Consider the following 128,492-nt stretch of genomic DNA (forward strand, 5'->3'; position numbering starts at 1 on the left):
TGCCCATCGCATTTTCACAGATTTTTCATAAAAATCAACAGCCACACGTCTTTGAATTTAATGAGATCTTGGGAATATCATCCTAGTTTCATCCAAGAAACAACTGAACTAAAGCTTCAATCTGACATATAGACAACAGTGACAGTTCAAGATAAGAACTATCGTTACTTCCATAGTGTTCACTCCGTTGTATGTGAGAATGGCAGTGGTAATAGTATGTGATTATTATCAGTGGAGACGATAAACAATAAACACACACACACTTGACAATTTCCGTGAAAACATTTAATAATATATATATATATCCAAAATGTACGCATGATAATACTGACTATCTGACTATTTATGTTTCAATAATCGTGTTGGCTCATAAAATGGTCGTGTTCATTGTACAATTTTGTTTTAAAACTTCGAGGTTTTAAACATTGCAGACAATATTTTAAACTGCAAAATGACAATCAGGTTAATAAATGACATTATAAAAAGTTGTTTCGATTCTCTTACAGTATCACAAGATTTAGTAGTCGAGTATTATGAATAACGAAACAAATACACATGTACTAATATGCAAATCTCAGCTAATCATGCAAAATGTTGGGAAGTTCGATTTTTCTCCACGTGCATAGTTAAATCGGTGACGGGACATTGGGTCCCATGTTGTCCATCCAGTTTCCACGTGGATCGTATTCACATACCATCCAGTATGAAGTAAACATACCGCTGCCGCTCTGGTCGAGACCGCATCCAAGCTTTTTGGATTCTTTCCACACAACCTGAGTGAAATGACCTGTAAATGGATCAATAACAGAGTGTTTAATAGATAAATATGAGTACGACATTTGAGCTTAGAATCAAATAAGCACGCCTATTCAGCAATGACGTTGAAGTAGTGATATTCAGAGAATCACATTTATCTACTGGTGGCACCAAAGTTGATTGTTTAACCATTATTCTCAACATTTTTTATTTCTCTTTTGACATGTTGACGTGTATCTTACACCCTTCAGCGTTCCGTAGCTACGCAATTATTACTTACACTATAGTCAGCTAACTGCACTGACTGATTTATTTTAAGTATATTCACCTGTGGATCCATCAAATCTTGGATTTCCGAAGTCATACATCCCAATCTCATCGTACCACATCTTAACAAATCCATAACCTATTGCGAAGGAACGAAACAAAGAAAAGCAGCATTCATTTAATTGAAAGTGAATGATTTTATGTTCGGTAATCGGCACTTCGACAGTAGTCGGAAACCTTCGGCAGTACGTCAGCGAAACTTCAGAGTCCCGCCACACGTATGAATTACTTCGCGATATTTACACCTTTAGTTAAAGAAGCAATAAGAAAAATATTAAATACGTTTTATTTTGTCGTATCGCCATGCATAAAAACAAAAGAGTATAATTTACGGTAAAATAAAAACGTTGGTTCTGCAGAAAAATAAATGAAACAATGAAACCCGTATAAACGCACCATATACACATGTACGTACTAGTAATGCAAAACGTTCATGCGGTTCATACGGTGCGTACACATGTAATGTGCAGAATCATTTACATACCAATGACAAAATTTCAACAGCCGATACACGTTTATTTCTTTGACATTTTATCCCATGGTTTATACAACTTTCTGTCAATGTCATTTATGTACAAATTTTCTTAGCAATCAACAAAATGATTACGCATTACATCATTCTATTAAATCGTGTACTCTAGTGACGAAGTGATCACGTAATGTAAATAAAATAACACTGCGGATGGCGACCCTGTTGTTATAATCAGTGATCATTGGTCAATAAACATGTTTTGGATAAGTAAGATAAATTCCGCGATGAGCGAAGTCATTGAATATTTCGTGGAGATTATATATTAAACACATAATCCACATAATGAACTAATTTTGGTAACAACGACAAATATCAATTTAGAGATTTTTTATGACGACTATCAGAATAAAGCGCTACATATTTGAATTAGAACATACCAGTTAGTTGGCTTTCTTTTTCCACCTGGTTCATTGCAATGTTTTCTCCGTAGTCGTTGTTGTCAGCGTGGTGGATCATGTTACGTGCTGCGTTGTCACTGGCTACGTAGCTAAGCAACAAAAAACATGGAATATATGCTATAGAATAATATGTCATGGTCTGAGAACATGTATTATTTGTATACATCAATGCACCCCATCAAAAAGTAGTGCGAACATGATTGCATATACGCAAATAATCCACAGCGTGTATGATCCCAGGATAACAAACTTTTATTTTAGTATGGTGGTATATTTACCATGGTGCAAAGTACAGCCAAAAATTTAGAGTAAAACATGCGCGCTTTGAAAGGGGGATTCACTGAAGTGGAATGTTTCACCATACATAATCTATAAATGGCTTGTCTTGTAAAATATATATATATATATATATATCATTGTCATTCATCAACATCAGCGAATTATATGCTCCAAACAATACTTATGAAACGCCCATTAATTGTGTTGTCCATCCGGTCAATGATTTATATAGCTCTCAAAGATCAGTTCTCAAAACAAATGATATTTATCATGAAAATCCATCCTATATTTTTTTAGTCGCAAAACATTATAGTTATATCACAAATTGACTATGAATGAATGGTATGAGAAAGTTATCGTATTGCTACCTGGCGAAATCAGCTAGTTTGTTGTCATAGGTCATTGCCGTAACTCCGTGTAAACACCGGAAGTAGTTATGAGCTTCCAGCATCTGATTCATCAATTCCTTGCGGCCACTGTTACCAACTTGTACGGGTTTGGTACAACCATTGGAGTCAGACTCGCCCCAACCTAAAGTAAAACACCACGATAGAGATGATATTTTTCTGGTTGCTCACACATATGGAAATGCATATGTGAAAGAAGCGTCTTCATTTTTTTTCAAAATATATTGGATGGTAGCAGAAAACATTACAATCAATCGAACCAAGGAAAATAGGAGAGGATTTTCAACGCATTTTAAAAAACTTTTCAACGCCGGGGACCGTTTCGTTGAACATTTGCTCACGCACACCGCTGACATGACATATACAGTATTCCATGACAGTAGCAGAGAAGTAAACGACGCAAAGTAAATCCATTTTCTGATTGGACACACTATCACAATATGGATGATTATTGAATTTAGTGACTTGCCTTTGCCCTTTGCCCTCGATTCATAGTTCTATTACAAATGTTTTTGGGGTTACTGCGCTCTCGTAATATGCTATACATATACAAACTTTATTTCACAGATTTCATTCTCAACACAATATCCTATTGTTGGGTACAACTCTACCGATATAAACGTGACGTTGTGTGTTCACTGAAGTCATAGTTTATTTCCCCGGTTGTCATAAATTACAAACATGAATAGTTTTAACGAACCGCATGCTGCTGAGCGTGTTATGTAATGTCACGGTGTCCAGCAGTGTCTCATGCTTATTGCAAATGCCACATATGAATCATTACAACAAACAAGCTCTCATTTTATTTTCACTTGTGTTTCATTGAAAATTGATATAATTGCTTTCTTAGGAAACACGCAAATAAAGAAACGCACAACGTATTTCTGCAATTGCAATATTCAGTCGATCGATTGCGCTGTATATTTTCACATTTTTGCAGAAAAATCAAGAGAAAGGATAAAAACGAACAATCCCTACCACATCCATTTTCATCACTGTTGTCATCGCATTGTTTAAATCCATCGCAGAGGTTGCTTTCCCGCATACAAATACCACTACCATCAGCACAGCCATATGGAGAGTCTGGGTACCACGAACACATGTCACTGTATGTCGCCTTTGGTCCTGAAATTGACAAATTTTAGTACATACTTTGCCTTTACTTTTTCTATACAGACGAACATGAATTTAATTAATTTAATTAATCGTATCGATAATAATTTTGTGTTGACTATGTAAGTACTTTGCGTTATGAAAACATTCATTACTCAGACATTTCGCTGGAAACTTACCGTCACCACCTCCGCCGCCACCGGAAGGCTTGTTTCCACCACCTCCTGTGAAACAAAAAACGTACAGTGTACCTATGTGATGTTCGTTATCCTGCCACAGTAAATTTAAAGTGTTTGAAGATCCTGATAAATGGTGAACAGAGTGGAATCAGGCAGGAAAATATTGCTGTAGTGTATCATGTATATTCGAACCCCTTTCTCATATAGACGCAACATATACCCTACATTCAATATGATAGTTTCCCTCAATCTGAGATGATAAAATCAAGTTTCCCTCAATCTGAGATGATAAAATCAAGTTCAATGATGATAGAATCAAGTTTCCCTCAATCTGAGATGATAGAATCAAGTTTCCCTCAATCTGAGATGATAAAATCAAGTTTCCCTCAATCTGAGATGATAGAATCAAGTTTCCCTCAATCTGAGAGGATAGAATCAAGTTTCCCTCAATCTGAGATGATAGAATCAAGTTTCCCTCAATCTGAGATGATAGAATCAAGTTTCCCTAAATCTGAGAGGATAGAATCAAGTTTCCCTCAATCTGAGATGATAAAATCAAGTTTCCCTTGATCTGAGAGGATAAAATCAAGTTGGAAATCATTTTTACAATAATCTCATGAATAAATAATGAAGCCATGAAGTAGAAATAACAACAGTTACAACACAGAAAATCGTCCATTATTCCAAATCGCAGTACCCGTTAATGCGCGAAGAGAATTTGCACCAGTCTGCACCCTAGTCATGTTTTATACGTGTTAACTTTATATTAGTATTATTATAAATCATCGTATTGATAATTTGCTAGGATCGAAATGGGTCAATGAATACGTTAAAAATATAAATTAAGATCTTCGAGTTCAACGTACAGTTGGCAGAAAAACTTACCACAGCCTTGTTCGTCACTTCCGTCGTCACAATTCTTTTTTCCGTCACAAACAGATGACCCTTTTATACAGGTACTTAGATCAGCACACGCATGCGTGTATTTCCCAGAATAATTTTCATCGCACCACGAATTGTAACTTGCGGCCCCTGTAGACAGAGTGGAATAGTCCGTCAGTTGATTAATATCATAGTATTTTGAAAAGTAAACAACTAGGAAATAATAACATTCACTCAGAAAAATGCAATTGGTGTTCCATTTGAAATAATGTCAGTGACTGGGGTTCAATATTTGTATAATTATAGAGAACGCCATCAATCAATCCACGTGGCACTAATTGTTATATTAAACGTCAGATGAGCTGACAGTCTTTAGTCATTCACAACATGCCATGTTCGTGTAGTCATCGTCAAAGAACGTCGACACAATGTCGCAATGATTGAAATACCATTAAAAGCTACATCTTTATTGAAGGAAATGAAACACCCAGACAACAAATGAACACTTAAATCAATAATGAGCGACGGGCAAACATCATACGTCGACATGTATGTAGTGTTGTGTTTCAAATGTTGGCTTCTTACCTCGTTTTATTATTCTCGGCTGAAAAAAAACACACACACAAAACGTTATTCTAACGTAATATATCATACGTGACTGTGTTACAGGATATGAACGTCATGTCAAAACGATAGTAGAATCTAAAAATCTATTCAGGATCATTACGTAAAAACATTACACAGACGAGATGACGTAAGAGAATAGAAAACTATTCACATTTGTGAAGTGAAAACATGTCTCGTAGTCTGCTTGCTCAACAAAATCTCTTGGAGCATGTGATCTCATAGAGAACGAGAATGTCGCGAGACTTGTATTGTTCCCCAATAATCATTCTGTCATTCATTCATTCTCCCATTGTCTTTCAGTCTGTCATTGCCTTCACATCTCCCCGGTCTATGTAACCATGGTATTTGTGGCTATAAATTTCTTATCTACTCATGGTCTTGACTGTTATATATCTGACAGTGTGTTCACCTGAGTGCTACTCGGTAAACTTGATATTTTTTGTGGATGTTCAGGATTAACAATTTAATTCAGGAAACAATTACAGAGGGGAATGGTTGGAACAACAGAAGGACAAACAGGAAAACTGTTTATGTTAAAGTGGCTCATGTCTCTAATTAAGATTGTGAGGGCACAGTATTCCCATGAAAGCGGTTAAGAGAGAACAATATGAATACTATACTCAAGTCTTGGAGATACAGAAAATGAAAGTACAATGGAAGTACAACATAGAGTATTTAATAATGCGGCCTTTCACACAGAACGATATATATAGTGCACAATTGGTCACTGGCTTGCTGTGCTATTTGCTCAGAATGCAATAAATACATTAATAGCCGGAGTAAATTCATCAGTACAACTTTTGTAAAATAGGAAAGCATTTAAAAACTAACAATTACATGTGTGACATTCTCTGGGTGGCGAAGACACAAGGAAAACTTATTGGGTGTGTGGGCAGTCTGCAGATGGGGAGCTTGGAAAAAATATTTACATATGCTAAACTACGCGTGTAAGTTTCTACCTTGATAGAACACCAATATTTTATTAGGTTCTAAATATAAACACGTCTGGTGATATGCCTTGGTATATTTTAAATTGTCCACCGTGAGTAATTGCTCAACAAGAATGAAAGTAATTACCATTATGTTACCATATTAAATGTGCAACAAAGGAAATTAACATAATATGAATGGTTATTTGTGACTTTAACTTAGAGAAGAGTGACAAGAAGAAAAACGTTTTCTACAACATGACATGTGTCACGAAATTGATTGGAATATTAAAATTGTGTGAAATGTGTAGGTTCTTTGGCCTATATGACGTTTGAATTTCAGAATGGCAAGATGTTTTAATGGTAGAAGGTAGCGACCACGCAAAATGATTGTTCAGATATCGTGAAGCAAGTTTAGTTATTTTTTGAAAGTCGTATCAACAATACAATTATTAAACTTGAATCGAAATTCAATCAAGTACATATACAGTAGATATATATATATATATATATATATATGATATGAATTTTATTCAGTACAAGGGCCTCAGGTCTATGGTACAATAAATCAAAAATAGAAAAATACATACAGAGGGATTCTATTAAATAATTGTTGAATCTATTAGTCACAACTGGTTAAGTAGATTGACTCTGTGTTGAGAAGCATGGAATACAAATTTCGCAATTTGAAGTACAGATAAGTTGTCAAACTGCATTAAACGAAGAAATTGTTCGTAAGTCTGATATACTATATATATATAGTATATCCGATATTATTGATTGAAATATATTTTAAGTTTGACTTAAAAAATATAAATATCCAGTATAAGTATATATCTAATGATTGAAATGTTTTACTTAAAATAGAAATGCATTTCGCAAATCGTTGCAATAATTTTTGTCCAGGTTTGGTTTGTTTAATATAATCGAATTTCGTTCTTTTATTTGTGTTTCAATAATAAGTACACGTATATTAAACTGCAACAAAATGTACCATACTTTTATAACACGCAAACATAGTGACAGTTACCAACGTAACAGGAAGCGTACATATCTGTTATAAAGAGAAGAAATACTTTGCTAAGCAACAGAAAATCACTTACCGGGCTTGCGTGGACAAAACACAAGTAAACAAGACAAACACAAATGCAGATTTCTTTGCTGCTGGAAGACATATTGAAACTGTTGTGGAGTACAAATCGTGCGGGGAGTATGATATGCTACTCTTATATAAGAACAATCAACCAATCAATTTGCTTCTCCGAATCACGTGACATTACTAATCTTCACGTCACACCGTGACTGCGATGAGAGGGAAGTTACGCATTGCTTGGGACACCAAGTCATCTTGATTTAAGAGGAAATTCCATCTGCCGAAAATAATCTCAAGGGTTCCATTCAATTATAATTACACCGACAAATATGCCTTTCATGAGTTAATTAATTGATAATGACATTATTTTTCTTAAAAGGAAGGTTGATTGAAAAATGCCAGGTGTGTGGTTTATAATTCGAGAGAATAACTGAAGTCAATATACTAAACAATTGTCTCAGTCACATTGGTGTTTAATTAATTTAGACATACTTCACCAAATTACCAATTCCTTATGCATATTTCTACGTAGAGCTTTCATTTCTGGTCGCTGTCGCCGCGGTGTATAATCGACTGTTGGGACGTTAAAGCGCGCGTAATATTTTGTTCGACTTTGCCGACAGCTCGTTGGCTCCTTAAACGATGATGACGTGGTTGATAACGTACTCAGACTAACTAAACCACGTGATCAATCGAAAGCCGGTTTATAGTCATTACTCGTAACCATGTAGTTGTGTTTTTTTTCGTTCTCAATAGCGAAGATATCACCGAAAACAGTGCAGCGTTTCATCATTGTGTTTTGTTTGCACACGAACATGGAACAGTAGAAATATGAAATTTTTGAAGTTTTTAACGAATGTTTAGCTGAAACCGCTTGACCAAATCATAGAATTGTTCCATGTATCAAGGAAGGTGTGAACATAATTTTGATTGAGTTTACGACAGAGACGATTTTTGTACTACTGTCATCAGTGATAAATGTTAAATGTACAGTATGATGTTCGATTTCGTTATATTACCCGGTCGTCATTGTTAATTGACTTCTTGGTTAGTCTGATATATTAAAATACCAATGCAGTATTCAGTTGAGGAGATCAAGTGAATGAAAGAGACAACTAACAAGTGAATGAAATTTGACATTTTGAGTAATCTACATAAACATAACTGACATGACGAAAATAATCAAATACATTCTCACTGCAATCGTTCCGATTTATAGAAACATATATACGATGTACTAATAGGAATACGTATATTTATTGTAGACGTGCAATGTAAACACGTGACCTATCTTCTTTATTTAGTTTATTGCCGATCATAACACTTTATTTTACCCTTTAGAGTCATTACAAGCATAATTCAATAATAATCATCGAGCACGAGCTTCCGATATATTTTTTTATTGAAGTCATTTGCTAAAGGTATATATAATCACAAATGGAATCACTCAAAGGACGCGTCTCAAACCGTACTTAATTAATAAAGTTATTTGATGCTCTCATTCAGTGTGGAATCCGCTACGCCCGCTTCCATCACCTGTTCGCACCTGTTGACCCAAATCGACCTAGTTGAGAACGTACGTAAGAGGACGTTATATTTAAAATACACGCCGCGATAAGTTACATTTATTAGAAATTAAATGTCGTGTAGCCATGTATCGAAAAGCAATGTAATTGAGAAACCAAGAACAGTGTTTCAAATTGTATCATATATCTCTTTCCTTTGGTGATAATTTTGACTTTACGGTTTGTTTGAATTCCACAAAATATACTTCGCTCGTTGCGTACAATATGAAGGCATTCTTAGATTCGCAGCCATTTTATATGTTAACACATTTAATATTTAATATTTTAACTCATCATATTTTAACCTATTTCATATTGTTTACACATTTTACATTTTAACTTCAAGGAAGTATTTTTATTTTCTATACATTGATTAAGAATAATTAATCTTCATGTTTTAGACTACATGTATGCATAAAGTGCATTCATTTTCAAGGAATGCTATGATATTGTCAATCCGTCATCCTGAGGTTGACACGATGATTGACACAATTTATTATCGATGAAATTACGGCAGATGGAAATTGAATTCTTGAAAGGATACTAATAATATATATACAAAAAAGGTGATTGATTTACTTCAGAACACAGGTTAGCCTGTTACATATATTCTATTGCTCAATGTTCATATATTTCGAGGCACTTGTATCGTAAGGGCTCATAGAGTTATAATCAATCCCCATTTGCTACGGTTGATAGTGTGTTTGGGTACTAAAACCTCAAATACCCACCGTATAAATAAATTCAACAGGAAAACAATTCCACAAGATGATAATAAACAAGAAAAACATAATAAAATAAAAACATGACGCGACCATTACCTACCAGTACGTTTAAGGGTGCGAATTACATTAGATTGCAATGATATAACAAGGTTTCAAAAGTATTACCGTGGTAACTATTACTTAATATTCACACTTATTGACAAGACATATTATAAGGAGGTTCGAGTCGAATTGAAGATTATATGTCATGTTTATCGAACGTTATTACAGACTCGTGCCATCAGCATACCAACAATTTAAATGAGGTCATCAAACACGTTTTTAAGATACAAGAGTCGACATTGTCATTTTTCACTGGTTTCCATGGTGGGAATATTTCTTTATATTATGTATCAAAAGTTGTGTATTGTTATTGATACCAGTTCTAATAATGTTAACACATTAAAAAAATGACACATAATTTAGTTTTCAGAGTGATAATTGTTCCATGCGCAATGGGAAGTTCACAGGAATTGTACCAGTAGACATAGGATATGTAATTTGCATAGTCGCCTAGTTGTTTACTTAGTCCGCAGCAGTTATTGCTACGCGTACTACGGCTCGAGCCAGCAAAAATGACCGTGTATACGCGTTCGGCTCGAGCCAAGTTCGGTTCCAATAAATCCTCGGGTTTCAACTCCGATAGGGTTAAGCCCCGACACGGCCCCGACCTTGTATACGCACCGGGGACAAACTATCGGGTCGAATTCACGCCCCCAATCGTCTTGTTTGAGTAACCTCTCATTTCAATTATGGCGGAGACAACCTCATTTGTAATTTCGCGTAATTTCTGGCTTGAGGTACGCGCCCTAATATCTATTTAGCAGAATAAAGTAATACAGCCTTAGATTGATAGCTCAATGGGAAAGAGAAAATGACGTACGAAATTATGGTCCAACAGGTCCAATGGAAATTTAAGAAACTTTTTTTTAAAAACACCGAAGATAACAATTGTAGATTCGGTGACGGTGACGTGTTCCTACTAGGTTTAGGTTGACAACTTTTACACATATTACAACAGTTGAACAATTACAAGATGGTAATTTTGCATGACAATAATCGAATAGGCTGCAACACATTTAGCGTATATTAGCTGTTGCGTTTCTTGTTTATTTTTAACACCAGTACATTGACTCAGAACTGTTTGTTTTACCTCCCAGCTCAACAGCATCGTGCCATGTGAAGAAGCAACAACACAAGCACAACACCAAAATCGTTTTCAGCCATGTTGTTTTCACACTATAATTATTTGACGGCGCTGTTCTGTTCGGCTCTGACCGAACTGAATCGAACTCTGGCAGATCTCGAATCTCGTTCAGCTCCGACCGTGTAAACGCATTGGAGATAATCTCCTGTTAATCGGTGGGAGGAACAGTAATGACATCCCTTATTTTGTATTATATTCCTGGTTGAAAAAGAACCCAATACTATATCATTAAAGTTAATAAATTATAAACTAGTTCCGGTATCCAAAGTATTTTTTTTTCGGAATTCAAAACTATAGATAGCAATTTAGCAAAGTTATAGGGTGCACGGACGTACTACATATATAGTACATCCATGGTTATGTTGAACAATATGTTTTTTCCCCAATAAGATTTATACAATGTGATTGCAATGTATTATGGGTAATCTTGCAACACATCGTAATCTCACAACACATACAAACGAGAGACCACGTGACACGGGAAGCAAATAAATAACAATATAAATGATTTATGGTTGATTTATTTCATAAAACTTCATATCATATAATGCAATAAATGTTTGTGTGACGGAAATGTGTTATTGGGAGCCGCCGTCTTTCGTTCTCCGTCACAGAAATATTTGCTTCACATGGATCGCTAGAGAAAACGCCACCAACGTCTGAATAGGTTTCATTGATAATGACAAGACACAGAATTCACACTACTACAGGGAGCCACCACTGAACAATAAAGTAGTAGTAAATTATGCGCATGCCGTGATACAGTTCTTCAAAGTTCTCGAACGTTGGTGGCGTTTGATTGTACTCTGCAGTCGTATTTCTAAATCTCCTCGGAGTATATGCTTATCGTGGCCACTAGATGGCGTCATTTTCTAGATATCTTATATACTGGTATATCATCTCAGTAGACCAAGTTTCCTACGTTTTCTTCCAGGTTACTTAGCATGCCAGGTGATCTGTATTGACACACGACATAGAACTTGTCGTAGTACTGCTTTGGTTCGATGGCCACGCCGCAGCCAAGTTCCACGCTTTCTTTCCAGACAACCTGGGCAAAATGACCTGAAACAAAACAAGAAAGCGATAAGCAAATACGTTATATACGAGACATGAAAACTGTCGACAATTTAAGTCACCATTGTACAGACTCATTAGCTCTTATTGGTCAATTAACTTGAACCATTTTCGTGTTTCAGTCTTCCGTGGTATTTTTGTCAGAGTACGTCGTCATGTCCGCCATGTTTGTTTATTTATTTTGTGAATATGCATGGACTGGTAACTGAGCATTTTGTGAGCTGAGTGAGCCCACAAGAATATCATGTGACCAAATACGTTTGCAATACTCCTGTAACTCACCATTACTCGGATTTGTCTGTGGAAAGTTGAAATCATAAGAGGCAATTTCAGAGTACCAAGATTCGACTGGATATCTTCCTGTAAAATAATAAAAAGAAACGTTTTAAATAATATGAATAGTATCGCTTGATTTTCTATTTACGGTAACACTGGTTTATCCTTCTTATTCTTAATATAATCTGGTGTGTGTTAATACTACATCCTCGCTTATGTACATGCCGATAGCTACTAGAATGTCGGGGGTATTCGTGTCTCGGAGTGAAAGACATTATGAAAAAAAATAAGACATTTTGGTTCTAAAAGCATTGGTGTCTTTTTACAAACCGTGACTCCAAAAAGAGATCGCGATTTTTACAATCGCGTGCAGCACTTTATTAAGTGAACTATAGTCGTTATCATTTGCGATACATGCGTCATATTTACCATAGAAATCTTCGGTTTTGGGGAACTTCCAGGCATCGCCAACGGTCAGGATATTTTCACCACGATCGGGCGGGTTCTCCCCTCTGTCGCTGTGGAAAGACGACCCCGCAGATTTCAGATTCTCAGCCCATTCTTGTGCAAATTGGTTAAGATCTGACTTCATCGTCATTGAGGGACTGCCATGTAAGCACCGGAAGTAGTCATGGGAATTCAATATCTGCTGTCGAAGCTCATCAAGACCACTGTTTGATTTGACATTGCCTGTTTTATCGCAGCAGTAACCAGGAGCTGAATCACAAAGCTCGTCGTCTGAGCCATCGTTACCATTACTATTACCATTATTCTGTCCCTGTCCAATTCTGCTGTCTCCATTAGTACCATCCGTACTTCCACTTGTCGTTCCACCAGTGTTTCCGCTTCCGGTTCCACCAGTGTTTCCGCTTCCGGTTCCACCAGTATTTCCGCTCTGTACTGGTTGCGCACCTAGAATTAGAGGGAAGAATACACTAATAGAAATGATCCACCATATTGAGCTTTCCACTAATATATATACATGTATTTTTTTTTTATCAAATCATTTTTTAACTCGAAAGAGTTGGCAGATAAGTTGGCTATTTTTAATACATTTTACGGATCAGCTTATATGTATGTTGAGGAAGGGCACAATTTCCTTAAAAAATCACCTAGAGCATCTGCAAATATAGTCATCTTATGTTGTTTTTTCTTTATGCTCGTCACGTACCTTGACATCCACTTTGTGCCAATATCTGAGCAGAGCAGCCAATCTCGTCAGCGCAGTTACCACAGTCATTCCGTCCATCACATTGCGCTGTTAATGGTCCCACACAATGGAGCTCAGAACAGAATATATAGCCAGATGGGCAGGTACCGTCACGGAGGGTGGGAATTGCTGATAATAAAATCAGATAACAATATTACAGTTCTACTAGAAGTTTCGACTATATCAGCTGATACTTCTATATATTGTGTAACTATGTATTCTCTTTTGCCAATCAATCAACCCCCAATCTGTCTATCAGTGTGTTCGTCAATCCATCAATCAATAATCACTCCATTAAATCAGCCACTCGAATGGTTGATCACTTTCGAGTTACACTCAGCGACTAGAATACAACTAAACACCATTTGAGTAAATCAATCAACAAAATAGATATACCCAAATTGGCAAATAAACTACTCGCACATTGTTGTACATATTACGGTATGTGAGCTACCTTATAACAAATGTGTGTGTGAACTACCTTGTACCAAAAGTGTGTGTGAACTACCTTGTACCAACAGTGTGTGTGAGCTACCTTGTGTCAAAAGTGTGTGTGAGCTACCTTGTACCAAAAGTGTGTGTGAACTACCTTGTACCAAAGTGTGTGTGAGCTACCTTGTACCAAATGTGTGTGTGAACTACCTTGTACCAAAAGTGTGTGTGAGCTACCTTGTACCAAATGTGTGTGTGAACTACCTTGTACCAAATGTGTGTATGAGCTACCTTGTACCAAATGTGTGCGTGAACTAACTTGTATCAAATGTGTATGTGAACTACCTTGTACCAAAAGTGTGTGTGAGCTACCTTGTACCAAATGTCTGTGTGAACTACCTTGTACCAAAAGTGTGTGTGAACTACCTTGTACCAAAAGTGTGTGTGAGCTACCTTGTACCAAAAGTGTGTGTGAGCTACCTTGTACCAAATGTGTGTGTGAACTACCTTGTACCAAAAGTGTGTATGAGCTACCTTGTACCAAATGTGTGTGTGAACTACCTTGTACCAAATGTGTGTGTGAACTACCTTGTACCAAAAGTGTGTGTGAGCTACCTTGTACCAAATGTGTATGTGAACTACCTTGTACCAAAAGTGTGTGTGAACTACCTTGTACCAAAAGTGTGTGTGAGCTACCTTGTACCAAATGTGTGTGTGAGCTACCTTGTACCAAATGTGTGTGTGAACTACCTTGTACCAAAAGTGTGTGTGAACTACCTTATACCAAAAGTGTGTGTGAACTACCTTGTACCAAAAGTGTGTGTGAACTACCTTGTACCAAAAGTGTGTGTGAACTACCTTGTACCAAAAGTGTGTTTGAACTACCTTGTACCAAAATGGTGTGCGAACTACCTTGTACCAAAAGTGTGTGTGAACTACCTTGTACTAAAAGTGTGTGTGAACTACCTTGAACCAAAAGTGTGTGAACTACCTTGTACCAAAAGTGTGTGTGAGCTACCTTGTACCAAATGTGTATGTGAACTACCTTGTACCAAAAGTGTGTGAACTACCTTGTACCAAAAGTGTGTGTGAACTACCTTGTACCAAAAGTGTGTGTGAACTACCTTGTACCAAAAGTGTGTGTGAGCTACCTTGTACAAATGTGTGTGTGAACTACATCGTACCAAGTGTGTGTGTGAACTACCTTGTACCAAAAGTATGTGTGAACTACCTTGTACCATTAGTGTGTGTGAACTACCTTGTACCATTAGTGTGTGTGAACTACCTTGTACCAAAAGTGTGTGTGAGCTACCTTGTACCAAACTTGTGTGTGAACTACCTTGTACAAAAAGTGTGTGTGAGCTACCTTGTACCAAATGTGTGTGTGAGCTACTTTTTACCAAAAGTGTGTGTGAACTACCTTGTACCAAAAGTGTGTGTGAACTACCTTGTACCAAAAGTGTGTGTGAACTACCTTGTACCAAATGTGTGTTTGAACTACCTTGTACCAAATGTGTGTGTGAACTACCTTGTACCAAATGTGTGTGAACTACCTTGTACCAAAAGTGTGTGTGAACTACCTTGTACCAAACTTGTGTGTGAACTACCTTGTACCAAAAGTGTGTGTGAGCTACCTTGTACCAAATGTGTGTGTAAACTACCTTGTACCAAATGTGTGTGTAAACTACCTTGTACCAAAAGTGTGTGTGAACTACCTTGTACCAAAAGTGTGAGCTACCTTGTACCAAATGTGTGTGTGAACTACCTTGTACCAAAAGTGTATGTGAACTTGAAATATTAAAATATAGTTGTGTAAAAAGGTATGTTTACACTAATCATAAGTTGACCGACATTGACTTTGGAATACAACAATCCTAGCGCCCTATTTATATGCATAATTATCTACACTTATTAAATATGACGTATACATACTTCTTTTCTTGTTATCAATATTATTTCCATATCGCTTCAATAGAAAGGTGAGAAAGTCTGTTTCCTCTTTTTCTGTCAATTCCTTCAGGTCCTCCTACAACAATCGTAAGCAAACAATAAAATAATCCACTTATTCCCTAAAATTGAATTCACACATTGCAATTCTGTGAGGTACAATCCCTTGACAAAATGTCGCGATTGTGGGGAAAAATAAAGATAATAAAACAATGTGTTGGGAACTATATTTAAAAAATAAATTAAAATGTTTAACGATATATTAGTTACAGTAATTTGTGGCGTGATAATACATAAAATGCGAAAATATTTGTTCTCGCTTGAAAAAACTACTGTGCGTCCACTTTGAACCCACACACATTCGTAAAACTACTGTGCGTCCACCTTGAATCCAAACACATTCGTAAAACTACTGTGCGTCCACTTTGAACCAACACACACATTCGTAAAACTGTATTGATCAACCTCAAAAAGTGACATTAAAAGGCAATTCATCTTCACACAATCAAACGTTTTACTGTTGTTAGTTCGACAATGTGCGATAGCCTTTGAGCTATTCTTTTTATATCTAATTTCATTTCACATATTTTTTTCTCGAATTTTCAAATGACGTAGTTCATTTTCCCATACAAAGCACATTTTGATATTGGCCAAAATTCATGAGTTCTCAAATAAAAAGGTGAAATCTCAATAACAGTACTACAAAATTCCGTATGATAAAACGCGTAGTTTTAGTCTCAAATATAACACTTCTTCACAGACTATGACGAATAAAATTTACAATTCGATCATATAATCTCGCGTTAGTAGCTAATTAACTATCTAGCTGCCCCAGTAGACCGTAGTGGGCCGAGTTCTGACCCTTAAACTAAACAGTGAGACATCCCATTGTTCCCCCGGAGGTGTATTGTAAATGACCATGCTTTTTTGGGTCTAATTGTAAAGATGGACAACGTCAATGAAAAGCCAACACGCTTTACTAATGAATGTCCTCGTACCATAACGATGTGCTATTCAGACGTGCTATTCAGACGTACTATTCAGACACGCCGATCTCTGACCTCGATGCAGCGATGGTGATGAGTACTGCTGTTATGGACTCGGACAAGAATCACGTTCGGGTGTGTGAACACTAGAAACAAAACTAGGCCGGATTGTCAACAACTTCGCCACACCCATGAATTTTGTTTTCATCATCATAATATGCAGTATGATAAAACTAATGTGCGTGTAATGGTTGAGATGTTTCACTATTTATTTAGATATTTAGTTGAGTTTGCGACAGATATACGCCATTCTTTCCTATGGGCTACTTTAAAGGAGCCGGTCACCTGAATGTGTTACTTTGATATGAACGGAAACGCTGCTATTCAATAGTAACCGTGGTTCAATTTCACTTAAGTGAATTTACTAGTATAACAAGAGGAATGTGTGTAGGGCAAAATATGGATGTGTGACGTCACGAAAAAAAAAAGTGTGAGAACGTTTACAAAACTTAGGGCGGCGTTGTTAATGATTGAAACATTATTTGAACTTCTCATTATAATGACATGCCACTTACCTCGTAATTGTTACTTGGTGCACCAACGACCACGTTGACAGCCAAGAAAACAGTGAAAGCGCGGATACACAATGACATTTTCGTCATCTTGTCGAGCTGCGTAACGACGGCGACTCCCGAAACGAAGCTACTGACCTTGATAGGCTTAGTCAGGGCACTTTATAGTAATCGGTGACACCAGTGGGGTGCTATTGTGTTCGGCCATTGTGTATTCATCATGTCTTTACTTGACGTTGTACGATTGAATGCAACGGAGAGAAGAAAATAAACTTCTTTTTATCGGGGAATCATGCTGATTTTATTACATAAATCGTAAAACGTCGGATGCATGATCAGACTTGGTTCTGCCTGTGATTTCCGTACTTATCATACTTTCATAATGTGAATAATTGTGATCACCGGGTTAAATTTTCTGTTCTTATTCTTTTCGTGTGGGTCCTATTAGTGTATACTGCCCTCCACGACGCACTAGGTATTCGTAGGATTGTTCACCGCTAGCGGCGCACTGAATTCGGGAGTCAGGAGTTTAGTGACACGTGCTCTAATTTTAAGCGTTTATATATGATACAAGATTGTCTAGATTGTTTTTTGTACAACTTGATTGCAGAATATAACACTGGAGTTTGGGCCGGCCCATGGGTGCTAGCATGCGATATTGTATTAAGTTAAAACGGAATCTGGTGCAAACTGTTTTTCATGGACACAAGCACAATATACAATATATATAATATACAACAATTTGAGTTTATTTTGTTATTTTATGACTGAGATATGTTGCTTAACTTACAAATCTATAAATGAATATTAGGTTAAATTTCATTTTACTTCAAAATATGAATAACCAATATATAATGGTTCGTCACTAGTAACTACGCATGGAGTGATTGGAACAGCAATGTAGGTCTATTTTTTGAAAATGTAATAATTGTTTTTTGACTCAAATAATTTGTCATTATTGACTATTCAATTAAGATAATATTACTTATTATTGCTCACAACCATTCTAATTATGTTGGCACATGAACATGGCCTAGACCACGGTTACTAAAAAAGATTGAGGACGAAAAATATATATCGACTCATGAAAAAAAAAATGTAACATCCACTGTGACGTCATGGTAATTCAAAAAGCGTTTCACAATAAACACAGGTCCACGTGTGTTTAATGTTCAATTAATTCACACATTCGCTACTCTCTAAAATCCGTATGTATGATGACGTCACGATTACATTTTAGGGTTAAGTACGATAATTACTGAATGAATACGCTGGACTGTACGGCCAGCCCCAGGGTGACACACTGTACGTACATGATGGCAAACCCCATGTAATATGATTGGTTTTTGCCGGAATGAATTTGCAAGTTGACATGATTCCACCAAGAAAATTTCGGAGAACAGTTCGGATACTTGTTGTATCAATATGCACGCTTTCTATTCTCTGTTTGAAGGATATGCTCTACAGTGGTAGCACACGGTAAGTAAAATTGGTGTCCGAGTGTGTCATCTTCTTCACCATTTTGTTCATCCTTGTTCGTAGCTAGTGCTGTTATAATCACTGAATTATTCCTCTAAATATCTGTTTAACACATGACGGTTTGGCACATGAATGATTTGTAGTCGACTGGTGTACTGTTGAATAAGCACTAGTCGGTGACCATCCGCCTTGCACTAGTACAATCTGCCTTCTTCTTCTCGCGGAGTTTCTAATGGCCAAACCTAAATCGAATAAAATACCAAATATATTCATAGCCGTGATGGTGAATGTCACACTATGGCCGTCCAATCACCAAATAGATACAGATACATTGAGTGCAATGATTCGGGCGTGTATTGGAAGATACCAGCGAACTGTAACCCAAAGCATGACAACGCGCAAAAAATCCGGAATTTTCAAGACACAACCTTTTTGTTATTTTTTCTGCTTCTTAAACTAGTAGTACGAATGGTGGCGCTGTTCTGAAAATGGTTGAATATGACTCGTATTCGGTGAGTATAAAATATCACGTAACCTGAAGATTATAGTCCATATTTGCAGTCCATGTGCATGGGTTTGAACACAAAGCGAATAATTATATTTGGCATCGAAGTTAGAATGTGACAAGACGAGATTGATGTTTCCTTCATGCAGAAGATTTACCACATAGAGCATTACTTATATTATTGACGTTTAATTACAAACGTATTTTTAAAGTATGTTTAAATAGTTTTCTTGATAAAAACATGAGGGTATAATTTATCGTAACAAAACAATAATGCTGTGCTTGCAAATATTGCAATATTTGTTTGTTGGAACACTGAAAATGTGTGTTTTAATTGTCTGTACGTACATGCAATACGGGGAGCAGGTATTACAACCAAAGTGCCGGATTTGTTTTATGAAGAATTGTGCCCTAATATGTTTTTTAGATGCAATATTGAAAATAATTTTTAAACATTATCTCTTCGCACTATTAGGATATGGATTATGGTATGACCTATTATCAAGACAGAACCGCCATTTCTACATTTCAGTCCGAATACGCTACACGAAGTCCAAGTAATGTTGCCCTGGGACAAAATGATCGTAAACTAACGGGTTTCACGCTCAAACCCGTGGTAACATCGACTTCTCAACCTGCCTATCACACCCGCAAGACGATTTCAATAAAACCGATGATGGAAGGATGTTCTGCCAAAACGGACATTGTATTTTTAAAAACGCACAAATGTGGCAGCAGTACTGTTCAGAATATTCTGTTTCGTTACGGAGACAAGTACAATTTGACCTTTGCTACACCGAAAACTCAATTTGTTAACAACATGGGCTGGCCAAACTACTTTGATAAGAGATTTCTTCTCGAGGTTCCATGGAATCGATACAATATATTCGCATTCCACACAAAGTTTAAATACAAATGTAAGTTATTTCAAAATTATTTACAAAACCACAAATTATGCATAAACGAATCATATGAATACATTTTTTTGACGTTTATCATTTCTGTTCAATTTCGCGCGAAAAAAACAATTTGCTGAGTTTTAGAGAGTTTCAAAAACCTACATCTTGTGCTTACCACAACAAATCCCTGGTACAATGCGTCTACATTGCAATATTCAGTGGCTTCGAAATGCACCAATCCTGGCAGTGTGCCTTTTTTTGCATTACAATCAATCAATCAATTACCAATCAATCGTCTTGTAGTAGAAACAGACGATCCGTGTACTCCTTCTAAACCTAGCGCTGATTGGTCATTTGCCTCCATAGAGGTTAAATATATAAGCCATGTCTGTATTAAAATTATGTTTAAAGTGAAGCGGGAAAACTACTCTGGCGGAAATCAGAGAGTTCATGTAATCTAAACACAGTTGTCTATTCGAGCGACATTGCTTTTAACCTTGTACGTCATTTTTACGTCACATAATCGTTTCGTCACTAGAGGGCGCGAAGAATATAAGTTGTGTCCTGAATGAATTACCCGGAGTGTGAATTTAATAAGTAGTGTGAACTTAAAGTCAACGCACATGCAAATACAATTAGTTTTTAATTGCGACAAACACATATGAACTACACATTTATTTTATTTTAATCTCGATGCATCTCGAACAGAAAATCTGAATTACTTATATCGATTTGAATAACAAAATCAAATCTTTGAAATACTAACATCAGCAATATTTATAAACCAAGACGACAATTACATTCATTTCCTCAAGAAGATATTCAGACGATATTCACAACCCAGTCCAATTGACCCCCAAATCCTGGTCTTTATTTTTTAAAGTCTAGATTCGACATTTCAGGTGTCTTTGCGTCTTGCAGTGTAAGACACGACACTAATAGTTTACTTTACAGCAGTGGTCGTTGCACCGCGTCCTGTTCGATATGGAACTCTTAGCGACGTATAGAAGGCGTGTAAACTACATTGTTTATTTACATGAAATTCGAACAAGCGCTGCGCGACGACCACCGCGCTTTAACCACAGTCTCATACTAATATAATTTTCTTTTACAGCTATCAGTTCCATAATGTCACGTGACAGTGTCTACATCACCATACTGCGAGATCCCGTCAACCAGTTCGAGTCCGTGTTCAGTTATTATCGAATAGATAAAATGTACAAAATTCAAGCAGACGACATCTCACAGGCGCTCAGAGTTTTTATCTCTAATCCATTGCGTTTCTATGAAAAGACACCCATAGTTTTGGCGAAGAACCCGATGTTATTCGATTTAGGAATGGAGATTTCCGCGTTTGATAAAAAAGAAAGAGTTTTGGAGAAAATTCGTGAATTGAACTCAACATTTGATTTCGTCATGATTGCGGAACAAATGGACCAGTCGTTAATCTTACTACGTCATCTTTTATGCTGGGATCTCGATGATGTAATTTACTTTAGTTTGAACGCGAGGTTGTCATCAGAACGGCGGGGGACTGTAACACAGTTAATGGCTAACAGGACGCGAAACTGGAACGCTGGTGACGTCATTCTGTACGACCATTTCTACGAACTCTTTCAAAGACGAGTTCTGGAATTCGGAAAGGCGAAAATGGCGGACGAAGTAAAGAAACTGAAGCAAAAGAAATTTGATCTCTATAAATACTGCGTCAACGCCACTGCAATCAATTTGTTGACGAATCAGACATTCCTGTCACCCGGGATTGATATAAATAGTTTTCTTGTCAATAAATATGCGCAGAACAATTCCACGTGCGTCAGGTTGACGCAATTAGAGTTGTCATATACTGAAATAATCAGAGACAAACTACTACAAAATATAAACACATACAATTCAAATAATCGTCATCACGTGACTCATGATAATACCACACACTTTGATTTCCAAAACAACACAGTACAATGAAATACCCTTTTTTTAAGTATTTGGGGGATGAATAAAATGATTTTTAATTTTTTGAGATGCGGTTAATAACATACTAGTATTGGGTTTAAAACTATCTGGTGATATTGTTTATTTTGTCTCTGAAATATAATATTTGCGGGTTCCGTCGTGTGCGCGAGTTATTCAGTTTGATTACGTAAGCACCACATATTGACATTTCCTCCACGTGACTAAAATTTGTTTGTGAATATCACTATATTTTACACATACCTAGCAAGTCATGGATTGGTATATGTAATTGTAGAAAATTACAGCAAGACTAGCTACTAACTAGGATTGACAAAATGGCGGATTTGATCACGTACTGTGACCATATATTTTCTTGTACGAAACACTTTATTCCAGAAAGTTCATCGTTACCCTAAGAAATTAGGATGGTGATCCATGGAATGTACTCTAGGTGATTCTGAAGCGTGCACGCGACGTACATCTTCCACAGTAATGTGTCAGGGGGGAATTCTCTTTCTCTCGGGTCTCCACACTTGTCAGGGGGGGAACTCGTCTCGTCTCTATATCTCGTCCCCTTGAGGTACGGGATCGGGAAAGTCACTTTAACTTTACAGTCAAATAAGACACACACAACGAAATACGTTTCAGCTCTCGTCTTAGTCGGTCAATCGAGCACTCTATAAGACACAGCGCCCTGGGGAAAAAATCCCCAAGACCAAGACTGGACTGCCTCAAGGCTCACCCCTGGACTCTCTCGGACTGACTGCGTCTGTCGTGGAGTATTCGCCAAGACCAACTCAAACTCTCTTTATTCATTTTCAAAACTCTAACCAATTACAAAGCAGTAAAAAGACTCTAAGGCGTAAACTTCAATCATTAAGCCAATCACACTAAGTACTGAATACGTCATATCTTTTGATTAATCGTTCACTACATTAATAACTACGGATGTCAGAATAGCGACGGTATCTTGTAATTAGTTCCAAATCACTGAGCCAAGTTCCGTCCAAAACTTCAAATAGACCTAAACGATGACAGACATAACACAGCAATTCGCTAATAATCAACTAATTAAGTCGGTTAACGGATACGCAAAAGCAAATTCATGACACATCCCTTCACTCAAACTGAGATATGCCTCTTGGCATAACACGTTCATAAATCAAAGATACCGTCAGCCACTCATCGTCATACGGGTTAAATACAATACTAATAAAAGGAATAAATCAAAAAGAGAAAAACACACTAATTAAGTACAATGATTATAAAGTCTAAATACAATGGTTATAAAGTCTCAAATATCAACGGTTATAAATCAAAAACAAGGGAAAGGCTACAAATAGGCCCGCTTTTCTCAAACAGTTCGCCGAGGTAACCCTTCGCTGCACTGTCTCCATTACTAAGGTTACAAACTCTATATCAAAAGGTCAAAAAACTAAGGCGTGGCGGTGTAACCATGCGATCAGCCAATCGCTGCAGTCGACAGCATGATCACGTGATTACCAGGGATGCGTCTCTCGGTTAAAGCATTGCAAAGCGGTAACTAATAAACAATGAATAAAAAGCTATTAATCAAACTCCTGTCACATACGCTTATAAACTTCAACTGAACTCACAAGTCGTTAATCTAAACAAAAGTCATACGGCGTGGAAACAGAATGCAAAGACAAAGCTATCATAACACATTACTCCTCTGGCAAAAAGACGGGGAAAAAGGCAAAATGATAGAAACTACTGAATTACATATAATCCTGTCAATCATGAACAAAAGCTTGCGTTATCAAACAATACGTATATAAGCGCACCAAACTCTCATCCCAAAAAGACATTAAAAAACGTTACAAAGGTGCTATCAACTCAAAAAAGCGTCAGAAGTATTCCGGAAACAACACATAAACAAAAACAACTCTTAAAACGTCGATATCTCTGTACTCGACAAATCTCAAAACTCTTAAAAAAAACACGTGGGGGCATCACTCTCCCCATCATAATCCGTACTCATAAACTCATTAAAACACCATAAAAACTCACAAAACTCAAAACACTGTGTTGCAAATACTTGTCCACTGAGGCGCGCTTAAATCGTTATAAAGGACCTCGCACGTCACCAAATATCAGTTCGAAACAAAGATCTGGGCACTTACATACATACAATTCGACATCACAAAAAAAGGGTAAGAAAACAGATAGAAAAGCAAGCAATACATTACATTACTGAGCAATAGTGTTGGGATTGTGGAAAAGAGTTCAACGTCCTTGAGTTACACAGTGTCAGTTACAGTGTCCAGCGAGCGGTTCTCTAAGCAATACACAGATAGCTAAAGTCAAAGTCTATAAGCGTCTCTTCCCTTGTCGCGTTAGTCCGGGTCGTTCTTTCATCTTCTTCTTGTCTTTAATGTCGCTCAATTCTTAATTATACAGTCCTATCCGGTACTGGTCCTTCCGAAGGGGTTCTGAAATCTTCATCTCTTCAGCGTTGTACATCGGTGCCATACTGGTAAAGTCGTGAGTCGTCAAGCGCAGTTTCCGAGTCGTCGAGCTGTTAGTTCGGTTCACAAGAAAGACACACCTTCGCCATTTCACTTTTCTTCACAGGATGTCAATGTGTGTTAAACACCTGCCCGGGTTCTCCACCACGTGTCAGGGGGGAATTCTCTTTCTCTCGGGTCTCCACACTTGTCAGGGGGGGGGGGAACTCGTCTCGTCTCTATATCTCGTCCCCTTGAGGTACGGGATCGGGAAAGTCACTTTAACTTTACAGTCAAATAAGACACACACAACGAAATACGTTTCAGCTCTCGTCTTAGTCGGTCAATCGAGCACTCTATAAGACACAGCGCCCTGGGGAAAAAATCCCCAAGACCAAGACTGGACTGCCTCAAGGCTCACCCCTGGACTCTCTCGGACTGACTGCGTCTGTCGTGGAGTATTCGCCAAGACCAACTCAAACTCTCTTTATTCATTTTCAAAACTCTAACCAATTACAAAGCAGTAAAAAGACTCTAAGGCGTAAACTTCAATCATTAAGCCAATCACACTAAGTACTGAATACGTCATATCTTTTGATTAATCGTTCACTACATTAATAACTACGGATGTCAGAATAGCGACGGTATCTTGTAATTAGTTCCAAATCACTGAGCCAAGTTCCGTCCAAAACTTCAAATAGACCTAAACGATGACAGACATAACACAGCAATTCGCTAATAATCAACTAATTAAGTCGGTTAACGGATACGCAAAAACAAATTCATGACAAATGTATTTAAATCCAACATTTTGTCCAATGTTACTGTTTTATACGTAATATTGTAAGGTTTGCCAAATCCTTATAAACTGCATCTTAATCTGGTTATAAAATAAAATAGAAAATGTATGATTTGATTTCTTGTGAATGTAAATAATTAATAGCGTGTGAGTAAAGATAGTGTTATCTTATTCATAAAAAGTGGAATTCAGACAAAAGGAAACAGTGACGTTAAATGTTATATTTAAAGCGGGCGAGTCGTCACCTGCGCATGCGTCATATGGTCATAGCGTGTCATTGTTTACAAACAAGCGTCTACGCATGAGCCTTTGCGTTTTTTATTAAGACAATATCTGACGTTAAATTTGAAACCTCAAACTTTATAAAAATACATTTTGAGAGATAATCAAATGCAATGTATATATGTTTTTGAGGGGCAATACTACTATATGTTCGTTTCCGAATATAATATGTTTATACGAGTTATGGACGATGTGGAATGTTATTATTGTTTTCAAACCAAATACATATTGAGATTGCTGTAGGTGGGCAGTCACGTGATCAGTATAATAACCCTAGGACTTTATATCACATATATTCTCCCGTAGTTGATTCTCGTTGTGTCAATACGAACCAGAGTAAAAAAATAGACATTTTGGTATATAAAAAGCCAGCTAATAACGTCATCTGTTTGGTCGAGAAGCTCTTGGCAAATTTTAAATTGCACACTCGCACAACAGATCCACAAAGTAACACTTTATATTGGAATGTGCACATTTTGTTTACGTCAGCCGAACAAATAATTCATAGTCCCATTCTCTAAAGGTGCTCGTAGCATTAAATTAATATATACAACTAATGGAACGTTATATTAACACAATAACTGTTGCCATAGCGACAGCCATTAGTTCAGTATCATTAGTACCGATAGAAATATTGTATATCAATTTACACAATGAATACAGTCGTAAAATGCAGGTGGTAACCTTGCAGTGTTTTCATAATATCAATCGATAAACTGTGTAGGAACGCTCGACAAATGCGAAATACCATGTCAAGATAATATATTATGAACAAGTATTGTACAGAAAATCGTCTCTATACATTACAAATCGCACCAAAATCGTCTGAATAGAGAATGGGTAGACCCTGTTTGTGTTACAATCTATGCCTATTATCAAGCTCTGAAGATTTTGGATTAAAATAGCATAGTTTACCAAACAAGCAAAATCAATTGCCATGTACTCTTAACATGTGTTAAAATCAACTGTAACATGATGTTCTTTCTGTAACAAATAATACAAGAAAATTAATGTATAAGCTCGTAATTAAAACTTCTTCGACCAACAACGTTGGTACACTTCTACATCATTAACAAGACAAATGATTGTGCCAGTCTTTAATTGTGACATTTACAATGAAATGGATATCTTAAAGCGTAGATTGTTGCAACATGCTACAATTGCACGGAACGCACTCAACTAAATTATTACAAACAACTAACAAAATACTGAAGAGAAAGTTTGCTTATAGTTCTGATACTGTTGTGTGATGTATATTTTTTCTAATTTTGGTTGGAAATTGGATGACCCATAAATGCTGGCAAACCAAGGCAAATGTGAGCTTTTTTCTAGAGTTCGTTTTAAATTCAAGACAAATGTATATAACTCTTCTATGGGTGTAATAGGTCAATATTACATACATATGTGATTTATTATTATTTTTCATGTTCTCAATTTAACTCATTATTCATTAGTTTGTAGCGTGTTATAGTTCTGTAAACTCAACATAACATAAAATATAAGTAATAAATAAATAAAAAATAATAAAAATGAAATAACATGAATTTTAATCTAAAATCGAAAGTGTACTTCACATTACATTGTTTGTTTTCAAAATATCATTTATGAGACTTTGCGGATGGAATCAAATTGATGATCAATTGAGATACTATCATGCATTTATACGTACAAATGATTTATAAATAATGTTACAATGACAGAAAAGTTATCTGAGAGGCGGAGATCACCAAAGTTCCTGCTTCATTACAAAATCAAAATATATAGAATATGCAGATTATTATACAGATGAATTGATTTTAGGTTTTTCTGTTCTTTTTAAAAAAATGAAAATCCAAAAAATAAAAAAAAACAGACAGATTTGTCGAGTAACCTGACGTCAGAATACACCCAAAAGCGTGAACGAGGGGAAATATTTATGTTTTGTGAAATATTGCGATGAAAACATTAGCTGCAACAAATTATGAATCCATATTTTGTTTGAAGTCATGACTTTGAACAAAAGGCTGGCTGGCGTTTCGATGCTAATAAGAAAGACGAAATTGTCACCATGGTGATGTTGAGCGTTGATACAACACAACGCTGATGTATTTATGACGATGTTACAATATCGGTAATTTAGGCAAGTCACTAACAGGTACCGCAGAATCAAGTTCGTGGCCTACATTTATGATTATTGTACTAGTTCTGTGAACGCATCTAATCTGCATGTGCCAAATTTGAATACCAAATAAAGTCACGCATACTTCAATATAGATATCCGCGGCTTTGGAACTCATTACCCGACTAGAACTCAATGACCGCCTAGAACTCAATTATCGCCTAGAACTCATTGCCCGTCTAGAACTTATTGCGCGCCTAGAACTCATTACCCATCTAAAACTCACTGTCCGCCCAGAACTCATTACCAGCCTAAAACTTAATACCCGTCTAAAACTCATGACCCGCCTAGAACTCAATGCTCGCCTAAAACTCATCTCCCGTCTAGAACTCACTGCCCATCTAGAACTAATTGCCCGCCTAGAACTCATTGCCTGCCTAAGACTCATTGCCCGCCTAGAACTCATTGCCTGCCTAAGACTCATTGCCCGCCTAGAACTCATTACCCGCCTAGAACTTATTACCCGTCTAGAACTCATTACCCGCCTAGAACTTATTGCCCGCCTAGAACTCATTACCCGCCTAGAACTTATTACCCGCCTAGAACTTATTGCCCGCCTAGAACTCATTACCCATCTAAAACTCACTACCCACACAGAACTCATTACCAGCCTAAAACTTAATACCCGTCTAAAACTCACTACCCACACAGAACTCATTGCTATTTGAAACTCATTACCCGCCTAAAACTCATGACCCGCCTAGAACTCAATGATTGCCTAGAACTAAATGATCGCCTAAAACTCACTACCTGCATAGAACTCATTGTCCGTCTAGAACTTATTGCCCGCCTAAAACTCATTGCCCGCCTTGATCTCATTGCCCGCCTAGAACTCATTACCCGTCAAGAACTCATTGCCCATATAGAACGCAATGGCCACCTAGAACTCATTACCCGCCTAGAACTCAATGACCGCCGAGAACTCATTGCTCGCCTAGAACTCAATGACCGCCGAGAACTCACTGCTCGTCTAGAACTCAATGACCGCCGAGAACTCACTGCTCGCCTAGAACTCAATGACCGCCTAGAACTCATTACCCGTCTATATAAAAAGTTGCACAAATGAATTTTCCTTTAAAACGAAATTGAAAAAAACAACAACAACACATTTATGCCATTGATTGATTGACGGCGCTAATATAAATTATTTCTTCTGTAACTTGGATTACCCTCTCAAATAAGTGCTATTATGGATAGTATTTTTAACAAATTACGTGGTGATTGCACTAATGAGCTACCGTAGCGCTCACAACCATCATAATGCTGCGGCGCGCACCGTCAATTAATAGTGTTGCCGAAATAAAATAATACTGAAGAATATAAATAAATAACCAATTAACCTTACTATTAATCAATACACAGGTATCTCCTATTTTATAATCGCGCGCTTCGCAATGCAAACACGCGAATATAAACAAAAATAGGTGCAACTATGCTGAACAAAATGGCGTAGATGATTTCGTCCAACCCGTCGGTTACCGCATCCACATATATGTAACACTTTAATCTATGAGGCCTTCAGACTAGGTAAAGATATGGACTCAAAGGGAATAAAAAAAATGGGTGTCCCACGCTAAAAACACATTCAATATTACAAACATGGACCATATGTTGGATACTGTGACAGCGGATAAAAACAGACAATCATTACATCCCTTGAGAGCAATCTAAAATCAATGTTCAAAAATCATTTTAAAGAGACACTATATAATGATAACAAAGGTGAAAATCGTAAAAATAAATTAAGAACTTATAGAATGATAAAACATAATTTCGATTTTGAAAAATATCTGGAAGATGTTAAAAACCCATCGCACAGATCTGCTCTAACTAAGCTAAGGATCAGTGTGCACACATTGCAGATTGAGACAGGAAGATACATCAACCCAACAGTAGAAGAGAGAAAATGCTACTATTGTCAGGAAAAACAAATAGATTGAAGATGAAAGCCATTTTGTATTAAAAATTTCTCTCTATGCTGATTTAAAAAAACAAGTTCCTCCATACCACAAAGGTCATTACAACAATTGACAAATCTGATATTGAAAACACTGTAGACATTCTAAAAACAAAGGATAAACAATCACTAATTCATTTGGCAAAATATATCTTTGAGTGCTTTAATTTAAGAAATGACACTCATAAACAAAAAATACCAGCTGCTTTATAATTGATATAACTTATTAAGATACCTTTTCTGTTTTGTTTTTTCTAACCATTCCCTGTTCTCCGTTTTTATTTTATTTTATTATGTTTTCACTATGTCTTCATTTGTATTTTTCGTCTTGCCATTCTGTATGTATTTGAAATTTTATTGTATTTTAAAAATCCAGATCCTGAACAGGATATGATTTCAATAAAGGTATTATTATTATTATTATATGGAAATATTCCAAGCAAACAATGATGCTCCAGTTCAAACTGATTACCATACTGCCGTTATTTGCATGCTGGGTTCGTGTCACCTACACATATGCGGGTATACGTATTACGAGATAAGCATTTACATAACGGTATCTACCTGCACACATTTTGCATGCAATTTCATTGTGGAGATACATATCTATTAAGGATAGATGTAACCAAAAAAATACCAGATAAGATCGGAATTTCTAAGGCAATAGACTAGTAGATACAGAGCTTAATTAATATGTATATCTCGCGAAGTAGACACGTGACTTTGAGTTATTATTGGCCATGTGAGTATAATCTGAAACGTAAGCTGGCTGTTTAAACCACGTGACCCGAGCAAGACTTTTCGATGCCTTGACAATAATATGCGACGCGAATGCAACGTCTGCGCATGCACATGCTGTACGTACGTCGGTACACGTTTAGAAACAAGTATGCTGAGTCAGTTTGTCACGTGAACTCCGTTAGATTGTTGCGAACCCGTGACCTTCTCTGTGTGCAGTGACTCGGAAATAATTGCTTGTTGCATACGCTAAGGCAGCTAAACAAAACGGCGTTGAACCGTGGGCCTTACTGTGCACCATGCTAAATTATTACCGACGTTCGATATTCGAGGTAAAACGGAGTTAAATTCTTCACCCATGACAAACATCTTGGGCCAGTAACGCTAGGATCAACGCATTATGGCACCATAACCTAGATCGAGTCAAGCAGCACTAAACACGACACCAGACAGCAATGGCTTACGTTCAAGTTCGATGTATACTCGGCAGTCTTATAGTCGCTGGGATGGTGTTAGTGGCAATACTCATTCACATCTCGAATAATATGAAAGACGCAGTACATCCGAGGTGAGGATACGTTTCTTTCTTTCCTAAGACTTATAGAAGGTTTCAAGCTTGATGTGTGCGGGTCACGAGTTTATTTTTTTTCTGCGCGCTAGGCGGATGACGGTTGTCGTGCTATAGAACGTTGGACGTATCTTATCATGTGACGACATCGTCCTCGACAAAACTACATCATCCTCGACAAGACGACATCGTCTTGACTAGTGTCACAGTAAGATACAATATAGACCTGTATGTTTAAGGTCTATGGATTAAATAAACTGTTGTAAATGATAATCGTATGTAGCTCATTGGCGACCTAGTTTTGTTATTTTTTTCGCTCAATGCTGACAATATACATACACACCAACACAGGTCATTGGTCTGTATTGTTCTATTATAACCGCGTACAAACACACGTAATGTATATTATTTCTATTTAATTCAGGGCCATTCTTGTATGACGTGCCTGGAATAATACAGGTATCGTTTAACGAATAATAGTCTGACAAATGTTCTTTTGCGGGATGTTTTTTGACTGTAGTCCGCAATCTTTCTAGCTCAGCGTCTATTTCTGGATCTCCAACTTCAGTATAAATATATTTAAAATGACCACTTCTAAATGATGCACGATACCATCATGATGGACCTAGGTAGGTTCATGACGACACATAACAAACCCAACTTATCAACGTAGCGTGACGACACCAAAACATTCGGGCGCTAGAGGGCGCAAATAAAAACTGCCATGAACAAGTATACTATAAATACACTTCTTAACCGTGACTATTTTTGTTTTCTCTAAAATTATTTTTTTCAATGTGACTACTGAAGCTAGCTTTCGCAGTCACGTTAAAAGTAGGCAAACAAATGACTAAAATTATTTATATTGTAACATCACCTGGTAACACGTCCCCTATTAGCTCCGTTATTAATTTTGTCATTACGGAATTCCCATGTAGATCAGAACCATGCTCTATGCGCAAAGTCTGATTGACCAGTTATGCACTAATCGGTATTAGTGATGTCAGTTTGTAAATAAATAATTACGAGTTTATGTGAACATGTAAGGAAATGACCATTTATTATTCCTGAGGGCGGGCAAAACAGGGGAGTCAGCATATTTCCCAAAGCCACAAGGGGGGCGACTTTTTATCAAGGCTGAAGGCGGCCGAATATTTTTCTCTTAAAGATTTTTTTTTACTTTACACCTGTTTCTTCATATATACATGTGAAAGATCAATACAAATACATGAACAAATATATATAGAGAGTGGGGGGTTACAATTTTTTCATTTTCTAAAGGGGCACCCACTTTTACAAAACTTGAATGATTTTTTTTTGAAATAGCACCGAGGATTGCCCGACCCCCTTAGAATTAATAATGGTTATTCCCTAAGTGATTAACAGCACATATTAGCATAGCCACACCTCTAATAAACACTTGCAAGTTGTAAATGAAAAATAACGTATAAATTGAATGGCAACGTCTGTTGAGACCACGTGAGACCCTGCTATCCCATTTGTATCTCCGTCTGTAAAATCAAAAACATTTGTCTTGTCGTTGAAATTATGAATGAAAGAAAGGGTATATTGACGTATATAGTACTTCGGGCAAAGTGCCTTAATGCGTATACATGCACTTCGAGTTTGAGTACGTACCAATAACCCGAAGAGCATGCGCAAACTAGTACGAATGTGTATCGATTCGGCAGAGCAAACGTTTTAGAGTTTTTTTCGTTTCTACGATGGTAACTTTAGTCAAAGATTTGTGAAGTCGCATCTCCTACCAACGTATTCATGCACAGTTGGTTGAGGGTGCATGAACGATGTGATGTGGTAGAACTATCCAATATTGCATAACAATAGTCTCTTTTATATACTCCCCAGGATAAAGACGTCCGAAGTATCCAATGTGATTGACCCTTCACCGACAACCAGCCGTGACATTCAATACAAGTCTACAGACTTTCCAACCGAGAACGCAAGTTGTAACCCTGTGGAGAACATAGTATTTCTGAAAACCCATAAAACCGGAAGTAGCACTGTACAGAATATACTCTTCCGTTATGGAGAAAAACACAACTTAACTTTTGCGTTACCAAAACCTCCAAGGATAAATTTGATGGGTTGGCCTGAATATTTCAACGAGAAATTCATGATTCAAATACCGGGTGGAAATTACAATATATTTACCTTTCATACAAGGTTCGATTACGAAGGTATGTGACAAGATATTACTTCCTTGTAATGACGTCAGTATTAGTCTCCATCCATTTTCTTTCAAATAATCGTCTTGTTTATATCATGTATGGTTGTCTGTCACACGTTCACTCGTGGGAGATATTACACTTATTTATTGGGCAAAGATGACTACACTCGTACTAGAGATTATAGCTACGAACACGACTGAATACAATGGCGACTTGTATGATCTACCTGGGTACCAGTTTACTAACATCTCAGAGATCCGTGTTACGACAAATAAAACCTTTGTATGCAACTGATGTGTGAATTGGACGACTATCTTCGAACCAATCTGTTTTTTTTTTCTTGTCTTTTTAATATCATGTATTTGATCATTTATTTGTTCATATATTTTATATTATTAATTTGCAGACAGTTTTTCAGGTTTTGCTAAGATGTACGTGATGATAATACAAAATATAGAACCAATAAAATTGAATATATGACTGTATTCGGGTACATATGGAGAGATGGTTCCATTTTTGTTTAGTTTTTAAAAGACTAATTCAGTACACTCACGTTTATGCCTTAATATTTCGAAACGTGTGGACAGCGCTCGCTCGACATTCATTGGAATCGAAGCTCTCGTATAAGCGGATGTGATACGAATAATTTTTTGGTTTATTTGATTGCATATTAAGTGCCTTTTCGTTTGTATCTTTCAGCTATTAAGTCAATCATGCCGGTAAACACGGTCTACATAACCATATTACGAGACCCGGTAACGCAGTACGAATCTTTGTTCACTTACCACCAAATGCAAAGAAAGCTAAACATTCCGAAAATAAGTGAAAAATCTTCACTTGAAGTATTTCTAGAAAACCCATTGAAATATTATAAATCTGACGGATACAACGGACTGTCACGAAATCCATCTTTGTATGACCTTGGCTTTCGCGTTGACTTCATGGATGATACGCATGCAATACGGAAACAAATCAAAGAGGTGGAAGACGTATTCGATTTTGTCATGCTTACAGAGTACATGGAGGAGTCACTAATATTGTTACGTCATCTCCTGTGTTGGGAGATCGAAGATATTGTACATTTCAAATTGAATTCCAGACTGGGGAAAAGTAAAAGATATGTAGACCAGTTGGCTGAAGGCATTCGAGGCTGGAACCACGCTGACGTCGCTTTGTATAATTATTTTAATGCTACGTTTTGGGGAATGATAAAAGAATTTGGTGAAGAGAGAATGGAGCTGGAAGTCAAAACTCTTAAAAATAAAATTGAAGAGCTGTTCAAGTTTTGTGTTAAAGGTTTAACGGACGACGTGGTTGGGTTTGTGCCGCAAGGTGTACAAATATTCAGTTACGAGTTGAATCCACATGCTAGAAATAACACGCTTTGTAAAAATCTAATACGAACAGAGTATCAGTTTACTTACCGACTTAAAAACAAGTATATTCATTCCGATGACTGACCTAAGCTTTCTTTTATGGACTATTCATTCATCGCTGTCACGTGATAGTTTTGTCCATGGACGTAGTCATATACAGTATATATATTTGGGGGAATTGTTTAGTGATTACATGACTAGCTACTCACCGTGACTGCAATACCAAGATGACGGATTTGAAAACATATCACGTAACAAGCTTATTGTAAATTACTTAGTACTATCGTGTATTTTTTCATTTTACCTGATTTGCGCATATTCAAGTGAGTTGTTTACCCGAGAAACTCGAAAACAACTGCATCACAGTAACAACAGACAATATATAAACTTTTAATGCACACACATAAGTTTTCAGATTTTTACTTATTTATTGTTAGTTTTCTATTGAAAATATGTGATCAAGCCATGACATTTTTTTCTTGTTTGTTTTTGGTGCTGCTACTTGTCATCGAGTGTACAAAGCGCAACGCAGTCGAATTTAATTTATGCAGAGTGGGGTAGTGGGAATTACGAGATCAGTTGATCAAACAGCTAGAACTTATCTATAGATCTAACTTCCTAAAAACAACAGAATAAATGTAGATGTCTTGAAATTGCCTCTTTTGTAATACACTCATTTCACCGTTGGCTGGAATGACTCACGGAGATAGGGTGTATCTTCGGGCGCCTTGATAGCCGCTTTTGACTAAAAACTTGGGTAAATTTGGTCATAGTGTTTTTCACTCATTCAGAAACCGTCTTATCATGCTACATGCCAAATATTACCGCTGAGGGCAGCATTTCACAATCGAACACGGTAATTTCAGTTGGAACATAGGCATCGAGTCAATACTACGCTCAACGTCAACAGTGGCTGTAGAAAGAACTAGGATACATACTAATTTAGATTCTATCTTCAACTTCATACAGTTTTTAGGATTACCACTTATCATCATGTGCTAAAAATGGGGCATAAAAGGAAATTGACCGCAAACTGACTTCGGGGTGGAGGCTTTGGACGCATTTATTCCAGTTTAGCACTGTATTACACCCCCGATTACTTCATCTCAGTTTATAATCTCTATTCATAAGCTTGTATGTTTGAGGCCATAGCAATCACATTCGTTGATATAAATATTAAATTCCGTATATGCTTAGCTACATGAGAAAATTCAACACAGTTGACAAAATTGAAAGGTATTGGTTGTGTCATTTTATGCACTTTGGCTATCCATTCATTTCTGCATTTCAACTGTGGCGGCGCAGCTAACATGCACCATATTTTTAATATGTAAAGGCAGTATGCTGGAAAATTCTCTGATAGTGAGCGCTGTCGCTTTCAAACTTTAAGTCTCAAACACCGCATGCACTCCGTACCATGCACGCACATCTACTAGTGTTAGTCTTGCATCTCAACTTGAAATTATTTACTGAAAGATTGAAAATCCATGTTAAATATACATACAGTGTATATTGCGTATTTTGCATGCTTGAACATTGATAGAAATAGTTGATTTATATCCAAGAGAGATTCGAGTAGCAGTAAATAACCAGAGGATTGTTATTGTCGTCCACACCTACTGCTGATTTATCAAATATAGAAGCTGGGAGGGCGCCCTCGTCATGGTATATGTATTTTCTTACGTTGAGGGAGCTCATTTTCCTGCTCAGCATGTCACGAATGTTTTATTATTAGTCGCGATGTCATATAAAAGTCAATATATATTTACACGATAAAATTGAAAAAATCTGAGAAATGTATTTGTGTTTGAAGTATATTTGAGACCGCCTTTTGTCATTTTCCATTATGCTTTATTAACATGGGTATTTTTGTCACCACAAATGATGACGTCATATCAAGGCAACGGATCGCCTTTGCTAACATATTCACGGTTACTAGTTCTTCTAGTAATCGTGGCACATTGCATGAAAAACATACACGCATATGATGAATATTTATTGTAACAACAATTTATTATTGATCACTGCTTTTGATATTTAAATTCAATTGATATGTTTAATATATAAATTAATGTAAATAAATTTATATCGTGATTGGTCAAATATATAACAAAATTCCGGAAAAGACGAAAACACAGATAAGGCCTATTTTTTTTCATGTGAATGTTGTTGTCTTTTGTCAGTGTTTGTCAAATGTGGGGGGATTTTTTTTTTTTTTTTTTGCTGTAATTTTTCTATTGAAATTTGTCTCGAAATACTTTCTCTGTTTAGATTTGTTTAAATCCTCCCACGGTGTTTCTAATCTTTAAATAAAAACATACTCTACGTGAAGCTCGGAAAATACGATAATTTGTATTTTGAGAAAACACATAATTGTTTTTCAACAACCTCCCCCCCCCAGAGTTTCTGCTATAACCCCTTAACAAAATTAAACAGCCCAGCACGTTAAGGCTATAATATTACACAATTTGCGAATTGACATTCAAAACTATTGTTAACTCTCTGTCGTGTATTCACCCTAGAAATCATTGCTAGCTGGCGCATTAACAGCTGTCGCACACGGAGGTCGGAGTTCAGTCATGCGCAGATTACCACATTAAGCCGAAAAAGATGGAGGAATTGTTTTTTTGCTAGCTGTTTTATTTTTGTATAGTTTACATGTCTTTTTGGCACCATGGAGAAGTCTGCGCTCAACTATATATCCAAGGTAAGTTAGTTTCATCGCTACAGTGGTTTGATTGTTTAGTAATTGTTGTGTTGTGTCCCGATTTGTATTTGTTGGGGGATCCTCGACCGCGACCTGATCAGATGACCTGTTATAAGTGGCGTGAGTCACGCGATAATAGCACAACCTATTTTTATTTGATAAAAACAAACTAACTGAGTTTATAGTGTTAACTAAAATTATGAACAACTTTGTAGCGTTTTTTGTTGGTAATAAAGATGAATGGACGTGGTCTAATTAACGAGCCCAATTATAAAAATGGTGATCTCGGGCCCGGACAGTAGCCGGTCTTGATTCGAAGGTTGTATACAATGTTGACATATATCATTAATATTATAATAATAAACTAAATTATTTACAAAAGTCGCTCGTCTTTAATATGACGACAGTGTATCAACAACAATCGCGTTTTTAGCTTCTGATTGCGTTTGTTGACATTTCCACAAGGCAATACAGATTTATTCTCCTGCACAACTTTCTGTATTTTATTTATTTGTGCTTTGTAATCTGGATAAATGAAACCCTCTAGTACGTGCCTATTCGAAGCATGTGTGCACCGATCGATCACATGGTGGGAGGGGGTCAGATGTCATTACTCTAATAGGCCAAATGGTTTCCTTTTGTTCTTGCTGTTTACAAGAACTTTGATTAGCTGTCTACTTTTCTTTGCACTTTGTGAAAAAAACGTACGGTTTGAGGCTGATTTCTATCGTGGTTGGGAAAGAATTCCTTTTGCACTCCCACCCAAAACCCTAACTCTAACCATACCCTTACTCTCTAGCATACTCCAATTTAATTGTAATAATAATAATCATCTTTATTGATATCGTATCCCCTCTGGAATCTAGATTAGAATATGATAAGGATATAAGGAACAATAAATTACACAAGGAATAATAATAATAAAAAAAGAAATAATAAAATAAATAGTAATACTGTGAAAATATTGTTATATAAATATTTGTTGGTGTTATTTTGAGGCAGCTGGTAAATTGCTTTTCATGAAATTCTCTCTTTTAGTAAAACAGTCGTTGATAAACTTGGCAATGTCTTGGACAGTTTCAGAATTTTTGTTAGTGAGAAGTGCTTTCAGATTACCGGATAAGTTTAAGTTTTCAAACAAAGCATCTCTTTCAGATTTGTACAGGTTACAATTGAAGAGGAAGTGTTCTTCGTCTTCAGTTTCATTGGAGTCACAGACAGGGCATGTTCTATTTGAGATATCTATATGTATATATGCCGCTGCACATATAGTTATCTAGAGTGAGATATGTAATTGAATTGGGCTGGGGGGGAGGGGGGGGAGGGGGTGAGAGGGTTAGAGTTAGGGATGGGGTGTAAAAGGAACTCTTTCTTCATTGGAACTGTGCCAGTCTGAATTCTGCTATTTTTTTGATTCTTAGGTTCTTTAGTTGGTCTACCCCCCCCCAGTTGAACCCTAACACTTCAGCCCCTCCGATGTATTTGTATATTCCCCTCAAGATAACTATATATATGAAGATATGGGGAGGGGCACTTGAGGGCAGGGCTAGAATTAGAGTTATGGCTGAGGGAGCCCTATGTAATGAATTAACTTTTACCTTGTAAGGAAAAAATTACTGCATGTAAGATTCCTATATTTGTTAACACAGTGTCATTGTTTTGAAAGCCATGTATTAAATAAACAATCAAGACATAACAAACTTCTAATTTACTAAATAGTCACCACCAAAAGCAAATATAAACAATCCTTCGCATTCAGTACAAGCTTTGCTTCAATCACACACATATTGCATTGACGATCATACACAAGTTTATTTTTTTTACACTAACGCTTTTCAGTTGAATATGAAACAAATATAAAATAAAACAAAACCAAAAATATTTTGGGGAAGAAGTATATCTTGTTGATGTCACATCCAGTGTGAAATGAGCTTTCCATCTATATATAGCCAAAAATAAAAATTGAAGATAGAAAATGTGCAAAATGTAATATTTCTGAAGATGAGCTATACTTTTTCACATCATGTATTATTACAAGTAGGAAAAAGACGAGAATACTGCAAAGTATGCACTCAGGCAGTACAGTAACACATTATTTGTTGCCATTCCTGTCTGTTATTTCTCATTTAATCATTATTATTACAAGCAGGAAAAAGATGAGAATACTGCAAAGTATGCACTCAGGCAGTACAGTAACACATTATTTGTTGCCATTCCTGTCTGTTATTTCTCATTTAATCATGTATTATTACAAGCAGGAAAAAGATGAGAATACTGCAAAGTATGCACTCAGGCAGTACAGTAACACATTATTTGTTGCCATTCCTGTCTGTTATTTCTCATTGAATCATTATTATTACAAGCAGGAAAAAGATGAGAATACCGCAAAGTATGCACTTAGGCAGTACAGTAACACATTATTTGTTGCCATTCCTGTCTGTTATTTCTCATTGAATCATTATTATTACAAGATGTACATGTTATAATAATATGGTTATCTTGAGAATACCGCAAAGTTATGCACTTTAATAGGGAAGATAGGAACACATCGTCCTCCACTACATATCAGTCAATATGATCTCTGAACTGCCTTTGTACTTACTTTAAGATATCCTTGTAATAACCTCATACATGTAGTATACTAAACAAACCATTGATATTTCTACTTTTTGTTTATTAATTCAACTCTACAAAGATTGAGCTTATTTATACTCAGTCACATTTAAAATCTAATGTTTATGATGGTACCTGTACAATAAATAATCTCTTCATCTATCAGAAATCATGGTTATTATTTGAGACAAAACTACAGCTCCCTCTTGTGGTGATATAGCACCTTCTTGTGGGGTGTGTGTTTATAATGCCTCTATACTACCATTTTTTGTATTATTTTTTGTCAATTTATTTTTTGGAAGGTGGTGTTGGTGTGTTTGGATTTGGATAGTTGGTGGCAAGGGATGTCATTAAAAAAATAACTATTTTTTATTTTTTCAATATTGCAGATCAAAACTATTTCACCCCTTACTCTCATTTATATGACATAGGTCAAATTAAATAAATTCTGTCACAAATATATATCCTGAAAATTAAATTAGTTTTTTTTTTAATCTATAAGAATCATCAGTATGTTCTACATGTATCAATAACCCAAGAGTTCATGCTCATTGGGAACATTAAAACTGTTATTTATGTCTTAAACATGTAGTATGGTAAATGGAGCAATGAATTGGAATTACCAGTTAGTGAGTTATGCATGTCAGAACCTGACTGTTTTATTTTTTATCTGGAACACCTAAAATTCTAACATGCGATGTGGTTTCAAATCCTGCTTTAGAACACACTTATCACAACTTTCCTAGGAAGTATGGCAGGTTACATGTTTCATATTCGCTTGGATGCCGTGGCAACGGATGTTATGAAATCTCTTATTACATGTATAAATTTAGAAAGAAAAGGACTAGATTGCTTAAGAAATACGTGTTCATCAAACAAATTCCAGACTTGAATCAAATTTTTGAAGAATTAAGTCGGCTGCATCGGAGAGACGTCAGTGTCGCATGTGATTCAATGAACTTGTTGATGCACTAAGCTGCGACAAATTTGATCACAGCTGACTGAAATGCTTGACAATGTTCGATTGTTTGCTAAGAATTTGTGACTTGTATATCTTGCGTAATGCCATACCCCCGGTAGTTGTTGCATTTGTTACACAGTACAGACTACTTCATATTGAAGTCACACAGTATATTCAAAGCAATACAGATTTAAATTAGAGTCGTTCTGTAGCTCAGAGAAATAAAATTGATCTGTGATTCGGACATTGTTAAGATGTTACTAAGAATGTTACTATAGCAACATGTTATTATTTCAAAGCTTAGTTATAAGTGAATAACGTAGTGTATATGTTGTACTAATGTTTGTCTGATTATCTTACTGTCAATTTCACTATTGTTACTATTCTGACCATTGAAATGCTGTTTTGTAACACTTTCAGCCACACAAATGACCTTTGACCTGACTGCTTTTTTTTTTTAATCTGCCTATGTTTTCTAGCTACATGTATGCCCAAATAACTGCAGACATGCAACTGACAATCTTTTAAAAATGTTTGAATCACTTATTAATTTTTAACTCATTTTTCACCTGTTGCTTATATATGTTAATATATATGTAATAACATAAATTTTGAGTTGTTAACTGTGTTTCGTGTGCTTATTGTTCAAACTTGTTTGTTCATGCCGTCACAGGTTGAAACGTGCAATGACTCTAAAACCTGAGATGATCACTGTTGTTTTCTTTCACTGTATTACTCTCTTCCATTAGTGTACATGTATCTTTAATTAGTAAAACATGTTTTTTCTGATCTTCTATCAATTCACACGACTTTAAAATGGATTGCATACATGTACATGTATTCCTTAGATTATTTATGTTGTGCAGATTTGTGCTGAAAGTACAATTGTAAATTGTTTGATTATTAATTAACTGAAATGTGAAATCTATTCAGCTAGTAATTTTCAAGACTACATTGTTAGAATGTATATTCTTTCAGTTAGGAGGAAAATCAGCGACAGCCGAGATATAACTTTTTAAAATAAAACAAATATTTTATGTTTCATTGCATGCACATAATATAAACAACATTTTAATCTTTGTTTGGCACTTGGTTATGAATGTTTAAATATAAATCTGTATACAGACATGTAAAAGAAAATTAGACTTGATACTTGCATGTGAGTATCGAAGACTGTTAACTGTCTTAATTGTAATTGAGATGAGTATGTTCTTACTGTAAAATTATTACAAGTAGCTTTATTTTAATGTTGAACTTTGTAGCAGTGAACATTTCACTGGGTCCTTGAGACAGGGAATACTCAGATAGTACTTGTTGTGGTTTACATAAAGTGATCTCATTTATTGTATTACAAATCAGCTGATATTTTACCATAAACAAGCCACTATGTGGATCCAAATTGATGTTTAGGAAAATGAATCCCAGAAAAATAAAATATTTCATATTGAAATATGTATGGTAGATAATCCCAGGGATGATCACACTGTCTTTTAGATGGGTCATGACAGCACTGTTATACAGTATAGGTTATTTACAGTTTACTAGGACACCAAGAATTCCAAAGAATAAAGAAATCGCATCTCAATACTGATAACCACTTTGTTCTCGTTCTATGCATGTATTTATCTCTTGCCATCCTCAATAAAAATAAAGGTGTGTTCATATTTGGAGAAAGTTCAGTTGAAGTACATTCTTTACTGCTTAGGGATGAATCATTTGAGGCTGGGAGGGGGGTGTGCTTAAGGATGTGGTACAGATTATGAATATTATTATTTTCAAACTGATGTTTCATTGGAAAAGATTAGGACCACAATAGGCTTGAATATGACATCATGGTCCCAAGGAAATTTAGAAAGATCATTTACCCCCCCCACTATTTTACTGAATGTCTGACCTTAATTTTGGTGAACAACAACATTTTGTTTTCTCTCATTCCTGAAGGACAGAATACAAAACTCCATATGGATAATAGTCATCTCTTTTCATGGTCATTCTCAAGGTCAGAGCCCCAAAATATATTTGTGTTTTTGTTTAGACACCACTTTATGAGTCTGGAGGTCGTCCATTGTTAGTTATATTTATACATTAGTGTGTTGAATTCCTTTTATACAATCTGTTTTGGGTCACCATACGTGCTACATTTCAATTGATATTTAGTGTATGTCCATAGACCACCTTATTGTGGCTTAAATGCGAGTACAACTGTGTACATGTGGTTGTTCACTTGTACATCTGTAAGACAATAAACCGGTATGTATTTTTACCATGTCAACATTCATATTCTTGTACGAATTCACATTTCTTTACATTTTATTCATATTTTTGTGCATACTAAATTGAATCTACATAAACACGTAAAATAACAATTTAACTTATTGTTTCACTGACGAATATGTGAACTTAAAATCTATGGAATATGCTCAAAATACCATAATTAAATGCCAGTGAAAAAAATGCAGTGAGTCATTACGGTGACATCATTGCTGTGTCCATATGGTTATTTCATGTTTTGAGATACAAAGACACTACCGGTAGTTTGGGTAAACTATTATTGATAATATAATAATAATAATAATAATAATAATAACTTTATTGCATCCTTAGAAATACAATGTTTCTATCAGTTAATAGCAATAAAGATTAGTTGTGATAACTACTACTACAAAAAGAAAGTTAGTTGTTAAAAAAAAAAAAAAAGATAAAGCAAGTGTTACATATCAAATGGCATTTTTATTTCTTGATTGAAATGCATTATGAATATAGTCACAGCTAATATTGTCACAGCTAGTATATTGTTTATAAATATGTTTACCATGGGCATTATATGCAGACAGCAAAATTACATCGATTATTACAAGTTACCGTACATACTTTGGAAAATTTGATCAGTAATGGTTAAATATGTGTACTGGTAATATACATTGATATTTTCATGAAACATGAATGAACAAACTACTTGCAATAGCTATATGTATACTCCCATTTAAGGTGTACGATACATTAAAAGTTAACAAAACTCTTGCAAGCTGAATGAAATATAAATTGTAAATTTACCCTGATAATGTTGTAAGGCCACAAACTTTATATTGTTTATCTTGTATATCTGTATCACAGCTAAAATTGACCAGCCCTGCAAGAAAATTACCAGCTCTGCATTGAAGATTATTTTTAAAAAACTAACATTTTCATTCCAAGTGATTACGACAAAAACACAACATTCCGCCAACACACAAAACTGATAATTTAAATTTCCCAGTTTAAATTGATGAATTCTTTGTTGTTTTTTTGTATTGCCATCTGATAATATTATTTACTGTAAAATACTTTATTTTTTGTTTGGAATTAATTCAGTGAAAATAGAATCCAGCAAATATACCTTTTTTCCTATATTTCCCATTCAACTTATCAAAGATCAGTGAAAATAAATTCCATACAAATCACTCAAAAATTTTTTTTAGCGAAAATTAATTCCAGCTAAAATAAAGTATTTCACAGTAGTAAAATTGCATTTTTTATAATTTGTTCTTGAAGCAGACCAGGAAAAATGTTACCAGACATTCAAATTAATTGTTATCAGTCTGATTAGAAAGTTACATGTACCTGTCTCACCAGACAGGCAAGCAGTAATTTCAAACATGGATTAGTGTACTAGTTCCTTTTTTTGTTCTTGCAAATTTAAATATCAAATCCGGAACTAAAGGATGAATCCACACAACTTATGACTGCCCTCCTTTGAAAATTATTTGTTTCATTTGGTCATTATTCTTGGAAACATATTCATATTTGCTTGTGTTCAACTGTTGTTGCTGCCATGTTAGCACATTATCCTGCCATTCTGATAGGAAAATGGCTACCCAACCCTATCACCATCTTCGCTAGCCAAGGTCTAAGTTTATTCGGCCAAGCCTCTAAACAGACCTTGGCAAAACGACCATCAAATATGCGTATTCTAACAGCGCCCCCAGTAGTCAGTTGCGGCTAATCATTGTCCAATCAGTTTGCGTGTTACAAATCCCTCTTTGGCGTTTCATATTAAACAAAATGGTGGTGCACATGAATCGTGATATTTGTGATGATAAAATTGCGAAAGTTTTCGGTGTTGGTGTTCTCAAGCCTCATCAGGTACAGGCAATCGACGCAGTTTTGTGTGGGAAGGATGACTTCATAGCGACAAAAACAGGAAGTGTAATTTTGTCTTATAATTTGGTACGTCCAAGCTGATTGGGTGCCTTGTTTCGAGGCGCGCCCAATCAGATCTCACTGCTTAAAATACGCAATTAGCCTATGCTAGCCCGCACAGTATCGTGTAGAGGCCTATAGGTCGAAGACACGGGACTGCGATTCGGACGATGCCCTATCACATTTAGTTCAAAACATGGGATTATGTAGCAAAATGTTTCACTTAATACATGTGCAGTATATGTGAATACAATTGGAATTATGTCATCATATACATGTACATTTACAGTCTGGGGGGGGGGGGAGACAACTTGCAATATCTGTGGGTATTCAAAATTAAAGTATAATCACACGTCCCTGATTGACTTGCCAATATAACAATGGGATTATGTGTATCAGCTCTGTAAATAGTAACCCAAGTATACAATGTACAGTCTTATCCTTTGAGCAAATTTGCCACAGAGAAATGTTGTAATTTAAGGTTGTATATCAATGTTGTATATTTAATACAAAATGTATTAAATTAAAAAAGCTTTTTTCCTATACATGTATTGTCTAATTTTACTAAAAAAATAAGGCTTAGATAGAGTAGTGCTGAAGTGATAGTACCATATTTGCTCCATTAGAAGTCCATACATGTATGAAAAAATAATGAATTTTTCTATGCTGAATTATTAATAAATTACTTATTTTCACCATAGACACACCTCTGTCATTTATATAAGTGCATGCGCTTCTAATAGAGCAGATATGGTAGACTTTCACCTTATTTGTACATTGTTTAATGTGATTCTAATATATGGTACTTTTTTCTCATTACAGATGAGCGTATAGAATGTTGTTACAACTGAAATAAACACTATTGTAAATATTGTCACAATGTGCGTCCATAATGCATCTGTTCAGCTTTTTGTTTTGCTACTACTTTTCTACTACTTTATCCAAGTTCCACCAACCAGTGCCTTGTACCTGGATTTCAAACCTGATGAGATGGAATCACAGAATCTGAAACCAATCAAACCTCAGGGAACCCCGTCATGGGCAGTCAAAATCCATTTCAATTCCGTCTTTGACTCTAACAGGACAACGCTTGATGACGCCGCTGACCAAATTGCTAAGGACGTTAGTCTGATTAATGTGGGACAAGTCGGAGAATTGTTTGGACATTATTTATTTTTACATGAAACTTACAGCAATGTGACTATTGAGAGCGAAGGGACTAACTTACATGATTTGCAGGAACGTATTGAAAGGAAACTAACAGAACACAAACATATAGCGTGGTTCAACCAACAAATTATTAGGCCCAGAGTTAAACGGGCATTGAACTTTCAAGATCCGGAATATATGTATCAGTGGCACCTGGTAAGTTAAATAGAAATCTGATCATCATATGACAGTCATGTGACATCTATATCAACCAATGATGCGTCAGATAACAGTCATGTGATATCTATATCATCCAATGATGAGTCAACTGACAGTCATGTAATATCTATATCAACCAATGATGAGTCAACTGACAGTCATGTGATATCTATATCAACCAATGATGAGTCAACTGACAGTCATGTGATATCTATATCAACCAATGATGCGTCAGATGACAGTCATGTGATATCTATATCATCCAATGATGAGTCAACTGACAGTCATGTGATATCTATATCAACCAATGATGCGTCAGATGACAGTCATGTGATATCTATATCAACCAATGATGCGTCAGATGACAGTCATGTAATATCTATATCAACCAATGATGAGTCAGCTGACAGTCATGTGATATCTATATCAACCAATGATGAGTCAGCTGACATCATGTGATATCTATATCAACCAATGATGAGTCAGCTCATATGACTAATTTGCATAATTTCACAACCAATACTAGGACACAAATTATGTAGCAGTAGCAAATGATGAATACAATGTCCTAAAATGGTGGGCATATGTTTAAAAAAATATTTTTGATAGATTTTGATGTAAGAGTATATCAACACCATATGTTCCTTCCGAAAGATGAGAATTTTGACATTTTAAAAAGAGTAATCCGTAGTGAATGGAAAATCAGCAATTCCCAGGTAATCTATAGAGTCTATGTCCACAAATATAAATATAGCTGACAGTCACGTGACTAATTTGCATAATTTTAGTGATGAGTTTTTCAGAAATAAATAATACTACAGTAAACATTTTTTCCTATGAAAAGATTTTGTTTTTTGATATTTTGATAGCGACATCATTGTTTCCTCTTTCTTTTTTTATTTCTTTTTCCGTTTCTGTTTCCCATTTTGGTACATATCATTTTTTGATTGGCTGATAACAAAATTGAAAACATAATTAAACAAATCAAGAATTTACTGTAAATGCATTAATTATTCATTTGGTTTTAATTTTGCTATTTTTGCTGAGTAAAATTTGTTAAATTAAATCTACCTGAACATGAAAAATAACAAGAAAACTCATTGTTTTCTTGAATAATATGTAAAATTAAAACATGGTGAATAAGCTCAAAACATCAAAATGGTGAAAAATAAATGGCTTTACAGTATCTTGTAAAAGATGAAAAAACATTTATTTTGGTGTTAAAAGATTTCAGAATGCACGAAAATATTCACTGCTACAAAAAGTTGCTGTTCCCACAAGTCGTAAAATTTCTGTAATTTATTTTTACAAAATTAAATTATTTTGATTTACAAATGACTGATTAATAATATTTTTCATAAATTTAGATTATCGAGGTGCAATTTTATTTATGATAACAACATCAACCCACAGCACTACAATAGAAATAAAATTGATTTTATGTGAGATGGTTCCGAGCGCTAGGATTTAAAACATCTGTTGAATATAGATTTAAGTCCAATAGCACTATCAGGAGTTTATTAATTTTTATTTTTTTTTATACCGTCAGTATGTGGTCAGTGTTAATACGGGTGTGAATATGCTACTACATGTTTTGATTTGCTTTACATTGCAAAAATTCAAACCAGCCCTGGAACATGTATGCATATAAATTTCTATGCTGAAACATATCAACACATAGAATACTATGTTATACATGTTCAGGGCCAATGGCATATCTTAATTCTGCCAATACATGACATTTTATTTATTATACATCTGACACCGAAAACAATAGAATTCATCTGTCTGTGAAATGTTATACAAATATGTTCATTCATATTACAAACATATTTGTATGTTTTCCATGTTTTGGAAAATGTGCTTCACTTTTACATCACATTCAAACCTTTTTCTTTGCTTACTTTGGACACAGAAGCATTATAGCGTGTAACGAAAATAGAATCCTTTCACTGAGCGCTAAACACTGATATTTTGAGTTTTAATTCTCATTAAATTATTAATACAAAAATAAAAAAAAGTTATCCTATGAATATGATCGTCATACTGCCTTTATGCATGCATACTTTGCGGTATTCTCTTAATAACCTCATACTATACACGATGGTATGTTAGGACAATAACAATTACCATAGAATGTACACAATAAAAGACAAGCTTCAGTCTCTGATAGCAATTGTTGTACTACATGTATTTATTTATATTCTCTGCTGTTCAACAGATGCTGCATCCCAGATCAATAATCATATAATTAAAATCAATAATTATTGACATTTTTATTGTTAGCATAATCCGAGTGGTATGGACATTAATGTGACAAGTGTGTGGGAAAATGGAATCACAGGAAAAGGAGTCACTGTCTCAGTTATTGATGATGGTAAGTGAGCAAATTGAAACATAACAATTATTCATTTTTATTTGCATGGTGTGTGACTATTTGCTTGTGTGTTGTATTGAGAAGATGCTTATTGTTTGAGTTATGAACATCCAGTTATGAGCATGGAGTTATGAGCATCGAGTTATGAGCATCGAGTTATGAGCATCGAGTTATGAACATTGAGTTACAAACATGGAGTTATGAACATTGAGTTACAAACATGGAGTTATGAGCATCGAGTTATGAGCATCGAGTTATGAGCATCGAGTTATGAGCATTGAGTTATGAACATTGAGTTATGAACATCGTGTCATGAACATTGAGTTATGAACATTGAGTTATGAACATTGAGTTATGAACATCGTGTTATGAACATCATGTTATGAACATTGAGTTTTGAACATTTAGTCATGAACATCGAGTTATGAACATTGAGTTATGAACATTGAGTTATGAACATCGAGTTACAAACATCGAGTTAAGAAAACATTGTGTTACAAAAATGAACACCAAATTTTGAGAAACCATGCACAATTTGTAACTTAATGTTCAATTAACAGTTAACAGAACTCATTACTCTGAGTTATGAGCAACATCAATTTTTTTTTGTTTAATGTTTTATGTTTCCTGTAACTCAAAGTTTTGTTGTAACTGTTGTAACTTGTTGTTCTATTAGAAGTGCATTCTCTTATGTAAATTACAGAGGTGTTTCTGTGGTCAAAATAATTATTTTAATACATGTAATTCAGTATACCATAAAATGGGTTTACATGCAATTCTATTAGAAATAGGCTTTTAATACAAATACAGTAGTCTGATTTAACGAATTTGGCACACATGACAAATAGTTTATGTCCCTTTGGTTGGATGTTGTTCTCTCTATTCAAAAACCCAATGTGCTGGGAAAGTGAATCTATTAATTTATCATGATGTGTGAGGGCTTGAAAGCACAGTTAACATTGAGCTGATCAACTCCAACTACAAAATGTATTTGGGGCGGTTTTGAAAAAAAAAAATCAACCATTGTTGTCACCCTTGTATGATTTGAACTTGCCATTCGCACGTTCATTTCCTCTTATATTATCTTGCTTGAAATTTAAAATCATGATTTAGAAAGTTTTTGTTCGACTGCTTACTGCAGGGCGGCTCTGATGTGGGACTGTATAAAAGCATCATCCAGTGCATTAATATCAGCTATAACACTCAACTACTTGAATTGAGTCATCATGTTTACGATCCAATACCGTTCATTGTGTTGAACCATTTTTTTCACCAGCTGTGTTTAAATTCAAATATATTTCCATTGTATTGTGGTTTTATACCTTATTAAAATCAATATTTTGTAATGTGTGTATAAATAACAATGACGTGTATGCTAATTTTTATGATGATTTCTCATTTGCAAAATAATTTTGTTTTGATAAAAAAAATGTTTATACAGCAATGAGTTACATTGCTTATGTCTGCATACTTACATATTTTAATGTTTTGCTCCAAGAGATAAAATGGTGGCTGGGTGGCCATGGTGTGTTTTAGCAATGTGTTACATTGTTTATGTCTGCATACATACATATTTTAATGTTTTGCTGTGTTTTTTTCACGTTGTTGCTGTCAAAATTTTGTGTTTTATGTTTTTAATATTTATGAACAAATATTATTAATGTTTTGAATACTGTAATATTTCCCACCAAAATGCTTTTGTACATTTTTAGGTTTTTTTCTGTAATTTGTTTTTTGGAATTTTTGACCAAGTAGAATAATTTACCACTTGACTGTTCAATATTTTGTGCAAAATGACAGAAGTTTACTTACTGGAATTCAAACATTTTTAAATTATTGTGTTGCTGCTGTATTTTATTAAATCTTTGAGCGTCAAACTTTCTGTCACCAGTCGCAAAATAAATTTGTATCATCTTTTCTGTACTTTCACCAAAATTTTGATTAAGATCTGTATCCAATGAGAGATTATCTCCATTTTGATTAAGATCTGTATCCAATGAGAGATTATCTCCATTTTGATTAAGATCTGTATCCAATGAGAGATTATCTCCATTTTGATTAAGATCTGTATCCAATGAGAGATTATCTCCATTTTGATTAAGATCTGTATCCAATGAGAGATTATCTCCATTTTGATTAAGATCTGTATCCAATGAGAGATTATCTCCATTTTGATTAAGATCTGTATCCAATGAGAGATTATCTCCATTTTGATTAAGATCTGTATCCAATGAAAGATTATCTCCATTTTGATTAAGATCTGTATCCAATGAGAGATTATCTCCATTTTGATTAAGATCTGTATCCAATGAGAGATTATCTCCATTTTGATTAAGATCTGTATCCAATGAAAGATTATCTCCATTTTGATTAAGATCTGTATCCAATGAGAGATTATCTCCATTTTGATTAAGATCTGTATCCAATGAGAGATTATCTCCATTTTGATTAAGATCTGTATCCAATGAGAGATTATCTCCATTTTGATTAAGATCTGTATCCAATGAGAGATTATCTCCATTTTGATTAAGATCTGTATCCAATGAGAGATTATCTCCATTTTGTCCAAAAATGATTAATTAACTCCAAAAAAATTACATATAAAAGTGCGAAATCTTACACTAATACATTTTTGTGGGTAAAATGGTGATCAAGGGGTTAGTTCTGCTTTTCTGCTGGATTTTAAATACTGTGAAATACTTAAATACTATTTTAGCTGGAATTAATTCTCACTGAAAAGGCTTTTGGGGCGTTTTATATGGAATCTATTTTCACTGATTTTTGATGAGTTGAATGTGAAATATAGGAATGAAGTATATTTGATTTTATTTTCACAGAATCATCCCTTCAGCAAAAATAAATTCCAAGCGATAATAAAGTATTCTACAGTAATATAAATCTACACCCACACTTTCAATGGGTTTTGTATATTGCACATACACACTAGAGAAAAATCCAATTTATAACAATGTGCATGTCTACTTCTAAAAGTCTAAGAATTATTGGCACCTATATGTGACAGCTGCAGTCGTGTGGTTTCAATTTTTTGATATTATTTGTCTTAGGCCAGGCAGAAAAATGTTATGTTTCTGGTAACAGGCTACAACTATTTTTTTTAAATTTTATTTTATAATTTATTTTCTCAGATCACTCCTAGTTTTACACATGTACATTAATTAAAGATGACATCCAATTTTTTTTTCTGGTCATCTACTACATTATAGAAAGTATGAAAAACAAATTTTGGTAATTTTGGTACATGTAGATGTACAATTCTGAATAAAATTAAATTTGGCTAACTTTTATAATATAAATCTATTAGTTTGTCAAGCTAAGGGTATCTGGAGTTCCTAGACACTGTATTAATTATAGTGTGTGTCATGCTGTATTTACAGCTGACTGATGGCAGTTATTATCTCAGAATTACTTAACAATAAATCATAAAAGTTTGGTACAGCATGTTTTAATAGAAATTTGATTTGGATTGACCTTGCACAGAGTTTAGTATAGCCACTGGCAATGATCAAGTTATTTATTTAATGATGAACCTGTAACTATGGTAACTGGTGATATTTCTATTCATGATGTCGATGTTTTTATGCCTGTATAAATATCTGACAGCAGAAAACTATTTATGATGCAATGTTTTCTTATCTTCATTTTGATTTGTTCATTTCTTACATGTATCTCTAATCTTAGCTGGTTCACATGTAACATTTACATCATTGTGGCATCGCCATACAAATTTGAAGCCGATTTCTTTTTACCATGTGATCAGTTTTCTCCAGTGTTAAAATGGCTGATTTTACATCGATGTAAACTGTCTGTAAGTCCATGTTTGAAGCTAAATTCTGAACAAAAGTTTGTGTTAACATGCACAATGACATAAACAGTGGCACAAACTCTCTTGATCAGGAATGTGTGTCCACGTCCATAGCATCAACATAGCAATGACTCATATATATACCGCTCTGGTCAGTGGAGTGAGTAGTTTCAGAAATATTTGGAGTGATAATAAAGTCTTGCTGAAGTCACAAGTAACTGACAAGAATAACCATTTAGTGGTAGGGTACAGATTTATACAGGCCTGTTTTAGTGTTGTGTGGTCGCACTCCAAAACTGCCATTGTAGGGTTAGTGGCAACACTCGTGTCTACAATGGTGTATTTCTATAACTTACAACTTCTGTTCTGTTCTGTTCTGTCCTGGCCTGCTATGTTCTGTTCTGTTCTGTTCTGTTCTGTTCTGTTCTATTCTATTCTGTTCTAGTTCTGTATTTGTAATGTATGTGGAATGTAAATGCTATATTTCATTCAGTAACCATGACAATGCTGAAAGCCTGCTTGTTACAAAAGTATTTGCTGAAGTATATGTAAGATAGACTATTTTTATGATGAAAACGTGTATGTTTTATGATGAAAGAAATGTAAATAAATAAAATGACAAATTTAGACAGCCTACTTCACTTCAAAGCTCCATAACATTATATCATTTTATTTACCAATTCTATCATTTTATTTACCAATTCTATCATTTTATTTACCAATTCTATCATTTTATTTACCAATTCTATCATTTTATTTACCAATTCTATCATTTTATTTACCAATTATATCATTTTATTTACCAATTCTATCATTTTATTTACCAATTCTATCATTTTATTTACCAATTATATCATTTTATTTACCAATTCTATCATTTTATTTACCAATTCTATCATTTTATTTACCAATTCTATCATTTTATTTACCAATTCTATCATTTTATTTACCAATTATATCATTTTATTTACCAATTCTATCATTTTATTTACCAATTATATCATTTTATTTACCAATTCTATCATTTTATTTACCAATTATATCATTTTATTTACCAATTATATCATTTTATTTACCAATTATATCATTTTATTTACCAATTATATCATTTTATTTACCAATTATATCATTTTATTTACCAATTATATCATTTTATTTACCAATTCTATCATTTTATTTACCAATTATATCATTTTATTTACCAATTATATCATTTTCCTAATGAGTGTTTGATCATCATTGTCACATAATGGCCGCAACCAATGACCACAACAGACCTTGATGTCCTTACTCTACTCTCCATAGTCAACAAACAATTCACACTACGGTACTAGAGTATATGGTTTCATGTACAGCTGTGCCATGTAATGGTCATACTCAACAAATAACAAGTCACATGCATTGGATTATAGTCTACAGCTCATCCAAATATGATTGGATCTTTTATTTCTTTCTTTATTTTGGCTTTTTTTTTAATTTTACTCAAATTGAATGTATATTTTGTGAAATTGCTACTGTGTTGTAATTTAATGTAATTGTTGTATATGATAAATCTTTGTGTCACATCTGTGCTTTTATTTTAACCCTGAAATATGTATTTACAATAAAATGCATATTCATTGTCTTCAGCCTTCAGAGGACTCCAAAATAAACTGATCATGAATACTGTTAACTCTCTATTAATATTTCTTTTGAATATTCCAATAAAATTTGCAAGATTATTTTGGTATTTATTTTGCATCAATTTGCATACGGAATGCACCACTATTTGATAGGGGTGTGCAAATTTGAAATTAATTTGTATGGTTGTGTTCACATTATAGTTCATTATGTAAATTTTGTAGAAGTATAGAATGCCCTATAATACAAATATTCATTATTTCAATATTATTTCCTTCACACAATATCAGAATGAAAACAGTTTTCGCAGAGAAACAAATTCAACTGGCCTTGGGTTCCATAGTCAATAGGATTCAGACAGGGCTAGTCAACAGCTGTATTTTAAATATGGACAACAAAGTCTTATTTTGAATTTTGAAAAAAAAAATAAAATAAATGAAGTATTTTTTAAGCCATTTAAAGAACTAGAACTCCAAAGTAATTTTTTGGAAATTTTGAAAATAAACCTTCACTATTTCAATAATATGAAATTATTGCAAGAATACTGCAAAGTATGCATGAAGGCAGTATGGTGATCTCCAGCTGAGTTGGATGCAATACTTACAGCCTGAGTACATACTTTCTGGTATTCTCATGATAGCATTATTATCATACACCTTATTCTGCATGTTAGTAATATTTTGGTAAAATATAACAGCTCCAATGCCAGCAAATATTATTCTTGCCTATGCAATTGTTTGCCTTCAGTAACACAACATAAGGTTATTTGTTCATATTTGTAACGCGTCTATACAATGCTTTATAGGTCAATGTATTTTATTGTTTTCAACATCATGTGAATAATAATCAGGGGTTTTTCTAGAAAAAAACTGCAAGAGGGAGCACTGCAATTCAGCGGCGTCACCAAGTGGTGGAGATAAGGTTCTCCCTACCGGGGTGTGGAGTGTTTGATAATTAGGTTAAAATGGAGCATTCTATGGCTTCCTTGGGGCCAAAATTACTATCAAGTCACAGTTGAAGACTCTGGCCACATGTGATCCCTGGTCAATCAGAATTTTATGGTTGCCAGAAGATCTGCTCCCCAGTGTAAGGGGGCACATGGCCATGGCATGAGGGCGCTGCGCTGCCTTGTTTAAAAACATCCCTGATAGTGATCAATATCTATGACCATTATATCGTAACATTAAATCAATTTAGTCTCAAATCAACAAAGAACTTACAGAAAGTTAAATGCAAACATTTCAAATTTTTTTTTTGAGGAAAATGATGCAGTTCAATAAATCATCATTTCTATTTATTTGTTTTCCAGGCTTAGAATGGAGTAATCCAGATATTCTGGATAACTATGTGAGTATACAAAATACTATAGAACATAGACAAAAATGGCTGCTGTGATCTCAGTAAAAAGTGAGAGAATTGTTTCTACCCCTCAAATATTGTACCATTATCTAACTGTCATTGATTCTACTGTTTCACTTTTCTACGTAACCATGGTATTCGGAAGAGTGGACTTGATGACGAGGAGAATGGAACACTGATTGAGGTACAAAAACAAGTTTCATGGCCTTCACTCTGTGAGATCTCAGTGACCATTTACAACTACGGCATATTATTTTATTAAAAGTGATTTTTTTAAATTAAATTATTTTATTAAATCATTAATATTACAGTGGCCCCTCGCTAAGTCGCGGATGTTGGGATCCAAGCAAAAACCGTGGCTTATCGAGGGTCGCGACTTACCGAGAGATCTCTTGAAAGGGATGTTTATACATCGAAAATGGATAAAAAGCACATTTACACACATGGGTTTATTTATAGTACATTTTCTTTTTTGGACAACATCACAGCATCCATGTTCGCATGGATTCAACTCATTGCAGCGAGTTTTATAGAGCTTTATCAAAGGGGAACGACCAAGAAGTCGCAACTTTTTACCTCCATTGACTCCTTGTGTCAGGCTCCCTTCACCTTTTGTATCCCAGTAATTGACGACCAGTAGGTGTTAAGTTGTCTCTTCCAGCCCTTTAACGACCAATTAAATACACCATGTGATGAAACATTAGTTCTTTTACTTCAAAACTGTCGGCAAAACACAAGAGAGTTTTTTGGGAGTCATCCAATTACCTGCAACTTTGCCGAATCCGTAACTTACTGAGGCGTGACTTAACGAGGGGTCACTGTATTGCTTTTTGTACCATGTATATATGTTTTATATCTGCCAATGGGATTGCTAGAATCATAATATCTGCCAATGGGATTGCTAGAATCATAATATCTGCCAATGGGATTGCTACAATCATAATATCTGCCAATGGGATTGCTAGAATCATAATATCTGCCAATGGGATTGCTACAATCATAATATCTGCCAATGGGATTGCTACAATCATAATATCTGCCAATGGGCTTGCTAGAATCATAATATCAACAACCGACAATAATAATAAGAGATTTTTTCACAGATTTCTTGACTTCTATCTGACTAATGATAACTTTGTTTTTTTCATTTCGTAAAGAGTAAGGAAGGTAGCTGGGATCTGAATTCTAACGATGCTGATCCTTTACCAAGTGTGGATTCTAAAGGACAGAATCATCATGGTACGAGGTGTGCTGGTGAAATTGCTGCTGTTCCAAATACAGTGTGTGGGGTTGGAGTAGCGTATGGTGCTAAAGTATCAGGTAAGTACAAACTACTACTGTCGAATAACAGGGTAAAGTTGAGAGGATCATTTAGCAATGAAGCGTATGCTGTGACTTAATCACCCGGATGGATATAACTTACTTGCATAACGATTTAGATCTTGCCACATATACTTCACAAACATGAACTGTTTAACTTCTACTTCTGCACTAAAATTTAAGCATGTCAAACCATACCTCGTGTGACAGCTACATCAAACTATCCATGTGGTTATTACTCGTATCATTATGCCGTTGTTTTTATAACCAACAACATCTACATGTTCACTCAAGCATTACAAAAGCCTGTATGTTTTCCTCAATCCCAACTCTGTAACAGACTTGCCTTTACAGTGTATAACTATAAATAGTGTACTTACAGGTAGATTCTAAATTGGTAGTGTTCTACTACGTCATGAACATTAAATCTAGTGTGTTGGGAGCTATGTACCTGTTGTCGTAAAATATATCCTGTGGAACTCACTTTATAAAGCAAGTCATCTCACTACTCGCCTATCACTTGCCCAAATCAAAACAAGGAAGAGCTCTCATCGCTCTTCAATCCTTAGATTTTTGAGAAGATTTTAACAGCATTGCTCTTCTAATCACTCAAGACAGCTAGTTTTAGCTCCCAGGGCATTTCCAAAGACAAGATCTTATAAATGCAACCCCTCCCTGTCAGTATGTCTACCTGAGACACCCCTCCCTGTCAGTGTGTCTACCAGAGACACCCCTCCCTGTCAGTATGTCTACCTGAGACACCCCTCCCTGTCAGTGTGTCTACCTGAGACACCCCTCCCTGTCAGTGTGTCTACCTGAGACACCCCTCCCTGTCAGTATGTCTACCTGAGACACCCCTCCCTGTCAGTGTGTCTACCTGAGACACCCCTCCCTGTCAGTGTGTCTACCCCGAGACTCCCCTCCCTGTCAGTATGTCTACCTGAGACACCCCTCCCTGTCAGTGTGTCTACCCCGAGACTCCCCTCCCTGTCAGTATGTCTACCTGAGACACCCCTCCCTGTCAGTGTGTCTACCTGAGACACCCCTCCCTGTCAGTATGTCTACCTGAGACACCCCTCCCTGTCAATATGTCTACCTGAGACACCCCTCCCTGTCAGTGTGTCTACCTGAGACACCCCTCCCTGTCAGTATGTCTACCTGAGACACCCCTCCCTGTCAGTGTGTCTACCTGAGACACCCCTCCCTGTCAGTGTGTCTACCTGAGACACCCCTCCCTGTCAGTGTGTCTACCTGAGACACCCCTCCCTGTCAGTGTGTCTACCTGAGACACCCCTCCCTGTCAGTGTGTCTACCTGAGACACCCCTCCCTGTCAGTGTGTCTACCTGAGACACCCCTCCCTGTCAGTGTGTCTACCTGAGACACCCCTCCCTGTCAGTGTGTCTACCTGAGACACCCCTCCCTGTCAGTGTGTCTACCTGAGACACCCCTCCCTGTCAATATGTCTTCCTGAGACACCCCTCCCTGTCAGTGTGTCTACCTGAGACACCCCTCCCTGTCAGTGTGTCTACCAGAGACACCCCTCCCTGTCAGTATGTCTACCTGAGACACCCCTCCCTGTCAATATGTCTTCCTGAGACACCCCTCCCTGTCAGTGTGTCTACCTGAGACACCCCTCCCTGTCAGTGTGTCTACCAGAGACACCCCTCCCTGTCAGTATGTCTACCTGAGACACCCCTCCCTGTCAGTGTGTCTACCTGAGACACCCCTCCCTGTCAGTGTGTCTACCTGAGACACCCCTCCCTGTCAGTGTGTCTACCTGAGACACCCCTCCCTGTCAGTGTGTCTACCTGAGACACCCCTCCCTGTCAGTGTGTCTACCTGAGACACCCCTCCCTGTCAGTGTGTCTACCTGAGACACCCCTCCCTGTCAGTGTGTCTACCTGAGACACCCCTCCCTGTCAGTGTGTCTACCTGAGACACCCCTCCCTGTCAGTATGTCTACCTTAGACACCCCTCCCTGTCAGTATGTCTACCTTAGACACCCCTCCCTGGCGTAAACATGACAAGGATGGTGCAATGACAGCAGCTACTCTGGTAAGCTGTGTAGTGATTTGATGCTAAGAACATAAAGAATTTCTCTCAGATGATGTGAAAGACCAATTTCCAATTCACTACCTGTTTTCATATTACCGGTATGCTTGAAATTTGAGTGTAAAAACTGGACATAACAAAGGTCATAGTGACATAGTTACATCAAAACTTTGTGTGGAATTCAACAAACACAGTATTATTTATTTGTTATGCTTAATAATTCAATGTTTAATTTTGTTTATAAGTAATTGTATGTCGATGCCACATTTGCTTTTTGAAAGTAATCAAATTACCGTAAAATTTCACCTACTCTAAAACTCAACCACCTAGTTATTTGGCAAATTTTTGTAATGTATTGACCTCCAAAATTTTGACCTCACCAGAAATTGCTCACTTATCTTTACTCAAACAATTTTGTTTATAGACATGACTTTCTTTAATTATTCTATTTCTCCAACTGTATATAACCCAACTTTTATATTTGTTGAATTTTTACTCTAAAAAATTTCACTGGCTGTAAATTTATCGTTATTTTGTACTCTAAAAACCTGACCGTTTTTCATTTAAAAGTGGTCGAAATTTTAGAGATTTTACGGTGATATATTTTTGCAGCAGATATTTGGTCTGTGCCTTTTAACAGTAAATGGAAACCAACTATCTTTCCATGACTTATATAGAGCATATAACTTGCAGACGAGCTAGGTGATGTGATTTACTCTGTACTCTCTCTTCCGGAATCTCAATCCATTTAGATAATCACTGTCTGGTGTGTGTTTTTACAGGTATACGTGCTTTAGATGGTCCAATGACTGATAGTTTAGAAGCCACAGCTTTCAATAAATTTATGCAGATTAATGATATATACAGTTGTAGGTAAGGGTCATTAGTGTACCATAAATGTAATTATTTATTATCAATGGTTTTTAATTTTGCTGTTTTCACTTATAGTGAAATTCTCTGAATTCAATTCACATGAAAAATTATAATTCTTATTTCTTTCTCCATGTGAATTTATATCAAAATTAAATACTAGTGAAAATTAATGGTTTTACAGTATCCATATTCTTCTCTATTGCTGGAATATAAGGATATGGGAAATACATTCTTGTCTGTTCTGTCGAGATTTTGGAAAAACGCTTCTTGTTTGATTGTTGGTTATTTGTTTTTCAAACAACATCACTACACTGTCATAAATTGCATATAGATGCTTTGAACAAGTTGAAATTTACAAATTCAAAATATATTTTTTTTTTGCTACCGATTGTATTGATTTAATAACATTATTTGTTTGTTTATTTATTTAGTTGGGGTCCAGATGATGATGGAGAGACTGTAGATGGACCTCATCCATTGGCAAAGGTATGACATCAACATCATATTATACTGTAAAACACTTTTAAAATGGCTACATGATCTTAATTTAGCGAAAAAGTGCTAAAAATCGTATTTTAAATAAGCGACATCTTGCACTAGGGAAATTACAGATTAGCTAAATTAGCTAAACTAACATGGTAGCTAAAAAGACATGTTTTATTTATTATTTTATAGTCTTTGGCGACCATGACCTTACATAGCCTTGAATTTTACATAAATACTGCCTACATACAGTCGTCAGCCAATCACCTACACAACATAATAACAGCAAACAAAAAAAAAGATTTACTGTAATGTTTTATTAATAACTTTTTTTTTTTTTTACTCCTGCCTGTTTTGATGACTTTGATGTTTACATTTGAATAATATAGAGCTTAGAATGTTCATTAGAAATCCAACAATTTTCATATTTTTTTTCAAATATTTCATTGTGGCAAAATAGAATAATTTTGTAGAACACAACATCAGCTGACCTAAGTGGCCCTAATATGACTTGATTGCCTGCTGACACTGTGGGGGCTTTTAGTCGGCGATGTGTTAATCTGAAATTACTTAATAACAACTATAAATAAGCTATTCACAGTCAAGCTGCTGTTATTCAAACATCTATGGTTCTATTCGTAATTTTAGATATTTGAAGGGCATGTAATTGATGAAATATTTTGAGAAGCCAAATCTTATTACTTGTATTATTTCCCAGAAAAGATAAAAATGGATGTCATTATAAATGTTTTAAAGTTGTTTCACCAAATTCTGTTTAATATGGTTCCCTTGCTGCTTACTGTGGAATACTTTATTTTTGCTGAATGATTATTTCACTGAAAATAAAATCCAACGAATATATACCTTTTTTCCTATATTTTACATTCAACTCCTCAAAAACTGGTGAAAATAAATTCCCCAATAGTCTATTCAGCGAAAATTAATTCCAGCTAAAATATCAACATGTGTAAAACACTTGGTTTGTTTACAGACACACTGCAGCGAGAGTGGTGCAGAATGCTTTAGCGATATGATACTTGATGAGTCAGCTAAACCATCATATCTTACGCTTATCTTATCTCGATCCCAGGAGTACAAATATTTGACGATCACCTGATTTTCATTCCATTTTGCAGGCAGCATTACAACATGGGGTTTCTGCTGGACGTAAAGGATATGGAAATATCTTTGTTGTTGCTAGTGGCAATGGTGGTCGCTATGAAGACAACTGTAACTTTGATGGTTATGCTAATTCTATTTACACAATAACAGTTGGTAGGTATTTGTAGATTTTTCTTTGTTCTGACTTGCAGACAATGTCCCAACTATAGATAATGTGCCAAATGCAGATAATGTCCCAACTACAGATAATGTCCCAACTACAGATAATGTCCCTACTGCAGATAATGTCCCAACTACAGATAATGTCCCAAATGCAGATAATGTCCCAACTACAGATAATGTCCCAACTGCAGATAATGTCCCAACTGCAGACAATGTCCCAAATGCAGATAATGTCCCAGCTACAGATAATGTCCCAACTACAGATAATGTCCCAACTGCAGATAATGTCCCAACTGCAGACAATGTCCCAAATGCAGATAATGTCCCTACTGCAGATAATGTCCCAACTACAGATAATGTCCCAACTACAGATAATGTCCCAACTGCAGATAATGTCCCAACTGCAGACAATGTCCCAAATGCAGATAATGTCCCAACTACAGATAATGTCCCAACTACAGATAATGTCCCAACTACAGATAATGTCCCTACTGCAGATAATGTCCCAACTACAGATAATGTCCCAACTACAGATAATGTCCCAACTGCAGACAATGTCCCAAATGCAGATAATGTCCCAACTACAGATAATGTCCCAACTACAGATAATGTCCCAACTGCAGATAATGTCCCAACTGCAGACAATATCCCAAATGCAGATAATGTCCCAACTGCAGACAATGTCCCAAATGCAGATAATGTCCCAACTGCAGATAATGTCCCAACTTCAGATAATGTCCCAAATGCAGATAATGTCCCAAATGCAGATAATGTCCCAACTACAGATAATGTCCCAACTGCAGATAATGGCCCAACTGCAGATAATGGCCCAACTTCAGATAATGTCCCAACTGCAGATAATGGCCCAACTGCAGATAATGTCCCAAATGCAGATAATGTCCCAACTACAGATAATGTCCCAACTACAGATAATGTCCCAACTGCAGATAATGTCCCAACTACAGATAATATCCCAACTACAGATAATGTCCCAACTACAGATAATGTCTCAACTGCAGATAATGGCCCAACTGCAGACAATGGCCCAACTTCAGATAATGTCCCAACTGCAGATAATGGCCCAACTGCAGATAATGTCCCAAATGCAGATAATGTCCCAACTACAGATAATATCCCAACTGCAGATAATGTCCCAACTACACATAATGTCCCAACTGCAGATAATGGCCCAACTGCAGATAATGTTCTAAATGCAGATAGTGTCCCAACTACAGATAATGTCTCAACTGCAGATAATGGCCCAACTGCAGATAATGTCCCAACTACAGATAATGTCCCAAATGCAGATAATGTCTCAACTACATATAATGGCCCAACTGCAGATAATGGCCCAACTTCAGATAATGTCCCAATTGCAGATAATGTCCCAACTACAGATAATGTCCCAACTACAGATAATGTCCCAACTACAGATAATGTCTCAACTGCAGATAATGTCCCAACTGCAGATAATATCCCAACTGCAGATAATGGCCCAACTGCAGATAATGTTCCAAATGCAGATAATGTCCCAACTACAGATAATATCCCAACTGCAGATAATGTCCCAACTACACATAATGTCCCAACTGCAGATAATGGCCCAACTGCAGATAATGTACTAAATGCAGATATTGTCCCAACTAAAGATAATGTCCCAACTGCAGATAATGGCCCAACTGCAGATAATGTTCTAAATGCAGATAGTGTCCCAACTACAGATAATGTCCCATCTGCAGATAATGGCCCAACTGCAGATAATGTCCCAACTACAGATAATGTCCCAAATGCAGATAATGTCCCAACTACATATAATGGCCCAACTGCAGATAATGGCCCAACTTCAGATAATGTCCCAACTGCAGATATTGTCCCAAGTACAGATAATGTCCCAAATGCAGATAATGTCCCAACTACAGATAATGTCCCAACTGCATGTAAGCCCTCTCTCAGTGACCCTGGTAACCAGTGACAACGGGTCTCCCTAACGTCACAGTAGAGGCACTCGAAGCAGACAAATTTATAACACAGGTTCGGGTTATGGCATGGACAGCTTCACCGATATTTACTAGTGCAAGGGAGGTGTATGACCAAACACACATGAAATAGTTTCTCACAAAAAATGATTTAATAAATAACAACAAAAAATTGCACACTGGCTAACTATACACAACATCAATATAAGTTAGCCTAAAGCAGCAAAAGGTATACAACAGACTACTTAGTAAATTCAAAATAGAAAATACTAAATGCCCAATTCAATTTCTCCTATCAGTAACAAGAATCCACTCAAAATTTACAACTTACTACAATGTCAGTAAGTATAGAAATTTAGTACTCTCCCTTTAACAAATAGGCCAAACATAAGAATAGTTAAAGGGGTCTACGTAAGATATACCACAGAACAATCTATGTTTAGTTCTCAATACAAGAATATGTAACAAACGCAATAGAAATACGGTTTATGCTCCCTAACGCTTAAACGCACAAACCCGTATAACAACAATTTTAGCCGGAATGGCCGAAAATGTAAAACAGAAAACTGAGCGCGCGGTACGCTGAATAGTGTGACGGAAAGGCCAAATATAAAGTCAGTCGCACAGACAATGAAAACGTCAAAACACACGATAAACGCTAAGTAACCAGATTCATTGAACAATCAAGAGAAAATGACTATAAATGCAACAAGTTATTCACTGAATCCGGTACTCCCGAAACTCTTCACTGATAGTGTACTCTATAGGGCGGTAAATTCAAAGAACGATAAAATACACTATGTCGTAACAAAAACTAAAATTATACGCTACAATAAAAACAACTCATACGGGAAAATTACTAAGGAACCTTAGATTATAAAACATATGGCATGCACTATCGAAATGGGTCCAACTGAAGTTTTATGGACACAGTATACGGGACTCACGTATCTTCAACGGCGGTTCTGTCGGTCCACAAACTTGATTTCTTCGTGCACAATAAACGATGCTTGAAAAACTTCAAAAGATCCGGAATTTCTGTCACATCCACGCTGAGTTTCTCTGCAGCTTGATTATTAACTTTCCGAGCACATAGTCCGTCAAAAATGTAGAAATATTCAAAATGTTCCGGAGACTTCTTGTCGCACGTCAGCTCACAACATCCGCCATAACAACCGCCTCCTCCGTCTCGCTCTTAGGTAGGCTCGTACCAATTGCAAGAAGGCCGGGGGACCAATCTAAAATCCCTGCAACTCTAAATATTTAAACCCTAACTACGAAATTTATATCATCTAAAATTATAATAATACTATAAAATAATACAACCCATGGAGCGAAAAAAACAACGCGCTGACACAATACAAAGTCATAAGCGGTGCGCAGCAAAACCCTCTAAAAAAAACAACTGGTCATGCCCTACGCGTGTTGAAATCATGACGTCACTCACATAGCAACTTTCCAAGACCAACTTGTCAACAAAATTCACGCCGTTCAGCCCATACTGCGTCAAATTAGAACACACTCATAAATTTTATAACACAAGAAAATTCCCTATCAAAATAGCATGATAATGAACAAAAGAAATACTGCTTACTCCTAGGAATATACAAGACAAATATATAAATAACTCAAAATATAAATATAACTCAAAAACTAGGTCACCAACATAATTTATACAAATTATCCTTGACACCAGAAAGATCTTCAAAACAAAACGCGCTGGTTAATACAACTCAATGCTGACTAAATAATAAAAATGAGGGTCTCGTTCACAATACAAAATGAACTACTCTAGGTGATTTTAACCCAATCATGTGTGGCCTACCTACACTAATATCCTCCTTTGAGGACAACAAATTAACCCCATGGGTCTAATACCCATTGGCGCAACTCGACAGAAGTCGTGGTTACATGCAGATAATGTCCCAACTGCAGATAATGGCCCAACTGCAGATAATGTCCCAACTACAGATAATGTCCCAACTACAGATAATGTCCCAACTGCAGATAATGTCCCAACTACACATAATGTCCCAACTGCAGATAATGTCCCAACTGCAGATAATGTCCTAAATGCAGATAATGTCCCAACTACAGATAATGTCCCAACTGCAGATAATGTCCCAACTGCAGATAATTGCCCAACTGCAGATAATGGCCCAACTTCAGATAATGTCCCAAATGCAGATAATGTCCCAACTGCAGATAATGTCCCAACTGCAGATAATGTCCCAAATGCAGATAATGTCCCAACTGCAGATAATAGCCCAACTGCAGATAATGGCCCAACTGCAGATAATGGCCCAACTGCAGATATTGTCCCAATTTTAGTTAAAAAACCTAACTCTGTGTAAACTCGATATAATGACTAATTTGATGTACCGTAAAAACTCCAAAATTTCGACCAGTCTAAAAATTCTGTCGTTTAGTTATTTGGCGGTTTTCGGTTTTTTATTTACCTCCAAATTTTTGTCTTCACTAAAAATTGCCGAATGATTTTTATTCGAAAATTGCGACCAGTTTTAGTTTTCCCCCAAATGAAAAAAAAAAAAACGATGTGAGCGTTCAAACGAGACCTTTCCCAAAGGCATGAATCCGGGTTTCTGATTGACTGAGAGATTTTTATTTTATTGGTAACGAAAATATATTCTAAATAAACGAAGTTTCAAATAAAAACGAACACAAAAATCTCGGCATGCTGCGTTTCAGAATTGTTGATTATTACTCAGTAGTGATTATAATAATGTACACAAAATAAATTTGTTGAATTGTTATGAAATACAAATAAAAGTCAACTTAGTTTCATCGTAAGCGAATGATTCCGGTCTCGTATAAACGTTTGATGCTGTAGGATATCTGCCATGTTCTCTTAGGTCAAGTAGGTCAAATCGCTAATTAACCAATCAAAAAGCTGGATGATGCCAACGTGTTCAAATTACCATAGCTTATATAAATATGTTAATGTTATTGAACGCAATGCGGAAAAGATTGATGTTGTAGTACGATCTTTTGGCTTGGATTTTGATGCGAAAACAGCATGATTTTTTTTAAATAAAAAAATTAGTTGTTTTTTAAAAAATAAACTGGGCATCTGAAGAATAATTTAACATTGTTCACAGTGATAGCAGCTCATTCTCGAAAGGAAGCTTACCCACTCACGCTAGTCACGATAAAAATCATACACGTGTACTCTTGAAGAGACGTCAATGACTACGGTAAAACTTAGACTCTATTTTAGCCGGCAGGATTGATTGAAATGTCCGAAAAATGACGCCAAAATACACCTTAAAAGTCCCATTTTATTTTCTTAAATCCCATTTTATTTTTTAATCCAAGGGCGAATTTACGGCAGAATCTGGTCCCTCAAATAAGGGACACGTGAGCTTTGATTCTAACCGGATACATTGCACTGGGTCGGGGAGATAGTTTGCTAAACTTCCATGTATCTTTTGTCCAATGGGTTCCTGTACTTCGAACATTCGCAAGTTTTCCTAGGTAGTGCGAGACAGCTTTGTCTTTTGACCTAATTTTGTGCTGACCTCTTCTCCGCGTCTTGATGTTTTGTTTTCCTTGTCATAATACTCACTGATTGATGACTTTGTTTTGATTTTGAGTTGTTTAGCCTACAACTCGGCCACGATCTTTACTTTTACCGTGAAACATGGGGAAGTTTACGTCAATTGACAGACATTACATTTTTTAAAAAACTAACGAAGCACACTGTCTATCATCCCCATTTTTTAGTCCCCGTTCGGACGAAGTCCGAAAACGACGACTTATAATTCGGTCTCCGTCCGTCCGTGTGTCCGTCCGGAGTCATATCTCAGAATCCCTTGGGCCGATTCCGTTCATTCTTTGCGTGTGCCTAGTACTTTATGTGGGACATATGCACATGCAGTGGTTTAGCGATTTGATTCAAAATGGCCGACTGGCAGCCATCTTGTTTTTTGAAAATGTTGTATTTTGGACATGCTTTGTCAGTTTTCATTTAAGCTTGGTACATAGATTATACATGTTAGGATACATGTCTATGATGATTTATTTCACAATTGGATCAAAGATGGCCGACTGGCAGCCATCTTGTTTTTTGAAAATGTAATATTTTGGACATGCTTTGTCAGTTTTCATTCAAATTTAGTACATAGATCATACATGTTAGGATACATGTCCCCGACCATCCGTGAGTTCCTGAGTCTGTCCGTCCGTCCGTGTGTCCGTGCGTCAGTCTGTCCGTCATATTTTAGAATCCTGTGGACCGATTCCGTTCATTCTTTGCATGTGCTTAGTACCTTATGTGGGACATATGCACATGCAGTAGTTTAGCGATTCGATTCAAAATGGCCATCTTGTTTTTTGAAAATGTTGTATTTTGGAAATGCTTTGTCAGTTGTCATTCAAACTTGGTACATAGATTATACATTTATTTCACAATTGGATCAAAGATGGTCGACTGGCAGGCATCTTGTTTTTGTTTTTTATGCGGTATCTTGGACGTGCTCTGTCAATTTTCATTCAAATTTGGCACATACATGTACTTTATACATGTTAGGATGCATGTCCATGACAATTTGTTTCAAAATCTGGTCAAGGATAGCCGATTGACAGCCATCTGACTTTTTGGCCTTACTACTATATTTCCACAATTTATGTACCATTTTCATTCGTATTTGGCACATCATACATATCAGTGTGTTTCATAATCAGATCAAAGATGGCCGAATAACGGCTGTTTTTATTTTGGCCATATTACTATGACACGAAACACGTGTTTTGATGTAAATAAACAATCTGTTGTATACGCCACTTGGAACTCAAGTTTCAAGGACACACTCGCGACAACCCCTCCGCTTTAATATGATGAGCACAAAGAGAACTTAACGGGGACTGTGTCATTTTCAATGACTTGTTCATTTGCTGATTTCTATTCTGAAAAATTTGACCGTCCGAAAATGCACTTTAATTTTGACTCTAAAAACACGTCACATTTCTAACACCAATTATTTAAAACCGGTCGAAATTTTGGAGTTTTTATGGTATTCATCTTTGGCTAAACATGCACATCAGAGTGCAACCACTACATTTCAACACATTTGGATCAAAGATGTGATAACATTGTGGCCTTCAAAACATTCGCATGCAATTATTAAAACAAAGTCGCAAGGTTTCAATAGTTGTGCTATGTTTTATTTTATAGGTGCTGTTGACGAGAGGGGTCACATGCCATTTTATGCTGAAGAATGTGCCTCAATGCTGGCAGTTACGTTTAGCAGCGGCCAAAGTCCACAGAGAAGTATTGTAAGTTTGTCAACAAATTAATTTCACATCATATACTGTACTCGACCGTAAAGCGCCCACCCCCCACTTTTGCGCAATTTTTATATTCGGGGTCACATTCGGCAAAGCGCCCACCCCTTAAAAATGCCACTTATTTGAAACTTGGTCTTTGATCATTGCTTAATGAGTACTGGTAATTGTTAGCGCCCACCCCTAAAAGATCATGGTTTTCTGAGTTGAGGACGCGGTTGAGTACGTTACATTTACCCCCACCTCCCCCTACTTGTAAGTAGGATATTTGACGAAAAAACATTATAATATAAGAACATCGCTAAAACTACTGACTGGCAATATAAATGCTACTACTGGTACGTGCTAATATTAAAAATAATAAATTGTTATTTTAAAACATGGCTGAGTTCATCGCCCGCTCACAAGAATTCACATCTGCATTTGAATAGTCATTGATACATACATCTATAAGTGGAAGGTAACATGATAATACTGGAACTTGGTTGGAGCTGAGTACTATGGCGAGACTTGAAAGGAAATAATCTCTATTAAAATTCTATGTTTATAACACCCTTTGACCCTTTCCCTCAAACAAAATGTTTTTTTTGGCGAACTTTGATGATTTACAAACACTAAACAGGTAACAATTAGCCAAACGTCATACATTCTTGCACTTTCTGAGGGAAAAAAAATCACTTGAAACTCAAACCCAAATTCTAAACTAATGTTAAATTATTGACATAACACCATATAAAAGTTATACAGCAATATGGTACATCACTAAATACAACTATCAACAACACTAAAAATAGTTTGCAAAAGCTATTATATTATTATAAGCTTAGTGTCTGAATTAAGGATAAATAACTGGATAAATATATAAATGTAAAATGAGCATTCTTAATCAAACTCTGGAAAGGTAATTTTGTGAAATGTTGTTTATATGCCTAAATCTTTGCATTTGAGCAATTCATTATGTTTATATTCAACACATATGAAAACAGTTTTATTGTATAAAAAGGACATAACACAAGAAGATACGTGTCCTATACCAGTGCCGTGCCGTGCCGTGCCGTGCCGTGCCGTGCCGTGCCGTGCCGTGCCGTGCCATGTCATGCCGTGCCGTGCCGTGCCGTGCCGTGCCGTGCCGTGCCGTGCCATGTCATGCCGTGCCGTGCCGTGCCGTGCCGTGCCGTGCCGTGCCGTGCCATGTCGTGCCGTGCCGTGCCATGTCATGCCGTGCCGTGCCGTGCCGTGCCATGTCATGCCGTGCCGTGCCGTGCCGTGCCGTGCCGTGCCGTGCCGTGCCGTGCCGTGCCGTGCCGTGCCGTGCCGTGCCATGTCATGCCGTGCCATGTCATGTCGCACCATGTCGCACGATCTGTTTAATACAAGTCCAATGCGATGTATGTAAAATGCATAGTTTATTATGCTTGTTTACACAACATCAATCAACTGTGTGAATCTTAATGACATGTTAATATGCTATTCAATTTATTATGTTATTATGGCAGGTCACAACTGATTGGACATTGGATGGAGGTACGGGCTGTACCATGTCACACACAGGGACCTCAGCTGCTGCCCCTCTCGCTGCTGGACTTGTTGCCCTAATGTTAGAAGCTAGACCATGTCTTACTTGGAGAGATGTACAACACATTATAGTGATGACATCAACCCTGGTGAGTTGACCACCCCTACTCTCTATAATAGTTTGAACCAAATCATTGACACTGACATTGAGTATGACACCTAATTCACCCTTGGTATTCAGCCCTGGCCCGTCCGTTCTCTAGTGGAACATTCCATATAACAATTGAATTGGCACATTTCATTATAATTACAGGTGGATGAAGGGAATTCAGTGTGGTTTGTCAATAAGGCAGGTTTTCATCACAGTCAGCAGCATGGTTTTGGATTATTGAATGGTTGGAGGATGGTAAATGCAGCGAAAGTCTGGCAGAATGTGCCGTGGATGACTTCATTTGCGACACCAACTATAACAGAGGAACAAAGTATTTCAGCTCAAACCAGTTCTCTGTTAGTCAGCCATGAAGGTGAGAATGTTCCCAATTTATGAATAATTTTACTCTTTGAATACTAGAATAATTCCTCCCCCACCCAAAAAAAACATGATCAAGACTTATTACATCAAGGTAATTACATCAATTTAGGGAGAGATTATTAAAGAAATTATTCAAAAATACCCAAATTTGTGCATATTGTGAAAAATATAGCATTGTGCACATTTCATTTCTTGTCAGCACATCCAAATTCTAATGATTGTTGTGGTTTTGCATTTGTTTGTGGGTTCATATTTATTAACACATGAATTCACAGATTTCCTTCTGTTCTAAATTACTGTGGGCTTAAAGCAGGGGAGTTATCCACCTGCGCATGCCTCAGATGGCCATATCGTGTCATTGTTTACAAACAAGCGTCTACCCATGAGCCTTTGCGTTCCTAATGTGTGTTGTTATCATCGCTTAGGACTCATTTCCCGCATATGCGCAGGTGACAACCCTCCCGCTTTAAGTAATTTTAATCATGGTCAATTCATGGTTTTTTTTCCAGAAATGAATGCAAATTCAGACCTTCAAATATTTCAGATTATAATCCCAAAATCTAAAGAAATCTTTATGAATCAACACAGAATGCAAATTTTAATTCCCATTATATATGTCCCCTATAGGTCACACATCCTGGTACTTTCATGGTACACTGAAAATTTTATTGTTTCTGAATATGTACCCTGTCATCATTAAAGTAGAAAAACAGAAAGTACCAGGATGTATGAACTTTAAGGGTCATACTGAGATTTTGACTTTGGTTTGTTTGTTTGCAGTTGCTAATAATGACGTAGAAGAGATTGAGTTGTATACATTGGAACACGTTCAGGTGATTGTGTCGCTATCGCACGCACAGCGCGGTGATTTAGAAATACGTCTTATCTGTCCAAGCGGTACTACTTCTGTTATAGCATCGAAGAGGAAAAAAGACACGTATGTTTATTTATATTGTGACCTGAATTCTCAATACATCAAATATAAACGTTACATTGCATCTTGCTTTATTCCGGTCAAACCATTTATATATAAAGTAATTCATATTTAGCTTGATGATTTTGACTCAACAGAATTAATATCTCAGCTCTTATTATGACAGACTGTTATTTTATAACTTTCCAGTAATGTTATTTAATTAAATTGCAAGTGCAAGTACTGACATACATAGCATTTTGTAACTGCATTCATATTCTATGTTTGAGGCAGTGATCATGTGACTGGGCTGTGTGATCATGTGACTGGGCTGTGTGATCATGTGACTGGGCTTTATGATCATGTGACAGGGCTTTATGATCATGTGACTGGGCTGTGTGATCATGTTATTCAATTAAATGGAATCCAATTTGCAACAATAAAATCTCTGAGTAACAGTCTAGTTTTTGAAGAAATAGCAAGAATTTACATAGCCACATGTGTTGTCATATAAAATGGACGAACTGAGCCAACCTGAAATTGCGCCCTCTATCTGTGTATAGCATGTAGCAGCGCATACCTGCCATGAATATATTTTATTGGCATTGATGGCAGGATTTGTTTAGTTATTTCTCACTGTTATATTAGCATAATTCAATAGTCACAGTTACACACCTTTTTAACCTAATGGTACTGTTCTATCTTAACTGAAGATGTTTCTTTTCTTTCTCATCATACAGCTCTGTAGCAGGATTTGTTGACTGGCCATTTTCTACTGTTCGATGTTGGGGTGAACGACCTGCTGGTATCTGGCAGCTTAAAGTGATTGATCATGGTATTGTAAAATTGTTTCTACTAATAATTAATAATAATACTAGTAGTGAGGTATAACGGTTTACCTCAAATGGTCATTTGCATATTACTCTTTCAAGTTCCACTAATTGTGGTACACTATTCATTGGAAACTGAACTTCTACAGTTCACCTATGACCTCAATTCATTATTTGCATATAACGTTTCCAGGTTCAACTAATAGTGGGATACTTCATCATTGGAAACTCAACTTATATGGTTCGCCTATGACCTCAAATGACCTCAGACTAAGAAGATAGTAAGTGCACATTTCTAATAAACTTTTTCAGTTGCTGTTTAAATCTTTTGGTTCATGCATCCATTTCTCTTTTATTAGCTCCGCTGTTGACTTTGTCGAGCGGAGCTTATCATATGAGTGATTGTCCGTCGTCGTCCGTGTCAATGTTTTACTTTTTCGACTTCTTCTTGAAAACTACAAGCCTGAATGCTTTGATACTTGGTGTATATGTACCTTGGGTAGACCTCTCTTAGGTTTGTTCATTTCATGTTGATATCTTCAATTCTCTAATTTTGGTGAATATTTTTGTCATTTTTGGTAAAAAGTGATATTTTCGACTTCTTGTTAAAAACCGCAAGTGCAAATGCTTTGATATTACATATATAGGTACTACATGTGGACCTCTCTCAGATTTGTTCATTTTGTAATGATATCTTTAATTCTCTAATTTTGGTGAATATTTTTGTCATTTTTGGTCAAAAGTGATATTTTCGACTTCTTGTTAAAAACCGCAAGTCCAATTGCTTTGATACTACATATATAGGTACTACATGTGGACCTCTCTCAGATTTGTTCATTTTGTGATGATATCTTCAATTCTCTATTTTTAGCTCCGCTGTCGACTTTGTCGAGCGGAGCTTATCATATGAGTGATTGTCCGTCGTCGTCCGTCGTCCGTCGTCCGTGTCAATGTTTTACTTTTTCGACTTCTTCTTGAAAACTACAAGCCTGAATGCTTTGATACTTGGTGTATATGTACCTTGGGTAGACCTCTCTCAGATTTGTTCATTTCATGATGATATCTTCAATTCTCTAATTTTGGTGAATATTGTTGTGATTTTTAGTAAAAAGTGATATTTTCGACTTCTTGTTGAAAACCGCAAGTGCAATTGCTTTGATATTACATATATAGGTACTACATGTGGACCTCTCTCAGATTTGTTCATTTTGTAATGATATCTTTAATTCTCTAATTTTGGTGAATATTTTTGTCATTTTTGGTAAAAAGTGATATTTTCGACTTCTTGTTGAAAACCGCAAGTCCAATTGCTTTGATATTACATATATAGGTACTACATATCGACCTCTCTCATATTTGTTCATTTTGTAATGATATCTTCAATTCTCTAATTTTGGTGAACATTTTTGTAATTTTTGGTTAAAAGTGATATTTTCGACTTCTTGTTGAAAACCGCAAGTCCAATTGCTTTGATATTACATATATAGGTACTACATGTGGACCTCTCTCAGATTTGTTCATTTTGTAATGATATCTTTAATTCTCTAATTTCGGTGAATATTTTTGTAATTTTTGGTAAAAAGTGATATTTTCGACTTCTTGTTGAAAACCGCAAGTGCAATTGCTTTGATATTACATATATAGGTACTACATGTGGACCTCTCTCAGATTTGTTCATTTTGTAATGATATCTTTAATTCTCTAATTTTGGTGAATATTTTTGTCATTTTTGGTAAAAAGTGATATTTTCGACTTCTTGTTGAAAACCGCAAGTCCAATTGCTTTGATATTACATATATAGGTACTACATGTCGACCTCTCTCATATTTGTTCATTTTGTAATGATATCTTCAATTCTCTAATTTTGGTGAACATTTTTGTAATTTTTGGTAAAAAGTGATATTTTCGACTTCTTGTTGAAAACCACAAGTCCAATTGCTTTGATATTACATATATAGGTACTACATGTGGACCTCTCTCAGATTTGTTCATTTCATAATGATATCTTTAATTCTCTAATTTTGATGAATATTTTTGTAATTTTTGGTAAATAGTGATATTTTCGACTTCTTGTTGAAAACCGCAAGTCCAATTGCTTTGATATATTATACATATAGGTACTACATGTGGAACTCTCTCAGATTTGTTCATTTTCTAATGATATCTTCTGTTCTTTAATTGCTATGTGCATTGCTAACAGCGGAGCTATCTCAGCCGACAGGCTGCTTGTTGGTGAATATTTTTGTCATTTTTGGTAAAAAGTGATATTTTCGACTTCTTGTTAAAAACCGCAAGTCTGATTGCTTTGATATTACATATATAGGTACTACATGTGGACCTCTCTCAGATTTGTTCATTTCGTGATGATATCTTCAATTCTCTAATTTTGGTGAATATTTTTGGAATTTTTGGTAAAAAGTGATATTTTCGACTTCTTGTTAAAAACCGCAAGTCCAATTGCTTTGATACTACATATATAGGTACTACATGTGGACCTCTCTCAGATTTGTTCATTTCGTGATGATATCTTCAATTCTCTATTTTTGGTGAATATTTTTGTCATTTTTGGTAAAAAGTGATATTTTCGACTTCTTGTTAAAAACCGCAAGTCTGATTGCTTTGATATTACATATATAGGTACTACATGTGGACCTCTCTCAGATTTGTTCATTTCGTGATGATATCTTCAATTCTCTAATTTTGGTGAATATTTTTGGAATTTTTGGTAAAAAGTGATATTTTCGACTTCTTGTTAAAAACCAATAGTTCAATTGCTTTGATACTACATATATAGGTACTACATGTGGACCTCTCTCAGATTTGTTCATTTCGTGATGATATCTTCAATTCTCTATTTTTGGTGAATATTTTTGTCATTTTTGGTAAAAAGTGATATTTTCGACTTCTTGTTAAAAACCGCAAGTCTGATTGCTTTGATATTACATATATAGGTACTACATGTGGACCTCTCTCAGATTTGTTCATTTCGTGATGATATCTTCAATTCTCTAATTTTGGTGAATATTTTTGTCATTTTTGTTAAAAAGTGATATTTTCGACTGTAAGTCCGATTGCTTTGATACTATTCATATTGTTCATTTTCTAATGATGTCTTCAGTTCTTTAATTGAAATGTGCATTGCTAACAGCGGAGCTATCTCAGCCGATAGGCTGCTTGTTATTATACATCTAGTAATAGCTGCAATAGGATTTTCGCATTCCATAAAAACGCTGATGTTCAGAAGTGAAACCAAAAGTTCACACCAAATTTACATTTACACATTTGACCGCTTTCAGGGAATGCGCTGGTAATCATGTGGGTGAAAGAAAGAGAATCTTGGCAGACAAAGATCAAACAAACTTTTTGGTGTTGTTTCACTTTAAGCAGAAAAAACATGCATAATAATGAGTTTATCACATAATCCCATAAAGTATGCACTCAGGTGCTACTGGATCACACCACGTTTCGAACAATATTGTTGCATACAATATGATAACCGCATTACTGACTCGGATGACTGTACTTATAATTCCCAGCAGATAATAATGATAATTGTTGTTTTGTTTGCAGCGAGGTTGAAGATGCTATGTCAGGTGACTACATCCATTTAAATGAAACCCGTCCCTGTCCTCCTCCATCCCCTGTGGCTTATGACGAGTCAACACTTACGTCGCCAAGAACACTTAAGGTAAAACCATTTTGCAGCACCATATTCTATATCACATGTGATGCATTACCTGAAGTAATTGCGTAAAGAGTCTAATTTTACTAACACCCTTAAAAAACTTCCATATTGCTTCTTTTCCAGAGCAACCACTTTTATCATTTTAATCTTGATATGTCATTGTGGAATTTGTGACATTTATTAAGTTTTGTTACATCAATTACTTTGAAGGAAAATACATGTTATTTTTTTAAAAGACAAAGTTGTTTTAATTTGTGGATCTTTGAGAAAGTCACAAATTTTTATTAAATTATCAAATGCTTTGAATTTCTCGGCTGTGATCAGTTGTATGCTTGACTCTTTGAATTTTGCTCTCCTTTAAAGTGGGAGGGTCATCTGCGCACACACGGGAAATGAGTCCCAAGCGACGATAACACACGTTAAAACGCAAAGGCTCATGGGTAGACACGTGTTTGTAAACAATGACACGCTATGGCCATTTGACGTATGTGCAGGTGACGATTCCCTCAATCTAAGAACAAATCCAACAGCAGACATATTTTCTTGGTACCATGTTTTATTCAGTGCTGTAGGTTTGACGCATGCGCAGGGGATGACTCACGTGCTTTAACTTTGCTGTAATTACAATAACCTGTGTATTCTTTTCAGGTATTGTGCTTGATTGGGGGATTTGCTCTCTTTATGTCTGTTTATTACACCGTGGAACAAGCATTTTTTAACAAAGAAGACAAAGAAGAGATGTCCAGATCATCAGAACAAACTGAACAAACTCCTTTATATCAACCAGTGAGAAGTGAGGAAGACACTTTGGATAATGTGCCACCATTTATTGATGGGATACCTTTAGAAACTTTGCATCTATCACCAGAAGAAATTGAGTTGAATTATTCACTTGGAACAAACAGTGAGAATATTACAATAGAAAATGAAACAAATTTGACAGTTTCACTGCCAATGAGTGCATCTGCGTCTAGTCAAAGTACAGATGAAGACACAATATTTGAAAGAGATACGTTGTTTCCTATAAGAGAAACACCACAGGCGCATAATCTTGTGGAACATGATGAACAAAGTACAGCTAATGGAAACAACATCACCAATTAATAAAGCTTAGCCATTTACTGAAATGTAAGCACTAACAATTAAACTTTTTTCCCATCCATATGCAACTTCGATACGAATGTGTTGCTGAATATACTACAATAGTTTGACGAACTTTGGTGCTGTAAATGTAACATAGTCTTCCAATTATTTCCTCCAATACAATGGAAATATTTGAAATTACTTTTTAGTCTGTAAACTAAACTAAATTATTTTAATTGTAAGGATAGAATCATGTGTATAATTAACGGCAGAGCTGTTTTTTTGTGTTTTTTATTTAAATTTAATTTATTTCCGTTTTATTCTTTGGGCTGGTAGATTGTTTATTATGTTGCTGTGACTGCTTATTTCGCATGATTCAAAAAATAAACCTTACACAACATCATTGGCTTGACGATTTTTGTTAATTCAAATAAAATATGAAAATTCTGTCGCTAATTTTCTATTTACAAATGTTTCATCGGTTTTGGTTGGTATAATGAAGTGATATGAGGATTTATTATTACCATTATTGGCAATTGCAGCATTTCATGTGTTATATAGGTTTCATTCGATCTATTGTGTAAACAACATTGTTTATACAAACTCCAAACCCTTCTTCTAATTAAAAAATACATGAGACAGATTGTCACTATTGCCATTAGCCAAACTATGTAAATTCAACAGCAAGAATTGGACATTGAAATACTTAATTAGGTCCAGACTCGTACTATTGAATTAACAATATCGGCATGGTATATCAGTTATAGTTGATGAAGTTTTTGATGCAAATACTTAATTTCAATGTATCCTTATAATCCCAGCAGTGTCGTTGAATCAGGGGAATGAAAAAAAAAATCATACAAGTCAACTTTATTTGTATATGACTGTGATTATCACTCTCAGACATGTGATGTCATCATTCTTTGTGGTTCAGTGCGAGTGATGTCATCATTCCCTGTACAAGTGATGTAATCATTCTTTGTGGTTCAGTGCAAGTGATGTCATCATTCCTTGTATAAGTGATGTTATCATTCCTTGTGGTTCAGTGCAAGTGATGTCACCATTCCTTGTGGTTCAGTGCAAGTGATGTCATCATTCCTTGCACAAGTGATGTTATCCTTTTTTGTGTTTAACAATCATCATGAAATCATGTAAATGGGTGAGATGCATTGTGGGATTACCATATGCCATGAGTTTCTGAGCGAGTACTTTTACTGAATGTTGTTAAGAAATTGTAGAAATAAATGGTAAAATGGCATCGCCAAAAATTATATTCTATAAATGAAAACAAATAATCATTTCAATAAACAATTTAATCTTCAGTTTTCACTCATGTGCAATAACTTTTAAAAATAAAAAAAGTTTCTATTTTTAATTTTCAGCCAAGTAATTTATAAAGAATATATAAGGCAGAACCTGAATAATGTATAAACTATAAATAGGATGGCCCTAGAGTATGAATATTTTTTCAGTTGTATGCTAATCTATATTTGAAAGAATCTTAATCACAGACGAATTATGAATTCTGTTTTATCTAATTTGCATCTACTTAGTGAATTCCCGATTTTGTTTTCCTTTGTGTTGTAGTGCCCTCTATAGTTGTATTGATATATTTGATATCATGTCTGTAGAGGGCGGTATTTTCAATAACGGTAATATCCTAAATGATGGCTTAAGTGATATGCATATAATTTTGTTAGTGTTATGTTTTTATTTCAACTGTTTCCTCTGAATGGTTGCATATTTACAGAATTTGTCATGGCTGGACTATAGCACAACATGTTTACACGGCGGTTATTTTATGGGTTTTACGGGTGGGAAATAAAAAATGTCATTTATTGACAAATGTACAATCAATTTTTAAAAACACATTTTTTCTAAATAACTGAATTCTTTTGAAATGAGAGATGTATTTTTTCTTTCTGCTCATAAATATTTTACAATAAACTTGAGGTAGGAACACTATAAATGTCTTCCAGTATCTGTACCACAACTGCTGACATTTTATTTCAAGATCTTTTGTCAGCTTGCCTTCCCCCTCCCATTGCACTGTAATATAAAGGAAAAGAAGTTTCTGATTTGGCAGCTTATTTTTGAAATTGTCTCGTATTCCCTCTAATATATACTGCTGCATGACCTTTTCACCGCTATTTTTGTCCCAATCCTATGAAGGAAAGTGCAGACTATAAACAGGACTATTTTGTGAATTTGGTGGTAAAAAGGATGAAATAACAACTGGATTGGTGTGTGCTGGTGGAAACAAATCAGATATGTAAAAAATAGTTACAACTGATGTTCCCCAAACATGTATCACTCAATTATGTCTATCTTGTGCATATCTTTCCCAATTCTAACCATCTCCCATCTCTACAGATAGGGCAAAACTGAGGAGTGATCTTTCTAATAATGTCAGAAGTCCATGGAGTTGAAGTTGGATTTTTGGTAAACTAAGTCTGAAATTAAAAACATTTTTTAGGCTTTTATCTCCACGCTATCACGGATGTTGTTTTTTTTGGAAAGATTTTGCTTTATTCTAGATGTCAAATGACTACACAACCACTTTCTGTAAAACCATATATTTTCACTTGCATTTAATTTCTCTGTTTTGAAGTTCACCAACTTGTCATAAAAACAATGAGTTATATTGTTAAATTACATGTTCATGCGGATTTAATTCAGCGGATTTAATTATCAGCGAATTTATCGAAATGAAAAACCAGTGAAGAATTAATGCGTTTACAGTACATTCTTTTACCCGAGAACTTCCATGACATGTGACCACTGCCAGTAAAACAGCAGGTGTTCTGTGATAGCAAGATTCCCTTGAGGTACATACATACCTATTTCACTGAGTTTACTGTGATCTCCTGCTACTTCGTATTTCTAATGACGACTTGTATATGGTCAGTGCGATTCTGTACAGCAATCATTTCGGAACTTTACCGGTCTAACTGCATGTCTCAAGATTCATACACCACTGTGTTGAATATTGTCATAAGACCTTTTGGCGGCGTGTTCTTGTATATAATTGGTTATGAACATTGGAATTACGTTGCTAATGTTGAATTAAATTTTACTGAACCACTGTTGACGTAATCCTGATGTTACTTCATCTGGTTGATAGCTGTATTTTCTAATACTGTAATGATTTGTTGTTTGATACTGAATATTGACAATCATATAAGATTTTGATTTGAACAAAATAATGTTTCCTCAATAAAAAAAACACAGAAGTGTATGCATGTACATCGATTGTGATTGCACATACCGAAACAATCAGCTAATACAATATACTAGTAGCTTTCTCATAAATCGCACCCTCTAGTGATAAAGCGACTCTATGACTCAAATTGGTGACACAAAGTCCATTCTAATTGAGAGTATCGTTTCAATCTGTAGTCTTCCAGCAATAGTGTTATGTTTTTTAAAGATGTTATTATATTCAAGTTCATGTAAGACTACACAACCATACACAATGACCGATTTGAACGACATTGTCTTCAGCCAATACGTCATTTTGACGTCACGGAAACGATCCATCATGAGAGGGCGCGATTTATAGGAACGGTGTATCAGATTGTTTACCAAACTTAATTCGAGTGGCACAAAAACAAACTTTTCACTGGTGGCGTACTACATAGTTGGTTTCGCCATGTAGCTAAACAAGATAGTGACTTCATTGCTTAACTTGTATGCGGGGCGAACCATTTTGGAATCACTCTTCTTCTATACTGACACAACAAGCAAAATGTTAACGTCGAAATGCTGAGAAACAAAGTTCTCGACATCACCCAAGCAGTTCTCACAATTTATAATAAAGTATTTTGTTTTCACTCTAATGAGATGTGATAGTGGTGACCTATATTACCAGGTTTTCAAGTTGTTATTTACTTGCGTGGTTCTCAATCTCAGACCAACAGTTCCAATGATTGATCACTGTGTCAGAGGTCAATAGGTTGTATTAGTCACTAAACCTGGTGATGAAAGTCTTAGTAATGTCAGTATCACCGCACTAGGTAACCCATACACGTGTATCGATATGTTTGTATAAACGAGATGCAAACGAATTCATTAGCACGTACGCGCGTTCAACAACTTGACGATATAGTAAACTGTGCAAATTACTTTTCACTTTTACTAAGTCTTCAACCAGATTGTTTTTGATGATGGTATGTTGTTGTAAAAGCACGTGTACGCTTTTCTGTCAAATGTGTTTGGGGTATTTTTTATCTGTAATTTCTGTTTTTATAACCAGATTATATCGTTTACAAATCTACCACCCGCCCCTAATATTATTTTGGTACATTCCTTAGACCGTTGCTCTAATAACATATTTATTTCAGGAATGCATGATATTTTGTTTGATTACAAATTGAATGCTCGTTCCAAGCATATGGTCGCTCCTGTGGTTCAAAATTCTCGCATACCAAAATTGCGCCATCATACGACCACAACAAAACATATATTTGCGGAATATGGCGAATTTAACATTTACCAGCCAGATCGTGACGTCTTAGTTTTGTATCCAAAGAACAACTTTAGTGACAAGACTTTCAACGAATTGCAAATAACAATTGGCGAATTCGACCACATACTCGGACACGATGTCTCGACGTGACAGTGAATGCTGCAAACGTCTAGTGTACATGCAATTAATTATCTTCTGGACGAGTTTTCATTTTTCTATCACATTGACATCATAAGGTGGCATGATCTCAGTGGATTATGTCAACACAATCAAGACGGAATAGTCACAGATGCTAGATTCAGCTTAGGTGTCTAGATTATACTTTTATTACTTTTAAATTAAACCGTTGAGCTTTTTTAAAGATGCGTTTTTTAATAACAAAGTCGTGATGTGATGTGACATGACATGTTCGTATTGCCGAAAACTTGTATGCTACGAATGGTGGAAACTTTTCACCAAGCCTTGTTTTGCCGAAATGAGTCTCGCAAAGAAAAAACAACAACGATCCGTTTCCGTGCTATTTTCCGCGCACTGACTGAGTGTGTCGCTGGTGGCATGCCCGCGAAGCCCCGAACTGATTCGCAAAACTCAGTGGATACTTGGCGAATGACATGCTTCATTATAAACTGTTGTGTTTTTACTTTGATAGGTTCGATTTAGAGTGCGATTCCATACATTACGGTGTCACACATTAGTAAGTGAAAAAGTCAAGCTTACTACTAGTTTCGTCCCCAATATAGGACAGTCAGTGCACCTTTTTAACTTTTATTCGGGTGAACATTTTTGAACCACTCTTCGTCTATACTGGTGTCACGGAAACGATCCATCATGAGAGGGCGCGATTTATAGGAACGGTGTATCAGATTGTTTACCAAACTTAATTCGAGTGGCACAAAAACAAACTTTTCACTGGTGGCGTACTACATAGTTGGTTTCGCCATGTAGCTAAACAAGATAGTGACTTCATTGCTTAATTTGTATGCGGGGCGAACCATTTTGGAATCACTCTTCTTCTATACTGGCACAACGCGCAGAATGTTAACGTCGATATAGATGAGAAACAAAGTTCTCGACATCACCCAAGCAGATCCCACAATTTATAATAATAATATCTTAAGTATTTTGTATCACTCTAATGAGATGTGATAGTGGTGACCTATATTACCAGGTTTTGTTATTTACTTGCGAGGTTCTCAATCTCAGGCCAATAGATCCAAATAATTGATCAATGTGTCAGAGGTCAATAGGTTGTGTTAATCACTCAATGTTACCTGTATCCTGGTGATGAAAGTGTTAGTATTGTCACTATCTAGGTCACCCATACACGTGTATCGATATGTTTGAATAAACAAAATGTAAACGAACTCGTGTGCACGTATCCCAGGGGCGGATCTATATTACCGAAATCCTGAGAGTTGTACGCTACGAATGGTGAAAACGTTCACCAAGCCTCGTTTCGCTTGTTATGCAAAAAAGATACTCGCACAGAAAAATAATAATCAAAAAATGTGCGTGCTAATCTCCAAACAGTGACTGAGTTTGTCGCTGGTGGCGTGCTCGCGAAACTTCGAAGTGATTCGCCATACTCAGTAGCAGCTAAGAGAACAGCATGTTGTCGTTTTGTTACTTTGATAGGTTCTATTTAGAGTGTGATGTCGTACATTATGGTGTCACATATCACTAATTGAAAAAATCAAGTTTACTAATTCTACCTCTCCCAATAAACGATGGTAGTATACTAATTTAGGTTCAGACACGATTTGAGATCGTTCCTAATAAAAGACCAATGCACCTACTACTACGACAACTATTTTATGTAACCATGACAACATGAATGTTATTTCCCACAATGCGTATTAATCATTCCTGTCGTGTTCACATTTACTGACAACATTCAAGTATAATTCCAGGGTGTGGTCTGATGGTCATTGTGTCTGGTGATACATGTATAGACTTAAAGAGGTCTTCTATTCAGAAACATTGTAAAGCATAGATTCACTTCTCATCAACAGCACGTTGAAGTATTTGTCCGTGATTGAAAATAGGTCGACGAACTTCATTTTTCTAGTCTATACCTTTGCTGACAACATTCTTTCAAATCCTGACAAGCATATGCTTTGTTCAATGGGCGACAACTGTGACAATAATCCTTTCAAAAGCCTCTCTGTGTTCGCCTTGTGAAGCGACAACACATTAAACACCACAGCAGTGAGTCTATACAGAATCTGTGATTACACGCCAGCGGTGGACCTTCACCTTAACGACTGGGTGTGTATTATCAGTGTGAATATGGCTTGTCAGTCTACGACAAAACTGTTTTCAAATCACCACGATCGTTAACGGGTTCACACTACAATTGTAACGAGTAGCCATACGTGATGAGGTTGCCATATATATTGTATAATTATAGTATACCGATGACGTATTGATTGATGTAATGACCAATGATCGACAGGCAGAGTTAAAAACCAAATTAAAGTGACTGTTCGCGTATGCCACAAACTAAGTGGACGGGAGCCTGAGGGCAAACACACTGGCTGCTATCAAACTTCCATGGTCATCATGCATAATGTGTTACCGATGTACATATTGTTTTATTTTAATGGTTGAGAAATATGGCTGACTGGTAGTCATTTTGTTTGTTATTGCCCCCGTATACATCTTCATTTCTTGCAACCACTGATTTGATTATAAGCTGCGAAACGTACTAACTGGTAAATACATAGCTCGAGCGCAACTTGACTACCAAGTTTTCAGTATCATGGTTTTGCCGTAACAAATTACACAATTTTTAATGATGGTTTTAAAAGTGAGCTAATGCGGTTTTGATAGTAAGCTAAATCAGCCTTTAAGAAAGCTTAAACGACCAATAAATCCGCTAACATGAAGCTAGCCTCTTTCTTACACGTCCAATACACTGAGATCACGTATCACAGATAATAGTTATATTTAAAATATATCTACCATTTTAAACTGAATAAAAAAATAGATTAACACCATTATACGTTTGGAACGTGCAACTGTGAACGACAACTATCATGATCAATACAGTGTAATATTTGAAAATAGGCTTTCTAAATCAGGGTGTTGGTATTTTGAGAACACTTAAATAATTGTCTTTGATACTATATTTCAACATGATTATCGCAGAATAAAAAAAAACAGTTTGAGCAGCAAACATGGAAGTCTTACGTCAATAAAATAATGAAAACGTCACTACATCAATCTACGTCAATGTTAATACATAGTCAGCCAGTATACGTTATCAGTATTCCATGAAATGAACATTACTATGCTTGTTATCAATAATAATAAATCAGATTATATAGGTTTTTTTTAAAATACAATATCAAAAACGAATATTCAAAACAAATTCAAAAATACCCAAACATACATCCTACATCAATCAGCCTACGTGCCAAATGCGGAATGATATTGTACCATAAAACGAACACTACAAGAATAATTTGTTGATTTTAGGATAAAACATAATATAATGTATTCATCAACAAATATTCAATCGTTAACAATGGAACATGAGAATCAAAAATAACAAAATCGCTACAACTTGCTTGCTTAGCTAATTAACTAAAACAAATTCCACTGTCCACGCGCCCTCGGTGAATATCCCATTATATTCACTACACGCGATCTCGCTTGCTTCAAAACTTGGGCAATATTATGTAGGACAAGAATCCAAAGAACGTGACACTTCCGGCAATATGTACAGAATTTGCCCCTGCCCGTAAAGCCACTGTGAGGTTGTAGTTGCAGAGGGTCTCGTTACAGCAGAACGTACATCCGTTCGCTACAACCGGGTTATCATCATCCGTACAGTCGTCGGGATTCTTGCCCTGCTGGTTCAGACACGCCTATAAGGTAAACAAGGGACAAACGATTAGTTATGAGGGTGAAGCGAGGCAGACTCTAGCCGTTACAAGAATGAATCTACACCAACAATATCCCGTTCTCGGTCTCTAATTACTTGTTCGAAGGTACGGCGCTGTCGGATCGAACCTTGGTTATATACCACATTGGCCGTATGAAATTTACTCCCGAATATTGCACAAAGAATTTTCTTTTAAAGCTGCAATATAGATGAGAATTCGTCATTTTTACTGTTGTTGATACTGCGTATTGAATTATGATTTGTCATGAGCTAAACATGTTGGGTGTGCAATAAAATAGATTAGTATTTGCTTGATGACGCGTTAGCATTCTCCATTTTTCAACATAGGAATGATCAACCAATTTCTTCAGTGTTCAAAATCGAGCATGTTCCCGCGAAATAAACACGGTTAGTATTGTTACTAGGTGATGTGCAAGATATATATATTTGAGAACCGTTTTGTGATTATTACACAATTGGTAACGAACGAGGCTGAATAAAATGGCCGATTAGAAAACTTACTCGGACAAAAATACCACGTGACACTGATACCCGCGAAAGGCATATTGGAAGTTATTGTAACCCATGTATTTACGTGGAATGTTCAAGAAAGTATTTTAAAGATGCAATATGAACGAAAACATGCATCTGTGTTCCATATTCCTCACTTTAGACAAAATCAAAATATGATTTATCATAACATAAAAATGTTTCGTTTGCAGAACACGCACAAGTATTTGTTAGATGAAAAATCAACACCACTAATACGCATGTGCAGTGATTGTTATTGTACGTATAAAAAAACAGTGCACATGCGCATTAGAGAATGTCAATGTTTCGTCAAACGAGTACTCTGATGTATGATACAAGAATAGTGTTTTCATGTCATGGTAAATCATGCCCAATGACGTCATCGATATAGAGTATTAAACAAAAATATTTAAAGTTACATGTTATCATCCATTTTGCATTTTTAAAAATTATCTAACATGTACACATATTTTGTCGAATGTAACATAATACATTGTAACGTAATTGTTTATTGTATACAGTATATTGTTTTGTATGGTATTGTTTTGTATGGTATTGTTTTGTATGGTATTGTTTTGTATGGTATGGTATCTCACCTCTTCCTGGGTGCATCGTTTTTTCATGTACAAGTCACCACCGTGATTCTTGACCTCGATTTCACACCATGGCTAGAAAATTATAACAATTACGTGTTAGCTGCGCAAGCGTGTGTGACGTATTTGCACGTGCCACTTAGGACATGCTTGAACTTCTAGGGTCATATAATTTGTTATAAGATATTAACACATTTAAAGGGTCGATATACCTATATTGAGCACGTTTTCAGCACAAAACGTTTTTTTAGAGAGACATACTAGCTAAATTAAATGATTTTTTCTAAAATGTGCAGGGGAAAATTTCTGATTCGGACTAGTTTTAGAATTAATATTATTAACAATTCCCTCGAACAGCTGAGTAGTTATAATACAAAAAATCGGAGCATCGTTGATCATAAAATTCTCTTTAAACAATGATATATCAGAATATGTGACCTTGATATATCAGAATATGTGACCTTGAAGAGGTAACAATAAATATCAGAATATGTGACCTTGAAGAGGTAACAATAAATATCAGAATATGTGACCTTGAATAGGTAACAATAAATATCAGAATATGTGACTTTGAAGAGGTAACAATAAATATCAGAATATGTGACCTTTAGTGGTCAAAATAAGTACCTTTATATGTGACCTCTAGGGTCAAAATAAGTACCAGAATATGTGACCTTTAGTGGTCAAAATAAGTACCAGAATATGTGACATTTAGGGGTCAAAATAACTACCAGAATATGTGACCTTTAGGGTCAAAATAAGTACCAGAATATGTGTCCGTTAGTGGTTAAAATGAGTACCTTAATATGTGACCTTTAGGGTCAAAATGAGCACCAGAATATGTGACCTTTAGGGTCAAAATGAGTACCAGAATATGTGACCTTTAGGGTCAAAATAAGTACCAGAATATGTGACCTTTAGGGGTCAAGATAACTACCAGAATATGTGACTTTCAGGGGTCAAAATAAGTACTTTAATATGTGACCTTTAGGGTCAAAATAAGTACCAGAATATGTGTCCGTTAGTGGTTAAAATGAGTACCTTAATATGTGACCTTTAGGGTCAAAATGAGCACCAGAATACGTGACCTTTAGGGTCAAAATGAGTACCAGAATATGTGACCTTTAGGAGTCAAAATAAGTAACGGAATATGTGACCTTTACGAGTCAAAATAAGTAACGGAATATGTGACCTTAAGTGGTCAAAATGAGTGCCAGAATATGTGACCTTTAGTGGTCAAAATGAGCACCAGAATATGTGACCCTTAGGGGTCAAAATTAGTACCAGAATATGTGACCTTTAGGGGTCAAAATGAGTACCAGAGTATGTGACCTTTAGGGGTCAAAATAAGTAACGGAATATGTGAACTTTAGTGGTCAAAATAAGTACCAGAATATGTGACCTTTAGCGTCAAAATAAGTACCAGAATATGTGACCTTTAGGGTCAAAATAAGTACCAGAATATGTAACCTTTAGTGGTCAAAATAAGTACTGGATTATGTGACCTTTAGGGGTCAAAATAAGTATCAGAATATGTGACCTTTAGGGTCAAAATAAGTACCAGAAATGTAACCTTTAGGGGTCAAAATAAGTACCAGAAATGTGACCTTTAGGGGTCAAAATAAGTACCGGAATATGTGACCTTTAGGGTCAAAATAAGTACCAGAATATGTAACCTTTAGTGGTCAAAATAAGTACTGGATTATGTGACCTTTAGGGGTCAAAATAAGTATCAGAATATGTGACCTTTAGGGTCAAAATAAGTACCAGAAATGTAACCTTTAGGGGTCAAAATAAGTACCGGAATATGTGACCCTCAGGGGTCAAAATTAGTTCCGGAATATGTGACCCTTAGGAGTCAAAATAAATACCAGAGTATGTGACCTTTAGAGGTCAAAATAAGTACCGGAATATGTGAACTTTAGGGTCAAAATAAGTATCGGAATATGTGACCTTCAGGGTCAAAATAAGTACCGGAATATGTGACCCTTAGGGGTCAAAATAAATACCAGAGTATGTGACCTTTAGGCGTCAAAATAAGTAGCGGAATATGTGACCTTTAGGGTCAAAATAAGTACCGGAATGTGTAACCTTTAGGGGTCAAAATAAGTACCGGAATATGTGACCTTTAGGGGTCAAAATAAGTACCGGAATATGTGACCTTTAGGGGTCAAAATAAGTACCGGAATATGTGAGCTTCAGGGTCAAAATAAGTACCGGAATATGTGACCCTTAGGGGTCAAAATAAATACCAGAGTATGTGACCTTTAGGTGTCAAAATAAGTAGCGGAATATGTGACCTTTAGGGTCAAAATAAGTACCGGAATATGTAACCTTTAGGGGTCAAAATAAGTACCGGAATATGTGATCTTTAGGGGTCAAAATAAGTACCGGAATATGTGACCTTTAGGAGTCAAAAATAGTACCGGAATATGTGACCTTAATGGTCATGAATAAGAGTTATGACCACATACTGTTAGATGATTAATTACAATGCTAAATTATGAGCTCTAGAAAAAAACAAAAACATTGTAATTCAAAATATTCAGTCACTACACAAGCGTATTAGTATTTTTTGTTTTTCGTGGAACGAATAGTGTGCTGCAAAAGCAGCGTTTTAAATTAACGATAAATCATAATCCACATTGATACTTTACATGTTGTGTCAAATATCAATATTAGAAAATTACATGTTTTCGTAAATATTTAAAGGGCGGTAGTCGTCGCACCACGCATGCGCGAGATATATGGGTCTCATGTAAACAAAGATGGCGACTTTGAATGTTGCGTAAATCAACGAGTACAATATTTAATTGATGTTTGTAGGTAATTGAAAGGAATCGAAGGAGTTACCGGCGGTAATTAGTATAAGTCGCGCCCAGGTCAAACCTCATACTTTTGATTTTCATTAGAAGAGCGCATTGGATTGTAGGAAAATCAATGCTTATCAACACAAGTGTCGCACATGCGCAGCGCGACGACTGCCGCCCTTCAACATTGAATGACCGTCTACAAATTAACGAATAGTACGAACGTCGCGACTTATAGCGACACACTAATTATTACGAACTAAATATTAATTAGACGTTCACGTACTTACCGATGAAGAGGGACAGTCGTCGATATCATTCGCGTCGTTACATTCATCAACACAGGTGCCGTTGTTACATTCAATACCTTTGCCGGTCTTACACACGTAACATTGAAAGGCATTCTCTTGAGAAGCATAGACTGATTTCAAAACAAAAGAAAACAAAAAAAATGACATCATAGAATGGCAAAATAAATTATTAATTTGAAGAGCCGGTATGTACCAGTATGTGCTGTGACAGCGCGTTATCGTTGATCGATACCACGTCACGGTGTTGTCCAGTTAATAAGCGGTTACTCGGCAGTGCCTGGGCCAATGCAAGAACGCGCGTCCAGCATGAAACTTTGGGGGATTCATTATTGATGTTACAAATCACCACCATCATAATTAAACATATTCAGTTAAATTTGAGGGCTTTTTGTTACAAAGAATTTAGTTGTGAATATGAAGGGCCCAGGTTGTTGTAACTGTTAAACATTACCACACATCGATAAAACCTGGCCATAAACAGTTGTATTCTCAAACTCCCATATCTTGCGATTGCTTTCAATTCTTCGTGTGTTTTTTTCCGAAACGATTGATGACACGTATTGTGAATCAGTAAGTTGCAATACAGTTGTTGACAATACGTGTTTACGTGTGAAATCGCACGGAGCTTTTCATAAGAAGTTCACAACAATAGGCTGGTTTGTTTACTTTAATGATCTTGAAATAGATAGTATTTACCATCGATTCTGTAGGAATATATTGCAAACAGTGGAAGCTGGATATCAAAATCAAAAAAATAATTTTCAACAAATCTGGTTAATGTTATCAAAAAACAAATTTAAAATAAATGGTCAAGAATTGGATAACGTAACATCATATACCTATTTAGGACCAACAATAAACTCTTCAGGTCAACTCAGCAAAGCACAAAAATATCTTGGACACAGAGCAACAAAAGCACTATTCAAAATGAAACAACTATTATACCCAGAAAATAACACCCCAATTAAAACACACTTGAAACTATTCGACAGCATAATCAAACCAGTCCTACTCTATTGCAGTGAAGTATGGGCTAGTGATTGCATACTACAATCCAAAGATCTTCATTATAACATGCTTCCTATGGAGAAGCTACACACCAAATTCTGTAAATATGTGTTTTTTTGTTTTGTTTTTTTTTTTAAATATTTTTGTGCCAGGCGACAGTTCTGGACATTGAATGTCACCGTTGTCTCTCCTGACTTTTTTTTTTGTATGAGCAAATTGCAAGTGCTAGTGCTGACACATAGTGCATTTTGTCACAGAAATCATATTCTTGTTTGGGACTACATGACAGGGCTGTGTGGCCATCTCTCTGTCAAATGGCAATTTTAATGCGCTATCCTGGCGTCAACCAGGCTCGGTCGAACACAAGCACCTGCGGACCTTAACAAAGGTTCCCCAAAGTCGCATTCGTTAGTGAATGAAACTCGGCCAGTGGAATTGGCCTTCCCATTGAGTCTGTGGCACACTCACCCAGGGTAGGGGTTGACCCTTTTGATGTTCAGCCTCAGATAGGATTTGAACTTGGGTCTACCGATCATGAGCCTGGAGCGACAACCACTATGCTACCAGTGACCGGACCTATGTGTTACAAGTTAACTGTAAAACTATTAATTTATCATGTCTGTTAGAACTTGGTAGGTATCCCCTACTTCTAACTAGCATAATGATAAAACACTTAATAAATTATCGGCTAAAAATGAAAAATAAAAATGAAAATACTCTGGTCCATGAAGCATATCGACTTGGAATGGAGCTTGACAAAACAATACACCTAACTGAAAAGCATATTAAAATATGTAAATGAAAACAATGTGTGGGAGAACCAACATCTGCATAATGCTGCCACAATAAGAAAAAAGGTTATGGACAATCTCCAAAAAATATTCAAAATTAACAGTCAAAAAAAAAAATGCGCACATACAGAATGTTAAAAAATGACTGCTCATATGCGGAGTATCTTTCAGTAATGAATTACTCTAAACATAGATTCACACTAACAAAACTAGGAATTAGTGCCCATGTTCTACAAATATAAATGGGTCGGTCGCTACAATAAAATAGATGCTTGCAAAAGGAAATGCCCTGTGTGTGATGTAAACGAAATTGAAGATGAAAAACATTTTCTGCTTAACTACAAATTATATGAAAATGAAAGAAACCAACTAAACGCTGAGTCAAAGATTTCACAATATTGAACAACAATGAAAATAAAACAATTATAAAACTAGCTAAAACATATTTGAATGTTTCAAAATTAGAGAAAATAAAATGAAAAAGCCTTCATTCTCATCCAAATAAACCACAATATTAATATGAAAACATATCTGCAAGTTTTTTGTTTTCTGTAAGAAAACCATATCGCGCCTTGACGAATAATATGAGGTCTTTACGAGGATATCTCAAAATATGTATAATACAGCGGAAGTATCGAGGTCAATACGACGGCGTACTTCTGAGTGCATACTTTGAGGTATCCTCGTAATAACCTTATTATTAGACACAAGTTCCTTCCAAGGATACATTATGGAAATGCCGAAATCCAAAAAGTTTAGAACAGAATCAGCGAACTTCTTTGTGCGGAGTCCGTTGAAACCCTGGTGGCATTCATGTTTGTTTTTAATATTAGAGGACGCTTACGCGCGTAATCATTCCATATTTGGAATTCGCATTTCCTAATATGGTAGGATAACAATACCCCGTAAAATGCCACGAAATTACGGCACGCTGTAAGTTATGGCGTTACGGTGTCAGGTGTATAATAACTCGTATGCTTTTTTCATACACACATGTTTGAATCATTTTAGGAATTAGAAGTAAATATAACATTAGATATACGCACATAATCATAATAGTCTCTTTGATGACGTCATGAGACATAATTTATATAACACAAAAGTGGAGTGAAACACATAAAGTCGTTTGAATCGCAATATGTTAAGCATACCAGACGCATGTTGTATTCGTTTTTTACCTCGCTCTTATTACACGCGAGTCGAACGAGTGACTTTGGTATTTTTAGTCGTTCCTATCTACACTGTGCGAGTTTGAAATTCAAAAACGCAGAAATAACACTTTGTATCATGAATTAGACTGATACAAACATGTTTTACAGGTTATATACAGTACGTGTAATGATTGGCGAAACATGTCGAATTTACTGCTTGGCTCGTGGAGTTTGTTTGTTTGTTATTGACAGTTATTCTTTTCATTATTGCCAAAGTATATGCCCCTCAACAAAGAAAAACAAAATAAAATAACAAAAAACACAAGTATCTGACGCCGAACGTTCGGATCTACGTCTTATATTGTTTGAAACAACAAGTGAATGACGTGGGGGCTTACTCCGTTGTTGGATTGCTGCCAGGATCACAGGGGCCATCCCGTAAAAACAAGGTCTTATTTTGACGCGCCTGCTTTTGTGTGATAAAAATGATGAATACTAGCATGTCGCACAAACAAATCCGTGGTAAACAACATAATACGTAATGACCATCCGTCAACGGAGTCGACCTTAGATGAATGTTTGTTGTTGTAATATTATGATAGAAACATGCATTCCAAGATTTGAAACTTTTGAGAATGTTTGCATATATATCATTAGCGTATATATCAGAATATGTGAATATTATTTGTTTAATGCTTCACCACAATGTTTTTCATAATCACGAACACAACTCTTTATAAAATGTACTTCTTTTGGTGGCTATCTATCGTCCAACGGTTGTCAAGCCGCAGAGGATGCTGGGAAAAGTATGTTAACTATCAAAGCTTTATTGAATGACAATTAGCTATAGTTTGTGAGGGAGCTGGTTGTTTGAATTTTATATTGTTCTTCATTTGTTTAAATCAGTTATCAATTAATAGACAGATTTCTCTGATTACCTTATTATTTTTGTTTGTTAGTAAGGTAATCAGTTTAATATCATGTTCTGCCTGACCATTTTGTATACTTAGCTAATTAAATGTCTACGTATATTTAAATATAGCACTTACATATATATCAAAATTATTTGATTATAATTTTATTTAGGGCAAAAACTAAATATTATATACTACTGTCCGAATATGGGCGTTTGTGCCCGAGTGCAGGTGATCTTCTGCCAAAGATCTCTATGCGCGAGTGCCCTAACGCCCATATTCGGGCTGTAATATTTTTATTACATGCCTTTAATAACATAAAGAATACAGGGTTTATATCTGAATGTTTAAAAGTAATTCTTATTGGTAAAAATGTACATTCTTCATAAGCAGAAACAAAGTTTTGCGTGCAATCGCGTCAATTGATAAGTTTGGCACTGCGGATGGATATGTTTACGCATCCTGTTAACCGGCTCCCTTGACAACCTGCATTCGATTAAATGGCTGCAGCAGACGAAATGGATATTATGCAGTAGTTGCGTAGTTATGTAGTAGATCGCTCCTAACGCCGGGCAAATAATCACCTGCGCTCAGACACAAACGCCCATATTCGGGAAGTAATATATACTATATATAAATAACACTCGTTTTTATCGCATGTTGTAAATTAATTGGGTCACAGTTAGTTGAATTTAAAACAAATTGAATCATTAGACACACTTATAGACTCCAGAGTAGGGACTATGAAAGAACAGTGCTCGACAGTACGGGGAATATAGATTTGTTTGTCTCTGTATAACAAGCAGAATCGGCCCTGCATATTAATGCTTTTGAAAAATTCACATCGACTCTTCCAAGTTCCTCACACCAACTGAATTTGTGCATATGTTGTAATGAATTAATAAAATCAATAAAGAACAAACTACTTACCTCCCATCCACTGTATAAAGAAAAGTGCCAATAAAACGTAGATAAGTTGAGTCGCCATATTTGGATATTCACTTGCTACTGTACCCTACGCTGCCTTGTATATTTTAGTTAACAGTCGTTGGTGAACGGTAAGAATGTGATGTGTCTGATTGTCGTGGGAGATTCCATTATATTTGGGGGGGGGTTATAGTGTGCCAGCGTTGTCTTGTGTCGCATAAAGATAACTTAGGAGTGCGCCATTACCAATTCTGGGGGTGATCAATAAAAAAAAAATATCTGCACAGGTCAGAAAAAAACCCAGTCTCTAGGGATGATGAACATCTGATTCAAATAAATAAATATATCAAAAAGTCAAGTGAAAAAAAGTACGTCAAAATTGCCCTTTGTAAAATATTGTAGATATCAATAATTAGTTTTTCCATCATATATTCCAAAATTTTAGCGCCTCAGACCTAGTTCTGTTTTTACACGTGTTATGACAGCGACAATCCGTTGTCGGTAGCATTTCTATAGTAATTTTGCAGTATCGCGAACACGAAGGCAGGTCTTGTAAAATTGGGGCGCGATACGTATAGCACGCATGCTCTTGGCAAGCCACTGTTCATTAAAATGAATAGAAAATGTTGAAAAAACGGTGTTTTCAATAGTCGGATTAGTAGTTTGTCATCAGGTAATTCATTAGACGAATATTGCTATGGAATATACGCTACCGTATTTGCCTATATTTAAGCTTTCAGATGATGTATAAGTTGTTATAGTAGCATTCTTATTAGCTTTTAAAGTATGTCTGAGTCTACTAGTAAACAAAATAAATATTGATCAGTGTCACAAACTCAATGTAAAACTTACATTCCCATCAAATAAACACGGCTTTCACTATGTATTATCTATCACAAGTTATTTCATCTTGTGTTACCTAACACGAGTTGTTATTTTATACAGTGATAACAATGAAAAAAGGTTGCTATGGTAGAATTCGTTTCAAAAACAGTATTCGAAATTCCACCATTGTCTTCGAGTATTGTCGTCGGCTCAAACAATGACCGTTGTCGACGAATTAAACCTTATACTCAAACGATTAAACAATGAATCCACTCGTTTTGTGAAGGTATTTGTGTTATTGATGGTGCGTACTTTCTGTTATTATGGTTAACACACAATGACGACCAACATCTTTCGTTACTTTTAATGTCTTTATTTTAGGGATTGTACCAAAGCACGGCTCTACTTTAAACAGCTAGGAATCCCGATCAACTGTCGATTGGAATACATTAGTTCGTCCTAGATCAATTACGTGAAATATCATCGCATTATGCAATTTCATAAATCAATATGTGCTCGATGTCGTCACAGCGCCACTACACTACCCGGTATGAGCCATTTTACCTCGGCTCGAGGGAGATCTGCCTTTTCCTGACAATAACTAGATATAATCACTCGCACATATGATATTCATGTATAATATTTTTCCATTCGTGGTCATTAGTTTTTGCATTCGAGACAAGTATAATGCAGCTACCAAGACTTCATTTGTTTGGTTGACAACAAACCGTAGTCATGACAATGTATAGGGCAGTTCGTTTGGAAACATGCCAGCCAACAATATACAAAAGAGGCACGTACATTTACGTACCTTCGGCAGAGGTTACGGTATTTTAGGGAGTGATCAAGACTGAAGCCTACTTCAAGTGACATCTGGACTCCAGCGTATAAGTTATCATAGTCATTCGGGGCTAAAGGTTTTAGGGGCACGAACGCCTGTTTGCCCAAGGCGTTTCAACGTGAATTTTATTGTGTAATTATACAGAATAGAGGCCACCATGGCAAACAAAAGTAGGTCGCGGCACAGTCCCAGAGGGATTGTGGTCGTGGCGATGTAACGGGGTGGGTCATTATTTTACCGGCGCCGATAAAGAAAGGGCGACCGCGGCAAAGCAACCCAGTCCTCAACGCAGTCGCCATCGCTTGTCTTGGCACCATCAACACTGAATCCAGAGTCGTATTTTCCCTGTCGTGGTTGATCGGTAACCATTTATAGTTTCCAGAGGTGGACGACTACTTCTGGTAACGACATAAGTGTTTGAATAAGTTATATAATTCTCCGCAACCACGTGATCGCATGTGGTTGACGATGTTTAAATTGTTCTTCGTTTTTCATCACACATTCATAATACACCTTGTAGTCTCATTTACAGTCTGCACTAATTTGGGTGAGAAAGTCTGGTGGTGTTTAGTTCATCGGGATGATATATTAAATGACGTCATAGCCAGGCGATTACGGTATGAAATATAATGAGTATAATAAAATAGGGAGCAAACGATGCCACCAAGACCGTCGGTATGACCAGAAATTCAATGTTATGGAGACAGTTTAGATAAAATAACAGATGGAATAACACTCCAGTGACTGACATATTGTTATAACCTTTGACAACTGTTGTCTGAGTGAAAACTGATTAACATCAGTATCAATTTAAATAAACTACTAAATGCGTCAGTAATATGCAAATTGTTTTAATTACGTGCCATCTATGTACATTATATTTACATTCATAGTAACAGAATAATCCCACTTCTTTCGAAATATATACATATAAGAATATAAGAAATCAATATATATGTCTTAATTAAAATCACAAATTCCGACAAACCACCAACTGGAATCTTACTGGACGTTGCAAACTGATTGGGCGAGTTGATATGTGCGTATGACGTACTGCGCAATGCAAGTTGCGCACACATATAATCCAGTAAACCTGATTGGTGGAAATTATTCAAACAAGTACTGTAAAGGGGGTAATTATTCACTGGGTTTTAATTTAGCTTATTTCGCTGACTGGAAAATGCGCTAAATTAAAACCCAGTGAATATGTAAAATTTAGCATAGAACGCATTATCTAAATGATAAAACCGTGAATTTAAAACCCACTGAATATGCCTGAAATGGTAAATCAATGAAATTTAAACCCAGTGAAAATTAGTCATTTTACAGTATACGATGTTAGTTATAAATCAATTAGTACACTTATACAGCGTGCATATAGCAAATTTATTTAAATTACTGGTGTTTTCAGCATCACAATTAATATAACCACACAGATATGATGTAAAATTTGGACTCTTGCTCCTGTTCCAACTATAATTAACATGTGCTTTATAATGCCCGGAATACTAGTACGTAGCAGTATATACCTTAAGCATTTCGTGCAAAAAATATAGTACAGCGTATATTCAAAGAAACAACTATTTACAAATGTTACAAATGGAACAATTAAAAAGCTTTGATCAAAATATTTTAGATTGGTTCATTTATGTAATTTCGATCGGTAGTTGCTTCCTACATGGACTCAAATGTATATGAAAAACACTAGGCGGGGAGACGCCTTTAAAGTTAGCAAAAACCCGCCCTACATTAAATTGCAAAGAGACGGACAAGCACTGCCATGGCAAAAGTTGCTAGGAAATTGCCAACTTGGGAAGATGCGTCGCTGCAGGGACGGTTGATGTCATACTGTGGAGGGGGTACAATTCCTGAATTGCAGATTTCTGAATTGTCGTCATCTCCATTGTCACAGCAATAGTTACAATCAATGTCTTCATCTATCAGGTCAAGCGCGACAAGAATAGCTTCCGAATCGTCATCCACTAATGCCGGACACTGGTCACCAGATTCGGCATTCCTGCATTCATCGTGGGTTGCACATCTGTTTATAAACAAGATAAATATAATACAATTTAGTCGAATATTAATACGGGATCGATAATATTTTAAATACACTAAATGTATCTATTGTTATCTATTATAATATATTGTCTATACTTCTGATTTACGCTTCACAGTCCATAGGTGTATATCGTAATGTATTGCTTATACTTCTGATTGACACTTCACAGTACATAGGTGTATATCGTAATGTATTGTTTATACTTCTGATTTACGCTTCACAGTCCATAGGTGTATATCGTAATGTATTGTTTATACTTCTGATTTACACTTCACAGTCCATAGGTGTATATCGTAATGTATTGTTTATACTTCTGATTTACACTTCACAGTACATAGGTGTATATCGTAATGTATTGTTTATATTTCTGATTTACATTTCACAGTCAATGGGTGTACATCGTAATGTATTGTTTATAATTCTGATTTACACTTCACAGTACATAGGTGTATATCGTAATGTATTGTTTATACTTCTGATTTACGCTTCACAGTCAATGGGTGTATATCGTAATGTATTGTTTATACTTCTGATTTACACTTCACAGTCCGAAGGTGTATATCGTAATGTATTGTTTATACTTCTGATTTACACTTCACAGTCCATAGGTGTATATCGTAATGTATTGTTTATACTTCTGATTTACACTTCACAGTCCATAGGTGTATATCGTAATGTATTGTTTATACTTCTGATTTACGCTTCACAGTCCATAGGTGTATATCGTAATGTATTGTTTATACTTCTGATTTACACTTCACAGTCCATAGGTGTATATCGTAATGTATTGTTTATACTTCTGATTTACGCTTCACAGTCCATAGGTGTATATCGTAATGTATTGTTTATACTTCTGATTTACACTTCACAGTCCATAGGTGTATATCGTAATGTATTGTTTATACTTCTGATTTACACTTCACAGTCCATAGGTGTATATCGTAATATATTGTTTATACTTCTGATTTACACTTCACAGTCCATAGGTGTATATCGTAATGTATTGTTTATACTTCTGATTTACACTTCACAGTCCATAGGTGTGTATCGTAATGTATTGTTTATACTTCTGATTGACACTTCACAGTACATAGGTGTATATCGTAATGTATTGTTTATACTTCCGGTGTACACTTCACAGTCCATAGGTGTATATCTTAATGTATTGTTTATACTTCCGGTGTACACTTCACAGTTCGCTTGTTCCTACTGCTGGACATTGTCATTAATTATGTCATCTACCCACGCCGTCTAATGTTGGAAATATGCAATGAATTGCGTGTACTATGACGTAATGATGACGTACATACCCTTTTGTTATAACTGGAACCCCAGTCGTGTAACTAATTTCGGTTTTGCACACCATTTCGTTGTCTACGCATGTTTCAGATTCACAGTTTAGAAAGACATCAGCGAGTTGAAGCAGACTATCAGTAGGGTCAATAGCTAATGAGCTACAAGAGTAACAAGCTGCAATAAATTCGGTTTTGTAAGTGATATTTCAAAACATTGGAAAATAAAACTCGGCGATTACATCATCTTTATAACATGATAAACAAACTAGTACATGATTTGATCAATCCAGAGTCTAACGTAGGTGAAAACCACGCCAATCAAGTCGTCAAGTCCGATCACGAAGAGTTAACTAAGACGTACAAATTAATTCTGGGCAAATAGTTTGTAACTTGGATTCTGATTCGCGGCATTGAAATACAATTTCTGTTTATGAATAATTGGCAGAGTCGCTGTTTTTTATATACAGTACAGTTGTTTGTACGTAGTCGTCTAGCTATTTTCGAGTTCACACGATGTTGCCTGCTAAACTTCAGTGCAATATTCCCTATGTATCAATAAATACATATTAGCCAAGTGCTTATTTTGTGAACGGTGACGAAACGTTGCATTTGGCTTTCCAAATTGTAACCTTAGTTGCACTTACTATTGGAACAACAGTCATCGACTTCCTCTTCTTCTGTTTCACCGGATCCACTTCCACTTTTACTGCCACTTTTACTGCCACTGCTATGTTTATTACTGCCACCGCTACTTTTTTTACTTTTGGAAGAAGTGTCGCAAGTTCGGGTCCTACGACGAGAACAGTCTTCACACGATGACCAGCAACTCCACGGACTGCAATCGTCTGATATGAAGAAATTAACGCCTCTGTGTTATTCTTCGGACTCAATTAAGTTTTCAATTCGGACAAACGCATGATTAAATAGAAACTAAAATAGCGACAGACATATTTATAACTGTTGTGGCATTGAAACAATTGTTCTAACATTTGAATGAATTCACAACAAATCACTGAAAAGTAAGAGCAAAGTATCGCATTTTGTTCTCATTTTATATATTTCACTCTATGTATATTGTTCTCTAATCACGCCAAATTTGTTTTTATGGTCACATGTCCAACGCTTTTAGAGTAAAAGGTAAACGATATTTTTTATTTAGGATTTTGAGTTTTTAGGCCCAAAACTTTGATAAATGAGTTGTGGCGAGGCATTTTACTTTTTTTGCGAAAAGGGCAGCACAACAATAATAGAAAATCAATGCAATTACAAATCTACAAAAAAATACAGATACAACTGCTCACCATAAACTTCGTGATAGTATGGCAATTCATCATTGCATAGTTCTTCATCACAGCAATAACTACACGAATCTTTGACTATGCCGAATTCACAGTACTCATCGTTATCGCTCTGATCTGATGAACATATCTACAATCACATGGAACAGAGAAAATATCACTACAAGGCAGTATTGAAATTAACAGCCTGGCCCATTATTCTATTTAATTACCCTACCCTATTCACCCTACTAATTCTACAAATAATAATAATAACAAATCTTAATCTTGAATAAAATAAGATTTTCAATATTTTAATAGCGTATAGCGATATATAGTGTTAATTCCACTTCGTTTCACAACATGCGTTCGTGCACAGTACTAATCTGAAGTGCAATACAGTCCCAGTTTGTGATCAAAGGCTTATATAATATTATATACAATATATATACAAACACTGTAAACGAAATTGAATGTCACATTGCCCATATCGGTGGTGGGAAAACATTGCTGCTACGTCACGTGACAATGGTTCACGTGACACAGATTACTTACGTCAATGTCTACGCACTTCTTGGTTGTCTCAAGACTACCACCAACATTCTCAATCACCGTCTGACAATGTTGCTGAAAAGAAGATAACACAAAACAAAATACTGTCATAACCAGTCTAAAACTAAACCGAAAACATATATCACTCGATGTATATCACTCGATGTACTTTATATCACTAATATCTCATCGTAAGCACTTCGAAACACCCGTCAACCACCGGGTATACTGTAAAGGGGGTAATTATTCACTGTGTTTTAATTTAGCTTATTTCGCTGACTGGAAAAATGCGCTAAATTAAAACACAGTGAATATGTAAAATTTAGCATAGAACACATTATCTAAATGACGAAACCGTGAATTTAAAACCCACTGAATATGCCTGAAATGGTAAATCAGTGAAATTTAAACCCAGTGAAAATTAGTCATTTTACAGTATATTACCCTCGGTTTCACGCATCACTCATTACCCAATCACGTAATCAAGCCCAGTACATGCCCGGTTCAAATCAATATCCAACACTTGGTAATTTACTACATAACAATGACCAATTCGCTCGAATCAACTTGAAATTAAACACTTATTAATTTAGTCTAGTACACATCGACCTCGCTTATTTATATGAGTATGTAGCTGCCATTTCTCGTGCCCTCGGGTATAATAGCTAGTTTGTTGGTTTACAGATACAGAAGAAATCGTTATACTCACATCAGCGTTACATGTGACGGTGTTTTGACGACAGTAGTAATTGCTGGATACCCCGTTACACGAATGGCACTCTTGAACACCAGCCAACACTCCTGTGAACAGAAGTTGTGTATTAATTATCAACATCATATAGCTTCTTTATATAGACATTTGAAGATACAATATAGAGTGACAACAATATTATAAGGTTATTACGAGAATTCCTCATTCTCGTAATAACCTTATTATGATACATCTTTTCCTTCCAGTGATACACCGTGGAAATGTTTACTATCACTAGTTGATAATTAGTAAATATATAACATGTAGTTTATTTCACTACAAAAACCATATCTCTATTTTGTTGCTGCGCTATCCATTTCACGATTGCCATGGCAATGCACGGTATGCATAATGCGCAAACAATCACACATCCGGCTACGTCTTTATCAATGTTAATTTTTCTATGGCCACCCAAATACAAGCAGTTGTCATTGAAAGTACCAGGATGCTGAACTTTTTGTGTCCAGACATAAGACACACATGTGATCTTTATTAGTTTCGGTTCGCACGCAGTCGGAAAATTGGAACTTATGTATTAACTTGTATGCGTACGCCCGTGCGTCCGTCTGTTCGCGCGTATCCAGCAGTATCTCACATATGCCTAGACCATGCAAGGTACCTTCCATGCCTAGACTGACCAAGTTCACACACGCACATACACATCAGATATTATATAGGACATATGTAAATGCGTTTCACGATCCGATTCAAAATGGTCCAATGGTCACTAGTTTAAGGACAAAATGCATCAAAATAAATACATGGGATGCACGTCGTTTATTTAATTCAAAGCGAGTTTAAAATGTCCGGTCGGCATCCATTTTGTTTTAAAGATTGCAGTCCGAGATCTATATACCTGACATGTCTAGAACGATCAAGTTCAATCTTTACGAATACATCGGACATCATATCGCACAAACGCACGTGCATGTTTGTCACTATCAAATCCAAAATGACTGACTTTCGGTCGTCTTGTTTAAACGAATGTAGTTTTACGGAGCCATATCTCACACATGCATGGACCAATCAAGTGTGAACTTCGCATCGGGTCATACATTTTGGAAACATATTTAAGTTACTTATCAACTGATATAATTCAAACTATATATTTAGGGATCTTGTCATATTGACAATAACTGGTTACGAGTCACACGTAATGATAACGAAGTATACGTAAATATTGTGTTGTTATGGAAGATACAGTACGTTGTTCGACCAACATGTCACGTCGCTCATTTATCGCGAGATTTCACATTTAGCGCATCATACTGGGATAGGACAAACTCACCCAACCATAGCAATATAATTGTTCAATTCATAAAAGAAATGGCCAAGCAGAACATAGGACTTGTTCTTAGTACATTTAGATGTAGTAGAGCGATGTAAATATGCGACGTGAGCGTGAAATGAAATCAACTCCACCTGTTATACTGTGGCGTGTGATACAAAAACTACTAATCAAATCTATCCAAACCCCAAGGTGGGAAATTTGCATCAATATACGCCTGTCTGAATGAAGGGTGGGGTGTTTTGCACGTAGGAGTACCACTACATGCGACCTAGACTGGCAAAGTCGGGACTTCTTTTTTGTTTTACAAAAAGAAATAATTAATTGTTATTTTATTCCTTTCAACATGATCGCGAAAACTAACCTGACCCCTCATGCTTAATTGACAATTAATTTTTGTTTGTAAAACAAAAAAGAAGTTCCGACTATGCCAGAATACATGCGACCGTGAAGCGCATATGGAATATATAACAATTCAGTAACAATTCAGGTCATTGAGGCTTTGAGGACGGGGAATGCAGACAAATGATTTAACAGCAGTTGTCAAGTTGTCGTTACTATGCATCTAGCACTATAACAGAGGGGATTTCCTTTATCGGGTTTAAAACCTCCACGGGAATACTAGCATTAGAACATGGTCGATGTAGATATGTACCAACTATACCAACCGTTCTACTTCATTCACATTCGTGATCGGATAAAGTGTATAGTGTATCTAGAGCAGACTGTTGTGAGACACACTGATTTCACCGTAGATAATTGGGCTTAAAATCCATTTCGTCGGAACATCGTATGTGTTTTGAGACACGCGATGCTATATATGGCTATGGGTCTATAGCTCTACGTGTGTCGAATCTCGCCTTCTGTAACCGCTTTTCTGTGAAATTCAGGGCTTTTCATGGATTTTTAACTCAATTGTTGGATTCCGTTGCCCGACTAATTTTATTATTAATAAAATAATACTTGTAATTAATGACAAGTACGTGAAGAAATAACATGGATAATTTCAGTGTATGTTTTAGATATTCTACGTTGATTCACGAGTAGAAAATCTGGGGAAATGATTGATATCCAAAACATTCATTGACCGTGAATCATCTGATTTATCTAGGGACCTCGAAATTGTTTTCTACTATAAATTCTTACTACAGGTGTCAAGACGTTCTGGCCCTGGTCGCTTGCGGCCCTGGTAAATAAAAGACAATCCGGCCCTGGTTTGGACGTTCTGGCCCCAAAACAGGTTGGTCGATCCGGTCTGGGTATAAATCATATTCGATATGTGTTCATATCTAATGTTAATATATTAAATGCACAACTATGTATGACAATATGGCTATATTATTCACAATTTTTCCGATTTAACACCGTGTTTGACACAATGGTCGTCGGGCAATACATTTCAGTTACGCTCAGGGTCCGCTTTTTTGTGGTTTGTTGGAACGTGTTTCCATGGCGAATTGAGTGAATAAATTTAGAACAGAAGTCGGAATGTGACAATGTAGCAAGATGCCTTCAATTTGTCGCCAAGTTAAATGATCGACTTCTTTCTATCAATGAGGCTGTACTAGTAGTTTTCGCCAAAACCAAACAGCGTAAAAGAATCGACCATCCCGGGAAAATGATCATTATAAGTATTTCGTTACGCCGGACATGTCGCGGAATAAGAGAAGCGCTACGTCGCTGGAAGCTGTCCGGCTAGAATTTGTTTGTGAGATCCGGGTAAAAACAATTTATTTATCATTTACAAGTTTTTTTCTCGAAATGCTTGAACAAATTACACAATCTATAGGCTTTCTTTTTCGTCGGGATAATATATACACAAAAGTAGCTGCTAGGTGTGATGAATCGGTATAGATATGGCATTGCGGCGAGGTGGTATTCAAAAACACGATTTAGTATCAACACCGAAGATCACACTCCAATTTGTCGAAATGAGTGTTTGGTAAGGCAGGTGCTTAGCAGTCATTTAGCGGTATCAACTCCTGTCACACTTTGTCAAATTTAGTCCTTAGTATGACAGTTTTTGCACTCTTTACATGGTGTAAGATTAGGGTTACCACTGTTTAAATATGACGTTGGAGACAATGCGTGTCCAAAAATGTGTGACCTTTACGGGCTGGCCTTTAAAATCATTAAGTACCAATTGTATTTCTCCTTGGCGTGTGAAAGCCGTAAACGATGCGAGAGTATGCAGTAAAGTTTAGCCTTCGTCTGTTTAATAACAGGTCGATGTAGTGTAAAACAAAACAGAACAAACAAACGTTTTTCTGTGCTGGAAAGATAATCGCGTATGGAAGGCATCGCATTGAATTACGATTACCATACCAGTATTCCCTCCATGTTATGCGACAGTAATATTATTGAACTCGAAATCTACAACTACACTTGCCGACGACAAATGAGTACCATGTAGAAAATCTAGTGCAGGAGGTGGGTAACCTGAAGTCGAAAATGTAAATATTAAAATAAATAAAACTGTAAAAATGCACTTACGTGTGGCCGCTATAGCAAGTGTCAGAATAAACACAGTTCTCAAATCCATGGTTGTGAGAGGGGTGATGGAGCAGTCTTCTTGGCGTGTTTGAGATGCAGAATGATTGATTATCCACTATTCGCCACTTTCATACACACAACTTAAGATACAACAAAAGCGATAACATACGTCATTCCTGTGTTGTGCAGACGGTTACAGTGGTCCCCTTGACTACAAATGTATTAAAACAGGCCGAGCCCCTTTCCAGACAAAAGCGAAACATTTTCTGGTTTACCTCACAATTTCGACTTAATAGACTCGCACTTTATAAACAGATCAAATTATCTGTCATATTGTTTTTATAACTTTTATTTCAAACTTTTATTTATTTTATCACAAGAAAGATTATTATTTTTTTGCAATCTTCGCACTTTTTTTCCTGTGTTCTTGCGCTTCATATGTTCTTTGTTTACAATGCAATCGACATTGCATTTATGTGTGGCGTGGCGCGTACCGCCCTCCAACAATAATCGCAACAGATTTCAGTAGAGTGTTAATAATACCTGTGAAAACCTATTACTAACTATTGTGATCACCACGAGAAATGATAAAATGCAGTTGGTATGGCAACCACGAGAAATGATAAAATGCAGTTGGTATGCAGTTGCAACAAATCCTGAAATATTGCAGCAATGAAGCTAGCTTGCATTTCGCAGAAACAAGGTCCTGGTGTCTAATCACCAAATCAAAACAAATCACTGAAATCAACCAAGGTCACATAGGCACGATTTGCAGGAACCCTTATTGTAGTATCAAGGGGTCATTTAGAGTTTTCCTCTAGACCATGAGCAGTGGGAATGATGTAACTTTGAGGGTGAGGCCGATTATGACAAAGGCAAAAACTCGAAGACAGGGGGAATAATCATCAGATAAACAACGGACCACTTTCTTTATGTTTCACTGGCAACGAAAACCGCGCACGCAATTAATAATGTTCGTGGGCTGCGATTAAAATCCTTTTGACTTGACTTTGGTAACGTAAGCGCTCACAATACAAAAATTACACGAATACCACACCCGCTAACTCGGCACTGATAATCTTCTCACAAAGTCAAGTTTTGTCATTCTTCGCGAAAGACATTTGCATAACATTTTCTAAATTAAACATATGATCAATACCTAAGAATAAGGAATTATAATCAATTGGTTCACAATCAAGAATGAAATGAAAGAAAATGCATAAAGAAATGTTGCAGCAAATTCTAGTGGTTGAAAGTACGACGTTCATAGCTCAAGGGGTAATTTTTACCTTGATATAAACATTATTTAACATAATCTAATATTTATTATGCAATATTTGATAATTCTAATTAACTATTCAAAATAGCTAGACGTTTAGCGTGCAATAACCCTTCTTTTGTAGCATATGGACATGTTTAAAGTATAAGAGGAACACAAGAACCTAACCTGCACAACAACTAAAAAATTGAAGCACTAAATGAAAAACAAGTATAACGGTGCATTGTCCAAATAACATTCTACCCCAAAGCATAAAAGATACTGCTGAATCTTACGTGTATACGCCCTAATCGAACAATAGACGTGTGCAAATAAGCACGCATACATTACGTTAATAGGCTGAATGCGATTCATGAGAACATTGTCCTGAACGACAAAGAAACACCTGAGAAACTGCGACCTTGTAATGGTAACTAGGTGTAGAACGTTCTTGTTTCTTATTAATATAGCCACCCAAACACTATATGTTGAATGTTATAGAACGCCCTACTGATATGAGGTCGGCATTCACCTAGACATTTGATTAAAACGTCACTGAATTATGGGATGTCATAGCTTTAAAATTCCACATGATAATGTAAAATCAATTCGTAAGTAAATTCAATAAAAAAAATATTAAATAATTATTTTTTTAATTAATTGTGATGGTGGTGATTCATAACAATAAAGAATTCCCAATAGCGTCACATTCGAAGACGCGACAATTATTTTGCCATACACCCATCTCTTCATCCAATATGGCGCTGTGGGAATCCATTATTGTTTAAATAATAGGGCAAGGACGGGAATGTGTGCAAAAACGGACGAGGCGAAGCCGAGCCCATCATTTAAGAAATATCTCTTTCCGGGACTTGTATGTCATAAATAAAATTTCTTAGTCGAGTTGCTGTGGCTTTCCATCAGACCAAATCTTCTACCAAACTCTTCTTAGTCTTACAACTATCAGCGTTTTTCTGCTTTGTTCTGTTTATTTCGTTGAACTGCTTTGTTCTGTTTATTTCGTTGAACTCACTGGGAGCACCTAGACAACGGATGTAGTTTCTTTATGATCGCCTATGACCTGGTATTGCTGAATAAACACTCACATACATTACATCCAATAGTTTAAAAAACGAGTGACGATTTTGTTATTTTGTAGGTTAGTGATAGTGTCCACTATTTACAAATTTAGACACGTGGTACGAATTGGATATTTGTATACGTTAAATTTTACTACAAAAAATATGTACATTTTCTTATCATCGAGACAGCGAGAGAAAGTTTCGATAACAAAATCAATTTTGCAATTTCATATTATATTGATTTCATGAATAAGAAGTTATTGTATTCGTGATTATATCTAAATAATATATTCAGTTTTCCCTTTGCAAAAACCTTGAACAGTAACGTACATGGCAAATTAGGACTAGTACGCAAAGTATGGATAACTAAATAAAATATGAGAGTAATGACACTTTTCTCAAGACCATAGCTTGTTTAGAACGCAACATTATATAGGAACTTCTTTTTAAATTTTAACCAACTATATGTGACTGCATTTGCACCTTCATTTTGTGTTTGGGTGTATATTTACAACATAACTATCGATAGATGGCGTTCTTATTTGCGGTGAATTGTAGTATTAATCCCCGGATTAACCCTATGGATAATGAGATCTGCACAATGAAGGACATTTGGAATGGAGTCCAGTAAAAGGGCAATAATACATTTTATTTTGTATTATATGATAGCTTATATTGATAGACGGGAATCTGATTTGGAAACACGTTGCCTATGTATACCATGTTTAATACTGAAATATTACGAATTCCCTGAACTTGATATACTAGTAAAACCCACTTATTGTTACTATGAATATGTAAATGATATTAAACGAGGGGGAGTGCAATCATTCAAATATGAACGACAAAAGAGCCGCCTGCTCGAGTCAAGTTCAATATCTAAACGGATTGCACGACCACGAGTACATTTCCGACTTAGAGCACCTCAACCAGGGAGAAACACATTGAGTTCGCATGAACCCCTGCAAATCTGAGGATTTCAAGTTGAATATTTTTTTCGTTTATTTTCAATTTTACTTAGAACCGAATCACCCCATGGAGTTTATACTAACCAATCACCATCACATGATTGTGTCGGTTTCAATGTTACACGTGTTTTATTTGTTCACATTCATTTACATATGCAGAAGGTGAACAAGTTACATAGTATAGTCACAGCTCAGAGATATTTAGGACGGCACTGACAACATGACATGGTATAAAATCCGACCACTGACATCCGATTCCTGGTAGATCAGGGTGTTTACCTTTGAGCTTGGAGTTTTCTGAAATAATATAATGAGAGTAAAGGCCACTAAAACACACAGTCACGTGGCAATGCAATATCTGGATACTGCACTAATAAGGATGTATCATCGTAATGCGACAGCGTACTGTCTGAGTGTATACTTTGAGGTACCCTCATAATAACCTTATTATACATCTTTTTCTTGCAAGGATACATCAAGGGAATATCGAAATCCAAAAAGTTTAGAACAGAATCAACGAACTTCTTTGTGTGGAGTCCGGTCAAACCCTGGTGGCAGCTATGTTGGTTTTTATTTTTGGAGGACAATTATGCGCGTAATCATTCCATATTTGGAATTCGCATTTCTTTATAAGATAGAATGAAAATACCCCGCAAAATACCGCAAAATGACGGCACGCTGTAACTTACGGCGTTACGGTGACATATGTATAATAATGTCTATTATGGCTATTGGAATGCATGACGGTACAGCTCGTCATTATTAATATTTCTATGGTCCTTGGGGATCCTGGACGTGTACTCGTAATGTAAATACCATGTGAAATGTGCATAGAAGGCCCTTTAGTTTACTATATATAATTACTTCACGTGGTTTTAACTGAACGTGTTACATGTATATAAATATTACGCGTAATACAGTATCAATTGCGAGTTCACCGGAGAGGACGCATTGAGATAACTAGACTGGTATACAGTTTGTTTCCCCGTGCTTTTTAAATAAATGTCGGGGTTTGTAAATATTCGTAATTGCGGAAATATTTAAATTTTAAAGTAAACCTGCGTAAGCACATGCTAATCCGAGATTATCACGAGTTTCCTGGGATGGATTAAAAATAATACAAAGTCTCATAATATTGAAAAAGATAACACCGTTCTTCCAAACACTAACACGAACTGGAGGTAAACCACAGAAGGCTTTTAATGAGTTTAGGTGAGTATATTACGTGCAGAGAGCATGAAACCCGTAGTCAACACAACGTACTGACCCTACTGATCTGACTGTACCCGGATGCTGAAACCCGGAAGTAATGGTAACAGGATTATAACAGTGAAGAACCGAACAGAGTATTTACATGCCGTTTATTAGGTGATATTTACTTTATTTACTTCTATGTCAACAGCTACAATTATTTTTCACTACTTAATCAACTGTTATAAATTATGCCATGTGATGAAAAGATGATTTGCAAGTAGAATTAAAATGACTCGATGTTTTCAGATTCTCATCGAATATTACACCCATATTACAAACGCCATTATTGTCAGGAATAATAATATCATCTACATCAATATAGCAACTGCATTCACACATGGTTTTAACACACATGATTGGAAAGTGATCCAAGACATGCAAGACCAAATGAGCTGCATTAATCCAGAGATTGTATTTTCTTCTTTTTTGCGTAAAAGATTCTCTATCATATGAAATAATTCGTCTAATATCTAAAGAACAAGACGTCGGATTTCATCGAAACTGAAGACTTAGGTTCCTTGAGATGCATGCAAATAAGCTTAGTAATTAGCATAAATGTTAATCATTATTATTTTTTTAAGAATTTTCAAATATACTTGAGAAATCAGTTAGTAATATTAGATCAATGATATTTGGAATATGTGTGCGAATTTCTTAGTCGTGAGTTGCTTGGGTATTTGTTTTAGTGTTTGTTAATTATGTAATTTGCATAAACATTCGATCATGATATTTCAATGACACATTGAGTGAGTTGAGATTAACCATAGAGCTAATAATTTTTATGTTTGAATTTGTTATTTTCATTTATATAATAATTAGACAATGTTAAGGGACTTCCAAATGTACTTAAAAACATTCAGTAGTATCAATTCCATTTATATTACGTTTGTAAATAACCCAGTATTCTGACTTTTCAAGTAGCTAATTTGTAAGACAATTTCAGACTTTTCTAGGAATATATTAAACAAGTCCTTGCAAATGATTCTGATTTTTGTATAATATGCCTCAATGTTTTTGAGATATTAATGTATAACATGGCGTTATAAATTAAAAAAAATGAATGAATTAACAATGTTCATGTTTTTCATTGATTTGATTGAAAAAAATAATAAATAAAAACACACGTGTATTATAAAACATCTGTATTTTTTATCAATTAAGCACAAACAAGTTTATGCAAGCACTACTAAAAAATATAGAGAAAAGACTTCAAACCGTAATCAGAACCTCGAACTGGGGACTCGTATGTAAACACTATGTCAATGATGCTCACCGAATGAGGTGTAATTCCACGCGAATGAGACGTGTTTTCAAGATAATTTAAACAGTGGGTTTTCAATTAAAACAGCATGTTTTAATATAAAACATGAATTTAAAGTGCTTCCAAGATTTACAGTGTATGTTGGTTTGGTGTTCTATAATAGAACTTCTGGTGTGGATTCTGTATTTTGGTGACTTGTAAGACGATTCTTGCGTTATAGTCCAACCTGCTGAACTGCATTTCGCATTTCTTGTGTCATTGTTTGAAAACAAGCTGCTCTTCTTATATATGATCTCCTTGCGCAACATGAAGACTATGAAACAAACAAAGAAAGCAAACACAAATATTGTCAATGAAGCGGCATTTATAACTTCAATAGAGTGAGCTGGAGAAGATGAGATGAAAACAGACACCATTCAGAGAGGAATGGGACACACGGAGTGAGCTGGAAGCAATGATTACAAGTGTGATGATACATAAGGACACAGCATGCGCCCTCTACAGTCTATAAAAAACATCACTCGCACTCCGCAATTTACCCCTCGTTAGTTAGATGTGTGTCTGCTCACCAGAGTTTAAAACCGGAGGTGTAGTCACCTGCGCATGCGTCAGATGGCCATAGCGTGTCATTGTTTACAAACAAGCGTCTACCAATGAGCCTTTGCGTTTTTAGCGTGTGTTGTTATCGTCGCTTGGGACTCAATTCCCGCGCGTGCGCAGATGACAGCCCCCCCGCTTTAACAGTACCGTAAACTCTAAACTCAAACGCTAACCAAGCAAAATCGAACAATGAATTATCTATTATCTAATTATTTAAATTCAGTCGGTACTTTCCAGGTGTTATGACTGGTATTTGACAACCGATAGAAACTTGAGAATGGTGTGTGGGTGGATGGTAAACAAACTGTTCTAAAGGTTAATGTACTTTGAAGCTGTCTCGAGACAACTTTTCCCTACAAAGTACGTTGTCGGTTGAATAGCTTTAATCACCTGGTAGGTATGGCTGTCTTAGTTCGGCCCAGACAATCGAATTACAGTTATTGGCATACAATATTGAAAATGCTGGTTGTACATGCCATCGCACCAAATGTTATCACATCAAAACACCAGCAAGTCTGTTTTTCACTGATAGACGATTAGTGACGTAAAAGTAGAATCAAAAAATCAACTCAGGTCTACATGGCAATTACATAGTGTTGACGGGGGAGGGGGGGGGGGGGTCATTATTCATCCGAATTCAAACTGAGCCTGTTATTTCCCTCAAAAAGGAAAGTATTTGAAAGCTAGAAGAAATGTAGTGTTCTTACATACACATCGATAATTTTGACCAAACTAATTATAAATTTTCTGATTAGTCTTCTCGTGATCTTAATGGAAAAATACTTGAAAATTTCAATATCTATGTAAGATCCACTCAAAAGACTGAATTATAATAAACAAAACAATTAGCGTTACTAAAATATCATTGACGTTCTCCAGTAGATATATAGACATGAGACTGTATTTGGTTTAGTGCATTTGTATTTCATTTCTATTTCATAGTGTATTCCATTTGGTATAACGTATAAAGTATAATGTCATAAACATAGTTAATACAAGCATGAGTTTCTAAGACCAGAGACCAATCCCTGAATGTCATACAAAGGTAAAGGTGTTATAAATATCATAGTTACAGCAGTCAAAATCGAAATGACATAAACATAAACATGGTTCATTTCTTTGCATATTTACAACTTGTCAAATCTGTCATCAAATTATCCCCATTAAAAACACGAAATCTGTAAAATTACTTTTATTTTTCAATTTTCCGTCTGCTGTGTTTCCATTACACAATGCCTTGCATATTATGCAAATATTGCACCATGGTTTGGAGGGATATTCCAGTGTATATCTATCCATTCAAACGATCTTCTAATATCGTGCAATGCCATAAAACGTAGCGATGCATTGCTGCTTTGCTCCATATTCTCACTGGTAACCGGGTTGACCACAAACGTCATCAAAATAGTTATTTTATAGTTTTGTAGTTGAAAAAGAAAATAAGGTTGAAAAGAATGGTATGATAAAATACACAATGATATTTTGAAAGATGTGTTATTGATGTGGTATTACCCAGCACATAATCTTAACAGTAGAAGACATTTTATTTCAATCTCGCTGATATACCAGCTGGCTCACAGCAGAAATATTTAAATATCAGGTGCAGAAGACAAAAGCGTTTATTAAGATACCTGTGTAGTAGGCAACCAGTCCATGCATACATGTGGGGCTCAGACACATGGAGGGATCACAAAATAGCAAAGATGTTTGCAATCGGGGATAAAAACGGAAAATAACGAAAGACAAAATATTGTGGTCTACCACGTCGTAATACTTGTAAAAGTATAATGCTTGCATGCAATTGCTTATGAATGAAGTCATTTGAATTTTTCAATCGACTAGGTAATCGTTGAGAGATTGGGAGGAGGTAATTATTAACTGCCATCTTGGAAGGTAAACATTTCGACGTCTGGTTTATTTGAATGGTTTGAAATCCTTCAATGACGTCACTTTCTTTTCATATGAATGCTCAAACTTCAAAATTGTGACGGCTTTAGCATTTCTCGTTATTTGAGTAGACGAATAACAAGAAATATGTTTTTATATTCGCCTCAAATAATGTGTAAAAATAGAATGAATTATCTATGATTGGGAGTAAACACTGACATCAGGTAACTACAAGAATTATAGCTAATGTCGTTAATCACTATTTACTATTTACCGGGGGCTCAAAAATTGTTGCGACATGACACTTGGGATGGAATCAGCCAATCCATAGAGGTTGGCTGACTGTCGGTGTCATGGCATACATAACCACAAAAAGCCAGTAACTAGAAATAGTAACGCTATTCACATTAGTCGCTTGAGAAGTACTTCACTTGGGACTGATAACTGACAGAATCTGAGATGCTTTATTGATTATTAAACATTCTGTACAAGTAATTTTCAAAAATTGCAATTAATATATACAAATAAACGAATCACAACATGAAACGTGAAATTGCGAGTTACGTACAATATTGTATGATAAAAAACTATCAAAAAACTAAATAATGATAATAATAATAATAATGGATTGTTGTAACAAGGTGTAGTACATACAATTTAACATTTTAGATGAAATTAGTACAGGTCTTTGTTGATATGAATAAAAATGATAGGCGCATCGCCCCTTTAAGTGACATTAACATGGCAATGACTAGATGCTTAGGTGTAATAATGCTATTCGACAGGAAAATTGTCAATTGCTTAATCATCCCATGCGCGACATTTGATTTATGAGAATAAAGAAAATGGGATAAAAATACAGGACCGCCACACAAAATATGGAGAAAATTGTTTTGTTGATATTTTGTCGTTTTAACATTGTTTCCATGCAGTGTCTCGGAAATAACAATTTTCTTGCAAGTTCATTGTTAATGTCAACAAATATCACAATTTTGACGCATGATTTTATGGTCTTATGACAAACGTTTTCATTACGGACTAACAATGGAAATTTTTACTAAAATGTTATTTTGCGTACTATTTGACATTTCTTTCTTGAAAAAATACAGTGAACAAGTTATCTAATACTGTAGTAATTATATACAGATATTGTAATTAATATATGCGCAAAACAAATGCGCATGTGTCAAACATACACAGATGTCATCATTTCCTCAAGCATGATGTAAAACATATAGAGGGCGTTTATGCAGTGGAATAGTTCACTAAATTAACACTATGCGGACAAACACCGCCATGGTTACAGTTGCTACGAAACTACTGAAAGGGGTGAATGCGCCATTGCAGACTTGGGTATACTCGGGAGGAGGTACAATTCCTGAATTGCATGTCACCCCGTCTTCGTCGGGTCCATTGTCGCAGCAATAGGAACACTGTACGTTTTCATTCATGAGTTGCAGAGCGACATATATAGCCTCCGTGTCGTCATCAACTAAAACTGGGCACTGCTCATCTGACCTGTATGCACTGCAGCTAAAAGGAGTCGCACATCTATTTGTAAACAAAATAAGTATTGTAAGATTAATCCCCTGAATCATGAAAAGCTGTTGGTCTTAAATTTCACTCGAGCATTTTATAGGTTTCTGACTATTGGGCGCCATATTTCCCCTCATCCATAATTTTTCTTTTTTTATCTATTTTTTTTCCACAATTCCATTGATAATTTTAGATTTTTTATTTGCTACAAGTTTTGGTAAATATTTAGAAATACATATAAACAGATTAATGTGCGTTATTTTTGATAGACGGCAGTTGTCGCTAATTTTATAATCTAGAATTTTCTAGGTTATGAGAAATAATTATTCATAATTTTCAGTTTCAGAAGCGTTTCAAGTGTTTTTTGCTGGCATGTCCAATAAACCATTTACAGGTGTCACGTGATTTGTGTATCCATGTACGTCATTAAATACGCGAGTTATAGTTCTCTGTATAGTCACGGTCACATACGGAATAAGTTAACTAGAGTAATGCTGCATGTAGGATGTGAAACACAGTATCTCATTACAACATTCGAAATGCTGATGTCACGTAAAACAAACAAGTGTTGTTTGACATACATACCCTTTCGATATCACCGGAAGTCCGTCAGCGTTGTACGTAATGATAGTTTGACACAACGCCTCTTCGTCTGCGCATGATTCGGGTTCAAAGGAACAATCAACGAGTGCAGCCATCCCGTCGATGGGGTTAATTGTTAATGAATCACAGGTGTAACAAGCTGCAACAAATTTAATTTGGTAAGTTATAAGTATTTATGACACGGTTTCGTACCCGTTTACCCTTCCAATTAAAGAACCCCATGGTATTAACAAACTCATTTGTTGAGCTCACTACCTAAGGCGCGTTATTTGTTCTATTGTGGAATTTTTTGTGATTCTAACTTATAGTTCATGCGCGTTCTTACGTTCCTATGTTCTACCTGTACGTTATTACACTTTCTTCTATGCTATCGATAAAGAGCCATTGCTCGAAACGTCTAGCTATTTTTAATAGTTATTTAGGACTACGATTACCAAATATTATCTTCTATATATCATATGTATCAGTCCGAGCAGCGTTTATTTATTTATAAACTACGTTTACCCTTCGCTCCACGAATGTGTGGAGTCGGCAAGCTAGATCATTATACCTTGAAAATGAAAATTCAAAATGACAACAACTAATTGGCAAAGGATTTTGTTGATCATTACATGATTTTCAGACATTTCAAACTAAATACAACATTTTCACTTCTCGGCAAGTTACAACTTCGTATACGTGCAGTACATTATGGGAACATTTTTTTACACAATCGAAAACTAGTTATTACGCTGAAAAATCACTAAATTAAATATTATATTATGATTCATATGCATAATAATTTATGACTTTTTATCTAATGTCACTGAGCACAATTTTGAGATACAAAAGAAAAATTCAACAATATTGTTGAAGACGTTTTACCCCTGAAATGTCAAGACTTTTTTTTTCGACAAATGACCAGTGACCCATTATTTGTTTGGTATCATAATGGCTTCCATCCATAATAATGAAAAGAACGCAGAATATGAAATATAATCTTCAATTAGACTCAAACCTTCTTAATTCGACTTTTCAACTATTTATGTTGGGTCTCAGGCTGTAAAAAACGAATCCTGATTCGCGGTTATCGAAATACAATTTATATTTATGAATAATTAACCAGTGTTAGATTCACAGAAGACTGATTGTTTGGCTAATACTTACAGTTCTCACAGCAGTCATCGGTCTGCACTTCTTCGTATTCTTCCTGTGACTTGGATCCGCTGCTACTGTGGCGCTTTACACGGAAAAGATCGTCTTCCTCGTCTTCGTAACGCCGACGACGGCTTTTTCCACCGGAACTGGATTTAGAAGCACAGTAATCGGATTTGGAACCGGATTTGGAACCGGATTTGGAACCGGATTTAGAACCTGACTTGGAACCGGATTTGGAACCGGATTTGGAACCGGAATTTGATTTGCTAGAGTCACCACATGTTCGGGTTCTGCTGCGACAACAGTCATCACACGATGACCAACAACTCCATGGACTGCATCCATCTAAGATAAACAAATATTCACCCACTTGTTAATTGGTGGAATTTGCCTTTGTTGTGAAAACAGTTTTACATTTTCATTTTATTGGCCTCTCCCGTGATCCTCCACAGTGGTACATATGCTTTAGTTTTTGTTCTTGTTTTGAATGTTGTGGCTGACTCATATTCATTTAGATTTACATATGACGACATGATTATGATATATTATTAGACTTGTTGTTGAAATACATTTACATCTCAAATGTCATTACTTGAAATAAACAATTTAAATTTGTAGTTTAAACCGTAATTATGTCACTGCTTGCCAAAAGGTTCATGATTGTGTGGCAAGTCATCGTTGCAGCGTCCTTCATCACAGCAATAACTGCACGAATCTTTGACAATGCCGTCTTTGCAGTAGTCATGGTTACCACGCTCCTCTTCCAAACATATCTGCAATACATTGAAAACAAAATCATTCAAGTGATTATAACACAAAATATTTATATGCTTGTACATCATTTAGAATAAAGCTGTACCACTATATTGGGTCTTGGTGCAAGGTACTTACATCAATATCAACGCACTGCTTGCTTATAACCAACCTATCGTGGTCCGTCTTTAACACAGTCTGACAATATTGCTGAAATAAATAAAAAAATACATAATTGATGTTTAGCAGTCGCTGTGATTCTGAAGACGTGTGTGTATTGCAAAGTTTTTTTTACAGCGCCTGTACTACTCTCAGCGAGCACGTCACGGTGCAATGAACGATTCCGTTATTCTGCTTTGTGACACCCAATGCAGTGTGTACACGTCACAATGTAGTGTGTGCACGTCACAATTATATAACCGCAAGAAAACATTATTCACAACGGATAAGTCAATACTATAAGTAAAGTTACTTCGGATTACCTCAAAATCTACTCGTCATTTTGATCAAACACGATTGAATTTGTGTCCAGTGCAGCAATAAACATCATAAAACGCATATGTATATAATTATATTTCATAATGACCAATCAATATTCGACACTTAGTAACTTAGTCTAGTACTAATGATCGAACCCGGACCAAGTCAACAGATTGCGGTAGATATTTGACTCATGCTAAATTTCTGACTATAATTCCAAAACCGTTTTATTTTGAGCACGCTCGCCAGATAGCTTCTTCTCACGCCTCATTTAACAAAATCAATTTTACAACACTTACACCCTGGTCACAAGTTACTTTATCTTTCCGGCATTCGAGATTAGAGTCTTCGTTGGTACAGGAATAGCACTCGTCGACACCGATTATCACGTCGGCATACACCCCTGAAAGTACATATTACACAGCTAATGCTGTTAACGAATAAAATAAAAGCCAATGTGTGTAGAATTTCATTAATTATATATATATATATATATATATATATATATATATATATATATATATATATATATATATATATATATATATATATATATATATATATATATATATATATATATATATATATATATATATGAAGATGGAAAATCATTTATATAAAAATTCTCCAAATTATTTATTTGGTTATCCACTTATTCACTTATTGATGTCATATGTTCTATTCGAATTTAAACTAAACTAATCATAAAGTTGATACACTACTACTTACTTATAGCACAATCGTCAGGTCAGTAAGTAAGGTTAAACTAATGTAAAACTAACAGTTTGTCATCGGTTATGTAATAAAGATGAATTTTCTATCCCCACATACAAAAAAATATTTAAAAAATCCCTTGAAATGGTAAGGCTAATTTTTCGATAACTTAACTACGAATGTTGAATACCACGGAGGAACATTATTCGGCCAAATGTTGACTGACTCGTTGATCATTTAACTGTTCACTAAAATTCGCACTACTAACTCCAACTTTATTTGACTTTTAAGTCAACATACCGTATGACCACGTTATGTTTGGTATGAGCTAATGTAAATTTGGAATAAATACATTGACCAAATATGGTCAAACAGATCAAACAGAGTCGGAATTGATATGAAAATTATGGAAAGGCTAGATTGTCGGGGTTCTGGCACATTTCGATGTTATTTGTTCACATTTCGCCAACAAGTCATTGTACGTGTCTAACCACAATGCTAACGTTGGACAGACCGAGTCTAGTGTTTACCTTCGTCTCCTTGGTAACAGTGCAACTGTGTTGGAATAAAATGTTCACTTTAAAAAATCGAAATTGCACCAATGTGCAGGCAGGCAGACAAGACAATAACCGTATTTGCATAGCAATCTCAGTTTTACACCGGCACATATTTACAGACAACGAGTAAGCACAGGCAATACACAAATAATGCGGCAAACTTGGTAGTGATTCAAGAATTTGTTTTTCTAGTTAAGATCTGAGCCAGGAGTGTCACCTTGACATTACATCCAGAATGCGTGAGCTGGTCTATTTACTCAAGACCAACATTAAATGAATTAAATTGCAGTGTCCGTTCTACCTTACATAACTTCGGCTGAGAACAGCAAGAAAACACGTAAAACAAGTCGAATCTGAATAACTGGTTGAGAAAGCGACGGTAACCCGAAGACGAACAATGTGATGTAGAAAGTTGTAGAAATGCACTTACTTGTCGCCGCTATTCCTAGCAAGAGAATAAACGCAGCTCTGATATCCATGATCAAGAAAAGTGACCGAGCAGCCTCCTTGTTTTCTTCAGAATGATTTGGTATCAAGCACACAGAACACTTTTATACATGCAACTTCACGTACAACACAAATACAACATACGCATTTCTTTTGTCATACATACCCTACTCCCCTTGACTACAAATAAGAATCCCAGCTTTAACTCTTGACAAGCGACACGATATGATGTACGACCACTTTAACACACTGCAAGTACTACTTTAGAACACGCCTTCGATAAACAAATTATTTTATTTCAACAGATATTGAAAATGTTAACAGATGTGTTGTTTCATGCCATGGGGAATGCCGTGACAGACATTCAGTTTCTTCAGTGTTCTGTTTCGATCATTGGTGTTTTTTACGACTCGGACGAGACACAATACTAAATGTCTGTGTTTGCAAACAGGGTTTGTCATGCACTTTCCATTAAACATATACAACAAAGAGAAACACAACTAAAGCACTGGGCTACGACGTAGCTGCATATGTGAATATGACATAACAAAAAGCATATTTGCATATTGTAGTAATATACATAGAATAAAATGCGGATTACAAAAAAATAAAATGAAATTTGTTTCATATTTATGACACATATTGATCTTATAACGGAAAATATTTGTTATTCATTAGAAGATCAATACACATCAGACTAGATCTGTGAGATTAGATTTCGGATTAGCATATCACGTAATTCTCTTCGTCGCAGCTGTAAACGTGGTAAGAGATGCATTCGTACCATTTCGTAATAGTATATGATAAAACAATACATGGGAACATCGCATGGAAACCACATACTTTGCATTAAAAAAAACCAAAAAAACTATGAATTATGTAATGTTAACACAATGAAAATTGACGTACGTCACGGTGACAATGTTTACCGAAGAATCCAGGGGTACCATCATGTTGAAGTATGAATAATGTAGATAAGTGTTCCCCTACTTGAGGATATTAAGTACCTGCATAGTTTGTTTGGTGTCGGTGAGGGCGTTAGACTAACGGAGTGATAACCAATCAATATCGAGTACAAGCGTTGGTTCATTTTTGACAAAATATTGGAAGTCTGGTGTTGAAATTGGCCCCTGCGATGTATACCATGCATTTTTAAAGGTAAACGAACGCAGTAGCTAGGCATGTTTCATTCGAGACATATATAATCAAAGAAAGCTTAGAAAGAACTCCCGTGTGATGAGAGTTTTGGAGACACATTAAAAATTAATTCAAAATTACTTATACTTGAGATATTGATGGAATAGCTGAAAACTAATTATGCAAATAAGGTAACTAATATGAACAGATTTAAGTGTAAAACTAATAACCCCTGCACAATGTACCAAGTTTCATTGAAATGTGATTAGAACCAAAAAAATATTAATTATTATGCTAATTAGAGAATTAATATGAACAGATTTTAACCCAAAATTAATCAGACTGTTTATTGTCCTAGAGCATTTATGTACCAAGTTTTATTCAAATGTGATGATCAATACTCGAGATATCAGTATTGATTAATTATGTTAATTAGGTGATTAAGAAGCATAAATATTTACCAAAAACTAATATGGTGCACAGTCTTAGGTTCATTGAAATGTGATGGGTACTCTTTAAAAGTTTCATTGAAATCCAATGAGTGGTTTTTAGACATCATAGAACAGCAAAAAATTAACTAATTATGCAAATTAGGTAATTAATAGGCACATTTATTTATCCCAAAATTAATCAGGTCTCTGCATAGTCCGAGAATATCTATGTCGCAAGTCTCATTGAAATGTGATGATTAGTACTTGAGATGTCAGGTGAAAAGCTGAAAATTAATTAATTATGCTAATAAGGTGATTAATATGCACACATTTTCACCCAAAAACTAATTAGGTCTCTGCACAGTCCTCAAGTAACTATGTACTACGTTTCATTGAAACGTGATCATTACTACTCGAAATATCAAAAGCTGAAAATTAATTAATTATGCAAATTAGGTAATTAATATGTACTGATATTACCCTAAAAACTATCATGTATGTGCAGTGTCATATGACACCTATGTACCAAGTTTTATTGAAATGTTATGATTAGTACTTGAGATATCAGTGGAAAGCCGAAAATTGATTAAGCATTATGTAAATTAGGTAATTAATAATATTAACAGATTTTTACCCAAAACTAATCAAATCTGCGCATTAGTTCAGAGCATCCATGTGCCAAGTTTCATTAAAATCCAATGAGTGGTTCTTCAAAAATCAGTGGAACAGTCATAGAACAGCTTAAAATCAGTTAATTATCATGCAAATTAGGTAATTAATATTCATAGATTTTTACCCAAAACTAATCAAATCTGCGCACTAGTTCAGAGCATCCATGTGCCAAATTTCATCAAAATCCAATGAGTGGTTGTTCAGATATCAGTGGAACAGTCTTGGAACAGCTAAAATCAGCTAATTATCATGCAAATTAGGTAATTAATATTCATAGATTTTTACCAAAACCTAATCAACTCTGCGCATTATCCCAGAGCATTTATGTACCAAGTTTTACCAAAATTTGATTAGTGGTTCTTGAGATAACGGTGGAACAAAAAAAGTGACATACATACATACAGACATACAGACATACAGACAGGGTAACTGCAAAGACTCCCTTTTGTGCTTCGCACACGGGAGTCAAAAAGCTCGGTCTATTGCGGCTGTTGTCACGTTCTATCTAAAGTAATCTCCACCAACTCTACATTCACTATCTACAGTAGTTATTGGTTAATTCTTCATTGGTATTTGCTTCTTTATGTTCACTTCAGGGTGGTATCAAACGTCTTTAATACAACGTTCAGTATGAATAATTACATATTTACTCTACCGGCTGACATAAGCAAAGATATGGGTATGTGGTGATGTCTATGATACCGACACAACTCCGTGGCATGTTTAACTTCCAAACGATTCGCGTCGTCTGCAGGCGAATCGTTAAACAATAATAATTATGCTTCCAACAGGTGCGTGTTCGGAAATAACAATACTATAAGTGTTTGTTCACATAGTTTGTTATTGTCTGCATTCTTAGCGGTGTATTACTCGCTATGTCTGAGCCATGTTTTTATTATTGTTGCGTTGACGGTGCCTGGCCACTTCGTAATTTTATCTTGTATGTCGAGCACCGCGTAATTGAACACTATTCTGCATGTCTCTAGTCAAACTTACAATATTATCAAATCAGAGAAAATTTGACAAAACCGTTTCATGTATGCGCATGAATACAGAGAGTGGATCGTTTTGTTATTACACTGACCGAATCACACGCTAACAGCGGCCAGGGATGCGAGAAATTACTATGATGGTAAGGAAATGTTATGACAGTGAAATCAAAATATTTATTTTTGTCATAGTCAAAGTCAAAGTAAGAAATATAGATATGAAGCAAAAGAATGTGTCGCGCTGTTATTTCTTTAACCTCAAATTAATTTACGTACTGTATATCGTAAATGAATATTTATATTTAAATAATATATTCAAGTTAGGATTGTCGACGGAAAGAACTTCATCATTTTCATAAAACTGAAATATTTATATTGTGATTTAGGATGCCTCGTAGATATGAATTCTTGTTGTGTACATTTAATGGAGTTTATATTCACCGAAACATTATAATGAATTAATGCTGCGTTTTCTACGCAGCTGGTGAAACTGCTATTGAATTCTGTGTTCATATTAGTCGCTCGTATGGAGTGTGACTGTACTCTGGTTTAAACCTGTTATTTCTTTAGTCGTCAAGCGTTATTATGTCTAACATACTTAGTATAGACATATGTAATTCTTACAGTATATGATTGATAGTCCATGTATATATGCTCAGCACCGATTGCCGTTGTAATGTTTATAGGATTTTCTTTACAAAGTATGGTAATGTTTTGTCGAGATCGAACCGAGCTGTGCTGACCATGGAAGACTGAAATGCGATTATTAACTCTTTGTTGTCAAGTATTACACTCTCTTTGCAAGAATATTTCACTGATTTGTTCTGATTTTTGGGGTATAGTGACAAACAATTGTATCTACTATAGTGAGACGTATACCACGACTTCATTGTATTGCTACACCAGCCTTCACGTTTCTGCTATTAAAATGGAGCATGGGTCAGATCACCCTCCCGGAATCTCATGTAATTTGGATTTTTTACAGTTGTGCGAGTTATTACATTTCGTGTAAATCTTTTATAAATTGGTCAAATACTGGTAATCTAGTTTGTTATTCAACTTCACATACTTGACTGTCGATAGAAATGCCGTCGTGCCAAAAATGTCGTCACGTTGATCGATGTTCTGAAATAGAAACTTCAATAATATAAATGTTTCAGATAACCATCATACTAACTCCCTTCAAACGATGCAAGTGAGCCAAATATATGTTTCCGGTGGGAATATTTTATTACATCAAGGACCATCATACGATCGCTCGAGATGTTTTTACCATGTGAGTAATAACAGGCGTGTCTTGTTCAACTTAATAAGGATGACCAGAGCTAAATTAAATTATGTTTAAGATTAGTTAAAAATAATGACGTATGCGTGTGGATATTTTTATCTGGTAGGTAATCATATGCCATCGTTATGTCTTATTTTTTTCGAATTGGGGTTTTAATGGCGAATGGTACACGTCATACGATTCACCATACACTGTATTTTTCTTTCCTTTCGACACCTTTCCGACAGAACGAAAGCGACGACAGATTTGCGTATTCATTTTTGTGAGTGGTTGCATGAAACGAACATACGATTGTCATCGCCAAAAATTGTGGCACTTCACTCTAATTATATATTCATCATGTCATTATTCCTATGAATGATGGTCACGGTGAATGTACTGTTTTGAATAGCTGTCGAATTTTACCATGACAATTGTTTCAACTTGGCAGCCGGGCCTTAATATTAGTAAATGTAATGAAGTGCTTCATCTCGGTCATCCCAAATTGGGCTATGTTATGAACAATGTCTCCCTGGCCGCATGTAATGGAATTATTATTGGCGACAAGTTCAAATGCTGGTACTATTTAGCACGATCCCTTCTATTAACCAAAACGAATTTTCTATACCGAAGCTTTTTGCAACCAAGGTTAGACCAAATCTGGAGTATGGAAATGTTATTAGGTCACCACGCTTTGCAACGGACATCATTAAATTAAAAAAAGGTTCCGAGGCGAGCTACAAAACGTGACTCCAGCCTGAGTATTTCAACGTTTCTACAAGCTAAATTTACCTACATTGGCGTATCGCGTTGGTAATACGCCTGTAGTTTATATTGATAGCATTTCTAAACTTTGTGGCGCACTGTACGAAACACAAAGTAGCAGCGACAAATATTTTGTAATTTTACTGCTCTAAAGAAGAGTGTATTAAGCTGGTTGATCAAAAAGATTTTAAAATAACGCCCACTGGTGGCAAGTTTACGATTGTGAATGGGCCAATTAATTTCATCATGACCGAGAAAGTTACTAGAACTAATGTCGGAGTTAATTACTAACACTTACTCACTATGAAGTCTGTTTTCAAAAGCGATCACCATCTTGGAAATACCGCGTAATTATCCCATATTAAGAATGCGCATTTCCTAATATGGTAGGATGCAGATACCCCGTGCAATACTGCAAAATGATTGGCTGCTGTAACCAATATCAATACAGTATCAGATGTATAATAATTACAGGTGTATAACAACTATGTTAAGTTGTACTAGTATTTCAATAAAATAATTCGTTCATAAACATTAGTTTTTATTGACGAACGACGACTATATATCAAAATAAATTTAACATGGCGAACGGCCTTACTTTCATCCATAGACCACTCTCCCAGAAGTCGAAGATAAGGCATTTGCCATGCGCTGGCATAACGTTTGGGGGTGTTAGGGGTGTAACGTTATGCACGCGTTGTAATTGTGCTTGCGGGTGTATCAATCGACGTGACAATAATGAGATTCCATTTTACTGAATATTAACAGACTGATATATTTACATTTGCACCGACCATGGAAAAACAGGTGGGCGTCATGCTTTCATCCCAGTATATTTACGTCACATATATTTCTTAGCTGCTTAATAACGATGGGTCGTGGCGGTACCGTGTATTTTACACTGTAGTATGAATGAGTTTAGGCAAGTCTAAATAGGTTTTGATTGTATACAGCGCCACCAGCGGCTGTTCCCGGCTCCATGCGTCAAGGTAGCCCCATTAGCAATGAGGGCTCAGTGATGCACTTCATTCATATCAAATCTTGTCATTAACGAAAGAAGTATGTCGTAACTGGTGAGTTTATACCTATCACAGTTTCAAACATGTGTTTCCGCGATAAGAACCATAGTTATTTTCAAGATACATATACAGTGAACATTTCATCATACTTACAATTACACGAGACTGAGGAAAAACAGGGTTGCCAAATAGAAAAGTTGGAATAAATATAATCATTTAGTAAACAAGAATACCGCACTTTTGTTTTAATTGAAGTACATACATATTGAATTTTACGAGTTCCACCGTAACCGGGAAACCCTGTAGTCTCTCCAATAAATAACTACATATACCTACACGTTTTACACTACAATACAGGGCAATGTACATACTTGAAAATCAGTCGTACATTACACGTCGAGTAATTGAATGTGTGACCAATCCAATTCTTGAAACTTGTTGGTTGCTGCTGCCATTCCAAACTTATCATTCTGATATGATATAAAATAAAATTGTTTGAAATACCAGCAAGCCATAATCCCATGATATTTAAAATAAAATGATTCCATGTTTTGATGCGAATTCAAATTCCACATTCAAATGCAAAATATAATATACTCACACTGCACAAACAAATAACATATTTATTTTCAAAACGGGAACAGATTATACGGCGTGTAAGTTTCATCAATTAATAACTATTGTGACACGAGATGGTAAACTGTTATTTCTAGCAACTTCCTGACCACAATTCACACTATTTAAACGGTGTATAATATATTGTACACATTGTGCATGGCTGGTCGCACCAAACTGGTTGGTGTATATTTGTTTTCAAACATAGGCGAGAAATAATATATGAAACTCGGGTATTTCTCGCACAAAGTCCACCGCGAGATATTACGCACAATGGAGGACGTGGATAACCGGATTTGGGCCCCGGTGCTAATCTCTCAATTTCATAAAAGTAATCGCATAATCGTATCCGAATCTCGAGCTAACTAATTTGGCGTGGTGAGGAGGCTACTCGCATTAATACCGCCTGGGGAAACGACTGACTTGTCGAATAGAGATAAATAAAAAAAATATGTAAAGTAAACAGATTTAATATTTAAACCAATAATTTATTCAACAC

The 128,492-nt window shown here is 35.8% G+C and overlaps 8 protein-coding genes across 9 annotated transcripts; 3 read left to right on the forward strand and 5 right to left on the reverse strand.

Annotated features, from left to right (window-relative positions):
• Positions 1–270: 270 nt before the first annotated feature.
• LOC100366931 (venom allergen 5.02-like) lies at positions 271–7,626 on the reverse strand. The gene is made up of 9 exons (XM_002738833.2): positions 7,533–7,626; positions 5,459–5,477; positions 4,877–5,023; positions 3,992–4,036; positions 3,678–3,824; positions 2,661–2,823; positions 1,993–2,102; positions 1,085–1,162; positions 271–787 (listed from the first exon to the last, which is right to left on the reverse strand). Exons 1-9 carry the CDS (start codon positions 7,602–7,604, stop codon positions 627–629), a joined length of 942 nt encoding a protein of 313 aa, XP_002738879.1. The 5' UTR covers positions 7,605–7,626; the 3' UTR covers positions 271–626.
• Positions 7,627–11,561: 3,935 nt separating this feature from the next.
• LOC100366773 (uncharacterized) lies at positions 11,562–17,713 on the reverse strand. 2 transcript variants are annotated; one of them, XM_085499435.1, is made up of 7 exons: positions 17,559–17,713; positions 15,983–16,076; positions 13,580–13,747; positions 13,296–13,320; positions 12,838–13,247; positions 12,415–12,492; positions 11,562–12,120 (listed from the first exon to the last, which is right to left on the reverse strand). In XM_085499435.1, exons 1-7 carry the CDS (start codon positions 17,643–17,645, stop codon positions 11,960–11,962), a joined length of 1,023 nt encoding a protein of 340 aa, XP_085355561.1. In that variant the 5' UTR covers positions 17,646–17,713; the 3' UTR covers positions 11,562–11,959. The 2 variants fall into 2 exon arrangements, with proteins under 2 accessions (XP_085355561.1, XP_002738878.1); XM_002738832.3 differs by having other exon boundaries at positions 12,838–13,320.
• Positions 17,714–20,017: 2,304 nt separating this feature from the next.
• On the forward strand, positions 20,018–22,403 carry LOC100366623 (galactosylceramide sulfotransferase-like). Its single transcript, XM_002738831.1, has 2 exons — positions 20,018–20,456; positions 21,553–22,403. The coding sequence occupies exons 1-2, from the start codon at positions 20,018–20,020 to the stop codon at positions 22,401–22,403; spliced, it is 1,290 nt and encodes a 429-aa protein (XP_002738877.1).
• Positions 22,404–31,013: 8,610 nt separating this feature from the next.
• Positions 31,014–35,145, forward strand: LOC100366474 (galactosylceramide sulfotransferase-like). The gene is made up of 3 exons (XM_002738830.4): positions 31,014–31,361; positions 33,228–33,559; positions 34,250–35,145. The coding sequence occupies exons 1-3, from the start codon at positions 31,249–31,251 to the stop codon at positions 35,008–35,010; spliced, it is 1,206 nt and encodes a 401-aa protein (XP_002738876.1). The 5' UTR covers positions 31,014–31,248; the 3' UTR covers positions 35,011–35,145.
• Positions 35,146–37,416: 2,271 nt separating this feature from the next.
• Positions 37,417–79,753, forward strand: LOC100366321 (proprotein convertase subtilisin/kexin type 7-like). Its single transcript, XM_085499436.1, has 16 exons — positions 37,417–37,633; positions 46,209–46,751; positions 49,041–49,131; positions 55,884–55,921; positions 57,091–57,253; positions 60,089–60,179; positions 60,611–60,665; positions 61,799–61,937; positions 69,117–69,217; positions 70,723–70,890; positions 71,055–71,265; positions 72,054–72,210; positions 72,927–73,021; positions 73,210–73,297; positions 76,587–76,704; positions 77,350–79,753. The coding sequence occupies exons 2-16, from the start codon at positions 46,266–46,268 to the stop codon at positions 77,803–77,805; spliced, it is 2,457 nt and encodes an 818-aa protein (XP_085355562.1). The 5' UTR covers positions 37,417–37,633; positions 46,209–46,265; the 3' UTR covers positions 77,806–79,753.
• Positions 79,754–85,182: 5,429 nt separating this feature from the next.
• Positions 85,183–95,348, reverse strand: LOC100371414 (uncharacterized). The gene is made up of 4 exons (XM_002735473.4): positions 95,181–95,348; positions 90,366–90,496; positions 87,269–87,340; positions 85,183–86,124 (listed from the first exon to the last, which is right to left on the reverse strand). Exons 1-4 carry the CDS (start codon positions 95,236–95,238, stop codon positions 85,915–85,917), a joined length of 471 nt encoding a protein of 156 aa, XP_002735519.2. The 5' UTR covers positions 95,239–95,348; the 3' UTR covers positions 85,183–85,914.
• A 2,326-nt stretch (positions 95,349–97,674) lies between these two features.
• Positions 97,675–106,688, reverse strand: LOC100371264 (uncharacterized). Its single transcript, XM_085499437.1, has 7 exons — positions 106,562–106,688; positions 102,739–102,830; positions 102,033–102,104; positions 101,502–101,628; positions 100,845–101,045; positions 100,216–100,375; positions 97,675–98,884 (listed from the first exon to the last, which is right to left on the reverse strand). Exons 1-7 carry the CDS (start codon positions 106,608–106,610, stop codon positions 98,593–98,595), a joined length of 993 nt encoding a protein of 330 aa, XP_085355563.1. The 5' UTR covers positions 106,611–106,688; the 3' UTR covers positions 97,675–98,592.
• An 8,628-nt stretch (positions 106,689–115,316) lies between these two features.
• Positions 115,317–121,251, reverse strand: LOC102806668 (uncharacterized). Its single transcript, XM_078009922.2, has 7 exons — positions 121,082–121,251; positions 119,680–119,783; positions 119,039–119,110; positions 118,794–118,920; positions 118,157–118,492; positions 116,993–117,149; positions 115,317–116,422 (listed from the first exon to the last, which is right to left on the reverse strand). Exons 1-7 carry the CDS (start codon positions 121,128–121,130, stop codon positions 116,137–116,139), a joined length of 1,131 nt encoding a protein of 376 aa, XP_077866048.1. The 5' UTR covers positions 121,131–121,251; the 3' UTR covers positions 115,317–116,136.
• Positions 121,252–128,492: the final 7,241 nt, after the last annotated feature.

This window comes from Saccoglossus kowalevskii, chromosome 5, assembly GCF_978046115.1.
Source record: "Saccoglossus kowalevskii chromosome 5, keSacKowa6.1, whole genome shotgun sequence".
Taxonomy (NCBI): domain Eukaryota; kingdom Metazoa; phylum Hemichordata; class Enteropneusta; family Harrimaniidae; genus Saccoglossus; species Saccoglossus kowalevskii.

Excerpts from the sequence above, each read along its gene's own strand:
- LOC102806668 (XM_078009922.2), bottom strand. The coding sequence starts at position 121,130 with ATGGATATCAGAGCTGCGTTTATTCTCTTGCTAGGAATAGCGGCGACA. Across the intron at positions 119,111-119,679 it reads AAGTAACTTGTGACCAGGGT|CAATATTGTCAGACTGTGTT; the intron begins GTAAGTGTTGTA and ends TATTTATTTCAG. Across the intron at positions 118,493-118,793 it reads ACACAATCATGAACCTTTTG|ATGGATGCAGTCCATGGAGT; the intron begins GCAAGCAGTGAC and ends TGTTTATCTTAG.
- LOC100366931 (XM_002738833.2), bottom strand. The coding sequence starts at position 7,604 with ATGTCTTCCAGCAGCAAAGAAATCTGCATTTGTGTTTGTCTTGTTTAC. Across the intron at positions 3,825-3,991 it reads TGGCGGCGGAGGTGGTGACG|GACCAAAGGCGACATACAGT; the intron begins GTAAGTTTCCAG and ends TGTCAATTTCAG. Across the intron at positions 2,824-3,677 it reads CAGTGATGAAAATGGATGTG|GTTGGGGCGAGTCTGACTCC; the intron begins GTAGGGATTGTT and ends GTTTTACTTTAG.
- LOC100366321 (XM_085499436.1), top strand. The coding sequence starts at position 46,266 with ATGTGCGTCCATAATGCATCTGTTCAGCTTTTTGTTTTGCTACTACTT. Across the intron at positions 60,666-61,798 it reads GACCTCATCCATTGGCAAAG|GCAGCATTACAACATGGGGT; the intron begins GTATGACATCAA and ends TCCATTTTGCAG. Across the intron at positions 61,938-69,116 it reads TATTTACACAATAACAGTTG|GTGCTGTTGACGAGAGGGGT; the intron begins GTAGGTATTTGT and ends TTTATTTTATAG.
- LOC100366773 (XM_002738832.3), bottom strand. The coding sequence starts at position 17,645 with ATGACGAAAATGTCATTGTGTATCCGCGCTTTCACTGTTTTCTTGGCT. Across the intron at positions 16,077-17,558 it reads CACCAAGTAACAATTACGAG|GAGGACCTGAAGGAATTGAC; the intron begins GTAAGTGGCATG and ends CGATTGTTGTAG. Across the intron at positions 12,493-12,837 it reads CAAAACCGAAGATTTCTATG|GAAGATATCCAGTCGAATCT; the intron begins GTAAATATGACG and ends ATTATTTTACAG.
- LOC100366474 (XM_002738830.4), top strand. The coding sequence starts at position 31,249 with ATGGCTTACGTTCAAGTTCGATGTATACTCGGCAGTCTTATAGTCGCT. Across the intron at positions 31,362-33,227 it reads AAAGACGCAGTACATCCGAG|GATAAAGACGTCCGAAGTAT; the intron begins GTGAGGATACGT and ends TATACTCCCCAG. Across the intron at positions 33,560-34,249 it reads TACAAGGTTCGATTACGAAG|CTATTAAGTCAATCATGCCG; the intron begins GTATGTGACAAG and ends TGTATCTTTCAG.
- LOC100371264 (XM_085499437.1), bottom strand. The coding sequence starts at position 106,610 with ATGGATTTGAGAACTGTGTTTATTCTGACACTTGCTATAGCGGCCACA. Across the intron at positions 101,629-102,032 it reads AGAAGTGCGTAGACATTGAC|ATATGTTCATCAGATCAGAG; the intron begins GTAAGTAATCTG and ends ATGTGATTGTAG. Across the intron at positions 101,046-101,501 it reads ATACTATCACGAAGTTTATG|ACGATTGCAGTCCGTGGAGT; the intron begins GTGAGCAGTTGT and ends TCTTCATATCAG.
- LOC100366623 (XM_002738831.1), top strand. The coding sequence starts at position 20,018 with ATGGATTATGGTATGACCTATTATCAAGACAGAACCGCCATTTCTACA. Across the intron at positions 20,457-21,552 it reads CACAAAGTTTAAATACAAAT|CTATCAGTTCCATAATGTCA; the intron begins GTAAGTTATTTC and ends TTTCTTTTACAG.
- LOC100371414 (XM_002735473.4), bottom strand. The coding sequence starts at position 95,238 with ATGGCGACTCAACTTATCTACGTTTTATTGGCACTTTTCTTTATACAG. Across the intron at positions 87,341-90,365 it reads ACGACTGTCCCTCTTCATCG|CCATGGTGTGAAATCGAGGT; the intron begins GTAAGTACGTGA and ends ATAATTTTCTAG. Across the intron at positions 86,125-87,268 it reads AACGATGCACCCAGGAAGAG|GCGTGTCTGAACCAGCAGGG; the intron begins GTGAGATACCAT and ends TTTACCTTATAG.